The sequence below is a fragment of the Zootoca vivipara genome, chromosome 11 (assembly GCF_963506605.1).
Source record: "Zootoca vivipara chromosome 11, rZooViv1.1, whole genome shotgun sequence".
NCBI classification, from domain to species: domain Eukaryota; kingdom Metazoa; phylum Chordata; class Lepidosauria; order Squamata; family Lacertidae; genus Zootoca; species Zootoca vivipara.
Window position 1 is genome coordinate 44,915,808 of NC_083286.1, and position 144,179 is coordinate 45,059,986.

General features: G+C 44.3%; 2 protein-coding genes across 4 annotated transcripts in view; both read right to left on the bottom strand.

Annotated features, from left to right (window-relative positions):
- CCDC152 (coiled-coil domain containing 152) overlaps nucleotides 1-873 on the bottom strand; it is a 13,744-nt gene extending 12,871 nt beyond the window's left edge. Inside the window, 2 exon segments of the mRNA XM_035100696.2 lie at nucleotides 21-126; nucleotides 811-873. Coding sequence (XP_034956587.2) covers nucleotides 21-126; nucleotides 811-873 — 169 coding nt within the window.
- A 7,524-nt stretch (nucleotides 874-8,397) lies between these two features.
- On the bottom strand, nucleotides 8,398-111,662 carry GHR (growth hormone receptor). 3 transcript variants are annotated; one of them, XM_035100741.2, is made up of 9 exons: nucleotides 111,326-111,662; nucleotides 56,418-56,504; nucleotides 22,131-22,272; nucleotides 21,463-21,620; nucleotides 20,509-20,687; nucleotides 18,903-19,065; nucleotides 18,095-18,188; nucleotides 13,916-13,985; nucleotides 8,398-12,520 (listed from the first exon to the last, which is right to left on the bottom strand). In XM_035100741.2, the coding sequence occupies exons 2-9, from the start codon at nucleotides 56,485-56,487 to the stop codon at nucleotides 11,546-11,548; spliced, it is 1,851 nt and encodes a 616-aa protein (XP_034956632.2). In that variant the 5' UTR covers nucleotides 56,488-56,504; nucleotides 111,326-111,662; the 3' UTR covers nucleotides 8,398-11,545. The 3 variants fall into 3 exon arrangements, with proteins under 3 accessions (XP_034956632.2, XP_034956631.2, XP_034956630.2); XM_035100740.2 differs by having other exon boundaries at nucleotides 111,322-111,662; XM_035100739.2 differs by lacking the exon at nucleotides 111,326-111,662 and adding an exon at nucleotides 58,260-59,912.
- Nucleotides 111,663-144,179: the final 32,517 nt, after the last annotated feature.

Genomic DNA, 144,179 nt, shown 5'->3' on the forward strand with positions numbered 1-144,179 from the left:
CAATGCCTAGGAATGCTTACCTTCTTTAGCTGACTCTCCCTTCATTTGGCTTGCTGTCAGTAACTTGTTTGTTTCATCTAACTGAAGATTCAGAATATTATTTTTTCCATGAAGCCCTGATATTTTCTGTAAGAAAAGTTGAGAATTCAAAATTTAACAAATTGTTTAACATTACCCTCCTATCTTCACAGTCACTCTAGGCAATAAAGTCTAGCCATGTGCTGTTTAGGCAACAATTAATAAGAGACCTGAGAGCATTAACCACAAAAAGTTACCTCAGAGCAAATATGGAAAGGTTTCATAGAGAACATACAGCTGTGTTTTGGGTGATGTCTGAATTCATCTGCTGACTTTTGTACTTTACTCTTTTTTTTAAAGCTGTCTTTCATTTTGCAATTATTTCTTGTATTATTTATTTATTTCATTTATAAATCATTCCCCAAGAGGCATCCTAAAGTGATTTGCAATACGTATACATATATGTATATGTGGTGTGTGTGTGTGTGTGTGTGTGTGTGTGTGTGTGTGTGTGTGTGTATAACAACTGCATATATAAAACAATTAAACACACACACACACACACACAGTGCTTTTTTCTAAAAAAATGTTTAGGGGTATTCTCATTTTGACTCAAGAAAATCACCATTTAATAGTTCAAATCAGGAAAAATAAATACAATAAATGGACAAAAGTACAAAGATTCACAAAATGTTTAGGGGTATGCATACCCCTGTGTTCGCCCAGAAAAAAGCACTGTGTGTGTGTATGTACACATTGGCATAACAATTAAATGATCTATACTTTTCTTACCTTTTCTATATGTAAAAAGCCCTCTAAAAGTGCATCAAGATTCACCACACTGATTTTCTTCATGACTGCTTAGCTGCACAATTGCCCAGCTGCTTCCTGTGTAATATACAGTGTATTTAAAGAGAAGAAAACAACAACAGATAGCAAAACCTTTTGAGCAAACATTTACAGGACTGCATTTGCTACATTTTAAGCCCTTCCTGGCTATGAACTCACTGGATGGCACAGGAACATACAGTAGGAAGCTGTCCTAGATCAAGTCAGACCATTGGTCCGCCTATCTCAGTAATGTTTACTGACTAGTTTACTTACTAGTTTTCAGACAAGGGAGGGACATTGTTAGCTCTGCCTGGAGAGGCCTGGGAAATTGAACCTGGGGCTTTCTGCATGCAAAGCAGATGTACTACTGAGCTACGTTCCCTCCCTTGTCAAATCACAGTATTTTATATCAACCGTATCTTACAACAGAGATGGGGAATCTCAGGTTCAGGGGCCAAATGGGGCTATTCAGGCCTCTCTGTTTGGCCCTTGGAACTCTCCCTAGCCCAACTCTTCACTGGCCCTTCTTTACAAGCTCCTTAAGTGCTTTTGCCTGAGTGTCCTTGAACTCTGATAATGCTTCTTGCTTGCCTGGCTAGAGGCTAGAGAGGGGTGTGTGAGTGCACGGAAACTAGTCTGTACAAAGGGAAAATTTATATTAAATGTCCTACCCTCTTAACCAGCTCATGACTGACATGTGGCCCTCTGAAGGTTGCCCAGATGTGAGTTCAGCCTCCACACTGAAGAAGATTCCCTGCTCCACTCATACAATAATGATAGTGATGTGCCCTAGCTAAAAAAATGGTGATTGCTTCATTGCCCTCTTCAAATATCTAAAGAGCTGTCACATGGAAGATAGAACAAGCTTCTTTTCTCCTGCTCTGGAAGGTAGGACACAAACCAGTGGGTTCAGGATACAAGAAAGGAGATTCTGACCAAACATCGGGAAGAACTATCTGACCATAAGAATGGAGGGAAGGGAACAAACAGCTCAAATTTGCTTTCTGCTAAATCTGTCTCTGAGTGAGGTAGTTAGGATGCCGCAGAAGTTGATTCCCAAAACTGGGAAATGCTTTTACTTATAAACATTATCAATTATGCTCAGAGAGGCCAGAAGTACTTAACAGCGCCTGTAAAATGGTGGGGGCTGCCTTCTGGGGTCTCCTAAACTGCTAAGCCCAGCATGATTCAGAGCCCTCACAAAAACCATTGATTCCCAGTACAACTATAGGGTAAGGTTGATTTGATTCCCTGTCCCTTTTCTGGATGCATATCTCCACTCCCTGCTTCTTGCCTGGCGGGATGTGTGTGTGCCATTTTGTAGTTCACCTGAGGTGCCAAAATGACTTGGGCCAGCCCAGACAGCAGGGTTTTCTGGAGTATGAAATGTATAAAGTGCAATAATCTATAGTAGCAAAAACAAGGCAGAGTCCTGTGATTTGTTATTTATTGTAGAGTGGCAAATAAAAATGATGGGTTTTGCGAAACTTACAGGAAAAATCCGAAACCAGCATATTCCAAAACCAAGTATTCCAAAAGGTTTGGAGTAAATTTATATGATATTTGAAAGATTACTGTAAGCAATTAACATCACTGGCAGGGTTGTCTGAAGATTCATAATGAGGAGCTTTCTCCCTTTTCATTTTAACCTAAATATTAATGTCTTTTGTAATGAGTGAACTAGAATTGGAAAACGTATAAAATGCAATGATATAAAGGTTAATTTTGAAAGCCATGAGGCAGGAGGGAAGGAAGTCTATGGGCTCTAAAGAGGCAGAAAGTGGATAACAATGTTGTGATTATATATTATCAAATTGAAAACTTATAAAATTAGATAGATAGATGATATATAGATTTGTTATTTATTGTGGCATCCAGCTTTCATGGCCACAAATAAGCTTTATACACCGCAACAAGTGTATTAGTCTTTACGGAAACCAGAGAACTGTGTTTCTTTTGCAGAATCTTGTTATTCACTATTATCTTTTTCTGTATGCCATTGCAGTTTACAAAACACCCTGTAATTCTCGTCTCACTTAAATTAAATGCCTTGTTATCTTCATGGCGGCAGCAAACACTTCAACACCAGCCAAAGCTGCCCCAAGGGAAGCCAAAAATATTCCCTACCAGGCTGATCGCTAGCATTTGTAGATTTTCTTCTTGAATTTTTTTGTCCAAATGCATAAGGCATTTCTTTCTGAAATGAACTATCCCTCCAGAGCAACAGCAAGATTACTGGACCAGTTTTATATACTCAAAATCCTAAATAGGAACAAAACAAACAAGCAAAACCTTCAACACTAGTCAATCACTAGGAATGCCTGCTCATCCTCCCACACTAAAAGCATGGCTCAGTTTAACCAAGGAACAATAAGATGGATGTATTATTTTTATGAGAAAGGACCATCATGCATTGTGAGTGAGGCTGACAAATTTTGAACTGGTTCCTTTAGAAGCAGGTTGTTTGTACCTGCGGCAATGAGCTGGTGATCATGTTTAGCCATAGTCAGCCAGAAAGGTCATTGGGTGACTTTAGCCTAATCCCTATTTTCTTAACCTACCTCACAAAGTTGTGAGGTAAGAACCATGTAAGAACTTGAGATATTTTTTGGGGAGGAAAGGTGGTAGCTACACAAAAAAGAAAGGAAGAAATGAATGCTTTACCACCATCTTATTTCTATATATCGAAAGTATCTTAAAAGGCAGAAGAGCATCGGTGTTTTCCTGCTCAGCTGGCAATATTCAAAAGGATATACTCGTTCAGAATATATTTTTGAGTCAGTGAATGTGTTAGTATTGAGTGACAAATTGTATAGGGAACAGGGAGGGAACGCATTGACCATAGCTGCCAAGTTCTCCCTTTTTTTAAGGGAAATTCCCTCATGCTGAATAGGCTTCCTCGCGAGAAAAGGGAAAACTTGGCAGCTATGGCATTGACTGAGGACTCAAGAGTCACAAATTTGAGGGGAGGTTGGTGTTTGGGCCATGAAGAACGTCAGCATCCTGAAGTGACTTGTCAGAAATAGGAAGCAGAGTTGGCTCAAAATGGGCAAAACTAGGCCACTACCTATAATTTTTATTCCCCCCCCCCCGAGACAGGTTCCCCTTTACAAAGAGAATTCCCACTAAACTGCTTCTGAGAAGGTTTCCCTCAGAGTGACAGTTGCTTCCCTCTCAACGGAAAACCCACGTCTTGCTGCCCAGAAAAGGCGGGAAAAGTCTCTGCCTCAGGAACCAATGGATGGAGCATACCACTCATGGCTTAAATGGAACGAGAGGGGTGTTTTCTCTGTGCTAGCCTGATAATAGGTTCATCCACATTTCAAGTGGTTAGGGAAGGCATATGGAACCCCCCGCCCAGGTTTTGAGCTGCGCCTGAAAGAAACTTACCTGCACTTTTCTAGAAGAGAGCTGCCTGTACACCATACATTTAAAGCACATGCTGTTCCTAAGAATTCTGGGAACTGTAATTTTTCCCTCATAGAGCTATAGTTCCCAGCACCCAGTTGTTTGTTTGTTTGTTGTTGTTGTTGTTGCTTTGGTCAGAACCAATTTCTTTGCATAGATCTTGTTTTAAGACAGTACTGGTTTGGATAAAATTAATAAAATTGTTAATTTTCACACATATTTCTAGAACGGAACGCAGGACTTTGCGTACGTGTTTGGAAGCTAGCACTTATCCTTGGAGAAAGTGATTTATCAAAGTTGCATTTGAAAGGAAACCCTTAAAGTAAGGTTTTGAAAAGGTCGAGGGGTGCACTGGGACTGCAAAGGAACAGCTCTCTCTGAACAGCTGTTAAGCAAGAGGATCTCATCTTGTGTGGCGCCACTTGCTGTTCTTCTGCAAGTGGCTTCCTTACTGGCAACGGAAGCCTTGTTAAAACAGTCAATAATGCCATTTTATAATTGCCTCTGTATATGCGTGTTCACAAGCGGTAAACTCCACAACCCCAACAGTTTGTTTTCTAAGCTCAGGGAACACTAATTATGCCCATTAGAACACCTGTTTGCAAGCTTAAGCAAGTGACTGCATATTTTAATGTTTGCAAATGCTAAATGGCACCTTTCAAGGTTGCTTAATTGAACAAATTGCAGGGAACCAGCTTAATTGTTGCTAGCCAGAGATTCTAGGGGCAAAAAAAGCAAACACATTTGTTATTCCACTTGTGTTGTGGACATAACTTTATTTTGGCCTTTGTTGTCAGAAACTGTCAGCCAATGACCCTGTAAAATGGCAGGCCAAGTAATTGGGAGTTAAGTCCAGCAGTGGGAAGGCTTCCAGGATGCTGTTTAGCGCACACCATCAAACTAGTCTATCACATATAAAATTAAAGGAACGTTTAACCACCCTCTTCTCATACATAAGATCACTGACCATAGGGAGGCTCAGATGACCCTCATACATGGGAAAGCCTGTGTGATAAGTCTTCTACATTTAGGGTGGCGAGTTAGACATTGTCCCCAAAGAAACTTTGCATCTCCCCCCCAAAATGCCATCCAATTTGTATATGGTGATTTACATGCAAAGACACAAATCTGTAAATAATTAATTTAAATAGATATTCAAGAAGAAGAGGAGTTTGGATTTGATATCCCACCTTTCACTCCCCTTAAGGCAGGGGTCAGCAACCTTTTTCAGCTGTGGGCCGGTCCACCGTCCCTCAGAGCATGTGGTGGGCCAGACTATATTTTGGGGTGGGAAATGAACGAATTTCTATGCCCCACAAATATCCCAGAGATGCATTTTAAATAAGAGGACACATTCTACTCATGTAAAAACACGCTGATTCCCGGACCGTCCAGGGGCCAGATTGAGAAAGCAATTGGGCCGCATCCGGCCCACGGGCCTTAGGTTGCCTACCCCTGCCTTAAAGGTAAAGGTAAAGGGACCCCTGACCATTAGGTCCAGTCGTGACCGACTCTGGGGTTGCGCGCTCATCTCGCATTATTGGCCGAGGGAGTTGGCGTACAGCTTCCGGATCATGTGGCCAGCATGACAAAGCTGCTTCTGGAGAACCAGAGCAGCACATGGAAGCGCCGTTTACCTTCCCGCTGTAGCAGTTCCTATTTATCTACTTGCATTTTGACGTGCTTTCGAACTGCTAGGTTGGCAGGAGCTGGGACCAAGCATCCGGCCCACGGGCCTTAGGTTGCCTACCCCTGCCTTAAGGAGTCTCAAAGCAGCGAACAATCTCCTTTCCCTTCCTCCCCCACAACAAACACTCTGATATATGCGTGAGGCTGAGAGACTAGCCCAAGGTCACCCAGCAGCTGCATGTGGAGGAGCAGAGACGCGAACCCGGTTCACCAGATTACGAGTCTACCACTCTTAACCACTACACCACACTGGCTCTCAACACATCTCACAACTTGTCTTACCTCAGTCTGCTAGCCAGGTGCCACTCAGTGTTGATGGGCACCTTGAAGACCCCCTCCTGCTCTCTCCTTTTATGGTTCCTTATCTTTAAATCAAGCTTGGACTGACAGCCCTTCAGTATGGACTACTGTTCTTTGTAAAGCAAGGCTGTGTAATACACATTTTATTCTAGAATCAATGTAGCTTGATTGCTCCCCCACTGTACAGTCCATACAGAGTCTAATTCTACGGCATATTTTTCGCTCCTTCTGGAGAAACAGGTTTCATTCTGAAAAACAACAGTTCGTTGCAGATTGATTCTGCATTACCTGCAATGTGTCCATCTGAAGACAGATGCAGGGCTGTCCAATGATGCTGTGAGTGAGCATATACTTCCTTCTTCACTCAGCTTGGGCATGTGCAGACATGGTTGATAAGCTAATCAAGGCGGGGAGTTTCAAATGGTATCAAGTAACCACATCCACTCTTGCGGACGGCAGGATCTAGATTCTAGAACAAATCTGTATCAAAAGCAGCGTGTTGAGGACGAGGCATGAAGGATCATGGATTGAGGAAAAACTAGTTGTAAACTACATTAGTCTGTACAGCCTGAGACTCATGACCACCTTATTCAGATGAAAGTGCCCATATGCTTTTGGCAGGCTTCCCTGTTTGCAAACATCGCTCCAGCATGTGGGCAGCTGAGGGGCAGAGACACCGCAGTTTTGATACGATCCTGTTCCATGTGATTGTTTATCTCCATATGATCATTTATCGGGGATGCCTGAAGGAGGCTTCTCTTGACTTTTAGACCAGTAAATGAATACCATGTACAGCAGAAAGGATAGAGCCTACAGCAATGTGTTACCCAGGGGTACCCGAGGAGGGGGTTTCTGGCGACCCCTCCCCATGGGTTGAAATAATGTACCAGGAGTGTTGAGCCCTGTGCACTGCAGCCCTGTTTAGTGGCCAGTATATGAAGGTTGAAATATATGCTGGTGCATGTCTGTTGACCTGTTCCATGCAAGAGGGGGAGCTTGATTGTAGCAGGATTACACCCCCCCCCAAACACACACCTCCTTGCATGTAGTAGCTCTATACTTAGTATAGATACTTAGTATGTATACTCTATACTTAGTAGCTCTATACCCTTACATCAACACCTCTGTCTTCAAACACACTGGCCAAATGTATGGATTATGATTGTGGTGGTGCATGGCTGTTGTCCATGTTGGCAGGAGAGGCAGGAAGAGTCTACAGAGTCCTGTGAACCCCTCATGTTTGCTCATTGTACGCGTTGGCGACGTGTGTGCTTCACCATTGTGACTCACACATGGACACAAGGGAGATGATGTGCTCCTCGGAGGGTGGCCATTGAGTACACTGTTGCAGTAAAAATGAAGTTTTGGGAAATGCAAGAACAAAGTGTGCTATCAGTGTTAAGTCAGGAGGGGAAAAAACCCTTCGTCCTTCTGCGCAACATTAGGAAATGTTGGCATTGCGTAGGCTGTCCCCTCCTGAACTCTACTTTGCTTTTTAAGCAAAATCCTTAAGTTACTTGTAGACGCGTATGCAAAGGAGCACCCAACACAGTAAGAGTGTATTGAAAGCTTCAGCTGCCTTGGGATCGCAGTGGTAAAAGGAAGCTTAACTCTTTCTCTCCCTGCCAGAGTCCCAACAACAAAAATCCTCTCCAAAGCTGCTATTTGCACTTCAAGGGCAGCTCTCATAGGCACCAATGGAGGCTTCCCATTAAATACAAGTAGCGGCTTAGGAGGGGCAATTTTTCTTGAGACGGTGGCAGAGTGTGACAGTGTAAAATCCTTGCTTACGTTTCCCCAAGACTATTTACCGGTAAATTGTTTTAAAAGTGCATACTCATTGTATCAACACAACTGGCTTGCAACTAGTTTGGCCCTGAAATGTCTCCAATGAAGTTTCACTGGCTGAGGCTGCAGTTTCCACGGTGATGAGAGTGGAGGGCTGGCATCTCTTCTCCACAACTTTTCAAAGTAGGCTTGTGCCACTTGAATTTTCTCAGATCGTGGCTGTCAGTCATGCCCTCTCTAAGCCCCACTTACATACTTGAGGACAGGAATGACACCTGTGGAATTGTGATGGTCAAAGAATAAAATATTAAATGTGTTTTCACCCTCTGTAAAGTTTGTGCAATAAAATATGCAACTATGTCATAATGGATTGAAGAAAATAAATTTATTGAAATAAAGAACACTGACAGAAGGCAAGTTAAATATAAACAGAAGGACACAAATCTTTATACTGGGGTATAATGGCTTGTGTAACCAGCAGAGTACCAAAATGACATTCTGAGATTGATTGAGGTATTTAACTAGTTTTTGGTGATAGAAACACTCTTGTCAATAAGACTCGCTTGCCCCCAAGAGAGACTCACATAGCTTCAATGGCATTAGAGCCAAGAACTAAAGAAGGCAGCTGTTAGAAAAAATTTAACAGCAAATTAGCAGAGTATCTAATAAACATCAGCTTAAAAGTACGAGCCAAATGCAGAATTTCCCAGTTTCAAACATTTGGAAGGCAACACACCCTTGCTCTTATTTGTGGCTTAAAATATTTATATTTGTTAAAATAGCAAGTACATAAAAATACATGTTGACTTCTGAAGCAAATCATTTGTTTCTGAGCTACATTTATTTTCTTTAGAAATGCTTATGGCAGTGTCTCCCCACTCTAATTTGCTTTGCTTCTCAAAGCTTGCTTACATGATCCAAGATGCTTGGATTTTAAAATTCACAACTGTGGTCTATAATAAAACTCAGTATTTTGTTTTCATTTACACGTGGTTTCAGGCCATGTACTGCAGCTTGCTGTGATCTGCTTTCACAAGAGCTCTACTCACCTGAGACAAAGGCTGTTACTGTTGACATGGTCCTTTGGATAATGTAATGTATAATCACAGCCTGGAAGGCAACCACATGGTGTGAGAAAGGGATACTTCTGGTTTACCCCTTCTGCTATCTCCAGCTAATCTCCCCTCCTCTTCCCCATCCCAACTGCTAAAGGAGACTAGTAAGATAACTACCAATAACATAAAGTCCAGCAGCATCTCCTCTTTCCTGCTCAGGATGACTTTGTGGCTTTCCTTGAGAACTTGGGACAGAGCTTTTGAAACCCTAAATCATCAAGGGGCCACATGTAACCATGCTGCTACTGCTTTAGTGTGAACCTAAGCAAGTTTATTCGGAAGCAAATCCCACAGAGTTCTGTGGTGCCAATGCTGCAATCGTAAAATATATTTTAACACATCAAACACAGTGGGACATGATCCACCAATGAGAGTCCTACTTATTTTCTCCATTCGGCTGCGCATCAGTGTGGAGATGGCAATGCACCAGCCAGCAACCATTTTGTTGGTTGAATGTGCAACCTGTGACCAAGGAACAGCAGTAGCAGGCTCTTGAGTTCTGCCTAGTTCACAGCAATGTTTCGGTATGGTACGGATTTGTACCCACAGCTCAGTGGCAGAAGGCTCCAGGGTTTGATCTCTGGCACCTCCGCTTTTTAAAAGAAACGATTAGGTAGTAGGTTATGCAAAGGTTCTTTGCCTAAACTCCCGGAGAGCTGCTGCTACTCAAGAGTGGGCAATACTGAATTAGATGCGTCCAGGATGTGGGCTCAGTTAAGGCAGATTTGTATGATTCCCCCGGCTTGAAGTGGGCCCTGCACCCTGCACCCTGCACCCTGCACCCCACAGCTCAGAACACTGGACTCCAGAAATTCTCAGTTGGAGATGCTTTGGGTATTAAGGGCAGCATGGGAAAAATAAGCGGGGTGGGGTTGGGGGGCGTGTTTGCAGGGTCTTTGAATTTAGCCCCCGATTATGTAAACAAAATTTGAGATTGAAGTATGTTAAGGCGTACCTTGAGAGAGAAAAACACAGGTAAATTGTAAATGAGGCGTAAGCAACGCGACTTCTTTAAAGCCTCTAAACAACTGACGTGCAGAATATGCCAAACACAAACACACACACACACACACACACACACACACACACACACACACAAACAAACTACACTGTTAATAATACTGTACTGAGTTCTGTAGCTTCATTTGATTTCGAGTCTGAGCTTTACAAACAGCCTGGAGCCCCCTGCTCAGCTTTCACTGAGCATATTAGCGCTGAGAAGTCCTCAACAGTTTTTTTTGAGGAAAGGACTTCAGGATATATTGTGAAGCATAGTGTTGTCAAGTCACTGGTGCTTATTTGCCAGTGTGTATTTCTAAACGTTCCATAAAAGTGGAATAGTGTTCTTGAAAGGCCCCGAAAAAATCCAAACCCATTGTAATTTTTACTGCTATACAAACTGTGTCATGTCTTGTTACAACAACAGACTCTTGTGACAGATCTTGTATGGTTTGTACATGTTGTGATTTGCTACATGTAAAATACAGAAGCATGAATAGCACTTTAAAGAAACAATTAGGCCTCAACAAACTAGTGTAGCAACTTTACATTTAGAGTTCTCTATAGCTTTTGTGGAGGTATAAAAATGTTCTGTAAAAAATAATATTCTCCTTATATTCTTTTCTTCTTTTAAAGTTGCTACAATGATTGCAGCAGATACATTCCATAGACGGATCATTATAATTAAACTACAGTGTGCAGTGTAAATATAAAATATCCATGCCTGCTTGTCTAAAGTATTAAAATATGTATATTTATATAAATCAAAATAAATGTATTATTTAGCCCAACAATTCCACCCCCCGCTGCCCTTCCCAGTATTTCATTCTTCAGGTCTCCCAGTATCAACATCTCTGCATATGGTAGAATTTTAACATAAACTTGCTCAAACTGCAGAAAACACCTGACATTAGCTTTTCGAATAAAGATGATTTACGTAACGTTACAATGCATTAAGAATGACCCCAAATCAACACCTACAAATAACAAAAGACACTCACGGCTACTGAACCAACCCCACCGACGTTTCATAAGACAATATTTACAAGACACGACAGCAATACTGTGATTGATTCGACATCTCAGGTAAACGGAGACGGGACTGCACTAGCACCGCCGACACCCCTCTGAAAATACTGAACGCGTTTGTTTTGGTTGAAGCATACACACTCCCCAAGCCAACTCCATGCCATTGAAATATATACACTCCCCAATTCAAAGGCTCCAGGTGAGCACGGACGGCCTCCAATGTGAACACAGAGCTCCACACCAAAGTGAGCATTGAAAACCCCTGCTCACAGGGAGCTCTGCATGTGTTTCAGAGCCTCACAGAGGCATGGACCGAGGAGTGGGGAAGGGGGGGGGATGGTACCACTTCCTCCTCAGTCCAAGGAAAACTAGGGCAGCATTTTGTTTAGTTGGTCTGTGCTCACGTAACCGCAGGACGCGATGAATTCCTTGTCTGGCACTGGGAGAGCGGTGGCATTGAGCACAAGGCCTTGCGGAGATTGCACTACGTGGATGGAGGTATAGTCTGCCACAAGCGCCTCGGCGCTTCCTGGCTCTTCTTGAACTCCTGCCCTCGCAGGATTCACAGCTGTAGGGGTAAGGCTCTCGGCGGTGAAGTAAGCGTTTTCAGGAAAGCTCTGGTCTTGAGCTTCTGGCTCGGCCTCTTTGTGAAGTGTCGCAGGGATGCATTTTTTCACATCCAGCTCACAGAAATAGGCACTGTCCATGTCGAAGCTCGGTTGGCACTGGGCAACTGGTTCTTTCGGAGTCTCGCTCGGATCTCTCCCCATCCTAACCTTTTGCCCCGGGGAAAGCACAACCCTCCCTCCCGGAGTAATGTCGCTGACCAGCGTGTAAAAGTCAATGTTGGCCATTGAATTCTGGTTGCTCAGCTGGGTCTTGGCAGGGGGGCTGGTCGTCTCGATAGTGTCGGCGACAGAAACATGGGCTTTGGGCTGCTCATCTTCGCCCGGGCAATCAGGCACACCCTCAAGACCTGACGCTGGCTTCTCGTTGTCCTTCTGGTCAAGGCCCAAGAGATCCTCCTCTTTGTGGTTTGCCTTCTTGGACTGGTCGATGTCTGAGGTTCCGTCACAGGTGTCGCTGGCGCTGAAGTCGGTCTCTGGGATATCCGGCTCACAGCAGCTGGCTCTCCCAGAATCGTCATCCCTTATGCCGAGGCAGCCGTGAGACTTCAAGCGGTTGTCGCCAAGGAGCCTGTCGGTATCCAATCCTCCGGTCCTCTCTTCTGCCTCGTCTATATCCAGCTCAATGAATTCTACCCAAGAGTCGTCTCCGTACAGTGGTGGCATGCAGCTACCATGACTGGCTAAGATGGAGTTGACTTCGTCAAGTTTTCCTTTCTATAGAGCCAATTAAAATAAAATAAAATGAGAAATTGCAAGAGAGGAGCAACAGTTATCTGAATGATTAAATATGCCTGTAGTAGATGTGTTCAATAGAAAGGCCAGCTGAAGTCCCGAACTGTGTGTTAGAGCACACTAGATGGCTGGAAGAGAACTGCTAGTGTGCCGTGAAAAAGAGATCAGATTCATAATTGAAGGCTCCTGTGTGCCATTGCCGTAGACCAGTGATGGCCAAACTTGGCCCTCCAGCTGTTTTGGGACTACAACTCCCATCATCCCTAGCTACCAGGACCAGTGGTCAGGGATGATGGGAATTGTAGTCCCAAAACAGCTGGAGGGCCAAGTTTGGCCATCACTGCCCTAGACCAGTGTTTCTCAAGCAGTGTGCCTCCAGATGTTTTGGGACTACAACTACCATCATCCCTAGCTAGCAAGACCAGTGGTCAGGAATGATGGGAGTTGTAGTCCCAAAACATCTGGAGACACACTGGTTGAGAAACACTGCCCTAGACCAGTGTTTCTCAAGCAGTGTGCCTCCAGATGTTTTGGGACTACAACTCCCATCATCCCTAGCTAGCAAGACCAGTGGTCAGGAATGATGGGAGTTGTAGTCCCAAAACATCTGGAGGCACACTGGTTGAGAAACACTGCCCTAGACAACTGGTTCCCAAACTTTTCCTCACATCAAATTGCTTAGGGTCTTGGTGGACCATAGTTCTGCCTGTTGTAGCAATTGTAATGTGTTGTGCCATATGCTGTATGGTTTGTAATTGTGACTTCATTGCTTCTTTTATTTCTTATATGCTGAATTTTATTGTATTGCTATTTGACTTCCATAGTATTCATTGTATTCCCCCCATAGCACTAGTCCTTGTGCCAAGAGTGGAAGACATGATCTCCTAATCCTCAAGAAAGCCGTCACACAACCAAATTTCTTAGGTAGTACAACAGGGGTCCCCAGACTACGGCCTGGGGGCCACATACGGCCCCCGAGGCTCTTTTATGCAGCCCCCGGGGACCCCTGCCACCAGCTCTTACCAGCGCGGCGCGGTTGTCCACTTCTGACCCTGAAAAGCGATGGAAATAGCTTGTGCACACGCACAAGCGTCATTTCCGGTGTACTTCTGGGTCGGAGGAGGCTTCTGCACATGCGCACAAGCTATTTCCGGCGCTTTCCAGGTCGGGAGTGTGCCAGAAATGGTGTATGCGCATGGGCGTGCCCCTGCACGCGCTCTCCCGCCCTCCACGCGATTGGCGCGGCGGGCATCCGGCCCAAAGCCGGGTAAGTTTGGGGATCCCTGTAGTACACCATTTTAGACTGTTTAGTGTCACTACAGTCAGCTCCTCTGATCATTCTGGAAACACTTCCATAGCTTCCCCACAACAAATTACCTTAAAGAGGTCTGGATCGATTCCTTTAATTTTGGGAACTGGAACAGGAGGAAGAATCAGTATCTTTAACCTTGAAAAGAAATAGCAACTTTTAACAGAAAGAAACCTTTTGTGGCTACACAGAAGAAACACAAAAAGCATATCATGAATAATAAAAACAAATATGTGTGTTTTGGTAGCAAGTTGTTGAATACTTGGCTGGCATTGCACAAACCTGACAATATTCCAAACCGGGGTTTGAAGGACATTTTTGCTTCTTCTGTAGGAGCTTTTCTGAAAGTTATATAGAATTCTGAATTTGCAGAATTCTGGACTGTGCCACTTTGGTCTGTATATTTCTGGACTTTCCCTTGAGTAAAAAGATCCCTGCATTTGGTGGTAGTGTCTAATAGGGAAGGATTTTGGAATATGGTTGCTGATTACTGCCAGGAATTTTTCCACATTAGACCAGAATTAAGTCCCAGAGCCATGCTTCTTTATTTTATTTCTTACATTTATATTCCACCTTTCCTCTGCCTTGAGAGGTTTTTTTCTTTAAAAACAACAACAACCAAGCACTGTATACATTTTACTAAATAAGCACGCAAACAAAATGGTACTATGGTGTGGAAGCCCCTCAAATTCCAATCGAGTACAGATGTGTGTGTCCATCTGTCTGTGTATCTAGTGAGCAAGTCGTCCCATAAGCATGGTATGCTAAGAATTGTAATCAATTCATTTATTTATTCCTTTAGTGTTCTTGTTGTATTTTTGTATGTGTGTGCATGTACATGTTTTGTTGTTTGCATTCTAAACTGTATTTCAAAATAAAGCACCCTTCATGTGTAAAACTAAAATAGCAAGCAGAAAGGCTCAGTGTTGTCCTCTCGGTGATATACTGTTTACTAAAGGCAAGGAGCCTTAAGTGGGAAAGCATTTGAAATTATTATGGAACCCCCCACTCCCAGTTTGAAATGATACAGCCCTTTCATTTTGCATAACTTGAGAATGAATGCCTGCAAGATTCATATCTTGAAACTGGGAGACTGAAATAATAAATGTCATATCTAGCAATATTTTAGGAAAACAATGTGCATTTTGGTATGTGGCCAGGATGGGATTACTCAATATTGTGCAGAGTGCCTGTCTTACGAAAGTCAAAAGACATGTTGGAGAGAAATGGAAGGGAGGTCATCCAGTTCTATAAATAAAGGGTTCGTTGCTGTTGAGGATATAATTCTTCTCAATAGTGACATTGGCCTTCAGTGAAAGCCAGCAAAAAAAGCTCATGCACAAATCATTGGGAATTAACTCAGCATGAATTCTGGTCTTTAGTAAAGGATGATTTGCAGCATATGAGAATTTCAAAAGCCATATTTAGTACTTTCTGAATCAAGTAATTGATGTCAAATAAAAGGATGGGTAAATTTCTTCTCTTGTGTTTGTTCTGTTTTGAACATCTGTTTACTATATACAGTATAACCAATGGGGATAAAATCCTCACTGGGAGGTTAAATATGGAGACCCTTGGAAGTCCCTGTTAATTCTATGGTTCATCCATTCAATCATCTGGCAACATGTATGGGTAACACAGCTATCACAGATGTTAACACCACAGACAGATTTATTGTCAGATAACCCTAAGATACAAATACTCAGTCATCAAGTAATAGATCCTTTGTACAGATGAGAAACTGAGGATGAGTTGCTAAGTTCATGACTAAGCAGGGATTTAAAGTCCGGCCAACATAGTTCCCTCCAGATGTTGTTGGATCCCAATTCCCATAGATCCTAGCTGGCATGGCCAATGGTCAGGGATTATGGGAGCTGTAGTCCAACAAGATTTGGAGGGCGCCATGTTGGTTGCCTCTGCTTTAGGGCAAGAAGCATGCCAATAGCTCAGCTCCCAACCCTGCAATTAACTTGACTAAAGACCAATTCACACCATCAACTAGGCACAGTAAGTAGGCAGGCTGGGTGGAGAATGTGGGTAGAATTAAGCATAGGTAGAAGCTACAAGGCAATTGCCTCTGCACACTCACTACTAGCCCTGAGTGCAATCCACCTTACAAATACTTCTGGTCATTCTGCTTTTGGCGGCTTTCCAGTAGCATGGGCAATGTGTGTTGAGTTACAAACTGTAGGGTGAAGTAATTGCACGTCACCTTTGCCACTCTACCCATGAGCCGTTCAATTTCTTCCCCCAGAATTAGCTCTATGTGCTAGCAGATCCTGCAAAAGGCCTTGTATTCTGCTGTTTAGGAAGCCTGTATTAACAGTGCAGACAGAACACTGCAAGCATTGATCAATTAGATGAAGGGAACAAAGCTTTAATTGATCATTCTTTCCCAACTCTTTTAAGTGATGGGATCAAATCTAAATTTGGACAGCTCATGGGTGAAGGTGATTGGTGAGGTAGTAGGATTGTCCAAGGCTCACATTTATAATTTAAGGCTGTTTTGGTACTGGTGTGTTATTGTAATGAGGAATAAGAAAGCATCAGAGAGATGGCCTTTTTCTGACACCTCAGTGGTATCTTTTGATCATGGACAAGTGTGAAAGAGGTTATCTTCCTTCAGTATTTCACAGAGGCACTGATACTTAGATATGGATGCATGCAAATGGACATGAATGCAAATCAATAAAATAATCAGAGGAAATACATTTAATTATTCAATTCCAATTCCAAAATCAGTTGATTGGCCTTGTAAAAAAGGAGAACCTGTACAATGGCACATTCACTTTTTCATATAATGCCTGTGCAGTGAAAGCCCAAAGCACATGTCAATGTTAAATGCATTTAGCATGCAGCTTTTAGAAACTGCAAATACCATCTGGTGTTTGTTTTTGTGTGTGTGTATGATAATCATGCAGATCAGAGCTTAATGTACCATACTGTGTCTTCTGGTTTTGGTTCCCCCCCCTCCATCTCAACTGGTAATTGACCGAAATAAATAAATGGAAAGGGGGGGGCGACAGAGGAATTTAACTCTTTCTCCCCTGCAGTGATCCTGAGGAAAATACCTCCATGGAAGTTAATATCTGCATTGGAAGGGTATCCCTCATAGTGCCATATCACGCTTCCATGCCTGCTGCAATCCGAATAACTATCAGCCTCCCCGCTGATGATATATGCAGTTTAAAAGCCCCACCCCCTACAAATGAAATTCAAAGATGCTTTTAACATCATGTGTAGTTTGGGCTGTGCTCTGTACTGGGATCCCTGCATCCAGAGAATTAGGATGCAAGCCTTTTTATCCCCACTAATGCTGATTTCACTGATTATATATATATACACACACACACACACACACACAGTGGTGCCTCGCTTAACGAATGCCCTGCTTAACGAAATTTCCGCTTAACGAAAGGATTTTTCGAGCGGAGGTTGCCTTGCTAGACAAATTCGTTTTATGAAAAATTCGTCTAGCGAATCGCGGTTTCCCAGAGGAATGCATTGAAATTCAATTAATGCGTTCCTATGGGCAAAAAAAATCCAAAAAAAAAATCAATGCATTCCTAAGGGATTCGCTAGACGAATTTTTCATTATAAGAAAAGACCTGTGGAATGAATTAAATTTGTCTAGCGAGGCACCACTGTATATACACATACTAATGTTAAAAGGATCTCTCCTTCCGCATGGCTTGAGCCATGCTTCCTCTCACTTTTCCTGGAACCACCGCTTTTTTAACTGTTGCCTTGAGGAGCTTTGTGTGCCTGTGTCGCAGAACGTCGCAGAAACTGGGAATGGATTTTCTCACTGGTCTGTCTGCATGAACAGTTTAATACAACAGCGAGCCATTGGCCAAAGCTGATGTGAGCAGGCTGTTTGTGTGACGTCAGTCATGAACCCACATGAGATCCACGAGCTGTGAACTGACATGAGGTTGTGGCTCTAATGTTATAGGATGCAACATGAACAGAATGTTCACATGAGCTTTCTGTTAGTGCAAAACAGACAACTAACAAGTCTAATCCAGTGGAAGGGATCCTTAGGCCTGAGGGGCTGAATGAGGTCCAGAGTAGGCCCACTGAAATTAATGGACCTATGTTACTCATGTCCGTTCATTTTAATGGGTCTACTACATTGAACAGGGCCAACACTGGATCCATTTTTACTGAAGTGTGGGAGAAGATTTAGGACAACTGGTTGTTCAAAGAGTGACACATTGTCACGTGCAATCTAGCAAATAACTTACTTCTTCTTCTGTTTAGAAAAAAGCACCACAGTTAACATCACCATTACGCCAAGTGTACCAAAGGCCATCATCAAAGGCCAAGGAACTGAGAATTCTGAAACAAGATAGAAGAACAGTGAGCTGTTTCAGTTATTTGGGTACTCTCTAGTATTCTTTGATCATCTCATGCTGATACACACAGACAGACAGAGAGAGAGAGAGAAGGAGAGAGGGAAACCCACATATACGACGCCCCCATGTATGACACCCCCTATTTTTGGGGACTCAAATTTAAGAAAATGGGGGGGGAGGGAATGTCACAGAGTTGTTGAGCTTTTTTAGGGGGCATTACCAAGGGTTGCTGAGCTTTTTTTGGGGGGGGGGGAATTGCTGAAAATCACTCACCCGCATGCGTCACTACGGTAAATCTGCCTCTTGTCTGTCCCCTCTCCGGTACCCACCCAATTGCCGCAGCGTCAGCCAAAATCAACACCAGCCATTGAGGCAGTAACCAATAACACGGCCAATCGCTGCTGACAGAAGCAGCAGCAGCAACCAATCAAAAGTCCACCCTATGCACTATCCATGTATAACACGACCCCCACTTTTTAGCATAATTTTAAAAGAAATAATACCCTAATCTTACACATGGAAAAGTACGGTATTAGTTTTGGGGTGTGTCATGACAGTGGCAGGCTTTGGAGCCTGAGGGGTGCTGCTTCAGAAGCCCACCCTGGCACACATATCATGTCTGCAGTGAAGCCGGGGCATAGAAGTTGGGCATGAAGTGGAGATATTTCAAATAAGATCTCTTTCCCACCCCACTTACCTTCGTCACATGGCACCTGGCCTGCGGAGCCAAAAGATACGTAGAGGATGTCACTGAAGTCGCCATAAATTTCAGACACCCCTTGCGCCCGGACTCGTATCTCGTAATCGCGGCACGTCTTCAAAGCATATACCGGAAAGACTGTGGCTCCCTTTGGCTCCAGCTGGAAAAATAAACAGAGCGGTTTTCTGAGCAGTCTCATGAGCAAGGCTGCTCTTTGCACATAAGCAAAACACTTATGGGGGGGAGTCTTAGAATTACAGATTCACAGAACTGTAGAGTTCGAAGGCACCCTAGGGTCATCTAGTCCAACCCCCTGCAATGCAGGAATCTCAGCTAAAGCATCCATGACAGATGGCTATCCAACCTCTGCTTGAAGCAGAGTCCACAACCTCCCGAGGGAGTTCGGCAGTCAGCTGTAAGCAGCACTGAATTCAGGGGAGCTCATTCCAGTAATGGCTATTATTACTATTATTATGGTCTGGGTTTGAAAAGGCACTGAATGGTACACAACTTGAATCTGATTTAAAGAATTAATAAGGGCCATAATCTTCAGTTAACATGCTGCAATTAAAAAAGGAGACAATGGACTGAAATGAATTTACATCTCTAAACAAATCGTTAGTAATTTTAAAGTCATATGGTTACTTGAATAATGCATTAGAAACGCATTAAAGCCCAACTGAGACTGAAGCGGCTGCAATTAAAGCCACCCACGACAGTTTAAAATAAGAGGCAATGCAGGGAGTAGATGAACAATTACTGCAACGAAAAGGAGAAAATATTAACAACGGCACTGAGAATCAATAATATAGGAAAGCTGTTGGGACAAAACAATTAAGGGAAACTTACCTATTTCACTGAAAGTTCAATGTAGATAAGATGCGCCAACATTTGCAGCACAATCTTAATCACATCTACTCAGAAGTAAGCCCTATTGAACTCAGCGAGGCTTATTGCAAGGTGTGTTAGGCCTGGATAGCAGTCTTAGGGATTAAATAAGCTTTCCTTAACAAGTGTTGGGTTTATTTATTCTTTATGTGTGTGTTTTTATCCTGCTCCGTCAGGCAGCACCATTGTCTGCATCCTTTGCGATCACTGAGTAAATGAACGACATCAAATCTGCAGAAACTAGAAGCTGCCGAAAACTCCAGTTGGTGCTGTGCTGTCCTTGGACCAAGGAGGGACACTGATCCACAGCTGGCTGTGGTGTGTAACCTTTTTTGGTCCAGGGGCCAAACTAGACTCCAAGGGCCACATGCTGGTGGCCAAAGAAGTGTGCGTGTGGCCAAAGAAATGGCCATACCACGCTTTTGCACACATATGTGTGCACCCACCCAGCCCAGGGCACACATGTGGAAATCTGGGTAGGATTTGAACTTGCGGCTCCAGAGCCAATCTCAGGACAGCAGAAACATACACCATCTACTCCACTGTGCAGAGCCCCAATTTAGTTGGAGGGTTTCTGTTCCTTTTTTTGCACCCCTGCTGCCACCCGATTCTCAAGCGGTCTTCAGGGGCCACAGAAAACCACTTCAGGGGCCGGGTCAGGGGTTAGCCACCCCTAAACATTACAGTCTCTGGGGCTTGCTCCTAGTACACATACCTCCCTCCACTCTGTCTCGTTGACTTCTTTGTACTGCAGCTGGTAGTGGAGGGTGATCCATCCATTCTGAACGTCTGCGGAGGGTGGAGGCTTCCAGGTGACCTGGATATCGGTATAGATGCCTATTGGGCTGGTGTTCAGAACAGTCCAGTTGAGTCCGACGGGAGGGTCTGGTATGACTGTGAATTAAAACGCATTTTTACCCCAACGAGTACAGATCATTTTTTGAAATTTCTCGAAATCCAATGACAGAAGGGAGTTGTGTTGCTTTTAAAAAAAAAAACACCAAAGCATTCGCAGTAGGTCCACAGAGTAGGACCATTCCTGTGACTGATAGCCCAATGCTGATGGACACTTGTTCATTGTTAGTGTCAAAGGGCCCTACGCACTGTTAGAAACTTAAGATATTTAAACTAGGCACCAAATGGCTCCGTAAACCGCCAAAACAGAATGTCTAGTTGCCATTTTGGGGGAAAGATGGCTCTAAAGTTTTATTTTTCAAATGATGGACTGACTGTGACTGATTCTCACATTAAAAATCCGGCTAGTTCAGATGACAACCTTGAGAGAGGTTAAGAACTTTGAGAACCTAAAGAAGAAGAGCCACTTTATCCAGTCCATTGCTTAGCTAAGGCCGCTGGGGCAAACCGTGCCAGATCTGGCCATGGTGACGTATACTGCAGTTGCATCTCATCTGGAGTACTGTGACAAGCTGGTGCCCTCTAGATGTTTCGGAGCATGACTCCCACCCCCAGATCCTAGTGCCCCAATAAATCAAATAATAAGTTCAATTAAACAGCTGCCCTTACGTGATGCTCAAAATCAGCTTCCTGGGGCAACACGCTCACTTCTGCCTAATGGTAGGGCTAGGCGCTGCTTCAAAGTAATATGCAAATTAACCTTTGGTTACAAGGCTGCAACGGAAGCAGAGCAGAGCACGTAGCAGAAACATACCTAGGTCCTCCACGCGGAAACATACTTCGTCACACGTCTTGTTTCCATCAACTAGCCTGATACAATAAGGAACCCAAATGGAGGTGTAGGTTTTGTTGAAATAACAGCTGTTTTCACCGGCGGTTACATAATCGGGACACTCTTTCCATTCGCTCTGCCTAGAAGGATAGGAAGAAAGAACTGTGAAAAAATAAGGATATTATGCGCATCCTCCCCCCCTTTAAGAAAAGAGTAGCTAGATTGGGTTTGGAGCAGATTGATTGATTGACTGATAAAAGGTTATAAAGCAGAAGACCACCTGTATGTGACTTTGCAAAAAATAACAACCACAAAAAACACAGCAACAATCCCAAACCCTTGAAACCTTATTAACACATGTAGTGGATGTATTGATAATTCAGTGTTTTCACATTACAGCTAAATGTTTTAATATGCTTACTGATGACAGGGTGCTTGCTATCAACGTGCCTGTTTTTATGAATGGTCACTGTTAATACTGTAATTATTGTTGTCCGTACTTTTCCTCATGAGATTCAGGGGTCTTGGAGATCCATAGGTTATGGTGTGAAGAATTCCTCCCCCCTCCCCACTTTCATAACCTTCATCCAGATACTTGTTTCTGGTGCTATAACACAGAACACACATTTTAGACAGTAATTCCTCCGTACTTTTCTAGGTTCCTTTTCGAATACAGCAATTGCAGGGTTCCGGCAGCTGTTAAATGTGGGAAGTTGCCATTACTCCAGTAACATGAAAAGGTTTCCAGTTCAGGTGACCGGCACTTAAGGATCTGTGGTTTTCCTGATGAAGCTGTATGTAAAAAGTGGGGAGGGAGAAAGAAAAGGAAAGAGTGAATATATTTTCAAAGAGATCAAATACAGCAATCAAGGGATTAAAATAGCAACGTAGACTCCAAACTAAAATTTATGTCCCCGTGCCATGTCATTCCCCTCACATATTGGCACCACAAAGAGGCATAGCCACAAATAGGCCTGCTTTATAGCATATTGATTGTGATATGTGCAGATGCTCAAAACATTCCATCTCTTATACCAGCTACCGCCACAAGGTTTCCTCCATATGCTTTGAATGTGGTTCTCATCATGCCTGACCATAGCTGCCAAGTTCTCCCATTTTTAAAGGGAAATTCCCTTATGCTGAATAGGCTTCCTCGCGAGAAAAGGGAAAAATTGACAACTATGTGCCTGACCACTGGCCATATTGGCTGAGGCTGTTGGGAGATGCAGTCCAACAATATCTGGAGGCAACCAGGTTGTGGGATGATGTTCTATACAACGCCGCCCCATGTTCCTGAGTTTAAATATTTCTAGGCTGGCTTTCTGGACAAAGCCCTCACCAGACAGCTCACATGAGAAGAACCGTAACATACAATGCTATATTCAAACAAACCAGCATCCTAAAAAAAATCACAGCCTAGTATTTGCAGTGAAAAGTTTCTCAACCTTTTATTGCCTTTCCCCATTCAGAACTTTCTCATCAGACCCACCCTCCAGACTTATTTTTTATTTTAGGTTTATTCTGTACTTAACACAACAATAGTACATTAGCGGTAGATTTATTCTGTGGTGCTTCCACAAATGCCACCACCTTATTACTGTCTGAAGGGGCTACAGCACACCCAAAGTGGGGCAACCTCCTACCGCCAAACATTTGTGGCATGAAAAGTTACAGGATTTCAGCAGAAAGTTACAGGACATGCAACAACGTGTCTCCCTGGAAGCTTTTGCAAGCACAAACAGTATTGAAAGCAGGGTCATGTATGACTACTCCAGTAGTATCATGAACACAAATCATCACAAATGGCCAAGGAAAGGACATCTGGAGTGGTCCTGGGTGATGACATGAGACAGGGCATTCTCACTGGTGTCACCTCACCTATGAAGCTCCCTCTCAAGTAATATTCAGCCTATCTTTAGGACTCCTCCTGTCAACTTCTGTACTGTAGAGTTGCATTTGGCTTCCCAAGTTTCATGCTGTGCTGGCCTGGTTTCACAGAGGTGCAGTGTCACGGTTTTATAGCATTGTATTAGGGTTGGCTATGCCATAATTGCCAAGGAGTGGAAAAGAACACAGCGATGATCCCAAGATAACCTTCAGAGAGAAGGTGACACACTGGCTTTCTGAATTATGTCGGCTAAGCGCACAATTATTCGGTGCTACTGAACTGGCACCAGATGCTTTGCAGCTTGTCCAGAGTGCAAGCCACAGCTAAAACCCATGGCCATAATAAAACAACAACAACAAAGAAGCAGGCTCGGATGGTTTTTGCCGGGATTCTGTCCTTGGGATCACAATGGCTACATAAACCGCGAATCCCCCGGGACATTCTGAGCAGCCTTAATTTGTAAGTGGCAGCACACCAGAGAGGTCCTGGAAAAAGCTGTCCTTTTGCTTTGTTTTTCCCAGACTATTTTTATTTATTCATTTACATCTTTTTAACCCTTCCCAACTGGGATGCTGTTGCACTCTGTATGTCCTATGATGTGGTACCAGACGTGGTGCCATTAGATGGCACTTTGCAAATACAGTGGCACCTCTGGTTGTGAACGCTTCTGGTTACGCACGCTTCTGGTTATGAGCTCTGCTAACCCGGAAGTAGCTGCTCCTGGTTGCAAACTTTGCCCTGGGATGCGGAAATGGCGCGCTGGAGGCGTGCGCACAACAGCAGGCCCCCTTAGCAAAAGCGCGCCTCAGGATAAGAACAGTTTCAGCTTAAGAACGGACCTCCGGAACGAATTAAGTTCGTAACCAGAGGTACCACTGTAAAGCCTTATTTCACTTTTGATTCCCACATGCCAAAGCAGGTTGCCTCTTAAGTATTCACACAGTGAGTCAATCAATTAACCCTCCTGTTACCTATAGAGCAGGTATCACCAACCATCTCAGACCCAAACATGCATTTGTTGACCTATTTTTTAACTCTTTACTGTACATTTGCCTCACGGAAGTACTCCTGTTGCAACCTTCCTTGGTTCAGGGGGACCCACCAGTTGAAGACCAGTGCTCTAGACCATGGACAGTTAATCTGCGGCTGACTGGAATATTTGCCAGAACACAACTTCTGTCATCCCTGACCATTGCTCCTGTTGGTTGCAGGGAGCTGTAAACCAATGACATCTGGAGGGCAAATGGCCCTCTGCCATTTTGTGAAACAAACAAGAGAAATGGCAAGGAAATGGTAAAAAGAAAAGAATATGGATAGAAAAACACAGCCGTTTCCTGTAGCCCTAAGTTTTCCAAAGCCTTTCTTTCTGCATCAGTTTATGCAACTGCAAATCATGGGCCTCAGTTTTTTTAAAAAAAGATGTAGTTGATGATTATGTATTAATAGGTAAAGGTACCCCTGACCCTTAGGTCCAGTCACGGATGACTCTGGGGTTGCGGCGCTCATCTCGCTTTATTGGCCGAGGGAGCCAGCGTACAGCTTCCAGGTCATGTGGCCAGCATGACTAAGCCGCTTCTGGCGAAACAGAGCAGCACATGGAAATGCCGTTAACCTTCCCGCCGGAATGGTACCTATTTATCTACCGGTACTTGCACTTTGATGTGCTTTTGAACTGCTAGGTAGGCAGGAGCTGGGACCGAGCAATGGGAGCTCACCCCATTGCGGGGATTCGAACCGCCAACCTTCTGATCGGCAAGCCCTAGGCTCAGTGGTTTAGACCACAGCACCACCCGTGTCCCAATGTAGTTTGACCCAAAGAGGGGTAAAGAATTGGTTTGCATACTACCCTGGGTCAACTCTTCATACGAGCGTTCAGCCTCCTGCTCACGAGGAGACTCTCTGGAGCCCAAAGAGGATGTCCTCTTTGGACTCTGGGGAAGGTGTCACAAGCTGGAGGAGCAGCGGCACCCTCCCCATTTATGCACATTTTACTTATGTACGCAGGGCTCCACACAACCCCTGTGTAAATGGGTAGTCTCCTGTACTTTTGATATTCTATTGTTATTCTACTGGAGTTTAGCATACACTAAGATGTGTGTGCGTGAATTTTTCAAGGAAATTTTAATTCACCGAGGGTAGTAAAAATGCCAACCAAAAAACCAACCTCAGAGCAGTAGCAGGCAGGTTTGAAACTGAGGGGCCGCTGCTCAGTGGTAGAGTATTTGCAATGCGTGCCAAAGGTCCCAGGTTTAGTCTCCAGCATCCGCAGGTAAGGCTGGGAGAGAACCTTGTCTGAAGGAGAGCCACTGCCAGCCATTGAACTAGATGGACAAATGGCCTGATTTTTTTTGGTATCAGGCAGCTTCTTATGTCCCTATGCATGTTAATTGATGCTACGGTATTATAGCCAGCTACGCTAGGTGGCAGCAAATATTTGCAGTGGTTGCCATAAAATGGGGCAGGGGACACAAATATACCTTGCGGAGAAGGAGATGACAAGCAGGACCAGGAGCATGCAGCAGGGGATTAATAATTGCTTAGCACAGGTATGGTACGTTCACCAAACCAGGTGGCTCTTTCGTGATGCAACTGGTTTTCATCACAGTCTTTCACACCGAGCAACTGAACATTCTAGGCCACCCAGCCAATCGGTGTCAGTGGCCTTCCTGCCGCAAGGGCAGCCTTGTGTAGATTAAATCACATGCTGTGGTATGTTAGCTGGGTCATTCGCCCAAGGGCGGCTAATATATTTTGTCCGCATTTTGTCAAGGCGGATCAGGAAGTCATGGGCCAAACCCCACCATTTTGAGCTTTGGCAAACATCTGGAATTTTTAGCACACACACACACACACACACACACACACACACACACACACACACTCTTAGAGACTTGGAACATACTTCAATGGTAATATGATGGTACCAAATCTGCTTAGAGTTTCTCTCCAGATCTTGGATTGGTTGCACAACTTTTCCCAACAAAGCAGTTCCAAATTTATTCTGTTTTCCCCAGCACTCACGAAGCTAAATATTTAGGCTCACTAATTTCCAAGATCATACAGGGCAACCAAAGCAGTTTCTGTGCCAAAACTGGGCCTGAACCCCAAGGATCTAGAAAGGTTTCCGCCAAGAGTGCCGAGATCTGGTTCGTGACTACCCATTCAAGAACCTTGCCCAAGAAGGAGAGATTGGCAACTGGCCGGTAGTTACTTAGTTCCAATTTGTTCTATTTTGCTATGGAAGATTTCAGCATATCAACAAAACTAGTGCAGCAACTACCAACAAAACTCCTGCCTCATGTTTTGGGGACCCAGATGACAACAGATCTCACAAGGGCACACATGACAGAGAAACATTAGGTCTCCCTCCCAGCCCCCAAAAGGTTTAATCTAAGGTAAATATTTAATCTAAGGTAAATATTTGTTAATGCAACTGGCTTTCTTATTGTGGTTATATAGACGTATCAAATGAAAGCCAAGCAAACAGTACAAAGTGACATTGTGAATTGGTTTATTTGGTTGTAATAAAATCTCAAAACGATTGGCAAAAAGATAAAACTTAAAAAGCGCTTTACAAAGAGAATGGAACCCTGAACTGCAAGCAATCCGAAACAGTTAGCAAAATGAACGTTAGAGCTGGTGAGCAAAAGGGCACAAGAAGCCCAGCCATTAAAAATACAAGCAGCTATGGAGGCTACAGAAAACCCTCTGCCTTATTCCCAATGATGGGTGTGGTTATGGTAAACCAGATCTGATGTAAGTTCAAGAATTCTCGAGCTGGAACCTAGGCAGGATTGAGCTGATAAGCCAGATAAGCAGGTACCACATGATACCAGAGTTGCTGTTGTCAGGATTTCTTAAAGATATTGGCCCTAGACAAGAGACAGAGGTTGCGGTTCATTTGTTGATGTCTGCCAGGGTTTAAATAGCACAAGGCTCGAAGGGTTTGGAAACCCCAACTTTTACATCATGGGGAAATGAAACCTCAGTGCAGAATCTCCAGGTTGTTGTTGTTGTTGTTGTTTTTAAGTAGGTAGCTGGATCGGGAAGGACCTTGGAAAGTTGTCAGTAGTCTGAAAAGATGGTACAGGGATGGATAAATCGATGACCTGACTTCGAATAAGGCAGCTTCCTCTGTTCCATGTGTATGGTATAACCAGGGTAAGGGGGAAACTCCGGACACAAACCCCTTAACTTCAAGATTTCTCTGAAACAAGCCTTCTCATGAGATTTCCCGTTATTATGAGCGCATAGTTATATTATTTCTTGGCATAGATCCCCTTGTTTCTTTGTCCCTGGCACGAACTAGTTATGTGAAAGGGAAGACTGAAAACCAAAGATAAGTTTTAAACACAGGAAAAGGCTGGGATTGGAATCTGTTGTCACAGTCATTTATGGGGGGAAAAATCCATATATGTAATTCACTGGGTCATGCTGACCTCGTTTAGCATGATTTTGTTTAGAACAATCAGAAGGATGATCAACATTGTCAGATAATGGGACCTTTGGACAACAATGTCAGAGGCAAGAGTGGAAGCCAACAACCAAAGAACAGGCTGGCTAATTCAAATGAGTACGCAAAATTCAGGCCAGCCTCACTTCCAGCTGTTTTTCTTGAGTTTTGTTGCCCCCCCCTTGGGGTCACAGTATTACAGTGACTGCTGAAGCCACACAGCTGGCAGAATTTCCTTGTTTGGTTTCAGACTCGGGGGTTGGCAACCTTTTTGGAGCAGCAAGCACATTTCGAATGGTAAGGAGGTGCTGCAGGCACCAGTCACAAAAACGGCTGCCATGGCGGTGTGGTATCACATGACATAACTGCTGGGAGGGGCATGCTGGTCCTGATTACGAAGACCACCCAATATTGAAGAAGAAGAAGAAGAGTTTGGATTTGATATCCCACTTTAACACCACCCGAAGGAGTCTCAAAGCGGCTAACATTCTCCTTTCCCTTCCTCCGCCACAACAAACACTCTGTGAGGTGAGTGGGGCTGAGAGACTTCAAAAAGTGTGACTAGCCCAAGGTCACCCAGCAGCTGCATGGGGAGGAACGGAGACGCGAATCCGGTTCACCAGATTACAAGTCTACCGCTCTTAACCACTACACCACACTGGCTCTCATATTGATTCCTCTCTGTCTCTGTTTCTCTCTCACACACACAACAATGCAGTTACTGTCTGGTAGTGACAGGGAGCATCCCCCAGCACTGGGAAAAAAGGCACAAGGTGGCCACATCATACTTATTGTCCCTTGCACACACAGCACACTCATGTATGCCTTGCACATATATGAGACATGCATCTCTCTCTCATACATGCTCATACACTGCACTGTGATGGCTGGGACTTGGGCTCGAACTCGGAGACGGAGGAATCGCAGCCAGGGACATCGGCTGAACCTACTCTGGGGCCTGTTCCTGAAGAGCCTCAGTCTGCTCAGGTTCCCCTGCAACAAGCACCAGCTGGGCCGAGTCAGGGGCCTGAGCCTGTCCTGGCTCCAGGTGCTGAGAATACCTCATTGCCGACAGCTGACCCACTACCGGCTGGGTCAGGAGAGGCTAAGGCGACTCCTAGGTCCAGTAACCCTCCGGCGTCTCCCGAGCTGCAGAGACTCAGGGCTGAGAAGAGGCGAGACCTGAGTACTCGCAGGAGGAGTGCTCGCCTTCAGGCAAGGCAGGGTGGTCAGTCATTGGGGGATCGGGACTGGCCATTACCTCGTCAGAGATAAAAGGCGGTCAGACCCTGCCCCAGGTTGTGGGTCCAACATTGCTGCTTGCCAGGTCCTGCCTGTGTTCCTGCTCCTGATCTCGCCTAGTTTCCTGCACTGCACTCTGCCTCAGCTTCATCGGACTGACCCCTCGTTGATTCCTTAGACTTCGGACTGGCCCTGGACCTCGCCTCTTGGATTACCCTTGGACCAGTACATGCACTTACACCCAGCCACACATCTATTCCCTCTCTCTCTGAACATGTGCATTGCTCTCTTGTCAGTATCAATGCTCCGTTAACTGCTGTACGGTGAAGGCAGATTTGCACGATTTGTGACTCCCCAAGCTGAATGCCGTCCACCAGCTATGCATTGTGGAGCACCAAATGATTGCCTCACACAGGGAATAAAATTAGGAGGCTTCTTTGTGGCTCAAAATGTCACCTTGCATGGCTGATGGGCTTTGTTTGTCTCGATGTCTCACGTAACCTGTGCAGGCCTAGGGCTGCAATTTGAAAAGGTCTGATCTCATTCAACAAATCTCTCCCCGCAGCCACCTCCAATTATTTGCACAGCTATCCATCTACCATTGCTAGATGAGATTTTAGTGGCATGGATGGAGCTTCAAAGGGGGAAATTGCTTCCAATTCAATCAGCTTCAATCAATGAATCTCCTTTATTGGCACAGAAAAAGTGCATCGTATAAATGGATCGGAATACAACACAGTTAATGAAACATAGTAGGAGATACTTTAGGATAAAACTGTCCAGAAATCGTGAGGTATGAAAATGGCTCTTAGGACCAATGGGGATGTAATTTCATAGCATCGCTCAAAATCCTGCCACATTTTCCACAACGTCATTACTACAATTGTTCAGCAGATAAGACACCCAGGAATAGTCAGTGCAATAAATCCCCTCCTTCAATAAGGGGGCCAAATACTTACCATATATTTTTGCATAAATTGGGCAATAAAGAAAATATGTGTGATGGATTCAACCTATATTGTGTCACAAGGGCAGTATCTTTCAGAGTTTGGGATTTCCAAGAATCAAAAACTCTTGCAAAACTGCAGAGGGAAAGATGTTAAATCTTGCAAAGGAAAGAGCTCTGCGCAGGTGGCAATCGTAAAGCTAGTGTAAATATGGAGTGCCCTGGCCAAACGAGGGTGGAAATCCCAATCCCAATGGGGAACAGGGTTTATTGGCTGCACTGCAAAAGGTTTGGAATTCAATCTCTAGGATTCTGCACTTGATTGTCCAGAATGCTTCCAATTGTGGCACCCAGGTGGCGCTGTGGGTTAAACCACAGAGTCTAGGGCTTGCTGATCAGAAGGTCGGTGGTTCGAATCCCTGAGATGGGGTGAGCTCCCGTTGCTTGGTCCCAGCTCTTGCCCACCTAGCAGTTCGAAAGCACATCAAAGTGCAAGTAGATAAATAGGGACCGCTCCGGTGGGAAGGTAAACGGTGGTTCCGTGCGCTGCTCTGGTTCGCCAGAAGCAGCTTTGTCATGCTGGCCACATGACCCGGAAGCTGTCTGCAGACAAACGCTGGCTCCCTCGGCCTATAGAGCAAGATGAGCGCCGCAACCCCAGAGTCGGACACGACTGGACCTGATGGTCAGGGGCCCCTTTACCTTTTTAAGCAGCGACTAGAGTGATAGGCCACAGGTTCTGATTTTGCTCTCAATGCAAGCTAGCCATTTGGAGTGGTGGGATTCTGCTAGCATGTGGAAAGTTAAAGAAGACCAATTGGACATGAAATGTAGGTGGAGCCAGAATTTTACAGTGGTGAGCCACGCTTTGGTTTCAGCAGCTCTTGACCAGTTTCCAGACACATGGTTGCCTATGGCACACAATTCGGCAGCTCCTGGATTTTGCGCAGAAATTTGGATTGGATGCATTCCGACGACAGGTTAACTGCACCAATCCATAATGGGATGCCATACAGGAGTTTTGGGGCTACTTTGGCGTTAAAGACCTTTAGCACAGCTGGGACGAATGGATCCCCCCTGTTAAAGAAGAAATGGGTGATAGCCAGAGCTAGAGTATCCGCTCCGTTAAGTGCGAGCTTACAATGGTATTTCCAAGAAGCGTTATTTTGGAAGTGGATGCCTAGGTATTTGAAGTTTTTAACCTGTTCCAATGTGTTTCCACTGATCTCCCACCTATGAGGATTCCAAGATCTTGAGAAAACAAGAACTTTAGATTTTGCGAAGTTCAGTTCCAGTCTGTTGGCTTCCATTTTTTTATGAAGCCGGGTTGTGTGTCTGTGTGCTCTTAGTACGTACTGCCAAAAGGGCAACTTCATGCCCAACAATTTCCAGGAAACAAAAAAATGTCCATGGCATAATGAGCTGCATTCACTTTGTTTACCTTCCTTTGGTAAGCACCTTCAAGAGGGTATTTGTGCTAAGGTTTGGGCTTTTTCAAACAAGGTGCCAGATGCAATCCGCTTTGCACCATTTTGCAGCCAGAAACAATTTGTGAGAGCAGAAAGGAGTTGCAATTGTAGCCTATCCTATATTGATCTTTCTGACTGCATTGTTGTCTCCCCTGACACACACTTCCTTGCTTCCTCTTTGCGTTTTAGTTTTAAGGACCTTTTCTTGCTGCTTCTCTTGTTGGCTTGGATTTATCATTCTATCACTTTTTGGCCTCGAAAGACAGCCTTGAGAAGAAAACATGCTAGAGCAGCCTTCACCAACCTGTTGCTTTGGAGCACAACTCCCTTCAGCCCCAGCTGTAGTCCAAAACACCCAGAGGATGCAAGGCTAGCCAAGGCTGCCCTCGTGTATGGCATCCGTCCGATGTTGCAGGCAGCATCAACAGAGAAGCGATGGTCTTATTAGCACAAAAGACTGCGAAGTTTTCAGATTAAACAGAGCATCACATTAGCCAGTGATTTAATTAACCGGAAGGAACAGCACGTACAATGTGGGATAATGAATGCTGTGAGCTTAAGCCTTCATCCTGATTTGTAAACCAAGGAGTAAACAAGTGATTTATTGGTGGGAAAGGTCCATATTCAGCTCAGCGGTAGAGATCTGGCTTTGCATGTCCTAGGTTAAACCCCTGGCACTCCAGCTAGAGTTGGGAGAGTCCCCTTTTCTGAAACCCTGGAGAACCTCTGCCAGTCAGTGTAGACCATACTGAGCTACATAGGCCAATGGTCTGAGTCGGGATAAGGCAGCTTCCTATGTTCTTACTGCTGCTTTTGCCTGCCTCCTACGATCTCTTCCCAAACTTGGGTCTCCAGCTGTTTTGAGACTACAATTCCCATCATCCCCGACCACTGCTCCTGCTAGCTAGGGGTGATGGGAGTTGTAGTCCAACAATAGCTGGAGCCCCTTGTTTGGGAAACCCTGATCTATACAGTGCTAGGGAAACCCTGGTTTAAGAAATACCAGCCTATCAGTAACACGGGGTGGGCTTTGCATATACTACTACCACCACCAAAACTCATTTGCACTTCCACTTCTCCTCTAGAATTAAGAAAGGAAAAGGCACTTGTGGAGGTGAGATGCACACATTTCCTCAATGTCTGAAGCTCTCACAGGCTTTTTTATGTTGCAATGGAGACTTCATATGTGCAACCTCTGCCCTGCTTTGTCACAAATATTCAGTTTCTCAAAAATGCATTTTTATGATGCTACTGATCAATTGCCTGAATGGTTGGAGGATCGATGAATGGCTATAATTCCATTCAAACGGGGACAGTTCAAAACTTTCCTGCCATACATACGATGCTCACCTCAAATACAAGGCGGCACATGTACTCTTCCGCGGCTGTCAAAGGAGTGAACATTATCAGTGCTTAACAGGGAGCAATGGCACTACAAAAATGGCTGGGAAATGGTTTCTAAACCATCTAAATAACGCAAGCTAATTTTGCAGCACTTACTGCAATTGTGCTTTTCTGTGAAACTTCACTTCCAGATATTACAAATTGCTTTTGAGTTATTTTAGATTGCAAAGATGTTTAGCATTTATTTTGCTCTGGAATTTATTTCCACATGTTCTAGGATCAAGAAACCTCTTCGAACTCTATGATTGTATGAATTCTATGAATGTGTGAAGGATGGCAGGCATGAGTGGAACACACAGGGACAAAGACATAGTGGGCAGAGAGATACGAATAATATAGTATTTTGAAGAAAACGAATTGCAGTGGAAGAGAAACAGCACTGATTGCGTCAAGCACAGGTCGGAATAAAAATTGCTGCTTTCTTACATTCCTTATGTATGGTTCAACATCTTTCTACCTTTATGGTGTAATTGTCACATGTGCTGCAGACTGCCTCTTCCTTCCTTTCTCAGAGTTTGAACTATTAAGGCTGGTAAGAGATTTTCCCCAGATGCAAAAAAAATAAAAATAAAAACCACTTCCAAAAAATTTGTCACTGTAGTTTTTATTCCTAGCGTTTACACACCAGGGGGTGGAATCACCCTTGTGACATTATTTCTATTATTACAACAGCTTATATAATGATGCTCTAGGTTACTGTAGGTCCTAGGATGTTGGCAAGGCCCACACTTCGTTATATGAGCTAGGAAACCGAACTGCGGAGTAAACCTGGATGGAGTCCCAACAGCACAGGCCGAAGGGCACACGATGTAACATTCTTAGAACAGCAGGGAAATGCTGACAGATTGATCTTCACCTGGCTGCAGAAAGCAGCCACAAGGTGTGTGCCCATTCCCAGTGGCCCGTCTTCTTTTAGATATTGCTGAGCAAGCAATTTCCAAGCACTGTCCATGCTTTGCCTCCCTGACAAAGCTAAGCAAAACTCTCCAGTACTATGACTGGAATAGAAGAGACAGCAGATTTATCTTCCACGCTGAGGCTGCAGCAAGATGAAAATGGCGCCAGTTCCACCACGTTTAAACATGGAGCTGCCTAAATCATGGACACCGGGAGAGGAGAAGGTCTGCCAAGCTAAGGACTGCATTTCTTTGTGGGGCATTTTTCTGGGGGCCACATGCCAGTGCAAGAGGTGAAAAGCAGGTGAAGCAACAGATTTCACCCCCCCCCCCAATAATTATTTATGGAGTTGTAGTTTGGATGATGGGTGCTGGGAATTCTCTGCCAGAGATATTCTCTCTCTCTCTCTCTCTCTCTCTCTCTCTCTCTCTCTCTCTCTCTCACACACACACACACACACACACACACACACACACAGAGAGAGAGAGAGAGAGAGAGAGAGAAGAAGAAGAAGAAGAAGAAGAAGAAGAAGAAGAAGAAGAAGAAGAAGAAGAAGAAGAAGAAGAAGAAGAAGAAGAAGAGTAGTAGTAGTTTGGATTTGATATTCCGCTTTATCACTACCCGAAGGAGTCTCAAAGCGGCTAACATTCTCCTTTCCCTTCCTCCCCCACAACAAACACTCTGTGAGGTGAGTGGGGCTGAGAGACTTCAGAGAAGTGTGACTAGCCCAAGGTCACCCAGCAGCTGCATGTGGAGGAGTGGAGACGCGAACCTGGTTCCCCAGATTACGAGTCTACCACTCCTAACCACTACACCACACTGGCTCTCAGAGAGAGAGAGAGAGCTCAGTGAACTATAGTTCCCAGGGGTTCCTGGTGAAAGCAAATAAAATCTGGAGAGTAAATATGCTCTTAGTCACCATCTGGATGCCTATACAATGGTACCTCGAGTTACAAACGCCTCAGGTTACAAACGCTTCAGGTTACAAACTCCGCTAACCTGGAAGAGTGACCTCGAGTTGAGAACTTTGCCCCAGGATGAGAACGGAAATTGTGTGCCGGCGGCACAGTGGCAGCAAGAGGCCCCATTAGCGAAAGCACACCTCTAGTTAAGAGCAGTTTCAGGTTAAGAACGGACCTTACGTTCATAACTAGAGGTACCACTGTACTTCTTGTCCAGGTATGGCAAACAACTCCCATCAATCCCAGACATTGGGATCAATAGTCGGAGGTGATGAGAGCCCTGGTTCAACAACACCTGGAGGGTCACAGGTTGTCCAAACGTGGTCTAGTCTCTTGTCCTGTAAACTACCTCCAAAGAACCTGACACTCTCCTTACAATGTGCGAAGGGAACTAGTGTAAAAACATAACAGGAATGATGTTAATGTCACCTCCTTTTGGCCTATAGTTTGTGGGGATTTTCTTATATATACAATGAATATATAATGGTTCTTTTAAAAAAAATAACTAGCAGAATCATAGAACTGTAGACTTGGAAGGGACCCCGAGGATTAAGTTAGTTCAACCCCCTGCAATGCAGGAATCTCAACTAGAACATCCATGGCAGGTGGCCATCCAGCTTCTGCTTAAAAACCACCAAGGAAGGAGAGTCCACCACCTCTCATGGGAGTTTGTCCACTGTCAAACAGCTCTTAGTGTCAGTAAGTTCTTCCTGATGTTTAGTCGGAATCTCTTGTAACTTGAGGCCGTTGGTTCAGATCCTACCCTCCAGAGCAGGGGGGGGGGGGAGCTTGCTCCATCTTCCATGTGACAGCCCTATAGATCAGGCATCCCCAAACTGCGGCCCTCCAGATGTTTTGGCCTACAACTCCCATGATCCCTAGCTTACTGGACCAGTGGTTGGGGAAGATGGGAATTGTAGTCCAAAACATCTGGAGGGCTGAAGTTTGGGGGTGCCTGCTATAGATATTTGAAGATGGATATGCTGAACTGGACTTACTAAAAATTCTATTTTTTAAAAAAATGAGTTTATAGAAAACACCAGTTACCATGCAAAAGATTTTGAGCTGATTCCCAGGCTGTTTTCACAAGGCTGCCCCCAAACAGTACTGCTTAGTCACACAACGTAAAGGCACCAGAATCCCGTGTTATGCTTATACTTCGTAAATAACGAGATATGCATGTTGGAAGCAGAACTGTGAGGATTTATGAAAGAAATTCTCTCCAGCTGGCCTGCTTCCTCTTCCTTTCCCTTGCCAGTTTCCAAGCATCTAGCTTTCAGCTAATAAAACCGTAATTGGCAAAATCCCACTTGAGGGAAGGAAGGGAACAAACAACGCCTCACATTCGCTTTCTGCGAGGTCCGTCTCCGAGTGAGGTTGTTAGGATGCCGCAGAAGTTGATTCCCCAAACCCAGGAAATGGGCTGACTTATTAACATTTCCCTGCACCTTATAAATTAAGCTCAGAGAGGCCAGTAGTAGTTAACAGCCCCTTTATAACATGGTGCCCCTATAAAATGGAAACGCGGCCAAAGTATTACCAGTCTTGTTTCCTCAGTCACAGGAACACAGGAAGTTGCCGTCTACCAAGTGAGCTAAGTGCGGTCTGCACTGACTGGCAGCAGCTCTCCAGGGTTTCAGACTATGCACATGCCTAGCCCTTAGGATGGAGATGCCAAGGATTGAACCCAGGACCTTCTGCATACAAAGCATATGCTCTGTGGCTCAGCTTTTCTCACTGAAAGCTTGCTTAAAAGGAAAAGAAGTCTTACGTGACTTCTGGAAAAAGCCATCCTAAACATGAGGAAGGCTTTCTGTCAAGTCTACGTGAATGTGGTCCAGGGGAATACAGCCAGAAAGTATTTTGAACAGCCTTCACAACACACTGAAGCTTATACTTTTGCCTCCTTGAAAAAGAAGTCAAAAAAAGAAGTGAAGTCGTCAAGTCAGGGTTATTTGTCTAAACCCCCCCCCCCCTTGCACATATCGCACTCAAAGTGATTTGCAGCCGGTGGCAAATATGGTAGTGACGACATCACTACTATCAACATTCAACAGCAATAATCAAGTCAATTGCAACATACTAATAATTCAGGCTGAGTAATATATCAATACATTGTCCTCAGAGTTACCCATGGCATGTTTAGGGGTACTCTCATTTTCCTACTCATATTGAAATACTGCCCCTCAATGAGGCCAAACTTAAGACTCACAAAATGTTTAGGGGCATGCGTACCCCTGCATCCCCCCATAAAAAAGCACTGCATATATCCTAACTGGTCGTTATGGTGTGTCCAAAATAAAGCCATCATACAGCAGCTAATTAGCCCATTGCACTAAATTTTGAGCTACTTCTGCATATAGCTGCTTTGGGCTGCAAGACACCAATATTGGTATAGGATAATTTTGAAACGTTTTTTGGGATCAGATATGTTTTAGTTCAACCATTCGTTTACACTGGTCCGCAAATGGTTATGTAGTTTAATATGCTATTGATATCCAGCGACTGAAATCGGTTCAGATAAGAGTTACGTGCCACCTGGGGCCATTTTGCAGAGAAGCAATTTGCCACTAGGAGAGAAATTCCTCAATGCTAGCATTATTCCGTTTCACTTTTTAAATGAACATCTTCCTTAGGACTGGGGCAGGAGGAAGACTCTATCAATATACAAAATTGATTATTTTTCAGGCTCGGAAAATCTTTGTCATTTATCCCCTTTATAAACATCTCTGTAACAGCACCTGAATAACTGACCACATGTTCCACTCTTCAGGATCTATACAAAACAGGTAACTGAACAGCTTGTAATTAAACTAAACAAACGAAGCAGGTGGGCAAGGTCCATGAAAAACCATGGATTATGATGCAGTTTCCAGAGCAACAAGTTTCTTTCCAGCTCAAGAGTACGCTATTTATGAATGAACTTGAAATCCTGGCTATGAAGACGCAATGAATACACTACCTGAATATAACTATGAAGCGCTGAGGAATAGAATTTTGAAGGAGAGATAATTGGATATTGTGACAGGGGCTGATGGGAGTTGTAGTCCAAAACATCTGGAGAGCACCAGGTTGGGGGAGGCTGCTTTAGCGCATTGCTCTTCAGCTGGTGGCTTGACATTTGATTAGAGAAGGGCTGTAGCTCAGAGGCCGAGAACATGCTTTGGATGCAAAAGGTAACAGGTGTAGGCAGTTTCCTATGCACACCTCAATTAAAGGACTGTGGTATCACCACTTCTTCCTTTTGTTATTTAGGGCTTTTTCCAATGAATGAAAAAGAAGAAGAGGGAGAAAGATACACACAACCCCCGTTTTAGGCGGGACCGATAAGTGCGCAATTGCGTGCGCATGCGCATAACGCTGATCTGGAAGCGTCATAAAAAGCGTCACTAAAAGGGTGGAATAGGGGTGGGCAGGGCAGGGATGTTCAATTCCATGCAATTTCACACAAGCGCTCAACCCCCGTGCAAATTAGGGGTTGCCTGTATGCAGAGATGGAAAAGAAAAAAAGAGAAGTTGTGTAAAAAGAAAAAAAGAAAAAAAGATGCTGGTTGCGCCTAGGTTTTAAAAAAAGCATTAAAGATCACTTTGGTACAGTTGATACTAATTCCCCACTTGCAAATAACGTATGCTGAACGTTCAGATGTTTTGGACTACAATTCCCATCAGCCCCAGCTAGGAACAGCTGTGCTGGCTGAGGCTGCTGGGAACTGCAGTCCCCCCAAAATAGAGAGAGCCTCATTGGAGAATGTTGAATAGGTCCCTCGCCTCTGTGGAGGTGGTGGAGAAGAAATAAAAACCAGTTTGGAGAGCCCCATGGTTTAAAAACAAACACTGTGCAGCAAAAACCAGCAGAATCACTCCCTCACATGGAAAAGTCTGGTCTGCAGGCCTGCTTAACCGCTCCTCTTTAAAATGTCTCCTCTTCACTCTCTCCCCTCTGCCTGCCTGGCATCATGTTCTCCCCCTCCAGTCTGGCACCAATCTTTCTGGTATGTTCTCTTAAATGCTTTGACACATCCTGCGGCATGTAGAGGGCATCATGTTACCAATTAATGGCAGCTACTGTCTCTTACTTTTTTCCCCCAAATTCTGGGCTTCAGCTAATAAAACTGAAGGGGCATTTGAAGTCCTTCCCTCCTTTCTTTTGTTGTGTTCATGAACAAGAGGCAAGCAGATGGAAAGCATGTAATTTCTGGCCAGGAGACCAGCACACATCTGTGTAACTCGTCCATTTCTCTTGCCAAAAGCACATTTAGTCGGTGTTCTTGGAGCTGAAGCTTAGCCAAGAAAAGGCCCTTTTGTTCGTTTTGGTTTGATTTGTGCACCTGTCCAGCTTTTTCCATCTGAAGCATTTATTGATCTGTCAAATCTTTTTTATCTGCTGCTGCACCACCAAAAGAAGAAGCCATAGGAGTGTGCATGAGGACTTGGCACACCAATTTATGTTTATGACGCTACGTTTTATGCTCACGGTCTCTTGGTGAAACTGACCTTTCAGCTTGGACAAATAAATTGAACTAAATTAAAATGCATAAATAAAAAAAGGTAAACGTCCTGAAAAGAAACACCGGCAAAAGAAAACAGAGAAGCAAACAAAAGAGCACATGACATCAAGCTTAAAAGGAAAGAGTAGCTGCACATTTCAAAATATTTGTTCAGCCATCAGAAATATTTATGGAGGGGGGGGGAGAGGGAAATGAATGTTCATAAGGAGCAGAGCTTGGTTAAGCACCAGAAAATAAACATCCTTCATTTAGGATAGTGCTCAGTTGAATCCCACCCCCACCCCCACCCCCCAAAAAACCACCCACAATTTTGTCACCATGTTTGCAAGTGGTAAAGTTGGTAGGCTTTTTGAGAATGGAGAATGAACAGGGCTGAAGTGTGGAGTAAACTTCCTGGCAATGGGCAACCACACTCCTAGGGACCCTTGCTTATTCATGATGGCACCATGTGATGATATGGTTGTCATCGTAAAGCCAAGCAAAACTGAATGCTGGGTTCTAGTCTGATGCCTGATCCAATCAAGAAAGCGCCAAGGCCACTGGACCACAGCCAATTCTGAATGAGCAACTTGCTCCAACAAAGGCTGGGGGCAGACTGAAGCCTCCATCTTAAGAACTACCTCCTCCAGACTCCACTGCTCTGTAGAGAACTGCAGAGTCTTCAAGGACCAACCCTCTGAGCCAAAGGCACCCTCCTACTTCCATTCTGGTGTGCTCCCTGTACCACCAAACTGGTGCGGTGTGGTGGGAGACATCTGGCTCTTCAGAGCCAGGGGAAACGGAGGGTCCAGACTCTGGCCCTATAAGCCCTGGTGGTCTGGGACTTTCCTTTGGGAGCTCCTGTCCGACAGCCTCAGGCACAATGGTCTCCCTATGTCCAGCAGTCAGCTCTGACCACTGAGCTGGACTTGGCTCCCCACTGGGTGTCTCTACAGCCTCCAGCTCCATGTCCAGATCGATGCAAGAGATGGGGGTCATGGACATGTGGAGGGCAAAATGGTACTCATAGCAGTCCCGGGAGTGCAATTATTTCTACTGCTGCCACAATAATAAAAGAGGACGTAATGGTGGCAAGCAAAAATAAAAGGCCAAAAGCCTTTGTGAAATTTCCCAAGTCCCTTAAAGTCGGACACAGTGGGGCAAAGCAGCAATGCTCTGGGAGGGTGTGTGAAACTATCACCCTGTATCCCACCCTCTGATCATGCAACATTGTATACAATTAACTCAAATTATTGTTGCTGTTGTTGTTGTTGTTATTATTATTATTATTATTTGAGGAAAACAAGCACTTTGAAAGGAGGACTGTAACAACCACTTCAAATCATTCAAGTGGAATGAATGTGACTTTAGAGCCAGAACTTCATATTTTTACAGCCACTGCATAAGGCACAGCATAAGATTCTTTAACTATTGTGGAACTGGTCCTGAACAGTTTCCTCAGCCCGTCATCCTAATGTGTTGACATGATTGCAGAGTCTTTTAAAATTAATCTCTTTCCTTTCTGAAGCGGCTGCCACACATCTTCTGCACATGTTTGTTGACAATTTGATACGGTAAGTGCTTTTTTTGTTTGTTTGTATGGGGGCAAACTATAATGTTATGTACTGAATCCTAGAACAATAACATCCAGAATGCAGCAGTCTGATTGGTCTGCAGGAGCCACCCAATCCAGCTCCAGGTGTAAGTGAATCAGCAACCTGATTGGTCTGCAAGAGCAGCCAATCAGGCTGCTGGCAGAAGTCAATATGCAGCCTGATTGGCCTGCAGGAACAGCCAATCAGGCTTCTGGCAGAAGTCAATCCGCAACACGATTGGCCCACAGATGCAGCCCTGAAGTAGCCAATCATGCAAGGACCATTGTGTAAATAATGTATATAAGCAGACGATTTGGGGAAAGAGCCATTCTTCTCTTCTTCTCCTTTGCTACTACAAGCTGAATAAAGAGCATGAACTTCACTCTCGACTCCGAGTATATTTCATATAATCTTTGTCTATCTTGGGCATCAAGAGACCATTTCTTCAGTTAGGCCCCTGGCTTTGCTTTCTCTGGCAAAAGGCAGAGTTTTGAAAGTACATATGTGTACGACTTTTTCTGCCAGGAACATGTTTGGGCAGTTTAGCAAAGGGGCCAATGTTTTCCTCCTTTGATTAAAGGAACTCTGTAATGACCAGGTGACTGCCATTCCCCTTCCTTCCATACTTTATCCAAAATGCCAATTGGATAACCTCTCTTTCCCAAATAATCTAACTATTAAAACTGCAGCATTAATCCCAAAGCAGCTTCGGGATTGATGAATGATGAATTGATGAGCTCTAAACAAAATTAAAAAATCCTTCCTTTTGTGTGCATGCACACTTCTTCAGATACACTGAAACAGAAGTCACCAGACCTTTATGTATATTCAGGGGGGGGGTCCTCTACATAGCTGCCAAGTTTTCCCTTTACTCGCGAGGAAGCCTATTCAGCAGAAGGGAAAATCCCTTAAAAAAAGGGATAACTTGGCAGCTATGGTCCTCTAAGGTGTTACTGGAAGGATTTTTTTATTTTGTTTTGACTGCATCAGACCAACACGGCTACCTACCTGTAACTTGATGAGCTCTGTTTGCTTTATGAGTCTTCAAGTAGGATCGTTGCCCACCGAGCATTATCATGCGGGCAACTGTCTGAGGGCCATGTGCTAGGGGCAGGTGGTGCCAGAGGCCCCTAACAGATACAAATAGATACAAATTACAGATAACTGAGCATTTCATTTTGTGTGCTGCAAGGCTACGGTAAAAGAGCAAAATACAGCTGTACCTTGGATCTCAAACACCTTGGCTCCCGAACAAATTGGCTCCCGAATGATTGAAACCCGGAAGTGAGCGTTCCGGTTTCTGAACGATTTTCAAAAGTCAAATGTCTGCCGCAGCTTCCGATTGGCTGCAGGAGCTTCCTGCAGCCAATCAGAAGCCGCGCTTTGTTTTCCGAATGTTTTGGAAGTCTAACGGACTTCCAGAATGGATTCCGTTCAACTTCCAAGGTACGACTGTATGTCATTCTTAGCCTCGGTATGGTAGGCTACGCAAAAGTCAAAAGTCTGACCATTCTCCCTCCGGACAATCAACAGTGGAATATCAAAGCTCAAGAAAACATTCTAGCCAAGCAAAAGCTTGCAAGGAAGGAATGAAGCAAGGCCAGTGAAGGTTCTGGCTTGGGAAGGCGATATAGCCGCTGAGAAACTGCAGTCATTTCAACCAATGCCTGTCTGACTGCTGGGTGGCCACTCACACATAAGTGATTCCCCCCGTAAAAAAAGAAGAAGAAAAATAAAAAGGGGGACAAGAGAGGACACCAATTTTCATACTATGTATAGATGCAATTTTAGAAATAATCACCTGGCCATTGAAAGTCAGCACTGTTGCCAGGTGAATTTCAGAGAGCAGAGATTTATACAGCTTGGGGGCAGGGGCACAGAAAAGGGCTGACTCCATGCCCCCACCAAACAAGATTGTCCCCACCGAAAGAACATTCAAGAGAGCCTCCCCGGACAATCTCAGGCACACATAGCCTCATTTGCAAATGAGCAACAGCAGTTGCAACCGTCTCCTCCAACCAGACATCTTAAATAAAGTTTTGAGACTAAGCTAAAAAGTCTCACGGACAGAATGCAAGAGTGCATTCCAATCCGTCGACCCGCCCGAGAAGTCTAATTGCCCCCCCCCCCCCCCGAGAACGCTGTCATTATGATTTTCAAAGGCATCTATTTATCTGGTCTAAGACGAGTACTCTGACCAGACACTGCTTGTGGCACTCTTGGAATCTGGGGTTTTACTATTCTGACTTCAAGATAAATGTCACTATGTTCTCCATAGCCATAGCAACATCACACATTGCCTGATGTCTTGTATCGAATTAAAGAGGTTTTCCTGAAGCTTCCAAGCAGCAAACAGAGCTAGATTGTCCACTGTTTTTACAGGCACCCCTTCTAGAACTTTATTCCCTTACACAGCCTCATACCCCCCCTAAAGTGTGTGTGTGTGTGTGTGTGTGTGTGTGTGTGTGTGTGTGTGTGTGTGTGTTTTGGAATGGAGAACAGTTCAACTCAAACGAAAGTTAATAATGAAACATTCATACACAGGAAAGGGCAAATAATGGTCAAATTTGTATGAAGAGAGAAATCTGTCTGGAGGTATGCGCCATATGCAAGAAATAATGCAGAAACATAGGGTGGACACAAGCACAGTTGTTCTATCATCGGGGTGGAGGCGTGAGGGCTCTGACAGAGTCCTCCTTCTGCCTCCCCAAAGCCAGCTGAGTGCTTACCAGGGCTTTGGGAAGGAGGTGTCAAATTTTGGCTTCACACAAGTTGCCACACCACCAAGGTCCGCCCCCGCTTAGGCTGAAAGGCATTGCCCAACTCTAGGCTCCTGAATGCTATTCCAGTCCCTGCAGTTAATTTTACAAAAACATAACTGCATAGGATTTTTCAGTGGATTTGCAGAGTTTCTTCACTCCTCAAGCTCCACCACATTAGCTGTTCTTATGCCGGGGAGTACTTCCTTTAACACCTATAGTATGCCATCCCCCCCCCACTCTCTTCCTTTGAAACCATTCTCATCACCCTCCTTTTCCTTGTGAAGATTGAGGCACAATCTCTGACTTCCCACACCCCATTGTCTACAAGTATCTGAAACAAATACATATACTTTACTGTCTCCACTTCCTTCTCCTTCCTCTGTTGCCCCCCCCCCAGCACACTGTAAGTTCCTTGGGGCAGGGAATCAGTCCTCTTTAAGGATGGGAAATACGTCAACTTCAGTTTCTAGTTTTTCCTATATTAAGTTTAGTTCTCTCCATTGGTTTGCGATTATTCAGGAAGTTCTCGTGAAAATTCATAAGCATATTTGCACAAATTTCTCCCATGGTACACATCTCTGCAAGGAAATTTCCCCCAACATAATGCATTTTTACTGTTAATTTATATACACATTACTCATCTATCATCTAAACACACACACATTACATGGCTAGACTACTGCATTGAAAAATTCACTGAAGCGAGAATTTGCAAGGATAGCTGTGTTTCGGTTTGCATATTGTTTGGGAAACTGCAAATTATGTAAGCTCACCTTTAAATGTGAGCCAAATCAAATATCTCCTGGAGCCACCCTCTTGTAAAACACAAAACACCACGTACATAGAGCTTCTTATGTAAATACTTCATTTTGTACCCAGATCCCAAATTACCACTGATGCAAAGTGATATTGGTCAAATCCCCACCAGCAGCCTCAGCTGCCGCTGTCAACAAATCTGGTAGCATTGGGCTTCACCAGCTCCTGGTAGCAGAAAGGCTTCACATTTTCTCTCTCCATCCCCAACAACTAATTGGGAAGCTTTTTCCTTGAAACAAAGCTCTTCCTAATGACTAAGTGCTATGCATCACTCTAGCAAGTTGTTTCATTCTGCATTCTGACCATATATTCTATGTGCTCAAACACTGCCATTATTTGTGCACTAGCTACAAAGGAATAATACTAACATGCACACTGACTGGACCAATTTGAAACCACCCATTATATTTCAAAAACAAATTAGAATGTCTAGACATGGTTCTTTTTGCCCGGCAGTTTTATTTTTCTGCATTAGACAAAAATAGTAATATTAAGGATGTACATGTACAGCAGGGGAGGTGAATCAAGAGCCCTTGCCTCATGTTTAATTATGGATGGAAGGCATCTGAGCCAGTAAATGAATTAATACAGGCAGAAGGTTGGGGAACAAATTAGCCTCCTAATATTCAGCGTAAGTGAAAATTCAGCAAAGGGGACTGCTGCCTTAGCTTGTCTTTGGTAAATAAAGTAAATGAACTTCAGAGCAGCCAACAGGTTTTTCTTAAACACCTATGCTTAAAACACCTTCTATGCACAACATAAAAAGATAAGCTGAAAACATTCAACAGTCTACCCCTGTAAGCCACTAAGCAGAAAATCCAGGAGGTCATTATAGCAGCCTTTTGCCATGTGATGTTGCATGTTCAAAGTTAAGATGATGGAAGAGGTAGGATTCATGAGAAGGAGTTTCCCGATTCATTGCTCAGCCTCTTTCTATCATGGGATTTTGAAACAATGTCAAAAACACAAGCAACAAAACACCGTAAAGAAGAGCAAAAGACTTTTCAGTTTAGGCGAGCGAGAGGTGACTTGACAGAAGTTTATAAAATCATTTATGGCATGCAGAAAGTGGACACAGTGCTAGAATTTGTGGACCTTCATTGAAAGTGAATATTGGAGGATACTCCTATACATTCTTATATAAATTGATATAGTGTTGTTATCCTAATAATCCTATTCTCAATAGCCTACTGCATTCTGTATAAACCCACTCCAAACACTATCATATTTATTCAAACAAAGTCTGTGCCTATAAGCAGTCCGTTCATAAATTGCAAGTGATGTCATATTGTCAATCCACTGGATTATAGGGTATCATATCTCTATTCTTCCAGTTCATCAGTATCAATCTCTTGGCCACCATTAGGGTGCATAGAATCCATTTTTGCAGCCCCAACCACACTACTGGTTTGGATGTTTGGATATAACACTTAACTATGGTTCAGTATTACGCAAATGAGCCTCAGTATCATGAGCTCCTTCTCCAGCACAGCTGTATGGACGTTGGAAACTTTTGCTTCCACTGTTAACCAATTGCTCTTAGTTGTCATAACCTGGGGGGGGGGACTGTGGCTAGCCTTAATTATGGTTCAGGTAAACAAGCCAACTTCAAACCTTGATTGATGACTCTGCCTTGTTTGTCTATAGACATTAAGACTAGCCACAGTTTGGCATTTGAATGTAACAATAAACCATGGTTAACACTGACTAATGGAAACTGACAAGCAAGATCTCCATGAATTTGTCTCAATACCTTTTAAAGCCATCTTAACCAGTGGTCATGCCATGGTAGCAAAATTCCGAACAATATTTTCTCCAACTATGATTGTTTTCTTTAAGAATGAAAACGAACAACAAAGGTTTTTTTGTTTGTTTTTTAGATTTCATGTTGCTTCAAATCTTGATAGTTAACTTGACCTTTAAAAACCGCACACAAGAAACCCCCACCATAAAATATTCTAGAAGCCACTGTTGCAATGTCTGTTCTATCATTTTGTTTGTGAAGCTCAATAAATAATACTCAGCTTCTGTCACAGTGTTTCACAATGTGCTGCATGGCTCTCACGGTGTTGGCAAAAGTCCTACCTTCCCCCCACTAAAAGCTGAGCACCACCAGGAGGCAATGTGAATTAAACAAAGGCCTCGTTAAACATAAAAGCCATGGCCTGGCAATAAAAAAACTAAAAGATGGTGCCAGGCACATCTCTCTGGGAAAAGCACCGTATGCTCAACATGTAACTGTTGGGAGCTGCCCAGAGTGGGTGGGAGAACCCAGCCAGATGGATGGGGTATAAATAAATTGTCATTATCATTCTTATTATTATTATTATTATTACCGTTTACCTTGGCTTGTGACACCTGTGTACACACAGACACACATATAGGACCCACCCTACTCCTCTGATTGCAAATTGTTTTAACTGATTTTAATGTTGCATTTTTTTAAATATTGTTGTAACCTGCCCTGGACTTTAAAGTGATTAAAGGGTAAGTAATCTAATACATGATGATGATAAGCATTATCATTCATTCATTCAACCCTCACTTTTACCCTGATGGAACTCAAGGCAGTTTACAGTTAAAAATGAGTGCCACAAAAAAGGGAAAAAACCCCAATCATTAAAAACAATTAAAGATTGCAAGAAGTAAAACCATATACCTATATTAAAATCTATTAAAACAATATGGTTAGAGCATGGTGCTGATAATGCCAAGGTTGCAGATTCAACCCCCATATGGGACATTTGCATATTTGTGCATTGCTGGGGGTTGGACTTAGAATCATCCTCAGGGTCCCGTACAACTCTACAATTCTATGAATTACTGGTACCAGAAGCACCAGCTCTCTCATTAAAAGCAGTCTGTTTCTAAAAAGCCTGCTGCAACAATAAAGTCTTCACCTGCCAGTGGAAGGACAGCAAGGAGGGAGCCAGTCTAAATTGTCTACGGAGGGAGTTCCAAAGTCTGGGAGAAGTCACCGAGAGGCCTTCTCCTGCATCTCCACCAAGCGTCCCTGTGAGGGTGGTGGGACTGAGAGAAGGGCCTCCTCAGAGATATCAAAACTCAGGCAGGTTTGTATGAGGAAATACAGCATTTCAGATAGCTTGAACGTAAGCCGTTATGTCTACATAAGGTCAAGCCGCAGGCTCAATCAGCTTGCAAGCATTTCAAAACACAACTATTGCAAAGTCTGCTAGGACCGAGACCTAGGAACGAGCCCTGGCAACAGCCCATCTCCCTATCAGAGAGTTGTATAATAGTTTATGTGCCGCAAACTATTCTGCAGCTCTAGCATGGGGAGTAAAGTAAAACGTCATTGGTTGCCATGGGTGGTACAGCAGTTGGCTCCGAGCAAGTGTAACCTTCTAAATAGTACCGTAGGCGTGCCGGCCGCAGTGGCAGCACATTTACTGGGTACATTTGCATATAATGGATCCATCTCTGCAGAAGAGATTAGATGCTTTCATAAATGCTCTTCAGCTGCCTTTTTTTTTTTTGCTTCATCACCATTGTCATATGCATTAAACGCCTGGCAAATTGCTAGAGAATTCTAAAAAAAAAGGAGAGAAACATAAAAATCTGATTGCTATTTAAAATATGACGCTGGGGGAAATGGCCATGGCGTAGTTAGCTGGAAAGCCGACCTCTATGAATACATGTCACACCATGAGAGCATGCACATGAAAGCTCATACCAATGACAAACTTAGTTGGTCTCTAAGGTGCTACTGGAAGGATTTTTTTTTATTTTGTTCTGAGGAAGTTTGTTGGTCAAGTCTGACAGACTTCAGATAATAATAATAATAATAATAATAATAATAATAATAATAATAATAATAATAATAATTTATACCCCGCCCATCTGCCTGGGTTTCCCCAGCCACTCTGGGCGGCTTACAACAGAAAAATGAAATAAATTAATCTATTAAACATTAAAAGCCTCCCTAAACAGGGCTGCCTTCAGATGTATTCTAAAAATCTGGTAGCTGTTTTTTTCTTTGACATCTGATATGAGGGCATTCCACAGGGTGGACGCCACCACTGAGAAGGCCCTCTGCCTGGTTCCCTGTAACTTGGCTTCTCGCAGTGAGGGAACCGCCAGAAGGCCCTCGGTACTGGACCTCAGTGTCCGGGCAGAACGATGGGGGTGGAGACGCTCCTTCAGGTATACTGGACCGAGGCCATTTAGGGCTTTAAAGGTCTTGAGTACTGTTCTGTGGAGGGATTGGCAGTGCCAGTGACATGTAACAGTTTAGGCTGTTGACCACAGCAGAAGCAATCGGAAGGTTGGCCTAACAGCGACATCTTTTCCAATGAGCGCATGGTCAGTTCTTTGCTCCAGCAATTGCCTGCGATCAACGAAGTCTTGCAGGATTATGGTTTTTTAAATACTGTACTGGAGGAAAAAACCTGGACGACAAGACTGTTTATCTACTAATTATCCACGTAATAAGTATATACGCCACCCTTCAAATGTAAGACTCCAAGGGCACTGTGTAATAAACAGTGTCTGCACATCATATACAAGAATTTCTTGTTTTCTTCAGCCATCTCATCAGGGACAGTGATCTCTCGACCCAGTCTACTGAGGTACTGGGGTGAACATTGGCTTGGAACCTTTTTCACAAGCTCCTGTTCCTTCCCATCAGCTTTGCCAAGTGTGAACCTTCTCAACTGACCAAGATTTCTACTTGACGAAAGAGCAGTAAGTGGTCAAAAAAAGAGGTTTAAATACTGTCTCAAGGCAAATCTAAAAAAAAAGTAGTATAAATACAAAAAAATGGGAAACTGGCCTGCGAGTGCTCCAATTGGAGAACAGCCTTTACCAAAGGTGTCATGGGCTTTGAAGACACTCAAACTCAGGATGCAAGGGAGAAACATGCTAAGAGGAAGGCATGCTTGGCAAATCCACACTGTGATAACTCCCGCCCAGAAACCAGTCCCCACTGTGGAAGGACATGTGGATCCAGAATTGGCCTCCACAGTCACTTACGGAGTCACTGTTAAAACCGTGTTTATGGAAGACAATCTTACTCGGCTACGAGTGATTGCCGAAGAAGAAGACCTTCTTACTGCTGCGGCCCAGAGCCCTGCAACCAAGATCAGGGAACACGCAACAGGTGTGCACTTAGGTGTGGATCAATGACCCTGGATTGACTCCAACAGGTCTAACTAACCCCTCACTTCCAAGCCCTAGGAGCCCACTACTGTATGTTTGCAACCTTACTTTCCTAACTGCAGGATATGAGTCACAGATCGAAAGCCTTTCCATGCTAATTGAAAAGACACCTGCAGTAAGAATCTGAAAGCCCTTAAGTTTGCTAAAGTCTGCTAAAATGAATCAGCAATGGGGGTTTAATAATGCTAACCTGCCTTCTGATCTAAGAGGCGCGTCAAAATTGACCGAGGTGCAATTGAGTCCTTTGTACCTTTGTAATGAATCAAGGGGGGAGGGATTATAATGGCTCGCATCTGAAAATCAAGCACAATCAAATATGAACAGAAAACAAACGCAGAAGAAGAAGAAGCAATGAATCATTGCCATCTAGTTAGAGAGAGAGAGGGAATTATTCTGCCAGCAATAGTGTTAGAAATGGATGGGAAAGTTTGCAGTCTAAAGGGTGGTTGTTTTGCAGGGGAACTTTATTTTTACCTTACTCTGAAGAAGTGTTAAAGAGAACATCATAATATTGTATGAAAGAGATTCACAATTGGCTCATAATCTGAGAAACAGGCCTAGAATTCACATTGAATAGAAATTAACTCAGCAGCATAAAAAGCCATGAGGTCAGGGTCAACCCTTCCATGGTGCCCAGGATGCTGTGATTGCCCCTGAGCAAAAAGGATTTTCACACTTGTAATCCTGCAGGTTCACATCCACTCGCTCGACTCTCAACCTCTGCAGAAGGTGTTAAAGGGGCTTCTATGTGCATAGAGCTGGCTGCTGGGTTCTTCCAAGTGATAGAGGAAACCCATGTGTGAAAAGCCTGGGAGTCTACAACTGTGCATTCACATCTTCACATCTTCCGCCGAGTGCACAGAAGTGTGGCATGAGACCAACAGGTGTGATCCTGCTCTAACCCTTGGTGCATTCAGTGAAGGTGTGGAAAAGGAATGCAGATGACTTTTTTTTAAAAAAGGACTATATACAGGGGAGAGAGAGGACAAACTGCCTCAGTGAGGAGCCCGTGTGGAAACCAGTACTCTTCCAACAAACAAGCCAGTGGTTATTTGCCAAAAGAGCCATTGGGACATTCCATCAGAGAACTCACAAGATGAGTGTGGTTGCTGATGAGTGTGGGGTATAGGCAGTGGTCTGAGCTGAGCTGGGAATCAGTATGCATTGGGTGAATGCAGTAGCCAGGACTGAAAAGCAACCAGGACATAGGACAAGGGAGAAAGCCAGAACTCGGAACAAAAGGGTAAGTCAGGATTGAAGAGCTAACCAGCACGACAAATCAAGGAATAAGTCAAGAACCAGGATCATAGTGTAAGTCCTGTTACATTTTATTTTATTATTTCTCTAAATATTTTTTTTATCCTAATATACGGCCCCAAACTCCACCTAGAGAAGCTTACAGATAATTTAAATGGCGCCCTTTTTTTTTTTTAACACAAATACATGATATGAAAGAAAAATGGATTGGGAGGGAAGAGGAAATAAGAAGTCTCCAGGAAAAGTTTTTGTTAACAAGTTCAAATGAGAAATTTTGAGTGATCCTCAGGATACATCTTCCATCTTGCAGGGGAAGGAACGGCAGCAACCAACTTAGTGGAGGAAAATTATTTCTCTTGCCTTTTTCTTCAGCTGGCCCCAGTAACATCTGCCCTACATAAATTACAAGAATCCTAGCCACCTTCCAATAAGTTCCACATAAAACTTAGAAGATGTCGAACATAAGGCTAACAAAACTAAAGGGAACAGAAAACAGAAGAGATGCTATTGAATGCTGAACATTCCACTAGGTTCTCTCCCGAAGGAACAAGATAAGATAGATGCTGGTGGATAAGGCAATTCAAGGGGATTTGGACTATAATAATAATAATAATAATAATAATAATAATAATAATAATAATAATATTTATACCCCACCCATCTGGCTGGGTTTCCCCAGCCATTCTGGATGGCTTCCAACAGAAAAATGAAATAAAATAATCTATTAAACATTAAAAGCCTCCCTAAACAGGGCTGCCTTCAGATGTCTTCTAAAAATCTGGTAGCTGTTTTTCTCTTTTACATCTGATGGAAGGGCGTTCCACAGGGCGGGCGCCACCACCGAGAAGGCCCTCTGCCTGGTTCCCTGCAACTTGGCTTCTCGCAACGAGGGAACCGCCAGAAGGCCCTCGGTACTGGACCTCAGTGTCCGGGCAGAAAGGGCTACAGCAAGGAAGGTTATAATGTGAGCCTTCGGCAGCCCAGCCTCATGGGTGGAATTCTAAGCAAGTAAATCTCTATTGGACCTTGAAGAAACAGCCATAGAGGAGCACAAGGAGGAGCAGAAAAGGAAGCCACAAGAACCTTAAGAGCCTGATGGAGCCCCTTCTAGTCCAGCATTCTGTGCTCACTATGCCCAACTAGAAACCTGTGGGAAGCCTGCAAGCAGGACTCAATCAAAAGAACACTTATCCCCTCCTGTGGTTTCCAACAACTGGTATTCAGCAACATTATTGCCTCCAATTGTCAAGTCCTGACTTGTCTTCGAACAGCTAGCACTGAGAAACATACGAGCAAAGAGAAGCTTTCTTGCACCAAGTCAGAACACTGGCCTATCAAGTTCAGTATTGTTTCCGCTGACTAGACAGCAGCTCTCCAGACTTTCAGACAAGGCCTTTCCCCCCAGTGCTACCTAGAGATGCCAAGCATTGAACTTGGGGAGTCTATAGCCTGCAAATTATGTGCTCTACCACTGAGCCTTTAAGGCAGCTGCATAGTTTCATCACAAATCTAAGAGACACGATTGTTATGGCAGCAAAGTCAGGTCCGCAGTAGGAGGGGAGGAAACCTACAGCAGATAATGATTTGCGGAGATGTAGCACACCAAAAGCTAATTTTTTTTTTTGTGGCAAGGATTATCTTGTCCAAATGCTGCTTTGTTTTCTTTTATCATGTGGTCTTCCCTTTATCATGCGCTCTTACGAAACATTTCTCCTCCAGAGTGATGAATTATTACTCTCCTAAGGGCAGCGCAACAGAGGTTTTAAATGGACCAAAGTTTCTTACAGAAGCAAAACAAAAGAGGATGTGTCCAGCTTCTTCCACTGGCAAGAGATCATGTTTCAAAAGGGCCTATCCTTGCTTGCATATAGTTCCATAAGCTGGCAGGAACAGAAAACCTTATTTTGCAGGGAGCAGGGTTACTGCCGCTCATTTTCTCTCCATTTTTGTTACCCTTTTTCTTTCAATCTATCTCTTTGTCCCTGCCAAACTGGCAGCCTTGACAGCTCACTCTTGATAGATGTTTGACCTGCTCCCTTATGGAAGCCTTTCTCTCACTCTTTCCATTTCCGCCCCCCCCCCCCTGAAACCTACATGAAATTACCCTGTAGGCTTCTAACCTTGAGCGGCCACCATGCTGGTTTCTTCTACAAATCAGATAAACTGATTAAGTTCAGGCAATATCCCTTTTCAGATGTTCTGAGTCTTTCCATCATGTGAAGGAGGAAAACAGGGCTCATGAGATCTTGCCAGAAGTTGCCACCACACAACCTAGGTACATGATGCTTCAGTAGGGGGAGGGGGCACGGTGGCACATCCCATTTCACCTCAAGCAGCAAAATGGGAAGGTGCTGGGGAATAAACTTGAGACCTCCGGGGTGCAAAGTGGCCCCTCTACCTCTGTACTCTGGGTACATTGTACATTGACTCTCTTAGAATAAAAGAATTGCTAAGTTGGAAGAGACCCCGAGTTTCATCTGATCCAACTGTCCTGCAATGCAGGAATCTCAGCTAAACCATCCATGACAGATCGCCTTCCAACATCTGCTTAAAAACCTCCCAGGAAAGAGAGCACAACCTCCCAAGGGAGTCAGTCCCACTGTTGATCAGCTCTTATTGTCAGAAAGTTCCTCCTGATGTTTAGTCGGAATCTCCTTCCTTGTAACTTGAAGCCATTGGTTCGAGTCCTACCCTCCAAAGCAAAAGAAAACAACCTTATTCCATCCTCCCTGTGGCAGCCCTTAAGTTTCGAAGATGGCTATCATATCTCTTCTCAGTCTCCTCTTTTCCAGGCTAAACATAACCCAGCTCCTTCAATTGTTCCTCCTAAGGCTTGGTTTCCAGACCCTTGAACATCTTGGTTGCCTTCCTTTGTCCTCCAGCTTGTCAATATCCTTCTTAAATTGTGGCACCCAGAACTGGACACAGTATTCCAGGTTTTGCTTTTGTCTGGGCGCCCCACTGCCTGTGCTTCTTGTAGCACTTTGGCTTCAGGCTGGCCTCTTATCTACTGCATAAATGTGACACAGAGTTGAGAACGGTTCAGATAAATATCTTAGCAGAGTTCAGGTTTGTTCCCACCCCCAACTCCCCGAGGCCACAAAATATGGCTCTGAATCTGGAGCAAACGTGTGGAGCATTCTAGCCCTTTCTTTCCTTGCGAACAACTCGGATTTTACTATTTGCAACAGAAGGAGTGAAACGAAAAGGCCCAATGAGTTTCTGAATGCCTACTTCTTTTTAGTGCCCATTAAAAACCGCAGCTATGCTAACAACAGTAGCAAAAGATTCCCTACAGCTCCTTGGCTTGGGCAAATTCCTGTGAAGGTTGATAAAGCTCTCCCCCCCCCCAGCCTTTTTAGCCCCCAAGGAGCATTAAGCGATCTGAAGAGTACTGTTCCTCCATTCTTACACATGTGAACAATGTTAAGAATAGTTTTTAAAAATGTCCCACGCAAGACAGCCGCAAAATATCTTCCTTTCAGTGCAGTGTACTGGAACAAATAGACTGCACTCCTTTGCTTGGTTCCACATCTAAGAGGCCTCTCCACAGTTTTGGCAGTCGAGAGGCATTCCAGCTGCCTGGCAAACACAGCCCCCATGTTTAAAAAAAACAAAAATTAGCATGCAGCTTTATAAATCAGACAAGACACTAGTACTCTTTTAGGCAACTCGATATGCGGAAACCCATTCTAGTTAGTTGTACGCAAATAAACTCCCCTAATACTACCCTCTCCAGACCTCTCAGCATCAAGCGCTTTCAGGATTGTACCTCCCTTGGAGAGAAATTATTTATCTGGTTTCCCTAATCCCCCAAGCCTCTTAAGCTCTTGGAGGAGTTTGAATGTTACTTGAATTAATGAGGCATTCACCCAGCGTCCATTGATCTTCCTGGGCTTTTTAAAATTTTGTAAAAATAGAGCTGTAATCACAGTATATCACGACACCAGGGAACCCCGTTAAGATCACGTTCAAGGCCCAATTCAGAGTGGCCAGATGCACTTTATTTCAAAAGAGGCTCCTAGAGCAGGCACCCCCAAACTCGGCCCTCCAGATGTTTTGGGACTACAACTCCCATCATCCCTAGCTAAAAGGACCAGTGGTCAGGGATGCTGGGAATTGTAGTTCCAAAACATCTGGAGGGCCGAGTTTGGGGGGTGCCTGTCCTAGAGAATGAGGTTGCACAAACGCCAAGCATTTAAAGGAATGACCTCTCCCAAAGAATTTCTGGGAACGATGCTGGGAATTGTAGCTCTAGAACTGGTAAAATAAGTTTCCCAGGTTTATTTGGGAGCAGCAACGTGCTTTACGAAAGAAGCACAAAGAGTAGAAGTGTTGCTCAAAAGTATGTCCCACTATGGGGCTCACTCCCAGATAATCCTCAACATGTTTACTCAAAAGTAAGTTCCGCTCAAAACAGTGGAACTTATGATAGCACTACAATATGGCTACCCCTCTGGAAATAGCCTCCAGAAGATCATGGCCCCAATTTTGCCCCAAAACCATGAATCTAGGAACTGTAAGGAAGGCAGAAGCTACCGATTCCACAAATATATTCCATTTTAGTCAACCAAAGTCCCAACTAAATGTCATACACAGATAGATGTATATTTAACTCATCTCCACAGCTACTGTTTGTAAAACGTATAAATACTCAAATTGTAGCAATGGAGTCTGCAGGGAAGCACTTTTCACAATGTTATCACTTATTACATCACCATGACTTGAATTTTTGAACTGCCCATTTCCCCCCTGTAACTCCCCCTTTTGCGGTCTGGCTGCCCATTAAAAGAAGAAAGAATTCCTGTGATGAAAAGCAGCTTTTGATTAGGGAAAAGTCTGAGACGATTAGAGGATGAGGCTGTCGCCTCACAATATATCAGAACTTGATATATACATATATCTTTTCCAGATACCTCACCTTAGCTCTCAAAATGAAAAGCACAAAAATGAAAACAAAAACAACTTGTAGGTCTTAATGCCACCAGGTTTTACCGATAAATGAGCTTTTACAAAATCACTTAAAAAAACAGGCAGGGAAGTACACAATCTTGGAGGTCAGTCCGTAACCCTGGAGTCACCACTGAAAAGGCCCCATACTCAGTTGCAGATGGTTTCCAGCTCCTGTTCTCTAGGTAGGGTTGTCAGACTCAATAGAGGACAGGACTTCTGTGCCTTTAATTGCCCTGCTCTCTTTTGAGTCTGGAAACCTTAAAGAGAAACCAGCAGAGCCTTTGTTTAATTTCCAAGCAAAGGGTCTGCTGGTTTCTCTTTAAGGTTTCCAGACTCAAAAGAGAGCAGGGCAATTAAAGGCACAGAAGTCCTGTCCACTATTGAGTCTGGCAACCCTATCTCTAGGGTACACTGGCCGTGTCTCTTGATGATGACCTCAACCAATAAGGCAGGTTCCTATGAGGAGAAGTGCTCTCTGAAGTACGGTTCAGTGCTAAATCATTGACCCAAGCAAGGTAGAAACAGCAGCCCCTAGCATGAAAACTATGGTGAGCAAATATCTTCCGTCAAGTACATCACACGGAGCTTAGCAACAGTGCCTCAAAAGCTTTTCTTCACCAACACTCACCCTTGCTTGTGGAGAAGGAATCACTCACAGACACCAGTGCCAGAATAAACAGCAAGAGTCGAAGATCCATGCCTCTGGATTCCACAACTGTAAAAAGAGACAATTGGCAAGCTCATTACATTAACCACTTGTAAGCTGTGAAATTCTGTTTCACCTGTCTCCTAGTTTATTGGGTGGCTGGATGGAGTTGAGGAGGAGATTATAATAAACGTTATTGCCTTGTAAAATTTTACTGCCTATTATGTAAATCCCACTCTTGGAGGGAGGCTACTGGGCCAGGAATTACTGCAGGAAATGAATAATTTCCATGAGCTATATCGGTTTAATAATGGTATAACTGTCAACAAAGAAGTCCGGGGATTGTAGCTGGGTGAAGATGGGCCAGATTCCATTAGCGATCCATCTGCCCTACCCATATAACTATCATTTCCTGGCAAGGGGTGGGCAGGGACTATTAAACTAGTACAGATATATGATGTCTGTCTAGCCAATTTCAGAGAATAAGAATACAGTGGATATGATCCAGCGAAAATTAAGTACTTTTATATCCTGCTGATTTCGGAGAGAACACCAACCTAAATCTTTCCAGGTGAAATCAATGGACTTTAGCAATGTTTCAATTCTTCTCACAATTTGTTTATTTATAAGCATTTATAAACCACCTAATACTTTATTTTTAAAAACATCACTTAGTGTACAACATAGTAATAATAAACAACAACATTAACACGGAAACACAATATAATGCCCGTGAAAAAAGGTCAGCAAAGGACCATATAAAAACAAGGTGAATGCAGCCGTTACAATCCCTTTGTAGAGCATTCCACAGATGGGGTGACACTGCAGAGAAGGCTCTGCCCCTCTTTGCCTTGTATGAGACTTGGAGCTCTTAAGACACAGGCAGATTAGGAAAGGGAGAGCCAGTCCTTCAGGTATTTTGGTCCCAACCCATTAAAGTTCCACCACCTTGAATTGGGATTTGGAGCTGATTGGGCAGCCAAGCTAGATCTTTCAGAATCTGTATTACATGATCCCATCTGGCTTTAGCAGTTGCTGTTCTGACAACTATGGACTGCATTAGCTGAAGCTTTCAAATGGCCTTCAAAGGCAGTCACATGCACAACCGTCGATCCAGAAAGTTTCCAGAGTGTACAACCGTAGATAACTGTGCAACTGACAATTTGTATGAGAATGAGCGCAATCTATTCCAAATAAAGCCATGAACAATGTTTGTGGGTATCTGCTATTATATCGTGTAAAAGAAGGGTTAAGAACTTAATTCCATTTTGCACTTTTTTCCCCTAGGGAAAAGACTTTCGTGCTGTCCTTTGCAAATATATTTATGCATTATCCCCAAACAACCCATGGCAAGACTTGCAACAGCAAAAAAGAAAACAGAAGTAAGCGCGTCTCAGTTCTTGCCCTTGAAAAATGAAATGCACACAGATTTCCACATAATGGGACCGATTTTGAAGGCTTTCCCTTGCCCAATGGAAACGAGACAGAGCTCTTCGCCAGCTGGAAGGAATTAAATCCCTCCACAAACTTCCACAGTTGCAAAAGCCCTCAGGCCTCACAGCTATTCCTCTCCCACAGCTGACAGCAGAGGCCAATGGCAAGTGGCTAAATGCCAGCAATGTCAGAATTCTCCTCATTAGATCAAGCTCCGCTATGCTTAAAAGAGATGCACAAAACTCTTTTCCTGTTCTTTTTTTTTTTTTTTTTGCATTCAAAACCAAAGTGTTCTGGACCTCACTGCACATACTGAATTCCTGGCTAGCCTTTAGACGGCGATTATGGTCACATAATGGACAACTTCTAAAACGAGGAGCACATACTGACCCAATTTAGCGTTCCCTGCCCTGGTGGCTTCCAGATGTGGCTGAACTACTAGTCTCATCATCCCTTGAGCATTGACTATGTTGGCTGCAGCTGATGGGAAGTTGTCGTCCATAATATCTGGAGGGCACCAAGTTAGGAAAAGCTTCATCAGCATAGCCAAAGCATAGCTTGGCCCTTAGGAATGTGCTGCAAGTCATCTCTCTTTCCTCTTCAAACAGACAAAGATTCCTTTTTAAAGAGCAAATGCAGTTTGTCAAGAATCTCATCACAGGGACACATTTCTACATAGCCTTTATACATGCAAATGTTTGGAGAGCAAAGCAAGGATGAGACAAAGGAACATGAAGGGAGGTTTATTTATTTTATTTTTTTTCAGATAAATTTTTATTATTTTCTCAAGTTCATTAACATCAAACAAATTATAATCCACATATATGCCAAGCTTTGACTCCCCCACCCCCTCGGCAGGAAATCTATTTCAATCTACTCGCACATTTTACAACTTTTCAGTACCAAATCAATATTGTAGGGTCTATTTCAATCCTGCCAGTGTCTTTAGATTCTTATAATTGCCCTTTACATAACCCACAAATTTACCCTACTCTTTTTTGAATTTTGTATCATCCTGATCTTGAATTCTGCATGTCAGTTTAGCCATTCCCATATAATCCAACATCTTCACTCGCCATTCCGCAATCAAAGGTAACTCTTGGGATTTCCATTTTTGGGCTATTAATTTTCTCGCAGCCACCGTAGCATACATGAACAGTCTTTGGTCTACTTTTTAAATTTCATTTCCCATCACCCCTAGCAAAAATGCATCGGTTTTTTTTGGGAACTTATATCTTTAAAAAAATTAAACTCATTGTAGACCCATGAAGGGAGGTTTATAGTTACCGATGGACTAAGGAACCTGATTCATGGTGCATTAAAACAGAACAAACCGGTGGCAGTGGGGGTTTGTGGTGTGTTTTGCAAGATGTCTTTGACACAGTAATAGTGCAGTAGTAATGGATGGATACCAAGCCATCCGCACATCATTCAACTCTATGAGTTGTTTTGCAATGCTTTCCCCAACTTTATGCATTATTGCCATCTGGAGGCGGTGTTCTTGCTTTATAGGGCAACTAAAACAGGACCAAAAACCCACACCCTCCAGGATTAGCAACAAAGCAGTATCAAAGCAGCATGCCTGCCCCTACACTTTTGCAGGCACAAGCAGTATTGTGTATAACCGCCTCAATACCATAATGCACACACAATATAAAGGGTGCCCTGAGAAGCCTCAGTGTTGAGCTGGAGTCTCATGTGCACATTTAGAGACACAGAACTCTTCAACAAGAAAGAGTGTTGGCAGTAGAAAACTGAGCAATGCAAGTAAGAAGGGGTAGGAAGAATGCAGATGGCGATTGGATCGGGCCCGTTGTAGCTACACAACGCTGTGGAAATGCTACTTACTGATCAGATTCAAGACATGCAAAAAATAATACAGTGGTACCTTGGTTTTCGAACAGCTTAGTTCTCGAACAACTTGGAACCCGAACGCTGCAAACCCAGAAGCAGGGTGGATAAAAATCAATGATTTTTTTAAAAAAATCAAAAAAATCGGATTTTTTTGATTTAAATCGGATTTTTTTGATTTAAATCGATTTTTTTGATTTAAATTGGATTTTTTAAAATAAAATGCTTTTTGGGGAAAATATATTACCATCCAAAGGTTATTCCATCATGAAATAAAGATTAGTTTTTTTAATTATGTAGAATAAGGTTGTATATGTTTAATTTTTTGGGTAAATAAATTCCATTAATCCATTCACAATGTCATGCTCTTCCAGAGGTTTTTGTAAGATTATTGGGCAGTATCTCTGCCTACAGGATATTATCACAGATGCTTGGTTTACTTTTGCAGTTCTCAAAACTGAATTTGACTCAACAGAGATCACATGCCTCTTCTTCACAGCAAAAATGTTATAACATGAACAGAGTTGAGAAAAAGACCTTAATCCTATTGTTCTACAAACCTATAAATACAGAAACAACCCCTTCAGTGCTAAGTTTCAAGAAGTTCAGTGAATAGAATAGAAACAATATTTTTCTGATTGTTTGGAGTGGACAGTATTTACGTTTTTCATGTGTAAGCTGGGCTGAGAGTCTAAGTTTCTTAAAATATATATATATTGTTTTTGTTTAGCCAAATTAGTTAACAAACATGGATGTTTGTTTAAGCAAATAACATATGCTGTAATGTTATTGTTTCAGTTGAATAAATCTATTTAAATTGTTATTATTAAGGTAATGATTATTTTTCTCCTTCCTAAGTACAACAGTAAAGTTGTCCAAATATGAATAACCCATTAAACTGGGGATAAAAAAACTAATATGAAAAGTTGTTATTCTAAAAATCTTCATCTACTTGCATATTAAAGTTATACCAGCAAGAATTAGTCTTTATGTAGAAAACTATGATTTAAATCAAGCCTTACTGACTAGTGATTTAAATCGTGATTTAAATCGTGATTTAAATCAGATTGATTTAAATCAAATCCACCCTGCCCAGAAGTGACTGTTCCGGTTCGCAAACTTTTTTTGGGAAGCCGAATGTGCTCCGTTTTTAGTCCTCCGCTTCTAATTAGTGTGTTCCATTTCTGATTTGAATCCCCCGCTTCCAATTAGATATTTGGAGCTTATATTTGGTGCTTTTGGGTTTTTTTTGCATTTTTCTTTGTGTGGCTTTTTTGGTTTAATTTGTTTTTGCCACTGTGTAGAACCCAGTTCAGCTACTGATTGATTGATTGATTGATTGAGTGACTGCGGAAATGGATAAAAGCTGCAAAGCCAAGAGAACCATTAACAGAACAACAATAAAGGTAGTAAAATTCATGTTAAATTTCTGTTTTAGGGGTTGTCTTTAAAAGTCTGGAGCAGATTAATCCATTTTGCAGAAAGAACTGGCATAAACTATTTGAATGAACTTTTTTTATAGGAAAGTCAGAAGATCATGTGATGAATCAGGACATTTCTGGGTGGAAATTTCTGTGCCCCTCCACCTCTTTTGTCCTATGCCTTTGTAGGGTGGTATACTTGCCACACAAGCTACACCTGCTGAAATTCTGCACAACTATACAAGGTGCAGTTCCCCCCCCCCAGTGGCACAAAGGGTCAGTGCATCTGGCTGGTTACCAGAAGGTTGGTGGTTCGAGTCCCTCCAGGGACGGCTGTGGGCAGGTTCCTACATTGCAGGGGGGTTGGGCTAGATGACCCTCAGAATCCCTTCCAACTCTACAATTCTATGTTTTTATTAAGGTGCCCAGTCCTATTTTGCCTCTGGCCACCCCTGTTGCAGCATGAGGACAAATGGTTAAAAAGAGGCCAAGGCTGGTGCATCTTTAAAAGCTATGTAAAAAAAAGGCAATTTCAACAGGTATTTTTGCAGAAAGAACTTCCATTTCACTGTATCTGAAGAAGTGTGCATGCACACGAAAGCTCATACCAAAATAAAAACTTAGTTGGTCTTTAAGGTGCTACTGAAGGAATTTTTTTTATTTTACTTCGATCCAGACCAACACGGCTACCTACCTGTCAACAGGTATAGTTTGCAGTGCTGGAACACTGGACTTTAAGGGTGCCTCCAGATCGTCAGTATTTAGTGAGAGAGATTCAAGCACATGCCAGGAAAGTTAAGTTTGCAGAGTTGAAGCAGATTAAAGGGCTCTATTGCCCTAATGCAACAAATTCACTCAAAAAGAAAAGAAATCGACTTTTTCCAGTTAGGAGAGTGATGGGGAAATTCACTGAAAGTGTGGGATGAGCCGATGGATGAACAATGGCAAGGTGTATAAACACTCCACAAGCCATTCAGGAGGAATGCTCATTGTGGTATGACCTCCCCGCAAACAAATTGGAACAAATGATCAGCGAAGACCAAATATATCCAACCTCCGCATAAGTTCTGTGCAAGCAGAGGAATGCGCAATAAGCAGGTTGTTTGGAGGAGAAACGAGTCTTCACGCAATGGGTGACTTTTATGGTGTTCCCTACAAACTATCCATAATAGCTTCTGAGTTATCAAATGGGTTCCGCTGAACATAACTTTAGGAAAAATAAAAATAAGTTAAGGCTGCAATTCTATGGGCAGTAATCCCGACAAAACTCAGTAGAACTTACTTCTGAGTCAGTCCACATGCTCAGGAATGTCGTGCAAGATATCTTCTGAGTTTCAGAGGCTGCGATTGCAGCCAAAGTGCTCTTTTTATTCAGTGAACCCGGTGCAGAGCAGAAGCAAAAAGGGGGCAAATTTGAGATTACTAGAGTGGCAAAGATCAGTGCATTAGCAAGCTAATCACACTGTTATTTTTAGAGAATCTATGGGATGCCTCTCATGATACCGTTTCAAAGAACAGCGGCACCAACCTCACTGCATTATAAATAGGATGACCCCTTTTTTGAGCAGACTGAAAGACGGCCAGCCAGATGCTTAGGTCACCTAACATCATGACCCCCCCCCCCCCAATCTGCAGAAAGCTCACAACACAGCACTACCAAGCTGGACTCTAATTCCAGAGACAAGTCTGGCCAGGGCGATGAACAGCCTTTGGAGGAATTTTTAGAACCAGCAGGCGTTAAGCACTCATTCCATCCTGCTCACAAACTTTCTTTGACAATGGCCCTCTTCCGACAGCCGCACATTCATGATCTCAGCAGACCTGGGTCCGCCAAGACAACGTGAAGTTCCATTCTAGGGTGCCTCTATTTTTCAGCAGGGGGCCGGTCCACTGTCCCTCAGACCTTGTGGGGGGCCGGACTATATTTTGAAAAAAAAATATGAATGAATTCCTATGCCCCACAAATAACCCAGAGATGCATTTTAAATAAAAGGGCACATTCTACTCATGTAAAAACACTAGGCAGGCCCCACAAATAACCCAGAGATGCATTTTAAATAAAAGGAACACATTCTACTCATGTAAAAACATGCTGATTCCCAGGCCATCCGCGGGCCGGATTTAGAAGGCGATTGGGCCGCATCCGGCCCCCGGGCCTTAGTTTGGGGACCCTGCTCTAGACCGTTGCCATTTTCGGACGGGACTTGATCACCTACTAGCAAATTCGGGTTTTGCAATTACAGCTGATTTAGTGTTCTTGTGCAACAAACCCACTCTCTCTCCCCACCCGCTACCCCCAAAATTGGACTTTCTGCACTAAGTAAAGTGAGGACGAAATGCACTGGAAAGTGTGGGATAACATTTGCTTGGTACAACATTGTCTAACCACAGTAACTTGGAGCTGGGCTTTTAAAGTGTGGCTTTCCCTGTACTGTGGAACAACATTCCTGTCGAAATACGACAGGCTCTCAAACAAACAATTGAGGACATTTTTTTTTTTGACCTGACTTCCCAGCTGGATGCAGGGGTCTCTGCCAGGGGTGTCTACTTGGTACTGTTTTAAAATGTATCTGTTGCTATTTTCTGTGCTGTTTTTATTGGATTACGTACATCGCCTTGAGACATGTGTGTCTCAAGGCATGTGATTAACTGATCGACCTCTCTGCAAACAAATCAGGATAAATGCTCAATAAACAGGTTGTCTGGGAGCAACTTTAGGCACTGTGCTACACTTCTTGAAAGCTTAACAGTTCCTTGTACTTTACTAGGGAATTGGTAGAATCCTTGGAATAAGCCACACAAGTCATTGTTTTGGTTTTAAAACAACACCCCATTTTCCTCTCTTTGCCTGACCCACCTCATACTTTTTTCTGGTTTGCAATTCTGTTTAAAGAACCCTGGCCCTCTTTTGTATTTGGCCAGCGCACTGTATTTTATGCTACCTCGGTTTTTTAAAAAGGCTCATTTTTAAAGGGGGAAATTGGCTTGCGTGTTAAAAGGATTTACATAATAAAACAAGGAATGGGCTCCAGAATATTATTATTTTTCTCCGGGAGAGGCTGCAGAGATCCTTGGGCCTGTCAGGGAAAGGGTTTATTTACACCCTAGGAGTGTCTGAGTACTGGCTGGGCCAAGGCAGCTCAGCTGTGCCTGGGACTGGCGCCGTGCCTGGGCTGGATTTCAGCCAGGGGCACAGCTAAAACCCAAAGAAGCAAAGCTTGAAGTCTCACTTAAGACGCACAGTCTCGGTGCAGGGCTGCCAACCCACGAAATAAAGAAATGAAAATGCCAGTGCCATGGGCGTACCCAGGATCAAAACTAGGGGGGGGGGCACACCAGCCACACCCCCAGCCACCTGATTGGCTGGCTGGCAATGACATGGCCAGGATCCCCCAGGAGGCATGGTCAATGTCCACGCCCCCCAGAGGGAAAGGGGCCGTTTTCCAGCCATTGCCGAGGTGGTGCGCTTGTGCTTCTGCCTCACGCGCTCCTTTACCGGTAGCGGTGACTAAAATGAGGCAGCAGCAGCGAAGCTGCCTCCATCGAGGGAAACCTGGACCTGGACCTGGGCTAACTTCAGCCCACACTCCTTCAAGTCACAGTGAGCCCAGCACAGAAAGTGCTGCCCCACAATGCTCTGCAGCACTTCATGTATGCAAATGAGGTGATGCGGAGCATTGTGGGGCAGCACTTTCTGTGCTGGGCTCACTGTGACTTGAAGGAGTGTGGGCTGAAGTTAACCCAGGTCCAGGTCCAGGTTTCCCTCGATGGAGGCAGCTTCGCTGCCGCTGCCGCCGTTTTGCTTCAGCTGTACTCTCCCTTTTTTGCTTCTGGGGGGGCAGCTGCCTCCCCTGCTCCATGCTGGGTGCGCCCATGGCCAGTGCCTAGGCAAAAGCTGGAGTGGAGCCTACTGGAAATGCTTTGTGGCAAGGATGAGGAACATCATCATCATCCCAGAGGATGCCCTTCCTTTATGGAGAAGACTTCCAGGGGCCATTTGTTAGTGGTGGGCAGGACCAGAGGCGAAAGTGGGTGGAGCAATGGATGAGACTCGTATCTTCAAGGACCCATTCCAGCCAGGCAAAAGCGCTCCCATGAGGGTACAGAGTTGGTGCCACAGCTGACCAAAGCCAGCTAATATGTTTGGCTCCTGGTTCCTCTTTGCTGCAGGCCCTCTTTTCCTTCTCACCCAAGACAGTGCTAGGACCACCTCCCTTGCTGCCATCTTGGGAGAGAGAGCCGCCATAGCTGCCAAGTTATCCCTTTTTTTCAGGGATTTTCCATTATGCTGAATAGGCTTCCTCGCGAGAAAAGGGAAAACTTGGCATCTATGAGAGCCGCCAACCCAAGAATAATCCTGCCTGCCAGGCTCCTCCTAGCTGCTGCCATTGCTTGCCAATCAACTAGCCAGTACTCTCTCCCCACCCCCATCTTTTGGCAGGGCTCCTGTTTGGCCTTGAGCAAAGGCTGAAGGCTCAGCAACTTTGGTTTTGCGCACTGACTCACTCCCGCACCAGTCAAAGCCCAGGGTTAGCTCTCTTCAAGACCTTTCCTCCTGCAACATGAACCATAACAAGAGGTCCACCAGAATTCCTTCCTTGCCTGCTTTTTGCCTGTTTCTTGGCTCTCACACAGGAGGCAGAGCAACAGAGATGCAGGAGGAGGGGAGAACTCTGGCAGGGAACATCAATGGCTGTTCCTACTGAGGTGCTTCTAAAGAACCTCTTTGCCTCTTGTGAGAGTGCATGGGTCCTTCGCATCAGATGCTATGGTGACCAATTGCCCATCCCTAGTGAAGGATGATAAGTGAGTAGTTTTCAGGCAGAGATAAGGATGAGGCATGCCTTTGGTCCCTTACAATTAAATAACTCTACATTATCATAAACTTTTACTGCAGTAGCCTAAAACATTCAATATATTCAACAGTCACTAAATATACAGTAAAACCACATCCAGTTCTACTAATATTCTTTGTTGCAGATCTCATATAAAACGTACAAATTAAATCTGTGAATCCCCTTTGCAATTTACCGCTAGTTCTTTTGCCCTAATTCTCCTAGCTGCCAAGGCATGGAGAGCCATTTTCTAAATTACAAAGTCATCTCCCAGCCCTGGTTAAATTGATTTCCTTCACGAATAGAGGCTTTATAAATTGATTTCTTGCTTCTGTACGTAGTGGATATTGCAGGTTTCTTCTACATAGGGTTGCTCAAACAGAACAGAGGCTTTCCTCATAGGGTATTTTAAACTCTACAACAGCAAACTCCATTGGCGAGTGCTGACAGGACTGTAAACAAAACAGGATACAAGAAGGGGGCATCATCAGGCTCGAGGTTTGCCCATAGCTGCCAAGTTATCCCTTTTTTTAAGGGATTTTCCCTTATGCTGAATAGGCTTCCTCGCGAGAAAAGGGAAAACTTGGCAGCTATGGGTTTGCCCAAACACCAGTTTAGGTGGGAACAGGGTCCTCTCATGCCCAGTGACACTTCTATTCCACAAGTCAGAACTGCTCCTACTAATACGGAAAGTGGTTCACATCGATTTTTTTTCTGACAAATCATTCAGTCGTTCACACAATGCAATTTCAGATGAAAGACTGGGCATGGAGAAAGAGAAGACTTTCATTAGTTCTGGATGAGAGCTAATTGTTCTGTTGCTTTATCCTTCTATTTATAGATTCTATTCATAGATTTTGGGAGCTGGCCAAACCCCATATGCCTAGTGTTGATTCTGAGATATATGGCAACTCTGCCCCCATCTATATCACTCTTAATCACTGGATTACTTACTAATTACCCTTGATATTCAACTGCAGTGCATCAGCTGTGGTGCACAAGATCACTCGCGTAAGGAGAGAGAGAGAGAGAGAGATGGTTCTCTCTCTCTCTCTTTTTACACGAGTGATCTTGTGCACCACAGCTGATGACCAAGCAAGTCAAGTGGTGTTTAACCAATCCAGAAGCATTTGCCCACATTGGGCAGACGATTCCTGCATTGCAGGGGATTGGACTAGATCAGTATTTCTCAACCTTTTTTGGGCCACGGCACACTTTTCTATGAAAAAAAATCCCGCGGCACACCAACTCTGTGCCGCCCTATATTTAGTTTAGTTTGGAGGGGAGACGTACCGGTAAAGCTTGCCGCTGAAGAACTGCTGCGCGGTAGCCAGGCTGACCCACCAGGCGCAGAGCCTGCGGAGCGAGCGGGGACAGACCCCAGGCGGGCAGACACGGGCGCGCAGCTGCCGCCGCCTCCCTCCCAGCCGCCCCAGGCAGCCGCCTCTGCTCTGGCCCGGCGAAGGGAAGCCCTGCGCAGCCTTCCCCGCCTGCCTCCTCCTCCCCAGGAGGGCGATTTGCATTGTTACGTGCCTGGCGGCCGCCAATAAACAACACTGACCCGCCGGAAAGGAAGCCGGCCGGGTCACGACGCGGGCGCTCGCCTCGCGTTGTGACCCGGCCGGCTTCCTTTCCGGCAGGTCAGCGACGTGACAGTGCAAATCGCCCTTCTCGTCGCGGCACACCAGCCAGTGTTTCGCGGCACAGTAGTGTGCCGCGGAACACCGGTTGAGAAATGCTGGACTAGATGACCCTCAGAATCCCTTCCAACTCTATAACAACAACAACAACAACAACAACAACAACAATTTATTATTTATACCCCGCCCATCTGGCTGACACTTCTATGACACTTCTATGTCTTATTTCTGCACACAAGTATCTTAAGGAATCCCCCAAAGGGCTTTTTAAAGCTCTTTGATGGGTTGTTGGAATAGCTCAGTCAGTAGAGCACGAGACTCTTAATCTCAGGGCCGTGGGTTCGAGCCCCACTTTGAGAGTTGCACTAAATGACCCTTTGGGGTCCCTTCTAATTCTACAATTCTATGTTTCTATTCTATGATGGCTTTAAAAAAAAGGATTCAACAAATGCAAAGGGGGGGATAGATCTCTTACAGGCTATTTGGTATGATAGATAAATGAACCTCCATAGTCAGAAGCTGTTTATCTCTTGAGTACTAGATACTGGAGACAAACACCAGGCAGTTCTCACCTTAATGTCCAGCTTGCAAATGTACCCAGAAGCATCAGCTTGGCTGCTTCAAAAAAACCAAAACAAAACCCAAGCCTGGAATTCTGGATGTGATGGAACTGGCCAGGCCAGCAAGGGAATTCTTGTTTTCTTTTGCACTCTCTGCCGTTCTCCAGTGAGTCTCATGTGGGACAGGGAGCCGCCTCCAATGCAAATAAGGACAATAAAGAATTCTTGCCACCTATGGCAGGGCCACTGAAATGGGCGCATGCAACAGCTACAGTTTCTGTGAAGCAAGAAATTCTCACCATGCTACTTGAATGACCTTTCAAGTAAGTAGTTTATTGAACACAGCCTGCAATCAGAGCCTCGCTTTCCAGGAAGAACCAGGCACTGCAGATGTCAGCTTCAATAACAGCCCCAGCTGAACCTCACATGATCTGATAACATTCTGTCACTACCAGAAGCCGCTGCGATGGAGCTAGGTAGTTTTTGCGAAACCCGATAAGGAAACACACCACGGAGGAGCTATCAAATACTTCTTCGGAGGATGAGATGATGTGGGCAACAAGGAGACCATTTCTCCTTTCACACAAGGAGGGCCTCAAGTGAAAAGCCGTATTTGTTCGTGTACAGATTGCTTTTCTATAACTGTTCCCCCCCCCCCAATTATATACTATTAAACTCCTCAGTGGCCTCTTCCGCAGACTCAAGAGGGACCTCCTGCTTTACATATTAGGTGTGTGTTGTCAGCAACCACTCTAGGGAATCACAATTTGAGAGGGTGAAGAAAAGGTGCAGAGCATGATCTAAAGTAGCCGAAAGTGCTAAGGGCGCCCAGACCCGTTCAGTTGGAATGCCTTGCAAGCCGTCTAAGAGCCAAGCCAGGCTTTGCATGCACTGAACAATTAAAGGTGTACAGTAGACCCACCACTTTTGCGAGGGTTCGGTTCCGGGGGTCCACGCACAAAGGTGAAAATTGCGCAAAGTCAGGAGCCCCCTGAATTGCCTTCCCCCGAGGCGGAGGGCTTGCTTACCGGGGTCTGGGAAAACTACGAGGATGGCATAGAAATACTGTTAGTAAATAAATAAAAACTCTGCCAAAAAACGGACCAGCTTTTTCAGCAGAACCGCCGACACCAGATTTATAACAATCCCATTTTAAGAGCTCCCCAGTTCCTGTGTTTTGCTTTACTAAATAAATACACATTGCTGCAGAAAAGAGCAGTGAAAATGACTGACAGGAAGGAGCGACTCCCCTTTGAGGAAAATATTTCACTACTTGGGACTTACTAGTTTAGAGAAAAGGTGAGTAACATGCATGGCATGAAGAAAATGGATAGAAAAAATTTCTGCTCCCTCACTTATAATGGTAGAACTTGTGTACATCCAATGAAATCTGAATGTTGGAAGATTCAGGACAAATAAAAAAAGTACTTCTTCACACAGCACATAATTCAACTATGGAACTCACTGCCACAGTAGATGGCCCGCTGGCCTGATCCAGCAGGCTCTTCTTATACTCTTACATTTCTTATTTTGTTTTAAAGAATGGTCTTAGAATATTTCATAAACCCCAAATTAATGCATCCTTTTGATTTCCATGTAAAGAGAAAGAGCTACTATGTTCTGTGCAGAACAGGATGCATCTTTGTCGGGCAATTAAATGCAGCTTAATGAATGCACTGATTAACAGGCCCCTGGATGTCTGCAAACCAGCGAACCAGCAGAGTCTGGTGAATAGATTGTGTTGAACAAATCCTGGCTGGGCTGCAGACTGAGACCTACCGTGAGAACTACCGTGCTGGATCAGATCGCGGAGTAAGGATTTCTGACTCATTTTGCCACCATCAGATCAGTTTTGCACACTGTGGAACCTGCATGCCACTTGCAGTCATGAAAAACATAAGCAGAGCCCGCTGGCCCAGCATCTTGTTCTCACTGTGACCACCCAGATGGGAAACATTGAAGCAGGACCCGAGTGCGAGAGCACTCTCCCTTCTTGTGCTTCCGAGCAACTGGTATTCAGAAGCATTTACTGCCTCTGATCATGAAGACAGAGCATAGCAATAATGGCTAGTAGCCGTAGGTAGCTTTATCCTCCATGAATTTGCCCAATTCTCTTTTAAGGCCATTTGAGTGGGTGGCCCCATCAATGCCTCCTGCAGGAGGGAGTTCCATAGTTTAACTATGAGCTGTGTGAAGAAGTACAGTGGTACCTCTACTTACGAATAACTCTACTTACGAATGTTTCTACTTACGAACGGAGCTCCGTCCGCCATCTTGGATGCGGTTTAGATAGGATTTTTTCTACTTACGAATTTTTAGATAGGGTTGCTTCGACTTACAAATTTTTTCTCCCAATGCATTCCTATGGAATTCAACTTACACATTTTTCTACTTACGAATGTGCGTTCGGAACGCATTAAATTCGTAAGTAGAGGTACCACTTACTTTATTTTAATATGTCCTGAATCTTCAAACGTTCAGCAACAGTCAAAAGGCAGTGCAAAAGGGAGGGGCAAAACTCTGCCAAAATAGTGGGCCAACAGCTCAGTTGGTAGAGCATGAGATGCTTAATCTCAGGGTTGTGGGTTTGAGCCTCATGCTGGGCAAAAAGATTCATGTATTGCAGGGTGTTGGACTAGATCAGGGGTCAGCAAACATTTTCAGCAGGGGGCCGGTCCACTGACCCTCAGACCTCATGGAGGGCCGGATTATATTCTGGGGGGAAATGAACGAATTCCTATGCCCCACAAATAACCCAGAGATGCATTTTAAATAAAAGCACACATTCTACTCATGTAAAAACACGCTGATTCCCAGACCGTCTGCGGGCCGGATTTAGAAGGCGATTGGGCCAGATCTGGCCCCTGGGCCTTAGTTTGCCTACCCATGGACTAGATGGCCCTTGTGGTCCCTTCCAACTCTACAATTCTGTGATTCGGTAACATACAACCAGCCATGTGTTTCTTAAGCTAGAAGACAGACAATGATCTGGCATGACCAGTTACTCCCAGGATCTGTTTTAAGAGTCACAGCTCAGTGCTCCGTGTCTTCTGCCCTCATCTAAAGTGTGCAGCAGTAGAGCCTGAAGCTGGGTAGACAACTTAGTACTCTCTCTAGCTGCTTCTGGATTACAATTCCCATCATTCCTGACCACTGGTCTTGCTAGCTAGGGATGATGGGAGTTGTAGTCCCAAAACATCTGGAGGCACAAGGTTGGGAAACACTGGGGTAGACAACTTAGTGCTCTCTCTAGCTGCTGCTGGATTACAACTCCCAGCATTCCTGACCATCTGCCACACTGTCCTGGGACAACGTGAGTCCCACAACATGTAGAGAGTAGCCTCCTTAAGGCTGCTCCTGGGATGAATGATGGGAAGTGGCAGTTACCAACCTGGCAGATGTGCAGATCGATGTTTGAGGAATATGCTTTGCATTCAAAAGGTCCACGTTCCGTCTCCTGTGTCTCCAGATAGACTAGGAGAAACCGTTGTCTGAAAGCACAAACTCCCAATGCCAATCACGGTTGGCAATACTGAGTGAGATGGACCAATGTGCGAAATTACTCAGTATAAGACAGCTTGTTCCTTTTGGTTGGGGGGTGGGGGAGATTGAGTCCCGATGAACTCAGGGAATCGTACCTTGGAGTAAACAAGTTTAAGATACACCAAGTCAAATAAAGGAAAGGCTGGAGGTGACATAATAAAACTACTTTGCATCTTATACTTAAAAAAAAAACCACAAGAACAAAAAAGTTCATTTCATTCTACAGTGGTCAATTGATTATTTTTCAATGTTCCACAGCCAGGAAACTTGCAGGAGTGTGGTGATCTCATTTATTGCCCGAGGAGTTAATTTCTGCAACCGTAAACCGATTAGGGATGGTGAGGTGTCTTGGCACAATTGATTTTCTTAATAAATTCAACAGCAACATGAACCTTGGCGAGCACTAACCAACCAGTAAAATACAAACATATCTCCCTCTCTTTCTTTTAAAACCCTGCTACTTTGGTTTTATGATGGGATGGTAAGCTTAAATGCTGACAGGCAAGCTTTTATTCAGCATTTATTCTGATTTGTTTGCACAAAGCTTATGTAGAGGTTAGATTATATATGGTCTTTACGGAGCATTCTCCTGATTTGCTTAGAGGAAGGTTCGTTCACAACAACCATTCATCCTGAATTGTTTACAGGTCTTTCCCTCTAATCATTTGCTCATCTCACCCTTTTCGATGCATTTCCCCATCACTGCAAATGTCTGGGTTTTTGTTGTGCTGAAGCAAGGCAAGTGCTTTAATCAACTTTAAACACACAAACTTAAAAATCTGGTATGAGCTTCAATCCCTGCAGCAAACTGCTGGTCATCTGGAGACACCCTTAAGAGAGGGGCTTCAAGGGATTCTATTTTAGATCCCACTCTGCTTTTAACAAGCACTGGGCAGGAACCTCTGCTCCTTGAAAAACTCAAGCCTTGCATTGGCTCAAGTCCATGTCAGGTTTTGAGGGATGTCAGGTGGACAGTCAAGTGGTCTACCACCCTGTTGCACTGGCCAAAGGAAAGGACATACAGAGCTTTCCTTGAGTTCGCCCATCGGCCCACCTAGACTTGTCTTCACAACCTGGTGCTCTCCAGAGGTTTTGGACTACAATTCCCATTAGCCTCAACCTGCTGCCTTATTCTCCTTATTCTCATCGCGCTCAGCACTAACCCCATTGACTATCAATGGTTCTCAAAGGTTTCGGGCAGGGATCATTCCTGGTCCAGCCTGAAGATGCTAAGGATTTATAACAAGGGACAATGAGCCTGGAATAGTCTACTACTGGGCTCTTTCTCTAACGTATGAATTGGTCCAAAACAGGCCTATTTGGGTTTTCAAAATGGAGATGTGAAGGCCTGGGGGGGGGAGAATCAGTTTGCCCCCCCAGTTTTTGGTTTCCCCCTCCAAAAAAAGGCCTTCACATCTCTAGAAGAATATCCAGATTTTCTGGGTTTCATTTATTGGAGATAAAGGAATGTCTGGTAAAACAAAACAAAACCAAAAACCAAAACCACCAGTCTAGGAAATCATGCTCATCAAAGAAACCAGAGTCAATCACTGTGCTTCTCAAATTACCCTTTCAGGAAAAGGAAATGCAGTTGATTCCTTGCCAATCAGGCAAATCTGCTTTGTGCCTTCAGGGTTATGGTTTCATGCTGTCCCATGAAAATCTTATTTATAGAAAGAAGGCTTTGAATGGTCACAGATGGTTTACACTCACCAAGCTTAGGGTTCATTTGTACTACAGAAAAAGACAATCGTGCTTGGCAGAGGCTATCGTTGCCGATTGGGTTGATAGGGTAAATATTCAATTTGCTTCCTGCCGCAGAAACTTTATTAAATTGGCCCTGCTTTTTCTCCCCACTCCCTGCTACATGAAATACACACAGATGATTATATAATCACTTTGGTATGCTTAATGCCGTTTAATGCTCAAGACAGTTGCTATGTCTAACACTGCTTCATACTAGGACAACCCATGGCTTTGAGTAAGGCATTTGGAATGATCTTTTGTGTATCGGGGCCTCTCTAGACCAGTATTTACAGTGGTACCTCGACTTACGAAGACTTGGACTTGCTGTACACTGTCTTGTGGGTCAATAGGAGGAAGGGGAGTGCAAAACGAGATTATGTCAGATTATTAAAACAGAAAGAATCACAGTTTATTTTCATGTTTAAAACGCTCCATCCAGAAGGATTGAACTCTGAGTTTGATTTGAGTTGTTTTATTTAATTAGATTACTTTCAGGATCTTGAGGTGCATGTTACTTTAAAATTTCATTAGCCTTGGTTGACTAGGGTGTGACCTGTGGTGCTACTGTATATTAAGCTCTTTATTCCTTGCATCAGGTAGCAGGGGTTACGTATGAGTATGACCCCTGTTCCGCAGAGTACACACAAGTACTAGGTATGTTATATGTTTGTTTTATTGTCTTATTGCTGTATCTTCCTGTATTTTTGCATTGTGAATATAATATGGACTATATAGATTCCTGTCCATGCCGGCTATTGACCTGATTATAATGTATGATTTATAGTATGTATGACATGATTATTGACTTATATTTATTTGATTTATCTTAGTTATAAAACTGAAGAAGCATTAACTGAAACAGATGATTACCTTGGATCACTGTCTGATTTATGGTTAACTACAGATTAAAACAGTTACTTTTTGCCCAAGAACTGGTCAACGTGTTGCCTCCTTTTCTCAGCATTTTTACTTCAATTTGCAACACAGGGGTTGTTTTATCAGCGAGTGCACTAGCTGGGCTTTCCAAACCATCTTCAGAGGCAGCCCTATGTATAACACGTTTCAGTAATCTAACCTAGAGCATAGACAACAGTAGTTAGGCTACCTCTGTCCAGGTAAGGGCACAGCTGGGGCACCAGCTGAAGCTGATGGAAGGCGCTCTGTGCCACCGAGGCCACCTGAGTTGTCTCATTTACCTCAGAGAGCGGTTTGAGGATGAAGCGCTAAGCATTTTTTTCTGAATAATTCTTCCAGAGCCTGCTTCAGTCTCCATAAACATCACCATCTGTTTTAGGGCAACGTGGTTGGGCCATGGAAAATGCAGCTTTTCATTACGCTGGCATGCAAGACAGTCAGTGCTTTTGAGCGAGTCTCTCCCCCGCTTCTCTCCCTCCTAGCGCTGACTTTAAATACTGGGCCTCAGTATTTCTTAAGCATACACTTTTTCTGTATCTTAGAAGGTAAACACAGAAGAAGCATTAATTTAAAGGCTGAGCGATGCTCATCTGCAGCCCATTACATCTCTGCCAATGTATGTAGACTTATTTGCTCTCCTCATCTGTTTAAATTATGAAATTAAAGTAACAGCACTCTAAATGAAGTCAAGGAAGCACATTTCTCAAGCAGGGGTGGGTAAATCTTCTATATCTTTTTTACAACCAGATTTTGAATGTTTAAGGTACATTATGCACACACTTCATTCCTTTTTTCATTTTTATGAATAACAGTAATAACAGTTTTACAGTGCTGCAGATAATTTATAGTGGTATGCAAAATGTTCAGTAAGTAATACCAAAGAGGTTTAACACTTAAAGTAGCCTCATTTATGCAAAAAGTTTGGACGCTAAGCCAAGTAAATGATATTGGTCAGTATCCTTGCATTTAGGTCAGTATCCTTGCCAGAGGACCAGAGGTTTTGAGTTATTTTCCCTAGATTGTTATAAATTCTTTATTTGGTTGCAAACTAATAGTGACCAGTATGCCTTTTCAAGATATACATGGATTTCAAAATAGAAAGCTGTAATTAAATCAATCCATATACAGTATATAAAAGAACTCAGAACAAAATGCTCAGCTTGAATCTTGACGTTGCAAACAAGCAAAATATTATCAAGTTGAGTGTATGTGTGTCTCTGCAGGGGGGTTATTGACAAATCAAGCAGTTATGGGGGTGGGGAACAAATAAAAACAACAACAACAACCCCTTTACATAGACCATTTAGCATTTAACAATTCCAAGATCTGCCATCACAGCCATTACACAATATGCCAAATAAGATAATTGCTAACAATTTTCTTTTCTAAAAATAATGTTTTGTTTATGACTTCAAATTCTCCTTGTTACTCAAGCACAAACATCAAAATATATGCAAGACAAAATGGGAATTTATAACAAGCACCAAAAAGGGGAATCTGTACTGTTAGCTAACACATGTGCAACCATTACAGCTGCAATCCTATACACATTTACCTGGGTGTAAGTCACACTGACTTCAGCCAGGATTACTTCTGAGCAGACAAGCATTGGACTGCATTGTTAACCAGCAGCAGAGTTTCAGCAGACAACACAGTAGAGTGGGCAGGTGTAAAAAGAGGGCAGGGCATCTTCACCATTGATAGTGCAGAGGAGAGAATTCCTGCAGGTATAAGATTGCATGGCAATAGCTTGTGTAATAGGTAACCATGCAGAAAAGGGTTTTACAAGACCATGCATAAATAATACTTAGCATTGATGTTTGTATTTTAGAGGAAGGCTTTGTGTGTAGAAGGTCCCAGGTTCCATCTTCAGCATCTCCAAGGAGGCTTGGGGGGAAAACCCAACCTGAAAACCCAGAGAGCTACTGGCAATCAGTGTGGACCAGTGTTAGGAACTCAGACATATAAGCCAATCCAGGCCCCTTAAACCTAGGTTATGGTTGCCACAACAGAATGTCTAGTTGCCATTTCCCCCCAATGAAATTTGTAGTAGTACAGGGGTACCTTGGTTTACGAACTTAATCCATTAAGAACTAAAACCGTTCTTAAACCGAGGTGCGCTTTCCCTAAAGAGGCCTCCCGCCGCCGGTGCCCTTCCACCGTTCGGATTCCGTTCTTTGACCGAGGAAAAGTTTGCAAACCCGGACACTACATCCGGTTTTGCGGAGTTCGTAAACCGAATCGTTCACAAACAGGGCTGTTCTTAAACCGAGGTACCACTGTAGTAGCAGTTGTCGTTATTCATTTCCTTTCTATACCTTTTTCTATTTTAAAGAAAAGAAATCTCAGCGGTTTACAACACGTGAAAACATCAAATACAACAATCCAGAATAAAACAAATTCAAGCTTCAAGGGAAACAGTTCAGATCCTCCTCTAAGGGACATTTTGCTTTCCCCATATTTATCTACCTACTTAATTTATAGAGCTGCCGCATAGCAGAAGTACTATAGCAGGCATCCCCAAACTGCGGCCCTCCAGATGTTTTGGCCTACAACTCCCACGATCCCTAGCTAACAGGACCAGTGGTCGGGGAAGATGGGAATTGTAGTCCAAAACATCTGGAGGGCCGAAGTTTGGGGATGCCTGTACTATAGGAAGCCAGTGTGGTTAAGAGTGTCAGCCAGGACCTGGGAGATCAGGGTTTAAACCCCTACTCAGTCATGAAGCTCACTGGGTGACCTTGGGCCAGTCACAGCCTCTTATCCCACCTCACAGGGTCCTTGTCGGGATTAACTGAGGAGGGGAGTGAACCATGTATTCCTTGCAGGAAAAGGGTGGGATATAAATGCAATAAATAAGCTCTTCTGCTGACCTCCTTAAGAAAGCTGGAGGGGCCAGCCAGATGGAGATGCCCATCACCAACCTGGCATCCAGAGATCTCAACATGGTCGCAATTGGACCCTTACCAGTGGCAAAATGCGCCTGGCAAATTTCTAACACTGCTGTAGACCATACTGAGCTAGATGGACTATTGGTCTGACTTGGTAAAAGACAGCTTCTTCTTATGTTTCTATATATAGTGCTTTCGAGTGCTGAGACAACTTCTTATCAGTAATTCTTACAACAGCCCTATAAGGTGAATATCATAACTTACACACACACACACACACACACAAACACAAAAAACACACACACTGGGTCTTCCTTCTTGGTAAGCATGAACAGGGCTGTGTTGTAAATGTTCAAAACACAGAACTGGTTGAAGGTACACAGCCAAGGCAACAGCAAACGAAAAATGGTGCAGTGAGATGAGCTGGCCTCCTCCGGAGAGAGTTAAAAGCTGACCTTTAAAAGCTCAATCACAAATGACAGAAAGCCATGTCTGTCCCCCCACTTGTAGAAAATAAGCTGCAGCAACATCTCATTTCTTTCCCTGCTATATTGCTGACAAATCCAATTAACTCCCACAGGCAAAGGCTTGAAACACATTATAAAGCTGTTAGACAGAGCAAAAACACCACATTGATTCAAGAGAAAGTGTAGGAGTCAATGGAAAGCGTCATTAAGAATCCCAATCACCGTCTTCAAGATCAAACAACTAAAGTGCACCCTTAAGGAAGAAGATGTGCAAGCCGGGTATGTATTGTTCCGACTGGTGAATGAGCCTAGAGATTGGCTCTGCTCTGATTGGCACCATAGTATGAGAAAGGCAGCTTGAGTGTCTGCCCACACGAGATTTATTCATTTTGATTTTTTGCACTTAAAGGGCTTTTGTAGCAAAGCCAGGGACTTATTGAAGTAATTTATCCCCTCCCCTACAACACTACTCAGAGTAGGCTACCACAATTAAAAGACAGCATTCCCACAATAAAGCAACAATACAAAATAAGCCTATATATATATATATATATAAATTGAACTGGACACCACTGATAAAAGCCCCCCGCCAGAGGATTTGCAATATAAAACTTCATATCCGCAGGAACAGCAGAAAGCAGTGTGAGAGACTGTGCTGTGCAGTGGAAAACTTTCCAAGATGATTTCCCCAGTGCTTTAAACTTTTCCAATGCTTTTGTTTTCTGCAGGAAAGTGTCTATTTCATAAATGCATTGTTGACAATGAATAGATACCAACTGCAGATACAATATTAGGCAGGCTTGGCAGTTTTGAAGTTCTGAGCTTTGTTTACCAAGGTCACCTCCAGACTCTCTGTATTTTGCAGAAGGGATGAATGTCCATACTGGGATATTTAGGTTCGCACAATTAAAACAACACCTTAGCACACCCTCAAACCCACTTTAAAGAAAGAAATGGACTTTTTGCAGTTAGGAAAGTGATGGGGGAACACATCGAGAAGTGTGAGGTGAACCAATTACTAACAGGAAGACGCGCAAACTACCCACAAGCTGGATGAATGTTCGTAGTTACATAACCTCCCCACAAACAAATCAGAATGAATGCTCAATAAGAACTTGATAAAATCTAGCCTTTGTGCAAGCAAATCTATCTCAATAAACAAATTATCTGGAACCTCCCAGAAATTCAAGTAAAATATGCATGCTACATTTGATAATTCTCTAGGGCAACAGTTTTCCAGTGAAAAGTGTCAATTTCCCAAGGCTACTTTGGATAGTGTAATTTGCATAGGAAAATGGAATTTCCAATTCGCCACTTTCTGGAAAACCCACCTCTTGGGTGGGAGAAGGACAGAGAAGCTTTGCACATCAGGATTAGGAAATATATTAATAATAACATAACAACGAACAAACACGCAATGAATGCATCACTGGAACTAATTTTAACACGCCTTGTAACCTAGAAATTGTTTCCTAGGGCTGGAAGTTTCCTCTGACATAATTATCTGCAGGAGCACCACTGGTTGTTCCCTGGGCTGGCGGGGCTCACCTGACAACATGACAAAACTGAGCCTTGGTGTCACTGGCCCCCTACTGTGGAATACTCTGCCAATGGAGATTCAGCAGGCACCTTTTGTTTTAGCTTCTAAACGCCTGTTGAAAACTACAGTGGAACCTCGGTTTATGAACACCTCGGTTTACGAATTTTCGGTTTACGAACGCCACGGACCCCTCTGGAACGGATTAATTCACTTTCCATTACTTTCAATGGGAAAGTTCGCTTCAGTTTATGAACGCTTCAGTTTATGAGCAGACTTCCGGAACCAATTACACCCATGCTTCGGGTTAAGTACACTTCAGGTTGAGTACTCCGCGAACCCGTCTGGAACGGATTAATCCACTTTCCATTACTTTCAATGGGAAAGTACGCTTCAGGTTAAGTATGGACTTCCGGAACCAATTGTGTACTTAAACCGAGGTACCACTGTAATACTACCTTCCTTCCACACTGATGACAGATCATCCAGGGGAAATTTCGCTTCAGTTTATGAACAGACTTCCGGAACCAATTGTGTTCATAAACCGAGGTACCACTGTATTCCATTCTGCCAGGCCTATGCAGTCAATTAATTGTTAACTAACGTCTGGTTTTAGTTTTTAAAATGGCTTTTACTGCACGGTTTTATGTGTTATTGTAAACCACATGGAATTTTTTCTATGAAATAGCAGTATATAAAAATAAAATAAAATAAAAACAGAGATAATTGAAAATCCAATTCGGGGAGCAAGTGCCACCCTGATTTCAAGCAACTGTACACTAAGATCTGCTCTTAGGACCACAACAATCTGGAAAATGGATGGGGCAGGAGTTGTGTTGCACTCCATCAGTGACAAAGCACAGGTGCTACCCAACAGATACCTGCGACACTGAAGCAACTGCATTCTAGATAGCACTCCATATTCCAATGGCCCCACTATTTGGCCCAATACCTGCACTTGCCCAATGAACAATAAAGGGCATTGAACCGGGGACAAATCTGAAACCCCCCATAAGGAAACTTTTCCTTGAATGCTTCCAGCATAACCCAAGAGCACCAACGTTGCATCTGTTGTGATGTAAGAAGGCGGACTGGAAGGACCTCGAGCCTTGCGAACCATCCCAAGCCTTTAGGGATGCAGCTGGTTTGAATGCTTCAAGTGAGTAAACAGTAATCGGATTGCCAGTGGTAGAGAGCGTAGCACAGTGGCTGATTCATCTTGTGTACGCCTGTGGAACCGTGGTGCTATTTGTGCGCAGACTCAAGCTCACCTGCAATATGAAACCCAGCGCTGCCGGTTGTGCAACAGGAAATATCAGAGCTACAGCAATCTGATGCGCAACCAGCCATGAGAGCCATGCTGGTTTTCTGCACTTCCTCTTGCACAAACAACTAGTACACCACTAAGTGTGCTGTATCTGGCTACGGATAGAGGCTCTCCCTGGAGACTTTGGCCTTCATTGTCCACCCTGGTTCCTTAACAGCCCAGGGACTGACATCCAATTCAGTCGCTTAGCCCTCTTTCAACAGATCCCAGGATTATAGGAAGTTGAGGTGTTTCACTGCTTATAGCCCAGGAAGGTGCTTAATCTGATCCAGGAAACTGGGCAGGAAGAGGCTTGCCTACAAAAAACACACAACAATAATGCCTGGTAATTAATAGGCTCTGTGGCTGTTTAAGCCCCTCTTCCAACAGAAGTCTCATTACTGCGATTTTGTGCTGCAATTTGTCACGCAGGGGTAGTGTAAGCCAGTACTTGTGCTGATGATCAATTAAGCCAATTCGTCACCTGAAAACACAAAATAAATTTCTTCTCCTTGCCTCCATCCCGCTTCCTCTCTCCTAGCATCATCTGAGCTTGGTGCTTTGAATGTACGTATCTTTCTCAGAAGCGTTTCCAGGTCCACAATAAAGCAGAACTGTGCACAGTACCCAAAGTGCAGTAGCACCGTGCATTTGTAAAAGGGCATTAGGATACTGGCAGTTTCGTTTTCAATCCCTCACCTAATGATCTCTATGATAGAATTAACCTGCTACAATGCCAAGGTCCCCTTTCTCGTCAATACTGCCAGTTCAGATCCTATGATCATATATGTAAAAATAAGAGGTGATGGTGTTCGGAACACTTTACATATTCCATCCTCCCCAAAGAATCATGGGAACTCGGTGAACGACTGGCAGATGAAGCTGACAGAATTCATGGAACTGTCTGAGCTGACTGGGAGACTCCGGGACCAGGGGGAAGAATCAGTGGAAGAAGACTGGAAGAAATTTAAAGTTTATTTAGAGAAGAATTGTAAGATCAGCAGTATTTAGCAAAAGATTTGGAAATAAAAGGAGGTTGTAGAAGAGAGTTAGATAAGTGTAATATGTATTAAGATTTAGTTAAGTGGTATTATGGTACAGTATTGTATGTTTAAGATTTAATTAGAATAGAATTATATTTTGAGATCAATATAAGAGATTCATTGTATTGATAAGGCATCAAGAGTATTAATAGGTTTAGAAAATAATTGAAAAGATTGGAATTAAGATTTGGAAAGTACTAAGGAAGTGATATATAGAAACGTAGCTAGGAGGGAATGGAGGAAGTCGACAAAGATACGGAATATAAGATTGATTGAAAATATTGTTGCTTTTGTTGTAATGCTGATGTTGTGTAGTTATTATGTTTCTTGTTCTGTTTTATTATGTGTACAGTACTGTGTTGGTCTATTATGTTTTTTGCATTGTTCTTCTTTATGTTGTGTTGTTGTAAAAAAATCAATAAATATATTTATTTTTAAAAAAGAATCATGGGAACTGAAGTTTAAGGGTGTTGGGAATTGCAGCTCTGGGAGGTATAAACTATAGTTCCCTTTTATTTTATTTTTTGAGGGGTGGAATGTGCATGATATATCTGCACCCTAACTTAATTTGCCATTTTACTGCCCATTCCCTTAGTTTGCAAAGATCCTTTCCAAGCTCCTCAGAATCCCCCTTTTTTGTTTTAATCATTTTGAAAATTTGGATGACATTTGATAATTCATAAATGCAGCAGAGGTGTTGCATGTTGGTAGAAATAAACTCCACTCCATTAATGAGCTGCTGCATTCTGTACCCGTTGCAGCTTTTGGACCAGCTATAAGGGCAGGCCCCACATAAAGCGCACTGCAGTAATCCAATATGCAATATTGGATTGTGCAATAACCTTCCCCTGGAACACCATCACAAGGTCACAGGCCTGGCTCACCCAGGCAGGAAAATGAGGTGTCAAGAGCGGCTTGTGCTATTTGAGAATGCCAACGAGGGGGGAAGAGTTAGTGCCATTTTTGAATGGGCCTCAACATACCCACGGAGTAGCTGCTTTTGCTATATGCCCCAAAGAATAATGTCAACAGTACAAAATCTACTTCCAAAGCTAAGCAGGTCTGCCCCTCAATGAGAGACTGCCTGTGAACTATATGTTAAACTGCTCTGAACTCTTTGGAGAAAGAGTAGGAGGTTAAGTATGGTAAATTCGGGTAAATAGTAAGGGCTGAGAGCTGCCAGCATTTCAGCCTGCCCCTGTGACTACATATCTAACAGCAGCATGGTACACCATATTAGCAGGCAATAAGGCCATGAAAAGCATACCCTGCTAATCTGGTGCAAAGATACAGGAGATCACCACCTTGTTGAAGCTAAGCAAGCCTTGCAGACCCTCCCAGTGTCCCTATTTTCCAGGGACAGTCTCAGATTTACAGAAGCCATCCCACTTTCTGTTTTTGTTTTAATTTTAAAAGTTCTTTATTCAGAAAATTTTAAAAATACAGGATTCAAAGATACAATAGAAAGTCAATAAAAATATATAAAAAGAGAGCGCATTCATACATGAACACAAAAATACATATACATATACTCAAAAAAAGAAGAGGAGGAAAAAAAGAAGGGGGAAAAAGAAAGAAAAGAAAAAAGAGAGAAAGAAAAAAATTACTTCCTATTATTTACAACACGCTTCCCTATGTAAAGTCTCTTCCCTTTGCTGTTTCTCCTACCTTACCCAAATATAAATCTTACCATTATTAAATGTATGATATCAATTTCTCCTCTTGTAACTATTATTCTAAGCACATCACTAAATAAATTTCCTAGGTTTTCTTTCTCCAAATAATCTTGCACCTATTTCCATTCTTCCATGATTTTTGCCGCCATCCCACTTTCTGATTTGATCCTAGAAAGTCCCACTTTTCCTTAGGACGTCCCTATTTTCATAGGAGAAATGTTGGGTGGACGGTTTGGCCTGGATATCTGGTCATTGCCTAGTTGAGTGAACACCTATGGGGTCCATGATGGAAGAAAGATAGATGTAAGGGGGGTGGGATATATAAAATGTTGCTTTTAAAGGCATAACAGCTGGTCAGCCCAGTCTTTGTCAACTGGCAACCAAAGCACAAGGGAAGCTTTTGAATCGCAGGGCAATTCAGCTCTGAACATTTCTTGCAGGGAAGTTCAAACAGAACTGCTGCTGTGGTTGCTTCAATTGCAGAGTTTCAGAACATAAAAACTCCTTTCCTCATTTCCCCACCTCCCAACATACACCCCTATGTACAAATGACTGCCTTTTGCTGAGATAATTTTCCTATTAAGTGGCTCACGCCGCTGTGCCTTTAGCAAGCGACTTCCCCACTTGGGTGACAGCTGCAGCACAGAGCACAATAATCAGACTGCTTGAGGAATAATTAGCACATGCTCCAAGGCTATTTGTACAACCAAAACGCCAAAGAGTGAGAGAAGGGACTGGCAACCTTCCCAAAGCCTAGAAGAAGCACAAGGTATACTTGAGAGAGAACAAAGTGACGGAGAGCAGAAGGTACTGAGAAACACCAGGGGTGGCAAGCAAGGGGAGGGAAGGAAGATCATAAATAAGGAGTAAATAAAGATTGCAAAGGGAGATGGGATGCAAAAGGTGAAGGCACTTTCTGTTCCAAATACAAAGAAACCACTGGCATGGTTAGATGTGAGGTTTATTCTATGGGCTGTTTGCATTTGGTGTTTTAAGAAATGTTCTAGCTACAATGGCTTTGCTCTGTCTCTAGAAGACCAGCTGCTTGGAATCACGAGTGAGGAAAGGGCTGTTGCACCCAGGTCATGCCAGTATTCGAAACTCCCATTGTTCTAGGCACATTTTGCAACAAGGAATTTCATTAGTGCCAACAGTTTCTGAGCTCTGGACACAGTACTGCACCTAAGATTTCTGATTCAGCGCCGTCTTAAGCGCTCCCGGCGCCGTGGTGTGCCGGATCCTCCGGCGCCCGCCGGATCCCTTCGGCGCCCTCCCGCCCCGTTCCGGTGCCCTCCCACCCCGTTTCCCAGCGTGGTGGGTAGGTGGGCGCCGCGCGCAGCGCGGGTGCAACAGGCGCTACTGCGCGGCAGGCGGGCGGGCAGGCGCAGCTGCGCGGCGGACCGGTCGGCCAGCGGGTGGGCGCAGCTCGCGGCGCCCTCCTGGCGGGCCGGCGCCATGGTGCCCTGCGCCACCCAGCCTGCACGTAGGGCCGGGCCTGTTCTGATTAAAACTGCAGAGGGGAAGGAAAGGAGGAGACCTTTTTCTGCCTCTCGACTTCCAGCCACCCTCTGAAGACTGGAGAAGAGACCCTCTTAAGAATATTAGGGGGGTGGGCAGGTGAAGCGTGGCTTTGTTTTTTGTTGTCTTCAGATGAGGACTAGACCATGTGAAAAATGAATGTAAGATTTTAGCTGCCGTTCACTCATTTCCAACTTTGTATCCTTGTTATAAAAAAGTGTGCCTAGACATTCCGTTGTTGCACCCATAACCTAAGTTTAAGGTGCCATTTAGCTCCTAGCTTCCACATCTCTGTTTCTAACACTGGGTCCTGCTTGTGGGCTTCCCAGAGGCAAGAGAACAAGATCGGGGTTTCCCGAACTTGGGTCTCCAGCTGTTCTTGGACTACAACTCCCATCATCCCTGACCACAGGTCCTGCTAGCTAGGGATAATGGGAGTTGTAGTCGTACAACAGCTGAAGACCCAAGTTTGGGAAACATAGCATGCCCCTTCTTGTGTTCCAATTCCACCCTTTTTTAAAAGCAAATTTGCACAGAGCCATGGTCGGTTTCACACAAATGACTCCCCAAGTCCCAGCTCATTGCAAACCTTATCTATTGCACTTGACACTTTATGTTACCGCAGGTCATCATTCTTGCATACCGTTTAGTAGTATATTGTGACTAGTTATGGCGACAGCGTGTAACTGGAGTCTCTGGTATCCTTGTATTTATAGTGTGGACAGGTCTTTACTTGCACAGCATCAACAGCCTTGCTATTTCTGTATGGTATGTTCCCTTCTGCCGCACAGACCAACAACGCCCCCCTCCCCTTCGAATAGGCCCCCACCTCCAGCTCTTAAGAATTCCCTTAAAATGGTGTACGCACAGGAACAAGTTGACGTCAAACCACCATACTAATGCCAATATTGCCATCCTTCTGGAAAGGACACTGGAGCTGTTCTGCCTGGCAGAAAGCTGATGAGAACACAATATAAACATTGACACGTTTACTGCCAGGGCCGGCCCCAGACATTTTGACACCTGAGGCAAACACAAAATGGCATCCTCCAGTCTCTCCAAGAAACAGTATAAGGAGTGAGTAAAGAACAAGGGGTGGGGGGAAGTAAAGATCTACATTAGGAACAAGGGAGGTGACAAGTAGCTCCCTCTACTCGCCAAGAGGACATTGTAGAGGTAGCATGGGGGGGGGGACTGCCGAGGAGGCAGCAGATCCAGCTTCCAAGGCGTGCGCCGCAGCTGCAGCTGCCACTGTGTTAGTGGCAGCAGGTGATGCATTTTTCGGGGGCGAGATCTACTGCCCCTGTGGATCCTGCTTCCTGGGTAGGCTTGCTTCCTGCTATGGAAGCAACGGGGCAGGATATTTATGGATGGATGTATCTTAGCGGTGATTCAGACATTAAGCAAGACACAGGATTCATCAACAGCCAGTACTTTCTTTTTGCACCAACGCAATCTGATGCAAACATTTTTTTGGGTGGTGGGGTAAAGGTAGGTAAAGGTAAAGGACCCCTGGGCGGTTAAGTCCAGTCAAAGGCGACTATGGGCTTGCGGCGCTCATCTCGCTTCCAGGCCAAGGGAGCCGGCGTTTGTCCACAGACAGCTTTCCGGGTCGTGTGGCCAGCAGGACTAAACCGCTTCTGGCCCAACGGAACACCGTGATGGAAACCAGAGCACACGGAAACGCCGTTTACCTTCCCACCACAGTGGTACCTATTTATCTACTTGCACTGGCATGCTTTTGAACTGCTAGGTAGGCAGGAGCTGGGACAGAGCAACAGGAGCTCACCCCGTTGTGCGGATTCAAACTGCCAACCTTCTGATCGGCAAGCCCAAGAGGCTCCGCGGTTCAGACCACAGCGCCACCCACATCCCTAGACAAAAGGTAGAATCATTCAACTAATGAGTCCTACTAGTGGGAAGTTCTGTGCAAGAACTTGCTCAGCAAAGTTGTCAAGAGACCCTTATTTCCCTCACAGAGCTACAATTCCCAGAATTCTCTGGGGAAAGGGTCTGTCTGTGAAACCACACTGGGAACTGTAACTTTGTGAGGGGAGCAGGGGTCTCTTAGCAACTCTCAGAACCCTTAAATACACTCCCCAAGATTCTTTTTGGGGGGGAGAAACATGTCTGTTAAAAGTAGCTTTATACTAGTGATAAATAGTGATAAAGAGATGTGGTCTTAAACCCACATGTTTAAGTCCACCATGCAGTTTCACTTTGCAGCTCAATCCCCGGAACAAAGCAAAAACCACATGGAAGCCAGCCCACCTGCGCCTCCATTGCGGTGATTGACACAAGAGACATGCACCTAATAACTCCAAAGCGCCATTGACACAGATCTCAGAACCCATGAGGTCAAAAAACAACATCTGAAGTGTCTCTTAGCAGAAAGGACACTGTCACACTGATTTGCAGTGGTCTGTTCATTAGTTGAAGCCTCTTGTCTCTCACACCAACTTGTCTAATAGCCTGTCAATCCAGGCACCCGGGACAATTTGGGACACCTATTAGCCTCTCAATGTTTTGTAATTGGAAACTGCATCCTGTGTACCAGTGCAATGATCTGACAGGGAACAGGAGAAGATGATGAAAGACTAACAATGCTAGCCTTCTCTGCTGCTATCGTTCCCTTTTATTTGCGATGCTTGGGCTGCAAGCGCCGTTGCTTATTAAGCCTACATGACGGCACTCCCACAAAAAAGCACTGCTTTCTTTCCCATCAACGGACCCCCGAGGTTTCGCTAAAGTGTTACAAATCTGGGGCGCGGGAAGCTTAAAACGGCTGGGTGGGTTAGAACCCAAAAATAGCCCAATGGGGACTGAGCGTGTTCAGAATCCGTGGAATGCTAACTACTTGCTGGAAGGCAAGGGGAAGAGGAAAACTGAGAGAAAGGTGGAAGGAATGGAGTAGCCGGGATCCTGACCAGGGAGCACTCCCCACAGCAACAGTTTGTTGCAGGTCCCACTTCTTCAATACTCTTTTTTTCTTTCACATTCACTTCAAGGCTGCTTCTAGACTAGGCATTTTGTGTGCAATTGCCATGCTTACTTTTTACAGGGCATGCACAAAGCTGCTCCTCTTCACAGAAGGGCGGGGTTGCTGACAGGCCTCACACTTTCCCGATCTCGGCTGGTGCGTGTTGAGACCCCCGTGCCATTGGGGAGTCCTGGCCTGTGTCACGACCGCAGCCAGCCAATCTGGCTTGGGGGGGGGGGCAAGGTTTGCCGCATTTATGCGGCTGCGCAGCAGGGAACGCCCTCCTGCCCTTTTCGACACCTTGTATCAGGGGACCCTGGGAGGGGAGCGAGTTCGCCCAGGGACAGGAACGAAGGGGAGCAGCCAAGCAAGAGACGGGCTGGCTGAAGCGTGAGCCAGAAGGCGGTGCAAGGGCTCTGAGCGAGGTGGAGGGGTCTAGGGATGCTACCGACGCGCGCGCGCGCGGGAGAGGAGGTGTCTGAAGGTACTGCAGCAGGGGAGGTATCAGAAGTGGGGGAATCAAGGAGGCTGTTCAGAGGAGGGGTCTGGCCCCGCTCCCTCCCCTGAGGTCTGTAGACGGGAAAAGCGTCAGGAGCAAAGAAGGAAACAAGGCAGGCCGAGGTTGTTTTGCTGGCGTAGATCGAGACGTGCACCAGTTCCAGATTCTGACTCGGAATAGGCGGTCATGTCTTTCTGAACTCTGAACTGTACATATGTATATAGTATTAAAATCTGAAAAGCCATCACTGAGCCTTGGTGGTCTTTGGTCGTGGGAAGCCGCACACCAGCCCTGGCACCTTGCTATGGACCTCAGTTGGTCGCCTGTTGAAGGGGCCTGGTAGGAATTTTTCCACTTGCAGACTGGCACCAGCCACTTGATTTCCGCCTACCTCGTAGCAAATCGTCACCACTTTGTAAGGTTTGGCGGTTAGGCATTGGAAAAGCTTGGTTTATGGGAGGGGAAGATGTGGCCATCAGCTACCCCTCCCCTTTAAGGGTATTCCGTTAAAGGAATCCGGGGGTCGTGGTTCCTGTCCGAAGCCCTGGTGGAGGCTAGGGCTGTGGCACGACCTTCCGGTGACCCTGGGTGAGGGAGCTCCGAGTTGATGTACATCAACAGGGCTCCCCCTACTGGTGGTTAACCCTTGTGCGACTTCCTGCATGGCGGGCAGGAGTCAGATATAATCGGTTCGGGTCCAATGCCTAAAAACAATACCAATCACATTCTGTAACCAAGAAATGGGCCTTTATTAGCCCATTAACCTCAAATACTGGTGTCTACGTGTTTTTATTCTTCAAGAGGGGGGGGCTTGATAAGCAACACACATTTAAGGGTCACAGGTGCCCCCAACAAATCCTGGGGACTGTAAGGTACAATTCCCAGGACCCTTGAGCTTCAGATTCCGGGATTCTTTAGTGCAGGGGTGGCCAACTCCCAAGAGATTGTGATCTACTCACAGAGTTAAAAACTGGTAGTGATCTACCCCCTTCTTTTGGCTTCAGGTCAAGGTTGTTGAACTTTTTCTATGAAGGAAAGCCCTGTTTTTTTTGGGTTCAGGTCAAAGTTGTTGACCTTCTTTTAGGGAAGAGGAAAGCCACATTTTTGGGAGGTGCAGGGCAAAACTGTTGAGCTTTTTTTTAGGGGAGCTAAAGTTGTTGAGCTGCTTTGGGGGGAGCCAGTGATCTACCAGTGATCTACCACAGACGTCCAGTGATCTACCGGTAGATCACGATCTACCTGTTGGACGTGCCTGCTTTAGTGGAAGCCATGTGTGTTAAATGTGCGATGCAAAAGTGGGGCTTGCCTAGTTCAGGTTGGGCACTGGGGTGGGCACACTGCGCGTTCCATCCGCAAGTGACTCAACTTCCAACCGTTACCCTTCCGCATTGTTTCCTGTGGTACCTCCATATTTTCTCAAAAGCTTCTGTGAAAGCTTTACTTTCTCCAGAAGAACGGAAGGGTAGCACAATCTCTACAAGCGTAGGGTGTCTTTAGCGTCCTTTAGGAGGGTCATGAGAAAAAGTTCCATTGCACAAGACAAAATGCTTCAGCTGACGGAATGAGTTTGTCGAGCACTGCCCAGACTTCCTTAGCATGCTGCTCCAACGTTGTAGGCTAGTAACTGTTATGGGCTTATTTACGAGGCAGGCTGATTTTATAAGGAGATTAGGAAGAATATATATCCTTGTTCATGTGCAAATCACGTCAGCCACCAAAACCATGATGACAGCAGCAATGTGCTTTGGGGTAGCTTTTCCTGCCTGCAAATGCATTGGAATTCAAAGCATGAGGGGGATTCATGTATTGTGCATGGCCCCAAATCCTGTGATGTTAAGGCGGAGGAGATGCATGGCTATGCTTGATTTCAATAGGAGGGATTAATTTCACGCTCCATTCAAGCATTTCAGAATGGTTTAATACCTACAAGACATCAGCAGAAATATAATATACTCAAGTTATTTATTTATTTATTTTAAAAAAAACATACCCACACCCCTAGAAAATGAGAAAAACCATTAACATGCCAGAATGTAAACTGCCTGCCACAGTGTTGTGCTAAAATCTCCCACACTTATACGGATCTGATCATTAAAAGTATTATTATTTTTTAAATCCCTTCCACTGGCAGTGATTCTAGACTTTCTAGACTTTGAAAAGGCATGGTCCAAATAGGTTGTAGAGATTTCCTCTCTCAACGGATAAATAAGTATAGATACAGATCTATCCCTCCAGGAGTTGCTAACATGTCTGCCACAGATAAATAAAGGCAGGGCAATTGCTTCCTGCTTCACCTCCCCAGTCTTCCTGGTCCTGTAATAGCATGGCCAGGTGCTTGCAGGCGCTGCGCCCTCTGAAGGTATGGAAGCAACCGTTCATCAGCTGTAACTGCATCCTGCACTGATCAGTTCAAAATTCAGACTTCAGGGAGAGTTGGACTAGACAATCTCCATGGCCTCTTCCCACTCTATGTGTCTATGATTCAGACTTGGAGCACATTCCCAGCTAGAATTCTGCAGCTACCCTTTCTCCAAAATAGAAAAGAAGCCGGTTTAAGCACATCACAAACATAACGTGAGTAATCTGCCCTGCCACCATACCTGCCAAGTTGCTGTCGGAGAAATAAGGGACCGGGCCGGAAGTAGCAGACCGGAAGTAGCGCTGCCGCCATTTTGGAACTGGGCGGAGCATGCTCAGAAGTGACTTTTGATGCTGCTTTGCCCAGTTCCAAAATGGCCGCCGCGCCAGAATAAACCGGGGAAAAACAAAAAAAAATCCGTTTTTTCAGCTAGGAACAGCTGGAAAAACGGGGATTTCCCGGGGAATACGGGAGACTTGGCGCCAGAATAAACCGGGGAAAAACAAAAAAAAATCCGTTTTTTCAGCTAGGAACAGCTGGAAAAACGGGGATTTCCCGGGGAATACGGGAGACTTGGCAGCTATGCCTGCCACGGGTAGCAAGCGCAGTAGTTGGGAGACTTCACCTCCCATCAGCCCCAGCCAGCAGTGCCAAAGGTCAGAGGTGATGGGAGGTGTTGTCTTACCAACATCTGGCTGGCACAACATTGGCGAACCCTTGTATAACCTATGTTCCTTCCTAATATTTTATTGCCCAGCAATAATTCCCAATGGATTTTGAACATGCAAGGGCTTGGAAGATGCTTCTTCCAAGTGGTTCTTGTTTTTGGGGTTTTTTTATTTTGGAAAAAGAAGAGGATTTCAGCAGAGGCGGACCCATTTGGGCAAATGGGGCATTGCCCCACCAACCTCAGTCCTACTTCAGTTTACCTGTCTTCTTACTTACAACCAGTCGAGAGCATGGCACTGCCCGTTGAGCTTCTTCCTCCTTAAGCTTAGCATTGCCCTTGCAGAACGTAGCAGGGAGGTGGGTATGAGTCAAGGGAGTAATAATGGGCTCTGCCTGCCGTTGGTTCTGGCTCCATTTATTATTGGGTTTATTTCAGGAGTAGATCAAGGGTCATATCTCCACTTAGGCAATACAATGGTACCTTGGTTCTCAAATGCCTTGGTACTCAAACAACTTGGAACCCAAACACTGCAAACCCGGAAGGAAGTCTTCTGGTTTGCAAACGTTTTTTTGGAAGCCAAACGTCCTCCGTTTTGAGTGCCACACTTCCGTTTTGAGTGTTACGCTGAGGTCTGTCTGTTTTTGCTATTTATTTTGCGGTTTTGTTTTTGCGGCTCTTTTTGTTTTGTTTTTGCGACTGTGTGTAACCCAGTTCAGCTACTGGTTGATGGTTTGTGTGACTGCAGTACATTGTTTATGTTTTCATTTTATGGATCAATGGTCTTGTTAGATACTAAAATTCATGTTAAATTGCTGTTTTAGGAGTTGTTTTTAAAAGTCTAGAGCAGATTAATCCATTTTGCATTACCTTCTATGGGAAAGCGTGCCTCAGTTTTGGAACGCTCTGGTTTTGGAACGGACTTTCGGAACGAACCAAGGTACCACTGTAAATAAATACATCCTTGGGGCTCTGAGTTCCTTGGAGGAAGACTAGGATAGAAAAGTAACGCGTGTCCCTCTCTTCCTGTAATGGATCCAACGTTTTTCGCGATACCTTTTGCTGCTCCAAGATCACTACAATTAAGAGTCTGAAAAGGGAAAGAACTCAGGGCTAGCAAGGCTCCATCCATCCATCAAGCTGACAGCAGAATAAATTCACAGGGATGCCAGCTTCTGAAAATTTATTGACTACAAGAAGGATGGGTAGAGCATTCGCATAGCCCATTCCCAGAAGAGCGGAGGTGACTAGGTAAGAATTCACTAGCAACTCATTATTTGATGTTTGCACAAGGCTCTGGAGATATAAAAATTCTGGTTAGGAAATGCTTTTTCTCCTCAACCATCATGTATCAATCGTGCCAGAACCAGGATGCCAGGCTTGAAGAGCAAACCTGATCCTTTAAGGCAGTCTTTGACAAACAGGTGCCCTCAAGATGTTGTTGGACGACAGCCCCCACCAGCCCCAGCTAGAACACTTGTGGGTGGCTGATGGAAACTGCTGCCACACAACATCTTGAGGGCATCTGCTTGGCAAATCTGCTTTTCCCTCAGGCTTTCTTTGATCTGAAGGACTGGACCCTGTCTTATTCCTCTGTTTTATTTGCTGTTTAATTTCTCCCTGACTTCACTGCACCAGAAAACAACACACTCACACTCACACACAGAGTTGCCAGATTCAAAAACGTTGCCAGCAGCATTCAAAATTCATCAGATGATGACTTCTGCCACAAACTAGATTTAATTAACACTCACATCACTGTGCTCTCTAAATTGATAGTTATAGTCTTTTATATACTCTTTTATGCTCTTCCACTTCCGTTTAGTGCTCCCAACCCTTAGATTCTTTTATAGTACTTCAAATATACCTTCACGTCTGGGGATTTTCATATCTCAACTGATTTCACACACTAGCAACACATTCTGTTTTAATACTTTTTAGCTTTCCAAAACGTTTTACAGATTCTAAATGATTGTACCCCAGCCTAATTGTGCTGGTCTATGACCATAATAAATATCTGATGATGAATCTTTAAGGTAGGGGTCAGCAAACTTTTTCAGCAAGGGGCCAGTCCACTGTCCCTCAGACCTTGTGGGTGGCGCGGACTATTTTTTTTGGGGGGGGGATGAACGAATTCCTATACCGCACAAGTAAGCCAGAGATGCATTTTAAATAAAAGCACACATTCTACTCATGTAAAAACACATTGATTCCCAGATTGTCTAAGGGCCGAATTGAGAAGGTAATTGGGCCAGATCCAGCCCCTGGGCCTTAGTTTGCCTACCCATGCTTTAAGGTGACACAAGATTCAACTGCAACCCATAGCTAAACTGTGGAGAGGGAGACAGCGATGTCCACCAACTTGGATGGCTTTAAAAGAGGATCAGACAAATTCACAGAAGACAAGTCTCTTGATGGCTAATAGCCATCCACAGCGCCACCCGGGTCCCAACTTAACACAATGCCTATTGACTAGACCTCTTTTTAAAGTTCCTTTGAAACATGGTTATTGATCGCCGCAGTCAGCTTTGCATAAACAAACATTAGCTTGGCCTTCACCTTACACGGTGTCCTGTTTTCTGGATCCCAGCCCTTTTCTGAACGTACACGTCTGGGGATTTTCATATCTCAACTGATTTCACACACTAGCAACACATTTTGTAGAATTCCATCCATTATAGTTTATCTGCACAATCAGAATGAATTTAAGGAACCAAGAAGTCCTGTTGAAAAATACGACTTTAGAGCTTGTCTGGCCCAAAAATGACAACCAAGGATTCTGTTTTGGCACTGTAACCCTGGTTTAAGGAACCATTTGGCGCCTAGCTTATATATACACTGCTGTACATGCCTTGATAATTATGCCATGAACCATGGTTATTCACAAAAACAGTTGTTGTTAACTCAAGACCTCCAGCCAGTGGTAAGCCAGTTAACACTATATATAATATGCTAAAAAAAAACCTTCTCTCTCTGCTCTGTCTGCAAGAGATAGCATCAAACCTTTTGATGTATTGCAATGAAATGGAAACCTAAAACACAGGGAATGCTGTTTTTTGCTGCAGGAGACTAGTTGTTGTTGTTGTTATTATTATTATTAATACCCCGCCCCTCTGGCTGGTTTTCCTCAGCCACTCTGGGCGGCTTCCAACAAAATGTTAACATACAATAGTCCGTCAAACATTAAAAGCTTCCCTAAACAGGGCTGCCTTCAGATGTCTTCTAAAAATCTGGCAGTTGCTTTTCTCTTTGACATCTGGTGGGAGGGCGTTCCACAGGGCGGGTGCCACTACCGAGAAGGCCCTCTGCCTGGTTCCCTTTAACTTGGCTTCTCGCAGCGAGGGAACCGCCAGAAGGTATAGTACAGTTACGCATCAGAAAAAAATATTAAGCAGGATTCACTGGAACCCATGTTGTAGGCTGAAAAATGCTCCAGAGAGACAGTTGACAGCACAAAGGGGAAAAGGAAGAGGCCTTGTACAGAACCATATATTTGGCCCATGTAGCTCAATACTGTCTTTCCATGACTGGCAGCAAATTTCCAGTGTTCAGGCTTCCCCAGCCCTATAGGGAGATGCGACCCGAGCTGAGCTCCGCCACTAAGCATACATGTACACATGTTAAAATGCACGCAACCTTGCAGTATCCTAAGGACAGGCAGACTTACTGTGTGATATACCATAACAAATCTTCTAGTCATTAAGGAGCCAAAACGCATTATGATTCTAGCAACACAATTGCCTATGTAAATGCAAGTGTTTGCTTGCTCATGAAAATGAGCTCTTCCGCCTAATCCTCAAGAAAGAACAACACTCATTGCCTCAATATGCAGCTTTGAGACGAGATGAACAAGATCATTTATGCCCCTTCCTTCCTACGCAAAGCTCAACTCTGCTTCTCAGCTAAGTGGATTCAAAGCAGGTTACCATCTCCCTGTCCTTTTTGCCTTGAGGTGCCCTCTTTCTGTTGCCATCATTGATAATACTTTTGCTCCAGCTCTTGAAATGGTGTTTTTTCATCTCGTCCTTCATCACAGCATCTCTCTCTCTCTCTCTCTTTTTTAAAGAGAGACATCAAGTGTAAAAGCGGGGGAAGACATATTCCGTGTTCATGACATTTTTGAGATGAGCTTTACTAGGTTGAAATTTAGAAAGTGAAAAGGTTGTCCATGATTGGCTTCTCATCTTATTTATTTATTTATTTTCTCTTTAAAAAAGGAAGACAGGCATTTCTGCAAAACAGATAGTGGATGAATGCAACGCCTGTCTCAAGCCAGAAATGGCTAGTAATATTTTGAGGGTTGGTAGAAAGAAAGAAAGAAAGAAAGAAAGAAAGAAAGAAAGAAAGAAAGAAAGAAAGAAAGAAAGAAAGAAAGAAAGAAAGATGGATGTAAGCTACATGAATGTAGAAAAACAAAATAAAAAGATCTTAGTTAAAATGATGAGACTGCTAGTCACTAAAATCAGATCATCCAGGATGTGCATTAAGTAAGATAAAAGATATAACGGGTGGAATACAACACTGCATCCGCAACTTTCAGTTGTCTCCGCAAGCATTTTAGTTTGCCAGATGGAACAATGCCCCCTCTACATACTGTTCTAGGTAGGGTGGGGTGAAAATCATCCCAACAGTTCTCCCCCCCCAGTCAATTTTGGGACCACGCAAGGGGAGAAGAGGGAGGAAAGTCCCAATTGCACAAGTGAAAATCCTTGCACAGGGTTGGTTACGGGTGGTAGTCAGCTAAGTCTTATTCATAAGAGGCTGAAATGAATGAACGTGACTGCATTAGGTCCATTAATTTCAATAGGTCTGCTCCAAGTACCACCCCATGCTTAAAAACATATACAAGTGTAGGGTGTGTTGCTAATGTAACAGATGTGTGGTTAAGAAGTGTGCTTATCACATCCCTGGCAAATCCCTTAGAACACTGAAGACATTCGGGAGTAGAGAGTGACACGGCTGCTGGGCACAATGGGCAGGTTCTACTTCCACCATTGAAGGCAGTATGCCTCTGAATGCCAGGTGCCGGGAATAACAAGGAGTGCTGGGCACTCAGGTCCTGCTTCTGGACCTCCCATGGGCATCTGGTTGGCCCCTGCGAGTGCAGAAGGTCCCAGATTCAACCCCTAGCTTTCAATCCCTAGATTCAATTGCCCAGAACCTGGGCAAGAGCTGTCAATCACTGTAGGCCAGGCATCCCCAAACTGCGGCCCTCCAGATGTTTTGGCCTACAACTCCCATGATCCCTAGCTGACAGGACCAGTGGTTGGGGAAGATGGGAATTGTAGTCCAAAACATCTGGAGGGCCGAAGTTTGGGGATGCCTGCTGTAGGCAATCCTGAGCTAGTTAAAGGAATGGTCTGACTTAGTGTAAAGAAGATTCCCATGCATTAAGGAGTGGGATATTTGTGGGAACAATACCAATTACTTTTTGGGAAAGCATTTTTAAAAATTTGCCTGCTATGAATAATGGATAGTTGCTAGATTGCAGATTTGGGCAAATATTATCTGTCTCAATTGATTTTTGGCTCCCCACCCCCACCCTCTGTGCATTAGGAGAGAAACGACGTCTCACTTCAAGTCAAAAGTCAGGACTTTGTTGATTCTGGTCAGGATTTTACCCAATATGCTTTAGGATATAAAGTAGAGCTGCCGCCTTTGCCCCCCAACGCCATAGCACTGTTTACTTCTTATTTATGGTACAAGTAGTACCTGCAACAATAAACAAAAACAATAAACACTTTTGTTTTTAAGTAGGCTTAAAAATGGCCACTTTTACTTTGAAGACAAAGCATCTGTGGGGCCCTGATCCAGAACATGCTGCCAGCTCAGATGCTTGATGCCACCCTCAGTAGCCCCATTTGGCTCCAATACTGTCACGACTCACTACTTGAGTTTTCTATTAGAGGGATATAGATTTTGTATACCTTTCATCTTCTAGCCAGATCTGAGTGGCTTTTCATGCAAGTGCATTTCAAACGGGTGCACCAGCTGTACGCCCTCAGAACCTTCAGGTGCTTTTGAAACTCGCTCAAGCACTTCTTTGCCTTTCTGTTCTCATCGGACTTGGTGGTTTTGCTTTCTGACCACTTCAGCCTGATATTTAATTTGGCCATTTGTTTATAGGTTCATAAACAGTCTCTCTCTCTCTCTCTCTCTCTCTCTCTCTCTCTCTCTCTCTCTCTCTCTCTCTCTCTCTCACACACACACACACACACACACACACACACACTTCCTGTAAGGTTTGTCTGGTAAAATTCCATTAAGAAATGACCTTTATGTCTACCACAGGCATTGGATGAGGCGATTGATAATCGAAAACAGAATCCTCCACACTGGGAAATAGCAGCGCTCACGAAAATAAACTTCAGTCTCTACATAACTGCAAACTGAATATAGCTATTAAATGTTGACAGTGACCTGTGACGATGAGTAGGCTGCAGCCTTACACATTCGGAAACCCAGAGATGTCCCTTTTGGCCCTTAGCTTCTCCAGGGGCCATGAAACACTGCCATTCTAGCAGTCAAGGAAATCGAAATGCAACAAAACCCAGTGTTAAATGAAATGTTAATTGTTGGGTCTAGCAGTCAATATTGCAACTTTAATTGTTATATTATGGTCATTGTGATATTATTCTCTTTAGACTATATTATGCATACCACTTTGAGCACAAATGTATTGGTGTAAAATGCCACCAGTGTGTAAACAGGTTAACCACGACTCTGATCATAAAGGATGGAAATGGCTGCAGTGGTGGGGAGTTTTTTTTTTTGTGGGGGGGAATTCAGTCACCAACCTTCATTAGTAGCGATAAATGGATGCCAATTGAACATATTAGTTAAGCTTGACAGCTCCAAAGCTTTTAGCTTTGTTTACTAAAAATAAGTCAAGCAAACATGCTAAATTAGGGCACCAAGACATTTTCAGATACAAACTTGATCTTTTCCTATGCAAATTGAGCCAATCCCAAATTTTCCTGTAAAATCCACATCATGTCTATGACTGGACTTCTGCCCCTGTCTTGTCAACAGAGAAGAACTTTTCTGGCAGCAGTTTCAGCTCCTTCAGCTCTAGCATCTAATAGGAGAAACCTGAGGTTGGAGTCAAAATGCTTGGGAACGGCCGTAGGTCAATGGTATAGTACATGCCCTGTAAACAGAAGGCCCTTGGTTCAATCACTGGCATATCCAGAAAGACAGGATGGAAGGTGATGGGGAAATATCTCTGCCTGAGACTCTGGAAAGCAGCTCTGTCATTCAGGCCACACTGTCAAATCACTTTGAACAGTCATGGTGTCACTCCCAAAGAATGCTGGGAACTATAGTTTGTTAAGAGCAGGCATCCCCAAACTGCGGCCCTCCAGATGTTTTGGCCTACAACTCCCATGATCCCTAGCTAACAGGACTAGTGGTCAGGGATGATGGGAATTGTAGTCCAAAATATCTGGAGGGCCAAAGTTTGGGGATGCCTGGTTAAGAGTGCTGAGAGATGTTAGAAGACCCCTATTCCCCTCGCAGAGTGGATTAACAATTGATCCCTTTCCCAAGGAACTCTTGAAAACTGTAGCTTTGTGAGGGGAATAAGGGTCTCCTAAGAACTCTCAGTACTCTTAACAAACCAGGATTCTCTGAGGGAAGCCATGATTGTTTGAAGTGATGTGATGCTGCTTTAAATGTATGGTGAAGGTGGGGCCTCACAGCAGACAATACTGGCCCATGGTCTAACCTGGCACAATACAGCACAATGTCCAGGCCCGGATCTGGCCACAGCTCCCAACCTGTTCTAGAAACCACTTGCCATGCTTTTAAAAGTCCTAGGCCACCCATCCTTCCTTATGCCTCCACTGCCTTCCGCCCAAAGAGGCTGCTCATCCTTTTGCACCATTTAGATTAGAACCGCTTTCCCAGGGGGGTAGGAAGCAAGGCCAAACCCAACAACGTCCCTCTGACAGAAAAGAGAACAAATGGCCAATGTGAAGCAGAGAGGCAGCTCTGCAACATGATTGCACTTAATGAGAACAATGACCCCATGTACCCAAATGTCAATATCCTTTTCCAAGTATTTCAGAAACTGGATTCATTATTGCTCGTATTGGCAGGGTTTGCTAATGTGACAATGTCAGGGACTGGGGAGAGAACATTCTCGTTTTGCAACAGACCGCAGGGACCAGCCCCGCAGTTGCCCAATCAGAGCTCTGGACCAGATCATATTTATCTTTGCTAAGTCTTATAAACAACAGTTAGGACTGAAGGTGGGGTGCAGTGGACAGCTTAGCCCAGACCTCACAGTTATTACCCTAATTGCCTGGTAAGCACTATGGGGATACTTTACTGACAGAGAGCCAAGCAAAGCCTTAGTTTGCAGTCTTGATGTGAATCAGCAAGACGGATTGCCACAGGCAACTCTGCAGTGCCATTCTAACCTCGCTGCTGGAACCTGCCCAGAATCGTCTGAAATATTGAGTGTTTTGCCACTTGCCTGGAGATAAAAGTCAGATTTCTGTCTCTCTGGCTTTCGTGCATTTCCTAAAACATTGCTGCACACCACCCCAAGTTCTAAGCGGTGTGAGATTCCAGGGGTTCCAGATGCTTGCCCAGGGTTCATGTTTCTTTTCAGGAATGAGGCACAGCAGTGATTGTGGTGCTTTTATGATATATGGTTTATTTACACATACAGCAGTACCTCGACTTATGAACGACTCGACAACCGAATTTTTCGACTTACGAATGGGGCAAATGGCCGCATGCTTACGAATTTCTCAACATCCGAACGGAAAACGCGGCGGTTTTAGATAGGGTTTTTTCAATTTACGAATTTTTTGATTGGGTTGCTTCGACTTACGGATTTTTCCATTTCCAATGCATTCCTATGGGAAATCGCATTTCCAATGGCGCTTTTCAACTTATGAATTTTTCGACCTACAAAGGTGCCTTCGGAACGGATTATATTCACAAGTCGAGGCACCACTGTATATACAATCTGAGCCTATGATGGGGGGACTCACAGCATCAACACCCCAAGAAAGTCCTGCTTCTCCCATAGCCACAGTCTAGTATTCCAGGAGAAATCCGGAATGGCTCGCCCTCTCTTCCAATCCACCCTTCAGCTTTGGCATCCAGCTTCTAAGCTCAACTCACTCAACTCTGGCCATTTCTTCTACCAAACCCCACCCATTTGTTTCCCTTTGTGGCCCATCACCCAGGCGATCATCTCATCAGGAAGCTAGCCTGGCTTATTTTTTAAGACTTGATGGATCCAGAGTTTAGGAGGGTCTCTGCATACAGCCTACTTACCCACACCACACACACAAAAACTTCGTAACACTGTGTTTGCTCTGGGATGATTAAAAGAGCACACACACGCACACACACACACACACACACACACACACACACACAAATGAAAGATTTCCCGAAGGACAGGCACAACTACACTTTGCTATGCTGCAGATGCACATTGTTTTTAGGCTAAAAAACTGAATGGGTATTCCTGCATACCAGATGGCTCTGGTGTAGCCATCGTGGGCAGTGAGATGCTTCTTTTCTGGCCAAGCAGGCAACATTCCTCATCCTTAGACGTCCTTTGCTGTATCTGAAGACCTAACCCAGGCACCCCCAACTTCAGCCCTCCAGATGTTTTGGACTACAATTCCCATCTTCCCCGACCACTGGTCCTGTTAGCTAGGGATCATGGGAGTTGTAGGCCAAAACATCTGGAGGGCCACAGTTTGGGGATGCCTGACCTAACCACACACAACTGGAGACAGAGAGTGCTTTCCCCCTTAACTAAATGGTAACTGTCACACCAGGTGGGAGGATAATTCTTACTGAAACCAGTCGGCAAAACAAAGCTTAAACTTCACCTTCCTGAGTGCTGCAGTGCAGACGACTACCCCCTCCATGCAACTGGTATTTCATTTTGTAAAAAGAATACGATGTGATTGCTAATCATGCAGCTAGCGCTACCTGCAGTTTCGGTCATGGCACACTTGCACAAGTTTTTACATGCATATTTTACAATCCATGCCAGCCAGAGGCAGGCTCAGGCTTAGGAAGCTATCCTATGCCGAATCAAAGCATTTGTTTGTTTTATTAAAGCTGCCTTTTGGGATAACTCCTTACAAACCACTCATTAAAACCCCCAGCACGTCTAGCTCAGTATTAGCTTATCTACAGATTCTATGCAGACTATCTGGCAGAGGCTCTCCAGGGTCTTACCTGGACATGCTAGGGATTGAACCCAGAACCTTCAGATGCTCTACCCCTGGCACCCTAACAAGGTCCTCCTGCCTGGGGGAAGCTTCATATTCTATGTTAAGAAGCTTCTTGCTGATGCTTTCTGTGATGATTCCCAAAGGAATGAGTATCCGTAGCTGACTCTAGTGTCCCGCAGCCTGAAGTAAGCTAACTTAGTTGGAAGTCAGCCGCACTAAAACCTCCTAGAGCTCAGACTCCTGTTGAATACAGCAAAGAAGGTGAGGTTCCCTTCCTTCTCTCTCCCCACCCTCCAGATCATCAAACCAATCACATTCCCAGTTCAGCTTTAAATCTTTGCTATTTTATCTTTCATGCAAAGAATGCCAAGCTTATTATTGGGTCATATATATATATATATATATATATATATATATATACACACACACAGAGAGAGAGAGTGTACACTGTGCAAAGCTTAAGAGGGTGGAAACAGCTGGCACTGTGGCGCTGTGGGTTAAACCAGAGCCTAGGGCTTGCTGATCAGAAGGTCGGCGGTTCGAATCCCTGCAACGGGGTGAGCTCTCGTTGCTTGGTCCCAGCTCCTGCCAACCTAGCAGTTCAAAAGCACATCAAAGTGCAAGTAGATAAATAGGGACCGCTCCGGCGGGAAGGTAAACGGCGTTTCCATGCACTGCTCTGATTCGCCAGAAGCAGCTTTGTCATGCTGGCCACATGACCCGGAAGCTGTCTGCGGACAAACGCCGGCTCCCTCGGCCTATAGAGCGAGATGAGCGCCGCAACACCAGAGTCGGACACGACTGGACCTGATGGTCAGGGGGCCCTTTACCTTTATACAGTGCACTGTGCAAAGCTTAAGAGGGTGGAAACAGCTGACACTAGGCAGAGGGAGGAAGGCAGGCAGAGGGAAGCCTACGTAATGTTTCGTACCAGTAACCTCTTACTGTGCAGCTTTCCAGCGCCCAAGCAGGATAAACTGGCAGCCGCATGATGCAATTACTGGGTGGAATCTAATCTCGCCTGCATACTTTGGACTCTACTTGATTAGCAGAAATTTCACGGACAACAAAGATACATATGGCATCTCTGTTTTCAGTTCACACTGTCTTTTCTACAGGTCAGTTACATTTGGTGTGAGATATTGCTATTGTAGGCATTGCGAGTTGGGGGGGAGGGAGGTGGAGGGGTGGGGAGAAGGGGGTAGCGTTCTTCCCTTCTTTTGCAGAGTGTACCGGTATATGTGGAGTTCTGTGTCAGCATCATGTGGACAGCTTCTTTAAAGGAAAAAAAAAGCTCTGCTGATAAGAGGACTACTGTTTCTTCTTTTCTTCCACCTATTCATTCTTCCACCACAGATGCATTTTTACATATTACGGATTCTATCTTGATAAATACTTTGGATATATAAACAGAGCAGTTCTTTTCTTTTCGTGAATATGAACCAGTGTTAGAAATTCATATATAAAGCTAATTGACCAATGGCACCTTAAACCTAGGTTACAGTTGCTACAACAGAATGTCTAGGCACCTTTTTCCATTTTCTTAAATACTATTATTTTTATTACTATTGCTATTATTTATTACTATTTGTTAACTATTTATATTTTAAAGAAACAATCTCAAAGTGGTTTACAATGCATTGCAACATCAACTATACAATCTATATACAGTGGTGCCTCGCTAGACGAAATTAATTCGTTCCAGGACTCAATTCGTCCTACGAAAATTTTGTCTAGCGAGGCACCGTTTTCCATGGGAATGCATTAAAAGTCAATTAATGCGTTCCTATGGGCTGGGGGGAACTGGTGGCAGCGGCGGCGCTTGTTCTCTTGGCTCGGGGAAGGCAGGCAGGCGCTTCCCCGAGCCAAGAGAGCAAGCGCCGCTGCTGCCAACGACAAAGCCGGATCGGACGAAGCTTCAGAAGAGGCGGTGACAGCTGTCAGCACTTCTCAGCTGGTCTTCCTTTGCCTTCTTCCTGTGCTGCAGCTCGTTCCCCTTTGCTAGACGAATGCCCCTTTAGGTTTTGCAATCGGAGGTTTTTATGGCCACACTTCGCAAGACGAAGCAGTGGCCATAAAAAAACTCATCGTCTTGCGAAGCAACCTCCGATCGCAAAACCTATTCGTATAGCGGAAAATTCGTCTTACAGGGCATTCGTCTAGCGAGGCACCACTGTATATATAAATGTAAAAATTGTGAAAGTGCGGGATCCACTTTTCTCCATAACCGCTTGACCGATCGTCCTGAAATTTTGACACAACGATCCAGGCCACTCCCCGAGCGTTGTTAGGGGAAAAAAATCCTCAAATCTCACACCTCCGGAGGTACAAACCTCTTTTTCAACAAAGTAAAACAGCGCCCTCGAGTGGATTTCCTCCCACAGTACACCCCCTCCCTTCCTGTGAAATCTACACCACACCCACAAACCCCGCCTCCACCATGAGATCCACCACTCACATACATCCACCCGGCAGAGGTGTTGAAGACCAAACCAACTGAAAACAGGCCTTTGCCAGCAACAAGGCCCAACATTGCCAAGTGGAGGTAGGGGCCTGCCTGGGGGGGGATGGGGGGGCCGAATAGGGGGCAGGGATACGTAACGGGTCAGAACAGGGTGGGGGGAGACACAGGGATGAAACCTGCCCTCTTTACAGTATCTCGCCTCGACTCAGGGGGACTCTTGAGGCTCAGGGGGATCTGAAGGGGGGCTATTACTCTCCATTTCACAGCACAGCAGCACGTGCAGGGCCAGCTAGTCCATAATAAAACACATTCAAGCTTCAAGGAAAGTAGTTCAGATCCTTCTCTTATTGACATTTTGTTTTCACCATATTTATTTATATAGCTGTCCTATAGCAGAAGTTCTCCAGGAAGCCAGTGTGGTGTAGTGGTTAGAGCAGGCACCCCCAAACTTTGGCCCTCCAGATGTTTTGGACTACAATTCCCATCTTCCCTGACCACTGGTCCTGTTAGCTAGGGACCATGGGAGTTCTAGGCCAAAACATCTGGAGGGCTGCAGTTGGGGGATGTCTGGGTTAGAGCGTCGGACTAGGACCTGGGAGATCAGGGTTCAAATCCCCAATCACTAGGTGGCCTTGGGCCAGTCACAGCCTCTTACCCTACTTGGGGTTGTTGGAGAGATTGAGGATCCAGGGGTGAACAATGTACTCCTTGGAGGAAAAAGTGGGATATACATGCAATAAATAAGCCCTTCTGCTTACCTGCTGAAGGAACCAGCCAGATGGAGATGTCAGTCACCAGCCTGGCATCCAGAAATCTCCATGAGGTCACAACCGGACATGCCTGGTGCCTTGGGAATTTCAAACACTGATTTGAACTTTTTGTGTGTCCATCATCTGTAGCTTGCACACAACTTTGTTCTCGTCAAAATGTCATGTGCTATTTTCCCATTGAACTCAGATTTACCGTTTCTGCAGAAATCTAGTAAGTCTACCAATCTAAAATCTACCAATCATGGCAAAAGTAAATCCAAATTAAATTTAAAGGAGCCCATGGCAGTGACCAAAGAAGGAATGTTGAGTCATATTCCGATGCAAGTTTTACTTAGAAGCAAATCCCACTGTATTTAATGGGGCTTACTTCCAGTATGCCAACCTAGCAGTTCGAAAGCACGTCAAAATGCAAGTAGATAAATAGGAACCGCTACAGCGGGAAGGTAAACGGCGTTTCCATGTGCTGCTCTGGTTTGCCAGAAGCGGCTTTGTCATGCTGGCCACATGACCTGGAAGCTGTACGCCGGCTCCCTCGGCCAATAATGCGAGATGAGCGCGCAACCCCAGAGTCGGTCACGACTGGACCTAATGGTCAGGGGTCCCTTTACCTTTACTTCCAGTATTGCAACCCGAGTTTCTTTGGTATAAATAAACCACCCCCCACAGGTCATTAGATAATCATGGAGGCTGTTTGGTGGGGTTGTGTATTGTCCTCCGCTTTGCACAACAGTTAATTCAGCGCCATCACTTAGCTGTGGGCTGGGACGAGACTTGCATCCTCTGCAATGTTGAGTGTTGCGGTGGGAAGCCTAACAAGGAATTTAAAATTCTCAATAACCATTATCAAAAAAAAGTTAACTTTCGGAACAAACTGCTCATCCATGTATTTATCCCAGCAGGTTTCCTACAAAATAGCAGTGCTAGGTTCCACAAAAATATGTTATTTTTCTGCATTTAAAGCAGTAAACAGGCATAGCCTGCAACTCTAAACACAGTTATTTGCCAGAAAGCATGAGAAAACTGAGGCCTAAACAAAATCATCTTTAAATTACCCCTTTGGGGGCTTGACATTCAGGCAGGATGATTGTTTATCAAAAGTATCAAAAGTGGCTGCGATGAAGCAATCCAGCCATCACCCAAACACAAAATACTATTTAAAAACCAACAACAGTCATTTACTGTTTTTGTTATTGCAGCCTATCCCCAAGGCAACTTAAAACAACACAAAATGCATTAACTCAGTAATAAAGCACCCTAAAATGATCTAAAACAATGGGGAATAGGGGTTTCCTAACAACTCTCAGCACCCTTAGCAAACTACAGTTCCCAGGATTCTCTGGGAGAAGCCACGGCTGTTTAAAGTGGTATGATACTGCTTTAAATGTATAGTGCGGATGGGGTCCTAATGTGTGCCATTTCAGAAGGCATTGATTTTCATCCAAGAAATATTTACTGGAAGGAATGACAAGAGGAGGCAGAAGGCAGGCAGGCAGGCACAAGTATGTTTATATTGTATAGTAAAGATAACATACCCTTGTAACATGACTGAATAGCCTGCCAGTTCTTTGGAGCAAGATTGCAATTATTTTCTGGCACTTCCTGAGAGTAACAAGGTGCAGCTAACAGCGCAGCGAGTCATACAAAGAGAACAACACCTGTTGTGTCTTCTTCTTGGACCGCCAAGAAAGATAAAGAAGATTGGCAAAACAAACTAATGAACTATGCAGACATACTGGATAATTTGAAACCCAAGAAAGAAAGTACATTGATTCCCCCCTTTTTGTTTGCTTTTTCTTTTTAAAAAAGGGGGAAATGTTTCATGCAGGCTTCCTCAACCGTGGCCCTCCAGATGTTTTTGGCATACAACTCCCAGGATCCCTAGCTAGCAGGACCAGTGGTCAGGGATGATGGGAATTGTAATCTCAAAACATCTGGAGGGCCGAGGTTGAGGAAGCCTGGTTTAATGCATATCTTGCAGGCTTTGTGTATAGGTTTTACATTATCTGAACTTTTAAAGGGCACTTGTAACATGAATAAGGTTTTAAAAATGGACTGTTAAGAATATAAGACTTTATGGACGTGCATGAATAAGTATAAAATAATGGAACCAGGAGGGGGAGTGGAGGGAAGTCAATTAAGATGTATGATTAAAATTCTTGATTGTGATGGGTTTTTTGTTGTTGCTATTATAAAATTAATAAATTGTATCTAAAAAAGAACTAGGTGATGCGACCAAGTGGGCCCAATGGTCAAGAAGGCGGCTTCTGCACATGGGATATAAATGCAGAAAATGAATAAATGAATAGATTTGGTGGAGTTTGTTTCTTTAATAATGAGGTTTAAAGAAATCCCTTTCTCCACATTTCTTTATGACAGTGAGCACCGGGTGGTCAGGAGCTCTCTGGCTACATCGCCGCTCACAACTGTGGGTGTTTTATACTCCCTCCCAGGTTGAAAATGTGCTTTGTGTAGATCTCCTGGAGCAAAATGAAGCTTTGAAAGCCTAGTTGCAGCTACAAGGGATGTGTTGTTTTCCTCATTTCAGAGAGCCTCACATTTAGAAGAGGCAAGGAGCTAAGCAAGCCCAGAATTGGCACATAGCACATTTTCAACGCATCTTGGCAGTGGGGGCAGCTTTTAAAATTTTAAGTTTCAACAGAAGATGCCTTCTTCTCTCTTCTTTCATGTACTAATTTACCCGACCTCTGTAAACAGAAGATTATGAAGCCTGGCGTTCTGAACACAAACAGAGACCTTTGGGGAGCTTGCTACATGTGGCCATCTTGATGTTGTTGACTACAATTCCCATCATGCCTTATGTTCCCAATCTATGCCTGTGCTCTGCGCGCAGGGGGGGGGGGGGCTCCTGCTGATACCATCTTATCAGGAGGTTTCTTGTGCATAATGTAGGAATTGCCCCTTTACTGTGATGGCACCTATCCTTGAGATTTCCCTCCCCTTGAAAACTAGACGGGTGCCATCTTTTCAGCACCTACTGAAGGTCTTCTGTCAACAAGCCTTTTAAGCCAATATTTCCCCCAAGTCATCGGAATTGTTTAAATTTTTATTGTTTCAGTGCTTGTTTGCCTCCTTGGGCTCCTGTGGGATATAAATTGAGTAAATAAATAAATAAATATTCGCCGTTTTAAAAGAAGCCTTCACTTCACCAGTTATTAAAAGCCAGCCTGTTTCAGCAAGCCTTTGGCCAAAGGCTGTGCCCACGCCATAATTTTAAAGTGCATTCAAAGCACATTACTTCCCTCAAAGAATTCTGGGCAGTGCAGTTTAACCCTCACCGAGTCAGAATTCCCAGCAACCTTTAGTAAACTACAGTGCCCAGTAGTTTACTAAAGAATTCTTTGAGGGGAAAATGTGTTTCAAACGTGCTTAAAAGGTATAGTGTCTACACAGGTACAATGAGTGCTGTTCTGTTATCCCTGGTGTGTAGTTAAATTTTTCTTGCTCTGCATTTGTTTTCCTGCTCGGTCATTTACTTTTTATACACAGTGTACATCTTTCTTCCCTGACTGATTAATGAACAGGTAACATTTAACTGCTTGTATACATATACTGTTCTACTTTTGGAATTTTTTTTTATATTCTACGGTACGTTTGTAACATGCAAGTTGGTGGGAGGGAAGCCGTCTAGAAATCGAACAGCAGTATTTCTCAAGGAACAACAGGATACATATGGATTGGGCATGCCATTTCAGGGGGTAAAAGTTGACATTTGCAAAATTCTTCAGTGAGGGGGTCTTAAAAATAAGTTTTCGGGTGTGAGGAATTCAAATTTGCTTCTATTTTTGCGACTGGACAACATTTAGCTCGCAAAGTCTACACCTGATGAAGAAGCACGGAAGATGCTTTCGGAAAACCCAACACATTTTAATTTTACCGTCTGAACATGTCGGGTAATGTTAAATAATAAACAGATAAATAAATAATAGAAATATAGAACTGCAAGTACTCCAACAATCATTTTTAATGATTTCTATGAAATTGTGCACAGGTTTTACCTAACAAGTAAATTATTGTTTAATTTAACCGAAACATCTTTTGAATTCCCAAGTAATGTTACAACTTTTGAGCCTACCCACCCCCTCATTTTGGGAGGTTGACAGCTGGAAAATTCAGCACCCCCTAATCTAACATGTGCTCTGCTTTGAACACCAGCAGTGGGAGTGCACTGGAGCCAGAGTAAACAGGAATGTGTGTACACAGATTAGAATGCTGGTGCACTCACAGGATTTTTTTTCGAATCCAGGTTCAGAAATCTGTGTAACTTAACCTTCCATTCCTTATCTCACCATAGCTCTGTGCCAAGGTTCCCTTCGTGATTATTCACTACACAATTACACACTGCACAAGGGGAAGAGCCTGTTCCCCACCCCCACCCCCCATCCTGAAACCCCTTTTGTTATTTGCACAGTCCCCTGTGCTGGGGATGGAATGTCTACAGAGGGCAGGAGCGGGTATTGAAAAACACTGACTTGTGTAATTAAGAGGCTTGATCTTCCACTTTCTATAATAAACCATCTTGAATGGAGATGGGAAATCCACCTTCTCAGTGGTCTAAAAAGACTTCATGGGCATGATTCTACCAAAGGTAGGCACTTCAAAAACCCCACTGTTATTGATGGACCACAAACCTATGTGTATTTGTGTGGAAGTAGTTACCAACACATTCAGTCGAACTGCATTCAATGTGCATAATTGTGTCCTTAATTATATGCTTAGTTCCCTCCATTCCATCGAAATCTATTGGACAACAGCACAATCCCATTCGCATTTCTTCAGAAACAAATCCTGCCTAGGTAAGTGTGCACAGGCTTGCAGCCTCAGCAGTGCTGAACTTTAGCCGGATTGTGACCTACCAGCCTTATTTGTGCGAAAGCAGACTATAGTAATTATTGTAATTATGGGTAAAGTACAACTGCATACATATCAATTACCTATCAATGCAACCTGTAAGCCCGTCAATGAAACTTAATTTGAGTTTACCGGGGAATCTTTAATAGTGCCGAGTAAATGAATACCCTTAGCGACACAATGCCTGGATAGAAAGACTGTAATTAAGCAGGCAGCTATACCATTCTAGCTAACATCAGTACAGTATTCAAAATTTTATTGGTGCCTACATTAAAGTTGTGATTCTATGTACTTTTACTTAGCCTCTCTGAACACAGTGAAGCAGATAGCTCAGCCGCTTAGAGCATGAGACTCTTCATCTCATGGTTGTGGGTTTGAGTCCCATGTTGGGCAAAAGAGTCCTGCATTGCAGGGGCTTGGACTAGATGGCCTTCTGTGTCCCTCCCAGTTCTACGATTCTATGATGTCCAAGGAAACATGGATTGGGTTGAGCTGCAAGGATATTTGCTCCTTGGGTGCCATTCTGCAAGGGTGCTGTTCTGCTAGGCTGGGCATTCTGTGTTCTTATGGAGAGTGTGTTGAATTTGGGGGAGATGAGAGTGGACAAGAATTCATACAAAGTTGGTGGAGGGATGCCAGTTTCATATCAGGTGCAATAAATCCCACCCCATCCAGAACAACAGGTGAAGTGAGCTAGTTTGTCAAAAACTGGTCTAAAAGTTTAAGCCCAGTGAAAAAGCCCTCGTTAGCCATGCAACTAAGCACCCCCATCGAAATCTACCTTTGTTGCATAGCTCTTCTGTCTTACAACAGCAAGCAACAGCCCAAACCCTAAACAAGCAAGCAAGCAAAAGTACCGTAGAAGTCAGGAGAAAAGCCAAACAAACAAAACAACTACCACGAAGAGACTTGTGGCGCTTTAAGGACTGCTACCGCATTTATGACAGTGGACTATCAGAGTGCTGAGGCACGCTGTTGTCCACAAAAGATTCCGCCGTCAGAAATGTGTTACGTCTTAAGAGGTGCCACGAGACCTTTGTTGTTCCCGTTGCAACAGACGTGACACGGCTTTCTCTCGGGGGGGGGGGGGTCCCAGCAGAAAGAAACCTCTATTTCCAACTAACAAGCGGCATGGACCTCGCTTCAAGTTGTCAAAGCTGGGAGGAAAAGGGCGCCTCTTTCTTTCAGAAGGAGGGGGCGCTTGCTACAATTTTCAACTACTGAGAACAACCGCCCCCCTCAAAAAACAACAACCCGTGCCTCTCCCTACAGAAGCGGGCCTTGCGCGCGCCCGCACACACACTCCCAACTTCCCATTGCCCGAGGAAGCGAATCCTGCCCGCCAGTTCCTTCGCTCTCTAACTTCCTCGAAGTTTGCAAGCAACAGGCGCTCGTTTGCACGTTCACCTGGGACAAGAAGGCGTAGTCGCTGCGCACTCAAGAAACTTTGCCTTCCAGCGAGCGAGCGCGATTGGAAGGGCAGGGATCGTCGGAGGCGGAGAGCGCAGGGGAAAAGAGTCTCTCCAACCTCCAAGCCTCGGCCAGGCTTGCACGACGGAGATCAGATTACCACTTGCCTCCCGTGGGGGCCGAAGGAGGACGAAGAAAGTCGACCCCCTACGGGGGAAGACGCGAAGGAAACCCCGGAATAAGAGTGCGTCCCTCGTGCGCCCTTCTTTACCTGCCTTGCCAGCGAGGCGCAGAAGTCCTTGTCTTCGTGGACGCTGCGCTCTCGCCAGGGCAGACAAACAGCTACGCCCCTGGCTGCGCGTACCCCGACCCAGGCTGCCGGGATCTCACTTGTCACCCGCAAGGCACCCTCCTCTTCTTCCGCCGCCGCCGCCGCCGCCTCGCCTTCTTCCCATTGCCGTAGCCGCCGCTGCTGTTGGAGAGTTGGAAAGCGTCGCTCTCCTGGAGAGAGTTGCGCCTGGAGGGAGAGGCGGGCTCTATGTCCGCCGAGGGGAGCGGCTTCTTTTAAGAAGGGATCTGCTCGGCACTTTCTGCTCCGGGCGGCGGGGCGCGCGGGGGGGCTGGCTGCGAGGCGGGGAGGAGGAGGAGGGCGCTGCGTTCTGGCAAGCTCGGGTTGCTGCCCAGCCCCGGAGGAGGTGCGCCTTAGCGCGCGTCTCTTTTTTGCCTGGATCCCCCCTCCCTCGTCCAAAATAATTTCTCCCCCCCCCCCTAACGCCCTTTTCTTTTTTCGGGGCTCCACCTAGAGAGAGAACTTTGCGACTGCAGGGCTTGTATTTTCCCATTCCGAATCGAGGAAGGGTCTCCACGGTGGACATTCAAGTTTGTTTTACAGTTTTGTTTTGATTTTTAAGAGGGGTGGGAAGGGGGGGATATATACTCGATGCCGTAGAATTGCAGAGTTGTAAGGGATGCCGAGAGTCAGTTAGTCCAACCCCCTGCAATGCAGGAATCTTCTGCCCAACGTGGGACAGAATGAAAGCAGGACCTGCCCATCTCCGTTTCTTTACATTTCATTTGGGCCACCGATATAACACTATTTACTGTACAGTATTGTGTTTTATCCCACAAGGAGCTCGAGGTGGTATACATAGTTTCCCCCCTCTGCACTGAATCCTCACAGCAACCCTGTGAGGTAGGCACATACATACGAAGCTGCCTCCTACAGAGTCAGGCTGTTGGCCCATCTAGTGCAGACTTGTCCACACTGACTTGCACCTGCTGCCCAGGATTTCAGGCAGGGACTCTCTCCCAGCCCTACCTGAGGGTTCGTGGGATCAATCCTGGTGCCTTCTGCATGCACAGAAAATGCTCTGCCACTGAGCTATGTCCCTTTCCTTATGTTTCTCCCCACTTATGAACCAGTGACCTTTGCATGTGAAGCAAACACGAGAAACCACTACAATGCAGAATCTGTGCAGGTTAGGCTAAGAGGTAGCAACCAGCCCATTCACCCAAAGTTACCCAGAGCTTCATGACCAAGTGAGGATTTGAACCCAGGTCCCCCAGGTCCTGCACCATAACCATTACACCATTGCTCTGATTGCTAGGTATAAAGATCAGGGAGGGGAAAACATGCGGCCCTCCAGGATATTTCTGGTACTCATGCCATTCTTGGCTTTTGTTAATTTTGGAAAACACCGGTGTCTAGTGATATTGCAGGAACCAGTTGTTCCTCAGAAGCACCTTTACCTGTGGCCAGCTTTACTGTTACCACATCCTCAGTGCCAAGAGTTGTAAGAAATGCAGTCCTTTTGTTGTATTCATTTTGCACCAACAGCTTTACAAAAGAGGAGAGATCTCTGCACTATTGAGCCGCTTGCAATCTAGACCAAGGCACGGGGGAAATAACAGGGGAAGGAGAGGCAGGAATAAACAGAGAAGCAGCATGGGGTTAGCTGGCGCAGTCTGTCATTAGCTCTGGCTCCACCTACTGCTGGCCTCCCTGCCTTCCATCCCACAGGACACCAGGCACCACCACAAGTAGCCGTAAATAAGGTTATTAAATTATACGAATGGACATAGGGCTATATGTACCAGGGAGTGTGCTCTTGCACGCAGGTTCTGCTTTGGGACCAAGTCAAGATAGCAAACTGACTCTCTGAAAGCAGGTCCTTATGCAACCATCCAGCCACAACAGCTGGCTTGGGGAAACCCAGGTGTTTGCTCTTCCAGTCCTCTCACAATGCATTTAATAAAGGTAAAGGTAAAAGCAGAGACATCACCTTGCCTACAAAGGTCCGTATAGTTAAAGCTATGGTTTTCCCAGTAGTGATGTATGGAAGTGAGAGCTGGACCATAAAGAAGGCTGATCGCCGAAGAATTGATGCTTTTGAATTATGGTGCTGGAGGAGACTCTTGAGAGTCCCATGGACTACAAGAAGATCAAACCTATCCATTCTTAAGGAAATCAGCCCTGAGTGCTCACTGGAAGGACAGATCGTGAAGCTGAGGCTCCAATACTTTGGCCACCTCATGAGAAGAATCCTTGGAAAAGACCTTGATGTTGGGAAAGATGGAGGGCACAAGGAGAAGGGGACGACAGAGGACGAGATGGTTGGACAGTGTTCTCGAAGCTACGAACATGAGTTTGACCAAACTGCGGGAGGCAGTGGAAGACGGAGTGCCTGGCGTGCTATGGTCCATGGGGTCACGAAGAGTCGGACACGACTAAACGACTAAACAACAACAAAAGGGACCCCTGACCATTAGGTCCAGTCGTGACCGACTCTGGGGTTGCGCGCTCATCTCGCATTATTGGCCGAGGGAGCCGGCGTATAGCTTCCAGGTCATGTGGCCAGCATGACAAAGCCGCTTCTGGCAAACCAGAGCAGCACATGGAAACGCCGTTTACCTTCCCGCTGTAGCAGTTCCTATTTATCTACTTGCATTTTGATGTGCTTTCGAACTGCTAGGTTGGCAGGAGCTGGGACCAAGCAACGGGAGCTCACCCCATCACAGGGATTCAAACTGCCGGCCTTCTGATCAGCAAGCCCTAGGCTCAGTGGTTTAACCACAGCGCCACCTGGGTCCCTTAATGCATTTAATAATGCAGCTAAATAAAATACGTTGCATCCCAGAGCGAGCAACCTGTGGCCTGAAAAAGTTGTTGGGACAGTGGGACTCTTAGCAATCTCAGCCAGCATAGTCAGTGGTTAGGGATAATGGAAACTGTAGTCCAACAACATCTGCAGGACTACTACAGATTCTCAATCCCTTGTATAACTGTACTGCAGGTGAGCAACCCTTTTAAAAACAGTGTTAGGGGAAAAAAGTAATCTGCTGTGTGGTTTCCAAAGGGTTAATTGACCCAATAAAACTTTGCAGTAAAATTCTCTTATTCATTGCAAGGTGAAGATAGAAAAACAGAAACATTCCTTAGTCTCAGTTCTGCCGCACATTGATTAGGGACCAAAATGCCCTTGGAATTATCTTGTTTTGGCACTCTCTAGATTCACGTATAAGATGCACATCCTGACCACATTTTGACTAGTAGTACGTGCTGGAGGATGTACGCTACGCATGCAAAACTCTGTTTTGTTTTTAAAGGAAGGAAGAAAAACATGATTATTGTGGGAATGTACAGAAACTGTTAAGAGGTATGAGGTATCTGAAAAAAGTGTCCTTCAAAACTGGAACACTGTAGATTAAAAAGAAAGAAAGAAAAGACACAGACAAAGCAAGTACTTTTTTAAAAAAAAGCATATTCCTGAGTGCCACCACATTATTTTGCAATGGTCAGGGACAGAGAAGAAAAAGCAATGTTTGCAAGGACATAATTTTCCTTCAGTATCATTAATACGGAAGGAATAGCAGCCCCAGCTTTGCTTGTTGCAATCACCTGCATGGATTAAAATAATCATTTCGGGGGGCATGCTTTCGAATACAATGGTACCTTGGTTCTCAAACACCTTGGTACTCAAACAACTTGGAACCCAAACACTGCAAACCCGGAAGTAAGTGTTTGTGAACTTTTTTCAGAAGCCGGACGTGCTCCGTTTTGAGTGTTACACTTCCGATTTGAGTGCCACACTTCCATTTTGAGTGTTACGCTGAACTCTGTCTGTTTTTGCTATTTTTTCTGCGTTTTTGTTTTTGCGGCTCTTTTTTGTGTGTGACTGTGTGGAACCCAGTTCAGCTACTGATTGATGGATTGTGTGACTTCAGTACATTGTTTATTGCTTTCATTTTATGGATCAATGGTCTCGTTAGGTAGTAAAATTCATGTTAAGTTGCTGTTTTAGGGGTTGTTTTTAAAAGTCTAGAACAGATTAATCCATTTTGCATTACTTTCTATGGGAAAGCGCGCCTTGGTTTTGGAATGCTTTGGTTTTGGAACGGACTTTCAGAATGGATTAAGTTTGAGAACCAAGGTACCACTGTATTCTCTCTCTTTAATATATAGTTTTATTGATTTTCCTTCACACAAAAAAGAGAAGGATACAAAACCGAAATCCCAATTCACCCCCCACTTTCCAGGACAGATCAATCCAGGACAGATCAATCAAGTTTGCTAAAGTCCAGTCTGTGATTTCAATAGTTGCCATTCTTCATGATTATCTGTAAACTATTTTATAAAAGGATGCTAAATGTCAACAAAATCGTCTACATCATTTCTATTATTCAATGCATGTAATCTCTCTTTTATTTTTTCTGATACATACATTCTGTTTCCGATGAGAGATACATAGATGTATTCCCTTTTTCCTTTTTTAAACTTTTAGGTAAAGGGACCCCTGACCATTAGGTCCAGTCGTGACCGACTCTGGGGTTGCGCGCTCATCTCGCATTATTGGCCGAGGGAGCCGGCGTATAGCTTCCAGGTCATTTGGCCAGCATGACAAAGCCGCTTCTGGCAAACCAGAGCAGCACATGGAAACGCCGTTTACCTTCCCGCTATAGCGGTTCCTATTTATCTACTTGCAATTTGAGGTGCTTTCGAACTGCTAGGTTGGCAGGAGCTGGGACCAAGCAACGGGAGCTCACCCCGTCACAGGGATTTGAACCGCCGACCTTCTGATCAGCAAGCCCTAGGCTCAGTGGTTTAGCCCACAGCGCCACCTGGGTCCCATATTTTAGTAATTGCTTTCCTTTCAGTAGTAGCACTCCTACTAGAGGCACAGAATTGGAAAGGATTGGAACATCCATGCTTTAAATTATTGATCACGAAGGGTAGGGGAAGAGATCCAATTCAGTTTGCATTTGAAACTGAATCTATCAAACTTGCACTTTCTGAAACAATATGAGAACCAAACCACACCCACCCTGCAAAATTCACACTTGCAATGTAGTTCTCCAACCACCAATGTTTACCAAAATGCATATATTCAAGAAAATGTGCCTAAAAATGAATGCAGCATAACAAAATAAGAAAAACTGGTTACAAAAATGTGTACATTAATCAAAACTGCATCTAAAGTGTGTTTATCAAGAGAAATTCACACTAAAATGCTGAAGAATATTGTTGAGGATTTTTTTTTAAAAAAAAATGCAAATGGCTGCAGAAATGTGGAGAGCTGAATCTAAGACTGGAAGAATGAGAAGTATTTGGGATTTTTTTTTTTAATGTTTGACATTTTATTATGCTTTTATATGAGCTGGAAGTCACCAGGAGTGGCTGGGGAAACCCAGCCAGATGGGTGGGGTATAAATAATACATTTGTTTTTATTATTACTATGAAACAGAGAGAAAATAAATTGGCTAGCCGCCCAATCCTACATTGGATAACTCAGCAGTAAGTCCCACTAAAGCTCTCTTCCAGCATTCAAAATATTGCATGAGGGCTCAATATAGGTAGGGGGCGCAATGTGACATGCTCACCCCCACCCCACCCCTGATCGTCTCCATGGGTGCTGCCCTGTGGCATTTATTCAGACATCTCCAAGGAGATTCTAACCATGCTGCCCCTTCAGTCAGTAAACCGTATTGCACTGGGTTCCAAATTCTAACATTGCTCAACTGAAATCCCCCTCAGCGCACTGCCCAGTGTGCAAAGGTCAGGAAAGTAGCCAGAGCGCACAAGGGCAGTGGGATGAGCTTCACTTTAAGCCTTTTCTTCTGAACACCCAAAGAGGGCTTCAATTTAGTGAGATTCACTCCTAAATAACTTTTGCATAGGATAGCAGCCATAGTTCTGTGTCTGCGGAGTTCAAATTTATCCCAGTGGCCATTGCTCTGGGAAACCTATAGAAACTTTGGCCTAAGTGGGCTTGGGACCAGTTGTTCTTCCCAGAAGAGAGTTCACTGTGGCCATTCCACCTACTCATTTATCTATGTTGTGTAAAGCCTCTGCCACTGATTGGCTGAGTTGCTGTGACATCATGAAATATACGAATATCCCGAGCGCTCAGACAACAAATACACGAGAATACAGTATTTGTATTCCAACTTCTTTGAGGGAAGAGGAGTGGTCGGTATGTCTTGGATTAAAGTCAGTCAATCTGTTAAAAACACTTTTATTCAACGAAGAATGTGCACCTGATTGATCAAAGCAGCAGTGGGTTTTTATTAGAAAAAAATATTAAGGCAAGTCTGAAAAACTGCCAGTGGAAAGTGCCATCTTAAAGGAGAAACTGTTTCCTGCCATCTAGGTAAAATGGATCCTACAATACATTGTGTATGCATTGTACATACAAGAGCTTGTGGTGGACTTTAAGAGACAGAAGAACGAGGTCCAGCCACTTTTGATTGACGGAATTTGTGTGGAGAGGGTAACAACGTTTAGATTTCTAGGCATCGAGTTACAGGAGGATCTGTCCTGGAGTGTTAATACAAGGGGGCTTGTGAAGAAGTCGCAGCAGAGACTGTATTTTTTGAGAATTTTAAGGAAAAACCATCTTCCACAAAAGCTGCTGCTTGCCTTCTATCACTGTGCCATACAGAGCGTGCTCACGTACGGTTTATGTGTGTGGTACGGAAGCTGTACTTCTTAGGACAGAGCAGGGCTGTGTAGAATTATTAAAACAGCAGAGAGCATTATTGGCTGCTCACTCTCCACCTTAGAACAAATCTATACCACCAGGTGCCATAGAAAAGCACTAGATATATCAAGAGATCCAACGCACCCTGGTCACCATTTCTTTCAGCTCCTGCCATCGGGACGGAGATATAGAACAATGCAGGCAAGAACGAGCCGTCTCAGGAACAGTTTCTTCTCTAGAGCGATTTGGCCTTAAATGGAAAGTCTGGACTTTGAAGTCATCTTATTTTACTTGCTATTTGTATTATATTTACTGTTTTTAATTAGGTTTTGTAATTTTGGATTATGCGGAATGCTTTATCTGAGTGGATGTAGCAACCGAGTAATTTCGTTGTTCCCGCAAGGGGACAATGACAATAAAGATATCTTATCTTATCATCTTATCTTATCATCTTATCTTATCTTATCTTTTAAAAGATAGCATTGTTCTTCTAATACAAGAACCTCAGTAGATGTAGTTTCCCCCCATTATCACACTTCCATGTTAGCAAAAGCATATTTTGTGGGAGGGAGGCAATGCCCATAAAGGGAATCAGTTGTTTGTTTTTATTACACATGAGCGATCGACATGCAGTTCTTAAAAATATTGCCCAGAACTCTGTAAATATTGAAAGAGCCCGGTGATGGTTTTGTAAACAAAGGAAGAAGTTTCTGCTTCTCCAGCTGAGTGCTTATTAAGTTTCTCAGCTTGCTGTTTCTAACAACTTATACTTCAGTTTCTGGAGAAGCAATTTACGAGTTCATGCCATGCCTGAGGTTCTTAAGCAGGTGTGGGATGTAATCCGCTGGGAGCAGTCAAGTACAACATTCCTTGTTTTGCTAGAGTGGACATGCAAGGGAATGTTTGGTCCAGCCAGTCAAAACCTCTTGTTCCTCCTGGCTTAGAGCATCCTTCCTTGCATGTGACTAGCAGGTGGGCATGACCTTTCCAGACCTGGTAAAAGGTCAAGTCTCGCTGCTACCTTCCTCTTTTTGACCTTCCTGTTTGCCCTGTCTGCTTCTACGCATGTCCGGAAGTGCGTAGAAGCGACTTTTGGTGCCACAGTGCTGCTGATCCTGGATTTTTCAATCCAGAACTTGGCACCTATGGCGGAGGCAGGTGAAATCACAAGCAAATTGGGTGGTTGTGGAGGGAACACTATGAAAACATCCAAGTAGGAAGCTGTTATCTGAGTGAAAAGAATCACTCTTTGTTACACAAGCTTCACAAATCTCCTCTCCTGTGTACTGTGGCTCTCTTAGTCAATAAAGGTGGCTTTCTTCCTGCTGGGCAAGTCTTATCTTTCTAATTTATTACTGGAAGGCCCTATTTAATACCCTAGCAACAGTCAGTGGCTGCTAGGAGTCTCCCCCCCCCCCAATTGTCAGGGACCCAGCAGGAGACACCCAGGACCAAAAGATATTTCCCTCCCTCCCAAATAAAAATTTATTGTCATTTTAACAATTACAATAAAGAAACATCGGTAGCAAAAAATATGTCCAGTGGGACAATCTCGTAAAGCATTCAGACAATACTTATCCGATGATATTGTTAGACTCCATTGTAAAGTATTATATCTTCTGCATTAACCTTCCTGCGTGGAGGGGGGACAAAGAGTATTTTCCTTTTCATTTATCAAAGAGAAAGAGGGAATCCACTTCACCAAAATTATCCTTCTCTGAGGTACCTTTGGTTACCTTCTTATAGCAGGTGAGGTGTTCTGAAAGTGCAGTATCCCTCAAATATTGTTTATCCAGATTTCAACTGGGACTTCAGCAGTATTTCCCCATTGCTGGGCAATTGCTCAGCAAGCCGCCATTAGCAGAAAACAAATTAGGTCCTTAGATTTAAGATTAACATTTAAGTTCAGGTCTAGTGATAACAGTGCCAGGGCTCAATTGGGCATAATATTCCATAATATTGATGATTGGATGGAAGAGCTTATCTTAGACTGAATAGACTATCTTACAGCCCTACCAAGCGTGAAGAAAAGAGCCCATGGCTTTGCAGCCTTTCCAACATGAGGGGGAAATAGATGTGTTTATTTTTGCAAAGTGGTTTATAAATCCTTAAGCAAACAAATCCATGGTTACCAACGTGGGGCACAAGCACCATAGGGGGGCAGTTTGATTTTTTAAGGGGGACAATTCGAGAATTAGTTATTAACAGTGAATGGCCATCTAGGCTTCCTCCACGTGAATTGGTGAGGTTGCCTGTGACTAGACTGTACCACTTAAGACTATAGAGCATGGGTAGGCAAACTAAGGCCTGGGGGCCAGATCCAGCCCAATCGCCTTCTAAATCTGGAATCAGTGTGTTTTTACATGAGTAGAATGTGACCTTTTGTTTAAAAAATGCATCTCTGGGTTATTTGTGGGGCCTGCCTGGTGTTTTTACATGAGTAGAATGTGTGCTTTTATTTGAAATGCATCTCTGGGTTATTTGTGGGGCCTGTCTGGTGTTTTTACATGAGTAGAATGTGTGCTTTTATTTAAAATGCATCTCTGGGTTATTTGTGGGGCCTGTCTGGTGTTTTTACATGAGTAGAATGCGTGCTTTTATTTAAAATGCATCTCTGGGTTATTTGTGGGGCATAGAAATTCGTTCTTTTTTTCTTTTTTTCAAAATATAGTCTGGCCCCCCACAAGGTCTGAGGGACAGTGGACCGGCCCCCTGCTTAAAAAGTTTGCTGACCCCTGTTATAAACCATCTTGAGCAGAGGGAGGAAATCCACCTTCTCAGTGGTCTAAAAAGGCTTCATGGGCATGATTCTACCAAAGGTAGGAACTTCAAAAACCCCACTGTTATTGATGGACCACAAACCTATGTGTATTTGTGTGGAAGTAGTTACCACCACATACAGTCGAACTGCGTTCAATGTGCATAATTGTGTCCTTTATTATATGCTTAGTTCTCTCCATCCCATCGAAATCTATTGGACAACGATCCTGAAACCCCTTTTGTTATTCACACAGCCCCCTGTGCTGGGGACAGAATGTCTGCAGAGGGCAGCAGGAGATGCTGAAAAGGCTGACTTAAGAGGCTTGATCTTCCACTTTATAAACCATGGGTAGGCAAACTAAGGCCCGGGGGCTGGATCCGGCCCAATCACCTTCTAAATCCGGCCGCGGACGGTCCAGGAATCAGCGTGTTTTTACATGAGTAGAATATGTCCTTTTCTTTAAAATGCATCTCTGGGTTATTTGTGGAGCATAGGAATTTGTTCATCCCCCCCCCCCAAAAAAATAGTCCGGCCCCCCACAGGGTCTGAGGGACAGTGGACCGGCCCCCTACTGAAAAAGTTTACTGACGCCTGATCTAGAGGTTGCGAATGCGATGCTGCTCCTTACCCAAAAATGCTACATAGATACATTCCTAAGAGAATAGAGCAGGGTTTCTCAACCTTTTTTGGGCCACGGCACACTTGTTCCGTGAAAAAAATCACGAGGCACACCACCATTAAAAAAGTTAAAAAAACTTAACTCTGTGCCGCCCTATATTATAATTATGACTGTAAGAAACACTTGCCAAATATTGCTTTCCGGCGGGTTAGTGTTGTGTATTGGCGGCCGCCAGGCTCGTTTGCACTGAGCTTTGGGAAAGAGGAGGAGAAATATTGCTTTCCGGCGGGTAAGTGTTGATTATTGGCGGCCGCCAGGCACGTGACAATGCAAATCGCCCTTCTCGTCGCCGCACGTCGCGGCACACCAGCCAGCGTGTGCCACGGAACAGCGGTTGAGAAACGCTGGAATAGAGAACCTGTCAGAGAGAGAACTGGGCTAAAACTCTTCTTCCGTACACTGAAAGCTTCATCATAACAAGGTGACATTGTAATCTGTGTTGTGTAACCCACCCACACTGCTTTCTGCTTCTTTTCATATTGTTGCTGCTTGAAGCCCAACTTTCAGGGACAAGACTGCTAATCCATTTCAGGGTCACTCACATACAACTAGTAGCTCTTCGAATTATTCTTTAGAATTTAAAGAACTCAAGTAAATATTGAAAAAGCACTTTTGGAGCAAAATCGTGCCATGCTGCCACACTTGCCTTTGTGTGGAATAAGCAGCCTTAAATGGAGAGGTTGCCTCGGAGCAGAATGACCTGTTTGCAAAACTAATTTTAAAGACTGGCAAAAGTTTGCGAAGTCAACAAACGGATATCAAACAAACTGCTGCTATTTTGCAGGTGGGATTCGAGCAAACACGGCAAAAATTTGGGGTGTGCAATTAAAGTAGATTTGTTGTTCCTGCACATCAAGCACACTTTTTTAAAAAACCCTGTGCTTTTTGCAGCAAGGAAAAGGATAACAGTTGCTGGGTGTGATGTCATATAGTGTGATGTCATATAGCCACCCATCAAACATCGGAATGAATGGTGAATAAACAGTGGCAAAGGCATAACTCCCCCTGCCCCACTTGCAAATTTTGTGCAAACATATCAAAATGAAAGAACAGTAAACAGGTCATCTGGAGGGGATGGTAATTGGGTTTCAGACACAGGCAACAAATATTCAGAGAAAGTTCAGCAAATATTCTCCCAGCCAGACAGAACAGCAAGAGAGATCTTAGGAAACATTTTGGGAGCAAATATTTCAACCAGAATTTGGGCTTGTATAAGATCCTGAATTAGCCTCTGTGGAATTTGTTTGACGTTTTCCCCTTTTGTTTAATAATAGTAGTAGTAGTAATAATAATAATAATAATAATAATAATAATAATAATTTATTTGTACCCCGCCCATCTAGCTGTCTCCCCATCCACTCTGGGCGGCTCCCAATCAAGTGTTAAAACAATACAGCATTAAATATTAAAAACGTCCCTAAAACAGGGCTGCCTTCAGATGTCTTTTGAAAATAGGATAGCTGCTTATTTCCTTGACATCTGATGGGAGGGCATTCCACAGGGCAAGCGCCACTACCAAGAAGGCCCTCTGCCTGGTTCCCTGTAACCTCGCTTCTCACAATGAGGGAACCGCCAGAAGGCCCCCGGCACTGGATCTCAATTTGCCCCATGTTGTGGGAAGCCACTGTTTCATAAAAGTACACCCTTAAGATTCATGGAATTCGTTTCCTGTTTCTTTGGATCCTGGCCTATGAACTACAAAAACTGCAAGCAATTATTGAGTGGCATCTGTTGTCATGGTGGCTGCATACTGTGGTTGGCAAAAAAGGCTTTGATTCATCAGTGAGAGCTTCAGCTGAGTTTTCTCTCTGACAGGTTTTCTGTGCTCTAGGAAAGCATGTATAGCTGTTTAGGCTAGAAGCCTCTGAGCCAAGATGGGTGAGCGAGAGTACTTGGTTATAGAAGACAGCATAGCTCCCTAACTGTTAATTTCTGTATTATTTCTGAGTTTTCACATAAGGTGAAAGCCAGTCGTGGAAACCTAGCAGAATCTAGTGGGCATCTAGCACTCATTTCCATGAAATTGGTTCCAGGAATAATCCATTTGCAACCCCATTAATCCAGAAAATTGCAGGAATAAAGTGACAAAATTTGGTGTGGTATACCATGTGTCAAGGGCATGTTGACTTTTTCAACTTTCAAAATCCCAAAGTGAGGGCTGCTCAAAAGTTGTACCATGACTTGGGAATTCAAAAGATGTTTTTGTTAAATTAATTTGATTTAGTTTTGCTTAATAAGTAAAATGCAGGGGCGTAAGAAGAGGGGGGCGATCGGGGAACTCTGCCCCAGGCAGCACGATCCCAAGGGTGCCATCGTGGCTGCCCACCCCATCCCCAGAATGCGTGCCATGCCCCTGCGGGCAGCGCACCACACCCCCAGAACCCACGCCAGCCCCGCCCCCCGCTCTCTGCCCCCAGTGCCGGAGCATGAAGCTCCACCACTGGTAAAATGTGTGTAAAATTGAATAGAAATAGTTTTTTTTATTGCTAAGTACTTGCAGTTATTATTATTATTATTATTATTATTAAGCATTACCTGACATTTTCAGAGGGTAAAATTAAAATTATTTCCTTTACTGGAAAGCAGTTTATGTGGTTCTTCGTCAAACATAAACTTCCAAGCTAAATGTTATACAACCACAAAAATCATAACAGATTTGAATTCTCACATGCAAAAACATATTTTTAAGACCCCGTCACTGAAGAAATTTGCAAAAATTAAGTTTCACCCATTTAAAATGACAGCATACCATTTTTAGGGCAACATACAATTTTTCCCCATTGTTTTCATGGATGAATCATGGCGGAACAAGAATATATGCATGTAAAGAGTGGGAGGTAATGATGTTGTCTGATTATGTTCGTTGTGTCACACAAGTGTGAATGAAATTAAGCATGACCTGCTGGTAAATTGGTCATAAAGCTACAGTTCCACGGTGCAACAGGTACTGCAGTGTGAAAGAAATGTTCAAAAATGGGACAGAAGTACTAGCATCAAAATCAGGAAAAGCAATGCTTAAGATGCCTAGATAGGTGCTGGGGAAGATTCTGATTTTCTTGTTATTACACAGGGAGCTATTTCTAATCTATACGTTGCAGCTGTCCTGGAGTTAATGAAGTTCAGGTCTTTGTTTGCTGTAAATCTTCCCATAGGAAGATTTGTGGAAATGATTTTTATATGTTTATTTTATTTCCCTGCCTCCAAGCTAAAGTATTGATCTATTCTCGGACCACATATACTGCCGGGATGATATTATACTGCTGTTCTCTTGGAACAGCAGAGCCTAGAGGCCATTTTATGATGGACGAGGAAAAGCATTAAAAATGGATGGTGCAAATGCAAAGTGACACCAAACTGAATGAAACTGCAAGCGCTTTAGGGGAGAAGATTTTAATTCCAAATCTAGGTACACCCCATAAAGTCAAAACCTCCTCCTACATTTCTATTAGTATTTTTCTGCTAGAGACCAAGGGAAGAAACATAAAGAAAGACCAAATGTGACAATCTAACACAGGCACCCCCAAACTCGGCCCTCCAGATGTTTTGGGACTACAATTCCCATCATCCCTGACCACTGGTCCTCTTAGCTAGGGATGATGGGAGTTGTAGTCCCAGAACATCTGGAGGGCCGAGTTTGGGGGTGCCTCATCTAACAGGAAGAGTAACTATCTTAGGCTGAGCCAGCACCTACTGCTTTTCCATACGTATGTTTCAAACGCAGCAAACAGTTAGTGCTCTTTGTTCTGACCCAAGAGCTTCTGATTATTCTGCACTTGAAACAGCTAATTAAAGAAGAAATCCTCATGCTGTTTCGTCTTCTATCCAAATCCCTAACTGGCGTTTCATCAAGAGGAGGAGCCTGCAGTTTCGCTCCGAAGTTCTTACTGGGGGAAATTCAGTAGTAACTCTTAAAAGGTATCAGCAACTTTTTGTAAATATGGCAGCTCAGGTCCTGCTTGCAGGTTTACTATAGGAAGTTGACCAATATGAGACCAGGAAGCTGCACTAGATGGGCCTTTGGCTCTTCTGGTTTTATGAAGTTCTTAATAAGAGAATAGCTTAATAAAATAGTAGTCTGGTAGCAACTTACTGTGTCCTCGTGCTCTCATGGTAAATGCCTGGTTAGGGGTACAATGTTCCTAACAATCCGGAACACTGCCCAGAACAAACAGAGAGAAATGCACTGTGCTAAGGACTTGCACATAGTGCCAGGTGGCCTAAGGGACTTGAGCTACCTGGTGGAAGATCAAGTGACCCGCATCCCCACCCCCAGCCTACAATCTGGCCTTCTCTAGTAAAAATGTAATCTAAGATTTCTACTGTGAGCCCAATTCTTTCTTGGCTTTGAACCGAATTCTAATCAGGAGCCACTCTGAGCATGGTATTCTCTACTATTTACCATCCATAGTTGTGCCAAGTGACCATGAGGGTGAATTATTATCTTGGAGATACCATAGAAAACCAGTTGTTTCAACGACAAATGAAAGCGCTAACTCAACAAAAGCTTTCGGCAAGGGTTTAAGTTCCGCTAGAGCAAAACCCGAGATTGGAAGTTGTCACCCCACCCTGGTGCTGGCCAACGAATTACTTCCAAAGTTTGGGCTTTAGCAACCACCAAACGTTTACTGCAGTCTTTGAGATCAGTTCAGTTGAATATATCTTTCCTATCTCACCCGCTTTTTACCCATAGTCCTCATATGGATATGGGTAGGGTTGCCAGACTCAATAGAGGACAGGACTTCTGTGCCTTTAATTGCCCTGCTCTCTTTGAGTCTGGAAACCTTAAAGAGAAACCAGCAGACCTTTTGCTTGGAAATTAAACAAAGGGTCTGCTGGTTTCTCTTTAAGGTTTCCAGACTCAAAAGAGAGCAGGGCAATTAAAGGCACAGAAGTCCTATCCTCTAATGAGTCTGGCAACCCTAAATATGGGTGCCATCTTAGATTTCAGTATTTAGTGGAGATAGAAGAGGAAAGTCTATGTAATTGGCAGTGTAACAAGGTACATTGCAGGAGTGTCACGGTCCGGTCGGCGGGTGGTTGAAGCCCTGGCTGAGGACGTCAGGACCAGAGGCAATATGGTAGTGTAGAAGCAGGAGCAGATGCAGGGGTGAGGGTCCAGCAGCAGGCAGTCGCAGGGTCAAGGAGCAAGGCAGAGGCAAAGGTCTGGGAGTCCAGGAGCAAGGCGTTGGCAAGGCAAAAGTGCAAGGGTTGAGGATCAAGGCGTCAGCAAGGCAAGGGTCCAAGGAGCAAGGAGCAAGAGGCCAGAGACAACCAGGCAGGGATAGGGTTGCTGTGGCAACGAGCTGAAGGGAAATGCTGAGCTTTTATCCTTCCCAGCTCCTGCCACCAGGTGCAGTGAGGTATCAAGTGGCCTCACCTGAGTGGCTACTCCTTGCCTCTCCAGCACAAGCTGAGGCCTCACCTGAGTGGCCACTCCTTGCTTCTCCAGCACAAGCTGAGGCAGGCCCCAGTCCTGCAAAGCACTACAGGCCCCAGAGCCTGACTCCTGTCCATACCCCTGACAAGGAGTTCCCAGTGTAACAAGGTGCATTGCAACCTGCAGTTCCCAGAATTCTTTTGGGGAAAGCCGTGGCTGTTCAAAGTGGCATCACAGTGGTTTAAAGGTATGGTTTTAATGTGGCCTTAATCAAAACACCAACCTTAGCTTCTCATTCACGGGCTGTGAAGCCACCTCACTTCTCAACACAGGGGCGGGGCTTCAAATTCCACCCATTGCACCAGGGAAAGAAGTGAAGTCACAACACATGGTACATTTAAAGCACTGTGATGCCACTTTAACAGCCATGGAGAACCCAGGGGACTGTAGTTCGTTAAGGGCACTGGCCCCATAGAGCTGCGACTGCCAGCGCCCTTAGAAAACTACAGTTCCTGGGATTCTCCATGACTAGTAAAGTGGTATAATAGTCAGGGCCGGCTCTAGGGGTAGGCTGGGTGGCGCGGGGTGCCAGGCCGGCAGGGGGGCGCCACGCGGCGCGCTGTGCCCGCCCAGTAGGGCAGGGGTGCCGGAGCGATCTCCACACCACGGCGCCAGGTGTGGAGCCGGACATGCTTGAGACGGCCCTGGTAATAGTGTTTTTTAAGTATGGTGCGGATGAGATTTGTTCAGGGCTGGCTGAAGACATTTTGATACTCGAAGGGAAAGGACAAGGTGGTTAGGCTGAAAGATGGCAAACTGCCCAAGCTCGCCAATGAGCTGAGTGGGGATTTGAATAAATGCTCTCCCTGGTTCGGCACTCTAACCAATATACCAAATAACTGGGCTGTTAGCTTTATGGCCATGTTCACATTCAGCACAACATTTGTAGCCTTGGCTCTCTATACAACAGGGTCGGGGAATCTTTTGCCTTCCAGCTGTTCTTGGATTTCAGTTGCCATCAGAAGAAGCCAGTTAAGTCAGTCCTTGCAATCCTGGAGCAAGACCTAGTGGGGAGAGTTGCTGAGATCACTAGGCCTGCGCTGTTTTTGTTCCTTTGAATAAAGAGCTAACTTCACGGACACTGGGGGGATTTTTTTTTTTGTCGCCCTACGCCTGGCTCCAGCTCCCAGATCACTAGCTGTGGCTGGTGGAAGTTGGTTTCCAACAACATCTGGAGGGTCACATGTTCCCCATCCCTGTCGAAGGGCTCCTGGTTGACCACTGTGGGAAGCAGGATGCTAAACTCGATGGTTATTGGGGCTGCACATACACTATACCTTTAAAGGACATTTGAGGCAAATTTTCCCCTCAAAGAATTCTGAGCACTGTAGTATTTTTTAGGAATGCTGGTAATTGTAACTCTGTGAGGGGTAAACTCCATTGCCCACAATTCTTTGAGGGAAGGAATGTGCTTTGAATGTGTTCTAAAGCTATAGTGTGCGCACAGCCCTATGATCCAGCAGATCTCTTTTATGTTATTCTGTTACTCAGGCATCCTCAAACTTCGGCCCTCCAGATGTTTTGGACTACAGTTCCCATCATCCCTGACCACTGGTCCTGTTAGCTAGGGATCATGGGAGTTGTAGGCGAAAACATCTGGAGGGCCGCAGTTTGGGGATGCCTGTTGTTACTTGTGCAGCCTTCAACAACCTGGTTCCTTCCTGAAATTTTGGACTACCACTCCCATCAGCCCCACAGAACATGGCCAATGGTATATTGAGAGTTGAAGTCCAAAACAGATGAAGGGTACCAGGTTGAGGAAGACAGAAGAGATCTGTTTTTCTGTCACTGCAATCCTTGTGGATATACCGTCTTTTAGAGTTCCTTAGTGATCATGTAGCTAAAGACCAAAATGCCAATATATTTGTATTTTTCAATGAAATGCCTAGCATTTTCCTCCCAGCTCTGAATTCCCCCCCCCCCCGCTGCAGTATTGCAGTCCTCATACTAACATAGATGCAGAAATCTCACATCTACACCAGTGTCTAATGGGCAGAAATTACTGCCTGCTGGGTCTCGCTGTTTCAAAGCATCCTAGTCTTTCGGCAAATTAATAAATGGCTCCCATGCTTTTTGAGAAACTAAAAGAATCACACAGCTAGTGTTGCATGAACTCAGATATATGTTTGAGTAGTGGAAGAAAAGCCTGCTGCTGAAGTAGGAGGACAATATTTGTTTTATGATAAAGGGTAAGGTTTATGCTTTATTGAGTGCCAGGTTCTCACAGCACCTGGAAACAAAGTATGTACACCAAAATCCCCACTATATATTAGAAAATCTTCAGCAGAGGAATTGCTCTTCTGATTTTCAGTTCCCCAGCCAAAAAAAAGAAAAAGACGACGACGACCATGTCCTGGACAAAAAGAAAAGTAACATAGGGATAGCCTCTTTGAGATCAACTGAATTCACACTCTTGGTTATATTGTTCTGACATCATCTGCTTGCGTGGCGAGGCCCTGTGACCACCCTGTTCCCCAAGGTGCAAATAACTAGACAACACACAGCATATTGGTTTGGGATCAAATAAGGCCACAACTTTATGGGTTACAGATGTGAAGGTTTGGCCATAGGCACTGAGGTAAGCAACTGTGTGTGTCCATCTGCTGGGAGTGTTTCTAAGGGTGAAGCCAGCGGGGGGTGGGGCACACTCTCTATGACCTATGTCAAATCAGGGCATCCCCTAAGTGGTCCCTGTTGGAGGAGTGGTATGGCCCTAGTCCCCGTCTGGGCTTTGGATGGGAGCCACTCTTCCCAGATCCTTTTAACAGGATCCCCTTACCCGTAGAGCATCAGGAAGAGCCTGCAACCTTCCCTCCAACCAAGACGAGGCTTACCCAATGCCTTTGCGCATTACAAAGTTGTGACAATTGCTATGAGGTAGGTGAAAACCCACATGGCGGAGCCAATTTGCCAGATGGGGAAAAATTCCTGCCCGACCCCTTAATCTATGGCATACATTCCAAGTATGGTCAACTCTTAAAGTGCAGAAGTTATGACGTTTAAAGCAAAGTTCCTCAGTTGTCCTCCTCTGTCCACATTCCAAGTATGGTCAACTCTTAAAGTATAAAAGTTATAGCAACTCTAACATCTAAGCTCTAACATCCATCACTTCGGCAAAGGTGATTAAGTGATTTTTGTTAGCTCATGTTATTTTCGGTTAGATTTTTGTTATAAATAAATTATTATTATTATTATTATTATTATTATTATTATTATTATCATCATATATTTCATATTTTTCATAGTTCTTCACGGTTTTTGTACATTTTGTATTTGGTGATTATTTCTGTGATTGTCTGTTTGCTACTGCACACACGACCCCTAAATATGGCTACCATTCACAAAAACCCTAATCTGAGGGTGGGCAAGTAGGAGAACCGGCATGGCGAGAGAAAGGCCAAAAGGCCCTGCAGGCTGGGCATTTATCTTTGCTCTGGATGCAGTGCCAAGCGTCACTACTGGTCAGTTGGCACCGCACCCAGGGGAACGCCCCCTAAATTTCTGCCGCCATTGGCCAATTCAGCGGCAGGAGGACAATCTGGCCTGCAATAGGCCAGTTCACAAGAGAAGCCCGAGGCCTGCCCGCAAACTGACATCTCACTTTTAACAGTCATGGTGTAAGGAAGTGGTGAGGAAACTGGTAAGCAGGCCTTTTTTAGCCCGGCAGTGCTTCTGATTTTCCGCAAGCCATGCCTACTTGCCCTACACCTTGAGACATCAGCTGTGAAGACACAGCAGCGAAGGAAAAAACAGGATCTTAACCTCACTGACAGCATTCTATTCCACATTATATTTTAGCTTTTCCATGTCATAAAAGCCGCTTCTGGGAAACTAATGGCATATAGTCCATATTTAGCACTTGCTTTTGTGTTATTTGATTCCAGAAAATATCCATTTGCAGCCCCCAGGAACCCAGAAAAAGAAAATTTGGAGCAGTATACCAGCATACAGTCCTTTCCTGCTGTTGCCCTGGATGATTCCTGGAGGAAGAGAACCATGTAGAAAGAGTGGGGGAGTCATGAACTTGTCCGATGATGTTCCTTCTTGTGTCATTCACTGGAGTGAATGAAATTTAGTATGACATGCTGGTATATCAGTTGGAAAGCCCCAGTTCTATAACACAGCCGGTGTGAAAGGAACATTGGAAAACAGAAGCACTAGCATTATAGTCCAGAAAACTAATGCAAAATGTTCCCCACGTCTGAATGTACCACTCGTCTCCCAGTAAACAAATCAGGATGCATGCTCAGGAAAGAGCCAGTGCGTTCTAACATACCTGCGCACACTGTACATACAAATCAAAGGTAAGGTAAAAAGGGGTCCTTTACCTTTACCTTTTGCACACAAATCAGGACACATGCATGCAAATTAGGCCATATGGAAGCAACCCTAACACTTGGGACTTCTGCCACTGCACAACTTGGTTACCCCGAAGGCATCCAGCCCCCACAGCTACAATCCTCAAGCTGAAATGGTGGGTCCCTAGTAGATGAATTTTCCATCACCAAACGCTCTTCTGAATTCTTCATCAGTTAAAGTCTAACTAGGTTGTATGTGTGTTTTTTAAAAAACCTTTTCAATTACAGTACCTGAGAGTATTTGCAAGGCAGAAGCAAATGCTCGATTGAACGACAGCACGGAACATCAGCCCCCTTTGTCCCAGCTTTGGCTCCCCAGAATGACAGCAGTTGCTAGGATGCACTAATACCACCCGGCCAATTACATTACCAGCATTTATGCCAGCTTCCCCCCGCCACCGCCCTTCATTCCTATCTCCCATTTTGTTTCAAATTACAGCAATTACTCCACAAAAGGTTTAATGCTAGCTAGCACTCTTTATTCCAGTTGTTCTCAATATCTTGGTCCCAGAGAGAACCAATCAATGTGGGCTATTTCATCTCCATTCTGTGCAATCTTTGTGTGCACCCCCCTACCCCCCCTGTTCAGCCCAAGCTACTGAAGGACTGCATTCACTTCCAGGAGCGAAAAATGCAATAATTTCGCGTTCCCAGGGCCAAGTATAAAAATGACATAGTAACAAAAGAATGGCCTTGTTGAATCAGACCAAGGCCTATCAAATCATGGGTTTTTGTACCCAGCAGCAGGCAGGCAGGCAGGTGTCTGCTGCCTGAAACAAAAGATAACTCTGGCATCAGGGAAGGAAGATGCCCAGAGTCTCATTCGGAGGAATAAGGGGGAGCAAATACAGCCAGGGTTGGTTACCACATTTTGAAATATGTGAATTAATACACATGCCCACCTGAAAAGCCCACGCATACCTCATAAAACTGTTAACTCCAAAGAAGCAGGGACATGCTAAAGATGTCCATTCCCTCTTTTTTTTTCTCCACAGACTCATCCAGAAGATCACATACAGTGGTACCTCGGTTTATGAACACAATTGGTTCTGGAAGTCTGTTCATAAACTGAAGCGTTCATAAACTGAAGCGAACTTTCCCATTGAAAGTAATGGAAAGTGAATTAATCCGTTCCAGATGGGTCCGCGGCGTTCGTAAACTGAAAATTCGTAAACTGAGGTGTTCATAAACCGAGGTTCCACTGTATGTGTTTATTGGCTGCATCTTCCAGTCTCCTTGGCTGGCCTTGGTCCTTTATTGAGCAGAGTACAGAACCACAGGGACAATCCTTTCTCTTACCAAATGCTTTGTTTTGTCCTGGTGTGTAATGCATATTTTGGAATAACTTTGCGTAGCCACAACATAGCAATTTATCTCTTGCAAAAAAGCTAACCCTTTATCTGGAGCTTTGTTTTTGTTTGTTTTTTAAAAAATACGGATTAGGCAGATCCATGGAGGGCACTTCCGTCAATAGCTATTAGCCACAGCAAGAGAGACTTGCAACAAATCTTGCAGCATGGAATGTTCCAGTTCAGGGCTCCAGCCAGACAGCAATGCCTCCTTTCAGGAGGCTTCCATATCATCACTTGTTTATGGTCTGTGGGCCAAATATACTGGAAGTGAACCAAGCATTCCATTCCACTTTCTGCTTTGAACTTGAAACATAGGACAATGTCTGGAACAACTTTGATTCCAGTATTCACTCTTGCACTGTTGCACACCACCCCAATTTCAAAGCTGCACATGATTCCAGGGGTTCCAGGCACTCGCCCAGGGTCCGTGTTTCCTTTTGGAAATGAGCCACAGCGGAGACTGTGGTGTCTTTGCAATATATGGTTTATTTACACATATATACAACCTGAGTCTTCAGTGGAGCATTAACAGCATTAACACCTCAAAAGGGTATTGTTTCTCCCATAGCTGCAACCTTAGATCCCACAAGAAATCAACCATCATGTCCTCACCTTCTTTCTAGCTTGCCACCTTTACCAGCCTGCAACCTTATCCTTCCAAGTCTCATCCCAGCCAACTCTCAGACTACTTCACACTCTGCCTTTTTCTTCTAACAAACTCCTCTCTTTGGCTTTCCTAATGGCTCATCACCTTCCTTATGTTCTCCTAATGGCCCATCGCCCCAGGCAATTTCCTGAACACAGGAAGTTGGAATCCAGGAATTAGGAGTTTGGCATCCAGTTTAACTCTCAAAGACTTGGTTAAATGCACACACCTACTGGACCCAGGAATTTAGGGGAGTCTGGTACCTACAAATTTATAAGAATGCACTTAGCTATGATGCAATGCTACAGACTAGGTATTCTTTCTCCTTTTCTTATATTTGCAGTTTCAACGTCTCAGGAAAACAGTTTAAAAAGATTCCAATTCTGTGAACAAGATATGGGGTAAGGAATTGTCCCCTAGGGACTTTGTGATGTAGAGTTCAAGACTCACATGCTGCTTTTATGCCATGATATTAATAGCTTGCCTGTGTTGCCTGTGATGCTGCTTAAGGAACAAGACGTTCTTTGTGCACTTTGGTTTTGGGGCCAAAGGTGCATAGCATTGATTTGACACCTTGGCAAATATAAAGAATTGAAGAATTATCATAACGGTAAATAAAAGTGTTGGGTGGTGAGGCTAGACTCTGGCCTTTCCAATAAAAGTCAAATATTGCTTCATTTAGGTGCCAGGTTATACAAACAAAAATGACACTTTATTGGTGGGAAATCTGGGGTCAGCAGTAAATTTGTAATATACAAATCAAGACTAAAGGTAAAGGGACCCCTGACCATTAAGTCCAGTCATGGACGACTCTGGGGTTGCAGCACTCATCTTGCTTTACTGGCCGAGGGAGCTTCCGGGTCATGTGGCCATTTATGGCAAACAAGAGCAGTGCATGGAAACGCCGTTTACCTTCCCGCCGGAGCGGTACCTATTTATCTACTTGCACTTGCCGTGCTTTCGAACTGCTAGGTTGGCAGGAGCTGGGACCGAGCAACAGGAGCTCACCCCGTCGCGGGGATTCGAACCGCCGACCTTCTGACCAGCAAGCCCTAGGCTCTGTGGTTTAGACCACAGCGCCACCCAGTACAAATCAAGCCTACCCATCATAATTAAATCAAAGGCTGGTGGCACATTTCCATTCTTCCTCCATGGCACCTGTATAACCTGGCCTTAAAGTCACATCATGGCAATGCTTAATGTGCAACCTGCTCTTCAGAGGCTATTTCTATGTGGTTATGGATATGTTATTGACAAATTTGCAATATTTGTTGGATTTATCGGTTAGATCAGGTGTTGGCAATGTGGTGCCTTTGGGCACCAGTATACCCGCTACCTCCTATGGTGCCCATGAAAGGCCCCCTCAAAAATGCCCCCTCAAAAATACACAGTGTATGAGAGAATGCTTGCTCTTCCTGATCACTTTGTGTTTGCGCTTATTGCAATCTTCTGCATTGAACGCCCCCCCCCCCTTAAATATGCCCATATTTCGCTGGATAACAGCACTGGGCACCTGCCCTCATTTCTGAAGAGAGGAGAGGTGCAAAGAGCTTCTATCTGTGAACGAGTGTGACAATGGCTGAAACAAGCGCTTTCCCCCTTCGATAGAGGGGATGCCTGCACCATTTCGCAAAATCCTGTATCCATTTTTTTGTTGTTGCTCTTTTAGATAGGGCCGCCATTTTGTGTTATGCCACACACCTGCGGCAGCCATTTTCTGACTAGTGCCCACAGCACTTTTTTGAAATTCCAAATGTGCCATCGCCCCCAAAAGGTTTTGACTCCCGTGGGTTACATTAATTTGATTTAAAGCTTCCTTTAAGTCAAGCCAGAAGTGCAGAACTGGGTGCCATCTGCCAGTTGCCCTGAGACTGCAGAGCAGAAGGGGGGGGGACACTCCTCCAGCCCCATCCATCAGTCAGATGACCCAAAGGTCCCTGGAAGTCTGCCTTCCTTGCATCTCAAGAACATTGTAATAGCAAGGGGAATACTCTGTCCATCAGCCATATGGAAGGAACAGCTATAGCATGCTTGTTTCCCAGCTCGTCCTGCAGAAAGGACACTTGACTCCAATTGCCAGTAGCCCTAGGGCTACAGAATCACAGGGAAATATACACTAGCCTTTGCCATCAGCTGGAGGGCTTGCCGAGTTGTGTGTATATACAGTGGTACCTTGACTTACGAACGACTCGGCAACTAAATTTTTCGACTTACGAATGGGGCAAATGGCCGCACGCTTACGAATTTCTTGACATCCGAACGGTTTTAGATAGGGTTTTTTCGACTTACAAATTTGTAGATGGGGTTGCTTCGACTTACGAATTTTTCCATTTCCAATGCATTCCTATGGGAAATCGCGTTTCCAATGGCGCTTTTCGACTTACGAATTTTTCGACCTACGAAGGTGCCTTCAGAATGGATTAAATTTGTAAGTCGAGGCACCACTGTACCTGAATGTGGATTTAATGCATTGGAAGCTGATCTTTTAGTGCAGCAGAAACTATGCTTTGAAACTCTCTGTCTACTAACATTTGGGAGGGACCCTCACTATGCTATAATGTTTTGCCTGCCTGCTAAAAACTATTTTATTTCAGCAGGTCTGTCCAGACACATAATTTAGTTATTTATGAGCCAAAATAACATATCTTTAAAATTTGCCGGTTTTATCTGTGTATTATCGATAGGGATGGCAGATATGTTTTATTTGGTTTGCACTGAAAAGCAAACAGACCTAATTTCCACTTTCTGAAACAACATATGAACTGAAGTACAGTTATCCTTCAAAACTGGCACTTCTTCAATTTTTGCAAATGCAGTTCTCCAGCCAAGTAATTTATATAAATATGTATTTACTCTGCTGAAGTGGGCATAAAAATGCACATGGCAGTGAAACAACATAGAAAAATGCATTCTGCTAGGGAAAGTAAATATTAGGGGAAATGTGCTTTGTCAAAATGTGTCTCTTAGGTAAAATTGCATAGCAGGAGAAATTTGCACTGAGATGGTGATGAATTTTCACGAGGACTTAAAAATATCTGCAAACTGATGTGCAAAATGTCAAGTACAGTGGTGCTTCGCTTAACTAATGCCCTGCTTAATGAAATTTCCGCTTAATGAAAGGTTTTTTTCTAGCGGAGGTTGCCTCGCTAGACGAATTCGTTTTACGAAAAATTCGTCTAGCGAATCACGGTTTCCCATAGGAATGCATTGAAATTCAATTAATGCGTTCCTATGGGCAAAAAAAAAATTCAATGCATTCCTATGGGATTCGCTAGACGAATTTTTCGTTATAAGAAAAGACCCGTGGAACGAATTAAATTCGTCTAGCGAGGCACCACTGTACTGAATACTGGAATGAAAGAGGAGCTGAAACTGACAGATTCACCCATCCCCCACTTATTGCTAATTGTTTTATATATGCCACTTAGAGGGTTTAAACGCGCACACCCTGAGTGCCTATTTATTTAGGAAGTTGTATTAAACAATTGCAACCCATGCAAGCCATCTTAAGAACCATTTCACTGAAAGGTTTGGAACTAAAGAAGCCTTCTAAATGGACCTTTGGCTGTAGTATGAGGTGGGTAGTGTTCTGCTTTTAATATCAAATGTGGGGGGGGAGAGAAGAAAGGGAAAGTCTCTCTCTCTCTCACACACACACACACACACACACTTTACAGAGAATGTGATTACAAAAGAAAGAGGACGAAGGTTTAAAAACGATATGAAGAATGTTGAAAATAGACTGGAAACGATAAGGAATGTTATACCGCACAACCAAACACATGAATATAAAAAATAGCAGAAGAAAGTAGTGTGGAAGTCGATCATCGGGGAATTTTTATAACTTTAGGTTTGAACTTTAAGAGTTGTTGTTGTTATTACTATACTAAGTTGAATTTTTATTTGAGAATTATAGAGAATTTGTAAAGATAATGAATGTAATGAGCCCAAATGTTTGATAATGGAATATGTGGTATGCGAAAATTAATAAAAAAAAAAAAAAAAAAAAACCTTTACCGAGAATGTGAGCAACTTACTGGAACGTTATTCAGCTACCCTTTCCTATGTAAACTGCTTTGAGAACTTCTTGTTGTTAAAGGAAATATAAAAATATTCTAAATAAATAAATAAATATCGGTCCTAAACACCTATATTTTGGAATTGCTAGGTTATGCAGATAGGGTGCCAGAGAATCGAAATGGGAAGGTGGAAAATAGTCACTCCATGGGGGGAATGAATGGGGGTCTCCTAAGAACTCTGAACACCACAGCTCCCAGGATTTTTTTTTATTTTTTGGGGTGGAGGGGAGCCTTAACTGTTTAAAGTGGTGCCATAGTGCTTTAAATGTATGGTGTAGCCCAGGACTGACTGAGTTAAGCTCAGATGTTGCAGCTGGTTGACCCTGCCAGCGGATTCAGGAAAAGTCAGCCAGCCAGCCAGCTTGGAAAGGAAGCGTTTATCCAAACAACAGAGTTTATGCACTTAGCTGGCTTGGATCCAGACCCCCTTCCCCACCATAGCTGCAGCAATAAAAACACATTTCCCTTGCAGGCGTACAAACCTCCTAAAATTATATATTTAAAAATGTCTTTTAAAAGTTAAGGTGTTGATTGTGGAGCTTCCGGGGGGGGGGGTAGTCTCAGTCTCCTTGCTGGTTGTATGGCACTGAGCAGACGGCTACATAATTTTTGCTGGTTTTTAGTCCCAGAAGGACTGGGAGTTAGATTTGTTGTTTTTAGACGCAGAAGCTCTTCCTGATTTGTTGAGCCTGTGTCTGAGTTGCCTTGAGCCACTGCTCTGTAGAGGCGGCCTTTGCAGTGCCGCTGTTCTCTGCTTGTGGCACACTTTGTAGAATCCCCTCTACTACTGGCTCTAAAGGCCTTTCGAGCCTTTCCAGATTGAAGAGGCAGTGGATAAATAGACTTGAAAACAGCAATCCAGATCTTCCAGTGTTTTGCGAACCTCATAACCCTGAATTCTCTTTTGTGCATTTGAAATGAACACATCGGGTATATATCGGGCAGAAGATCTTCTTTTGCACTCTGGCTAGGAATTGTGTTAAATATTAACTGTTTGGGGAAGACCCATTTCCCGCTGCTGCTACACACTCACAATCCTTTCTATGGCCCAGGAGGGGAAATTAGGCTTTATTTCACCCCAGTCAAAGACCCAGTTTGGCAGGGCAGCAAACAGCTCACTCTCCACCCCTTCCCAAGGCAAGATGTAGCATACCCAAGGCCAGCAAAGTTGGGTGTTTTTTGCACACGAGACTGAAAACCCCACACCTCTCCTCTGGCATTAAAAAAAATATCAAGTATAATAAGTGAAAAAATGGACAATGTGCTGCAGAAAGTTTTCAGCAGAACACAATGGCCATGCACCAACAGGATACAAAGTGGGATGTCTACTCATAAACCTTTGAAAGTGGACTCATGCATAGCTGCCCCAGTGCCATCATGAGCACAAATTGTCATGAATGGAGGGGCAATAAAATGCTGAACAAATAGTATTACCAGCTTGCTGCATTTATATGACCCACTGTTCAATAAAGAAATATGAAGACATTAAGATGAGTATGCAAGCTGTTCCCTGTTGACCTTTTTTTGGATGCTTTAGTTGAGGTGTGGTTTTTTTGCATTGCAGGGGGTTGGACTAGATGACCCTCAGGGACCCTCCCAGCTCTACTACAATTCTATGATTCTGCGACTTTCCTGTTGCCCTCCATTGACCAACAATGTGAAGTGGGGAGTGTCCTATAGTTACAGAGGATCCCCACACAGTTTAGAATGCTGGAGAATCTGAGCTTCCTCTCTGTCCAAATTATTTACACTTTGTAGTTTTATAAACTGGTACAAAGACCCTCCAGTTCTTGTTCTCTCTCTCTCCCCCCCCCTCCTCTCTCTCTCTCTCTCTCTCTCTCTCTCTCTCTCTCTCTCTCTCTCTCTCTCTCTCTCTCTCTCTCTCTCTCTCTGCACTGCATGTTATAAATACCTGCAGTGCACCTTCTTTCAAAAATTGTCAGCAGTTCAGAATTTCTGTAGAGGCTGAGAATGAAGTCACGCTGATAATGTAAGACTGATGTGCAATTATGGAACAGCGTCAGATCACAGAGAAAAACACTTCCCATGCTGTTGTGCTTATACACATTTTGGAAGAGCCACACAGACACAGCTAGCCCAAATCACTGCTGTCGGGAAACTGAATATTAAGCCTTGTCGCTTTGGCTTTCGCAGCCTGCCTTGTTTTCTGGAGGGTTTTTTCCCTGCCATCCTCCCCCCCCCCAACACAAAGAGCTTCCAAGAGCCGCTTTGGATTTTATTTTCTAGCTTCCATAATCTATTTTCTTAAAAGGAAATAACCTCTGTGCTCCCCAGCTTGTGCTTTGCCCACAGCACTGTATTAATAATGGAATTTCCTAATGTAAAAAAAAAAAATCAAAGCAAAAGCAGGACTGCTCAACATTGCTCTGCAGCAGCTTCCCCCAACCTGGTGCCCCCCCCCAAGATGTTGAGACTACCACTCCCATCATCCCTGGCCAATAGCCATGCTGTCTGGGGCTTCTGGCGTGGAGTCCGACAACATCTGGCAGACACCACGTTTGCAGAGATGTGGCATGTAACAACAACAGGAGAAGAGGCTTGTGGCCAGCAGTTTTATTATGGCATACATGCTATTGTAACCTCGAATCCACTTCATTAGATTTGCCTGGTGTTCTTTTCAGTTGGCAGGCTTGTTTGTTGGCTTATTAAATAGAGGTCCTGCCTCCTTTCCTCCACTGTAGAACTCAAATGTGGTTCCTAAGTGCCCCTGACCTCATCCAGGCACAGGGCAAATTCTTCCCTTCAGCAGCGTGACTGCTTCACGGGCCCTCGGGTGCATGGATGTGAGGTTGATATAGCCATGGTATGCAAAAAATACAGTCTGTGAGAATTTTACGTACAGCTCAAGATAAGCAATGTGTCCATTCACAACAGTGATAGTTGATGAGGTTGAGCATGACAAATCAGGTGATCCTTGATGTACCATTAGGCCTTTGTGCATTAAGCAGGGGTGGAGCAAGCAGGGGGGCGGTCCGCCCCGAGCGACACCCTGGGGGGGTTGACAGACACTCGGCCTCCCTGGCCTGCCCCTTGCCTCTGCCTGCAAATGCGCAGTCCGTTCGGGGTGCTGCTGGCGTGCGGCAGCTCCACGGTGTTCCGCACGCGTTCAGCGGCCTTTATGGGGTGCCGCTCTCGCGTGGCACCACTTAACGGGCCGCCGTGCGCAAGCAGCGTTTCATGGAGCTGCCGCAGGCCAGTGGCACCCTGATCGGACTGCACACTCGCTGGATCCGGTGCTATGTAACGACGCATGCGTCGTTAGGTAACATGCATGCGTCATTACGTAGCGATACCGCGCCCCTGGGTGCATGGCAATTTGCTGCCCCGGGTGTCGCGGCGTCTCCCCACGCCCCTGGAATTAAGGCACACATGGCTAAGGCTCAAGGATAAGGAACCTGGCTGCAGAGCTGTTAGTCTAGGGAGAGATTCCTAGCCGTGATTCCTACACTGCAAGGGGGTTGGGCTAGAATCTCAGGCATACCCAAACTTCGGCCCTCCAGATGTCTTGGACTACAATTCCCATCACCCCTGACCACTGGTCCTCTTAGCTAGGGATCATGGGAGTTGTAGGCCAAAACATATGGAGGGCTGCAGTTTGGGGATGCCCGGGCTAGATAACTCTCGGGTCTCTTCCAACTCCACAATTCTATGATTCTGTGAATAAATTGCAGGAAAGCTTGAAGGTTCATGTTTTGTGTTAAGATTATTTGTTCACGGAAGCATTTGAAGCTCGAGTAGAAATGGAAGAAACGAAACTCTTGCACAAAGCAATCTTCGGTGGGCATAAGAAGGAACTTGATGGACTCAAGTATTATTCTTTTCTCTGAGAACTTGCTGGTGCAAAATTCCGCACACAGAAAACATGCTTATAATTCGTAAAAAGGAAAAGCCAACTGCTTCTAGTAGCACTTAACAAAGAGGCTATAGAAGCCAGCCCATGTGGACGATCCTGCCATATTGTTCTGAGTGGTAGAGTTGAGCATCTGTAGTATACAGACCTGTCCTGTGTTTACTGTGTAAGATTTGTCACGATGTTAATCCGGTGGTCTAACTTGGGTTCAAATTCAGCAATCCCGTGGATCAAGATGTAAAGAAGCCTTCTCCAAGCTGGTGCCCTCCAGATGTTCATATTGTCATTGGTCCCAGCCAGCACATCTGGAGGGCAGCTGTTTGGCAAAGGCTGAAGAGAAGCATAAGTAGTGGGAAAGACCACATACTCAGGAGTTTACTGGTACGCAATGCTTCTGGAGTCTGCAATCTTTAGCACTTGTTATGCTTTACTCTGTGACCTACTGCATCACTAACGTGCAGATTCAAGTGCAGTTTAGATCACCAAACTAAGACACCATCTTATGGTTAATGGTGTATGACAGACAAAATACATTTTCTTACATTCTCACTGTTTTGGAGTTACATGTTTACTTGAAAGTACGAAACTTAAGATCAGAGGCACTTACTCCCAAGTAAATGTGCATAGAATTGCAGGCTAAATGGATCCCACTGAAATCAGTGGGGCATTAAAGCAGTAACCCTGTGCCCTATTGCTTGGAGGTGAGTCCCATTTAATTCAGAGAGACTTCTAAGCGAACACGCCTAGGATCAGGCTGTAAAGTGCTGATTTTATATTTGTGACGTGGGGTTCGTGATTTCAGCTCTCTTGACACAATATACTGGAGACAGTTCTCTAGTAACACTTCTTTATTAAAGCAAACAAGACTAAGCTCTGAGGAGAGGAAAGCTACATTTATAGGGACGGGGGGGGAACTAGCTAGAAAGGGATACATTTTGGAGAGAACAATATCAGGCAATCACAGTGCTGCCTTTTGGAGGAAAGCAATAAGAGAGAGGATCCAAATACAGCAGCTTAAATGAACCAATAGTAGCTGTACCTTCTGGAACCAAAAGGCAGTTACTTTACCCTAATGCAAATACAGACAATAGTAATACAGATATAAAATCCTTTGAATCAATACACAACACACAACACACCATGTTTACTCAGTAGTAAGTCCTGAAATATTCAATGGGGCTTACTCCCAGGTTAGCAGGGTGAGGGTTGTTTGTCCCCCTTTATTTCTCTGCTTTCATTTCTAAATTGGTTTCAGTTTGGCTAGTAAGCTGCATGTATTATTCATTGCCTAGTAAGTTGAGGTGTTGCAATTGCTGGGTTACATTTTTTCACATTCAAAATAATAATAAAAATAATGTTTGAATATTGCTCCAGGCTGTTGCGCAACAAATATATTCCCCTTTTATTCATATTTGGAGCACAGCAAGGAATCACATGGATGCCATGTTTCTGCTTTCTTGCATGAATATGTAGTTGGTTGATCAAAGAACCTCTTTCAAGAAATATAAGATGAGCTGATAAGGAGATGCTTGGGAATGAAGTAATGTTTAAAGAGTCCTATTGAACTTTTACTCCATTGCACTGCAAGCTTAGACAAGGGTAGGGAACCTGCAGGCTGAAGCTGAAATTTGTCATGTGAGTTTGAAAATTCACCAGCATTTTAGTGTCCATTTCTCCTAATAGACATATGCTTGCTTGCAGTTTTGCCCAAGCTGTATGTATGTACATATGTATTTCACAAAATTTATACACCACTTGGTTGTAAAGAAACAACAACCCAAAAAACAAACCCTGAGTGGTTTACAAAAAAGATAAAATTATAAAATTATCACTATGAAAAATTAACAACTACGGTTTAAAACTTTCAAAAAGTTAAAATAGCCAGAGACTAAAATCAGATGAAGAGCATATGCTATTTTCACTAATGGACATATTTTTGTGCTCACTTTTCCTTAAAATATGCACATTTCTGGTACACGTTTTCTCATTAGAGAACTGCATCGCAAAATTCGGAGAAAATTCCATGCAGATCTGCGTTCCGGCTTGCGCATTGTTTCTGGAAGCGTGCATTAGGGGGAAAGTGTGCAACATGCAATGTATGCGTAGCATATACAGTGTTCAAAGTGTGCTGCAAAAGGAAGCACCGGCATATGTTGGTTGCTCAGGCACCGTGCATCAAGAAACCCCTCTCTTGACCTTTATATCTGGCTTTCCACGCTCTCATCTTGGCGACCAGCCCAAAGGATAAAATTCTGGCCTGTAAAAATCTGGCTGGTCGGCAACACTGCAAGGAGATCGCATAGCAGGGCCATCTGCCCTCTTCGTTTCTTTCCTGCAAGGGCAACAGCTGTGCGCACACACTCTTGCTTTGATGTTAAAATAGGGCAGCAATGGAAGATAAATAATATGCCCATACCTGGTGGGGAAATGGCACAGAAGCAAACAAGGGGGTGAGGAATGAGGGTCCCCACAGGACTGAGGGGGCCTACCTCCCTTAAAACAAATATTGAGGGGGGGCCAAAGGGCCTTCGCCTCCCTAGAGTTGGCATGCCTGTCAGTAAATAAGCCTTATGTCTGAATTCAGATATATATGGTGTCACTCCTGGTTGTGTTGCTGGTTCTGGAACATGCTCCCATTTGAGGCCAGATTAGCACCGACCCTGCTTTTAGCAGCAGGTTAAAGCTTTTCTGTTGCCTGAGTCTTTTAAGCTGTTCAGTTTGCCCTATTGCAGGCATCCCCAAACTTCGGCCCTCCAGATGTTTTGGACTACAATTCCCATCTTCCCCAACCACTGGTCCTGTTAGCTAGGGCAGTGTTTCTCAACCAGTGTGCCTCCAGATGTTTTGGGACTACAACTCCCATCATTCCTGACCACTGGTCTTGCTAGCTAGGGATGATGGGAGTTGTAGTCCCAAAAATCTGGAGGCACACTGGTTGAGAAACACTGAGCTAGGGAACATGGGAGTT

Coding starts and splice junctions, on each gene's coding strand:
- GHR (XM_035100739.2), bottom strand. CDS start 58,413: ATGCTGATGAAGCTTTTCCTAACTTGGTGCCCTCCAGATATTATGGAC. Junction 56,505..58,259: donor GGCAGGGAACGCTAAATTGG/GTCAGTATGTGC, acceptor CTCTTTTTACAG/TTGTGGAATCCAGAGGCATG. Junction 21,621..22,130: donor TCGAAAAGGAACCTAGAAAA/GTACGGAGGAAT, acceptor CTATCCTTCTAG/GCAGAGCGAATGGAAAGAGT.